This window comes from Mytilus edulis, chromosome 12 (assembly GCF_963676685.1).
Source record: "Mytilus edulis chromosome 12, xbMytEdul2.2, whole genome shotgun sequence".
Taxonomy (NCBI): Eukaryota; Metazoa; Mollusca; class Bivalvia; order Mytilida; family Mytilidae; genus Mytilus; species Mytilus edulis.
The window spans coordinates 53,470,896-53,575,942 of NC_092355.1; the positions used below are offsets into that span (position 1 = coordinate 53,470,896).

A 105,047-nucleotide genomic window follows, 5' to 3' on the forward strand; every position below is an offset into this window, starting at 1 on the left:
GGAAGGGAATATTCATCATACAAATGAAAACATAGGAACATCCCTAACAACAAGATAGGGATTACTCATCGTACAAATGAAAACATAGGAACATCCCTAACAACAAGGAGAGGGATTACTCATCGTACAAATAAAAACATAGGAACATCCCTAACTACAAGAGGAGGGAATACTCATTATACAAATGAAAACATAGGAATATCCCTAACTACAAGGGAAGGGAATACTCATCATACAAATGAAAACATAGGAACATCCCTAACTACAAGAGGAGGGAATACTCATTATACAAATGAAAACATAGGAACATCCCTAACTACAAGAGGAGGGAATACTCATCATACAAATGAAAACATAGCAACATCCCTAACTACAAGAAGAGGGAATACTCATTATACAAATGAAAACATAGGAACATCCCTAACTACAAGGTGAGGGAATACTCATCATACAAATGAAAACATAGGAATATCCCTAACTACAAGGAGAGGGAATACTCATCATACAAATGAAAACATAGGAACATCCCTAACTACAAGGAGAGAGAATACTCATCATACAAATGAAAACAAAGGAACATCCCTAACTACAAGGGGAGGGAATACTCATCATACAAATAAAAACATAGGAACATCCCTAACAACAACGGGAGGGAATACTCATTATACAAATGAAAACATAGTAACATCCCTAACTACAAGGGAAGGGAATACTCATCATATAAATGAAAACATAGGAACATCCCTAACAACAAGGGGAGGGAATACTGATCATACAGATGAAAACACAGAAACATCATTTACAACAAGGGGAGGGAATACTTATCATACATATGAAAACATAGGAACATCATAAACAACAAGGGGGGGGGGGGGGTGCTCATCATACAAATAAAAACACAGGAACATCATAAACTACAAGAGAAGGGAATACTGATCATACAGATGAAAACACAGAAATATCATTTACAACAAGGGGAGTGAATACTTATCATACATATGAAAACATAGGAACATTATAAACAACAAGGGGGGGGGGGGGGGGGGGGTGCTCATCATACAAATAAAAACACAGGAACATCATAAACTACAAGAGAAGGGAATACTGATCATACAAATGAAAACACAGAAACATCATTTACAACAAGGGGAGGGAATACTCATCATACAAATGAAAACATAGAAACATCATTAACAACAAGGAGGGAATACTCATCATACAAATAAAAACATAGGAACATCCCTAACAACAACGGGAGGGAATACTCATTATACAAATGAAAACATAGTAACATCCCTAACTACAAGGGAAGGGAATACTCATCGTACCAATGAAAACATAGCAACACCCCTAACAACAAGGAGAGGAAATACTCATCATAAAAATGAAAACACAAGAACATCCCTAACAACAAGGGAAGGGAATACTCATCATACAAATGAAAACAAAGGAACATCCCTAACTACAAGGGGAGGGAATACTCATCATAGAAATGAAAACATAGGAACATCCCTAACAACAAGAGAGTCATTATACAAATAAAAACATAGAAACATCCCTAACTTTAAGAAGAGGCAATAATCATCATACAAATGAAAACATATGCACATCCCTAACTACAAGGGGGATACTCATCATAAAAATAAAAACATATGCACATCCCTAACTACAAGAGGAGGGAATACTCATTATACAAATGAAAACATAGGAATATCCCTAACTACAAGAGGAGGGAATACTCATCATACAAATGAAAACATAGGAACATCCCTAACTACAAGAGGAGGGAATACTCATTATACAAATGAAAACATAGGAACATCCCTAACTACAAGAGGAGGGAATACTCATCATACAAATGAAAACTGCAAGGAGAGGGAATACTCATCATACAACATCATACAAATGAAAAGATAGGAACATTCCTAGCAACAAGTGGGAAATAGTCATCATAAAAATGAAAACACAGGAACATCCCTAACTACAAGGGAAGGGACTACTCATCATACAAAATGAAAAAATAGGAACATTCCTAGCAGCAAGTGGGGGATACTCATCATACAAATGAAAACATAGGAACATTCCTAGCAACAAGTGGGGAATACGCATCATAAAAATGAAAACATAGGAACATCCCTAACTACAAGGGAAGGGAATACTCATCAAACGAACACCATTACCAACAAGGGGAGGGAATACTCATTATACAAACACCATTTACAACAAGGGGAGGGAATACTCATCATACAAACATCATTATCAACAAGGGGAGGGAATACTCATCATAAAAATAAAAACATAGGAACATAATTTACAACAAGGAGAAAGAATACTCAGCATACAAATGAAAACAAAGCAACATCCCTAACTACAAGGGGAGGGAATACTCATCATACAAATGAAAACATAGTAACATTTCTAACAACAAGCAGAGGTTATACTCATCATACAAATGAAAACAAAGAAAAATCACTAACAACAAGGAGAGGGAATACTCATCATACAAATGAAAACATAGGAACATCCCTAACTACAAGGAGAAGGAATTCTCAGCATACAAATGAAAACATAGGAACATCTTTAACTATAAGGGGAGGGAAAACTGGTCATACAAATGAAAACACAGAAACATCATTTACTACAAGGGAAGGGAATACTCATCATATAAATGAAAACATAGGAACATCCCTAACAACAAGGGGAGGGAATACTGATCATACAGATGAAAACACAGAAACATCATTTACAACAAGGGGAGTGAATACTTATCATACATATGAAAACATAGGAACATTATAAACAACAAAGGGGGGGGTGCTCATCATACAAATAAAAACACAGGAACATCATAAACTACAAGAGAAGGGAATACTGATCATACAAATGAAAACACAGAAACATCATTTACAACAAGGGGAGGGAATACTCATCATACAAATGAAAACATAGAAACATCATTAACAACAAGGAGGGAATGCTCATCATACAAATAATAACATAAGAACATTCCTAGCAACAAGTGGGGAATACTCATCATAAAAATGAAAACACAAGAACATCCCTAACTACAAGGGAAGGGAATACTAATCATACAACATCATACAAATCAAAAAGATAGGAACATTCCTAGCAACAAGTGGGGAATAGTCATCATAAAAATGAAAACACAGGAACATCCCTAACTACAAGGGAAGGGACTACTCATCATACAAATGAAAAAATAGGAACATTCCTAGCAGCAAGTGGGGGATACTCATCATACAAATGCAAACATAGGAACATTCCTAGCAACAAGTGGGGAATACTCATCATAAAAATGAAAACATAGGAACATCCCTAACTACAAGGGAAGGGAATACTCATCAAACGAACACCATTACCAACAAGGGGAGGGAATACTCATTATACAAACACCATTAACAACAAGGGGAGGGAATACTCATCATACAAACATCATTATCAACAAGGGGAGGGAATACTCATCATAAAAATAAAAACATAGGAACATAATTTACAACAAGGAGAAAGAATATACTCAGCATACAAATGAAAACATAGCAACATCCCTAACTACAAGGGGAGGGAATACTCATCATACAAATGAAAACAAAGTAACATGTCTAACAACAAGGAGAAGGAATACTCATCATACAAATGAAAACAAAGAAACATCACTAACAACAAGGAGAGGGAATACTCATCATACAAATGAAAACATAGGAACATCCCTAACTACAAGGAGAAGGAATTCTCAGCATACAAATGAAAACATAGGAACATCTTTAACTATAAGGGGAGGGAAAACTCGTCATACAAATGAAAACACAGAAACATCATTTACAACAAGGGGAGGGAATACTCATCATACAAATGAAAACATAGGAACATCATTAACAACAAGGAGAGGGAATTTTAATCATACAAATAAAAACATAGGAACATCATAAACTACAAGAAAAGGGAGCACACATAAAAGTGTAAAATCAGGAACATTATCAACTACAAGTGGAAGGGAACACACATAAAAACGAAAACATAGGAATAACATCAACTGTAATAGAAGGAAACTTGGGAACTACCTAAACTTGAAACTTAAACAGGAATACATAAACATCCTAAACTACATGGGAGAGAGAACACTCATCTTACAATGAAAACATAGGAATATCATAAACAACACGGGGGAGAGAACACACACATGGGATCATGACAGACTGCAAGGGGAACGGAACACAAAAAAAATGAAAACATAGAAACATCATCAACATCATAAACTACATGGGGGAGAAAACATTCATCTTACAATGAAAACATAGGAATATCATAAACAACACGGGAGAGAGAACACACACATGGGATCATGACAGACTGCAAGGGTAACGGAACACAAAAAAAATGAAAACATAGAAACATCATAAACATCATAAACTACATGGGGGAGAAAACATTCATCTTACAATGAAAACATAGGAATATCATAAACAACACGGGGGAGAGAACACACACATGGGATCATGACAGACTGCAAGGGGAACGGAACACAAAAAAAAATGAAAACATAGAAACATCATAAACATCATAAACTACATGGGGGAGAAAACATTCATCTTACAATGAAAACATAGGAATATCATAAACAACACGGGGGAGAGAACACACACATGGGATCATGACAGACTGCAAGGGGAACGGAACACACAAAAAATGAAAACATAGAAACATCATAAACTACCTGGGGAGGGAACACATTCATAAACATGGACATTTAAGAACATCATAAAATACATGGGTAAGGAAACATTCATAATAAAAACATGGGAACATGACAAGCGGCAAGTGGGAGGGGACACACATAAAAATGAAAGCATAGAAACATCATAAACTAATTTGGTATGACACACAAATAAAAACGAAAACATAGGAATAACATCAACTGTAATTGAAAAGAAACTAGGGAACCACTTAAACTACAAACTTAAACAGGAATACATAAACATCATTAACTACACCGGGGAGAGAATACTCATCTTGCAATGAAAAAAATAGGAACATCATAAACAACATGGGGAAGAGAACACACATATAAACATAAGATCATTAAACACTGCAAGGGGAATGATACACACATAAAAGTAAAAACATAGCAACATCAACAACTACATGGGAGGGAGGCAACAAAAAAATGGAAACATGGGAACATGATTAAGTGCAAGAAGGAAACACTAATCATAATGAAAACAATGAAACATCATAAACTACCTTGGCGAGGGAACACACAAATAAACATGAAAACTTAGAAACATAAAAACTACATGGGGAATGAGCACACACAAAAAATTGAAACAAAGAAACATAATAAACTACATGGGGAGGGAACACACACATAAACATGAAAATTTAGAAACATCATAAACTGCATGGGGAATGAGCACACACAAAAAAATTGAAACAAAGAAACATAATAAACTACATGGGGAGGGAACACACACATAAACATGAAAATTTAGAAACATCATAAACTACATGGGGAAAGGAACATACATAAAAAAAAACCATGGGAACATAATCAAAGGCAAGGGGAAAGGGAACACACATACAATTAAAGCATAGAAAGATCATACACTACATGGGGGAGGGAACAAACACATCAAAATGAAAACAAAGGGCCAACATAAACTACAAGGAGAAGGGAACAGATATAGAAATGAAAACATAGAAACATCATAAACTACACGGAGAAGGGAACACATATAATAAGATCATAAGAACATTATAAACGGCATAAAGAAGAGAACACAGATAAAAATGGATACAAAGAAACATCATAAACTACATTGGGGAGGGAACACACAGCATACAAATGAAACATAAAAATATGATTTACCACATGAGGGAGAGATAACACACACATAAAAATGAAAACTTAGAAACATCATAAACTAAATGGGGGAGGAACACACACATAAAAATGAAAACTTTAGTAGAAACATTATTAACTACATAGGGAGGGAATACACAGATACAAATGAAAACTTAGAAACATCATGAACTACATAGGGAGGGAACACACTCATTAAAATGAAAACTTAGAAACATCATAAACTACATGGGGGATGAACACACACATAAAAATGAAAACATAGAAACATCATAGACTACATAGAGTAGGTAACACACACATAAAAATGAAAACATAGAAACATCATAAACTACATCAGGGAGGTCACACTCATTATGTAAATGTAAACATAGAAACAATCAACTACATGGGGAACGGCAAAGGAATGGAACACACACAAAAAAAGAGGACGAAAATAGTTATAATGCTTTATTGTAAAACAAAGAAAACATACAACATAAAAATTAATAGTGCGAGTTGGCAAGTTAAGTTTATGGCCAAGGTAGTTTTTGGTGAATTGAGGTCCAATCAACTTGAAACTCAGTACACGTGTTCGCTATTATATTGTCTTTCTTATTTTAATGCCAAATAAGAGTTTTAATCCCTCACTTTACTGTCTAACTGAACATAAAAAATGATATTGGGAGTGCATGGGGTATGGAGAAGGGTTAATTATGGTTTATTTTTAAGTCAGAAAATATTTATTTAGTTTTTCGACGATATCAATTTTTGTTTAAATCTAACACTATAAGGTACTGGGGAATTTACATACAGAATAAAACAAACTGTCTACTGCTTGACCAGAATATTTTTTCATCAAATTTGGGATCAGAATATTTTTTAAGAAAAAAAAAACATGTTCCCCCTTTCGCTCCCTTGGAGTGAAATGGTCGTTCCCTTAAATCTTTACAGCGACGTCGCCAAAGCAAAAACAAATGTAATTAATTGATCATTTCGAGACGTCATATATATTTTTAGGACTACCGTTTACTATACATGCTATAGGGACACATTCTTGTTTTCAGTTATTTAAAAAAAGGAATTCATCATCTAAGCTATTACAAATTCTTTCTTTTCTTTTATTTTTGGTATATCTTTCAGTTTCTAATAAACATTAATATGCATACAGGCCGTGGTGAAACTGAGCTTTCTTTTTTAAATTGTAAATGTGCTTTGTACATGTTGTATGCAAAAATTTCAAATTTTCACTTCTGTTTAATTATTAATTCAAAATTCCCCGTATTTCAATGTCAAATTTAAATCTCTCCTAAATCTTAGCTGGTTCTGAGTCGTTTGAGTCAGTTATTACATCTTTAATTGAGTTAAGCGTAATACAAGCTGAGAATACAAGCGAATTCCAGTTTATCCGGAATCCTGCAAAAAAAAAAATTCCGCTGACTTCCGATGTTTCTCGAATGTTTCTATTTATATAACCATGTTTACATGTATCGTATGTACGTCACTTAATTCAAGTTATTAAAAATAATCATTGAACACATGTCAAAAATTAATCTTGAAACTTGCTAAAATGAGTCAAGAGATCAGCACTGCTACATCCTTTTGGTGACAGGGGTATTTTGAATTTCATATACTTTGAATAATAAATTACTCGATAAATTAACTTCTTGTATTTTGAAAGTAGTGACCTAATTCAGCGGCTATATATACATTTCTGTATATATACACTATCCTACAACTCATATAGAAAATTGACAGGGAAAAGGCAGTTTCAATCGACCCTTTACGAAAGTTTTGTTTTAATCGACCCTTTACGAAAGTTTTTTTCGTTTACATGAATATTGTCACGAAATTTACTTTTTAGGTCAGGTTTATGTAATTAAAATATATCCACCAATAGGAAAGCATATGATCGGAAAATTACGAACCTAACTTCTGTCGTCGGAAAGGAGAATTACTATTCTTGACTTTTTTTGCACTGACTAGAAAGAAGACCTATATAAACCTTTGGTTAAATTTCGCACGTAAAATTAATAACTTATTGATTGATATTGATTTTCAATATATGTGCATCAATGTGCATTTTTCCTATTTATGTTGCTGTACTTTATTAACTAATTTTTTTTTCAAGTAGTATTGTGCAACGTCAACTGGACCCACTCCCTTATAAATTTATATGGTCTCAAGAGGCAATTGACCTCTATACTCAGAATAGTAACACCACAACAAGTAGGAAAAAATTTGAATTATATTTACAAAAAGATTTTAAAGATGCTGACAAAGCTGTAGAAGCTTTTACCTCAATACTATATGAAAATGCTAAAAAGTCAGCTAAATTAGTTAAAAGTTTTCCAAAAAACAAAAACAAAACAAGAGGTCTAACCGAAAACCTTGGTTTTCTGAATCTTGCAAAGAGCTTCGCACTTCGCTGAAAAATTATGAAAAACGTAAATAAATTTAATGAAAATGCAGAGAACAGGAAAAAGTTTTATTCATTCCGGTCAAAATTTAGACGACTTTGTAAATATGAAGAAAAAACATATAAAAGAAAAATATGCTCAGAACTAAGTAACACATGTGAAAAGAATCCCACGGTTTTCTGGAAGATTTTGAACAAACTTAGTAAGCAATCAGAATTAAAAGATAAATCTGTTAATGATATTCCCCAAAAAGATTTTATCAAATTTTATAAAAATCTTAATAAGTCTGATCATGATTACAATGATCACCAAAACAATGTAGTCCACAAATTTGAATCACTAAAAGCTAATTTAAATTATTCTGTTATATCAGATGAAATAAACACAGAAATAAATGCAGATGAGATAGTAAAAGCTATTAGATTGCTCCGTAATGGTAAGAGTTCATCTGCTGATATGATCTCAAATGAAATGTTGAAAAATGTTGTACCAGTAATAATTAAACCACTTCATAAATTATTTAATTTTATTTTTACTAGTGGAAAATTTCCAAAGACCTGGAATGAAAGTTTTATAGGTCTTCTACACAAAAAGGGAAACAAATTTGACCCTGGAAATTATAGGGGCATATCCATCAGCTCCAACCTTTGCAAGCTGTTAATAAAGTTATCTATAACAGACTTATGAACTTCATAAATAGTAAAAACTTAATCAACAAAAATCAAATTGGTTTTAAAGAAAATAGTCGCACTGCTGATCACATATTTACACTAAAATCAGTAATTGATCATTATAAACAACAAAATAAAAAGGTATTTGCAGCTTTTATTGATCTTAAAAAAGCCTTTGATACAGTTTGGCGAATAGGACTATTTTATAAAATTTTTATACATGATATTCCAAATAGAATTTTTAGAATTGTTTATTCAATATATACTGACTCAATATGCAGAATCAAGTTTTCAAATGGACTCAGTTCAGCATTGTTATCTGAGTGAGGAGTAAAACAAGGAGATGTACTGAGCCCTGCACTTTTGAATTATTATATTAATGACCTCACTAATGCTTTAGTCAATTGTAATTCTGATCCAGTTGTAATTGGGGACTTTTCTTTAAATATTCTTCTTTATGCAGATGATATTGTTTTATTGTCTCAAAGTAAAAAAGGACTACAAAATAGTCTTAATGCTTTATATGATTATTGTGATTGTTGGAAACTACAAGTTAACACAGATAAGTCCAAAGTTATTGTATTTAATTCAAATGGTAAAACATTTTTGGACGAATTTACTTATAATGATTCTTGTATTGAAACTTTTAGTCATTATTCTTATTTAGGTATTGTAATAAAATGTAATGGTAATTTCAATTTAGCCATTAATACTCTTATGGAAAAGGCAAGAAAGGCCTATTTCAAAATTAAGAAAACTGTTGGTCTGAATAATCCATGTAGACAACTTGAAAAATTGTTCGATACATTAATATCACCTATACTAATGTACTGTTCTGAAATTTGGGGTGTTAACTCATCATTAAGGGACTCTGAACCCTTTGAAAAATTACACATTAAATTTATTAAAGAAGCACTTGGTGTTCATTGCAAGGCTTCAAATGATGCTTGTCGTGCTGAGCTTGGTAGAATTCCACTCAAAAATAAAATTGTTTTTTCAAGCATAAATTTTCTAGAGCATATACTTTCATCAGAAAATACACTTGTAAATCAAATTTTCTATGCAACAAGATTTTCAAACCCCTGGATCCTAAAAACTCAGTGCACTTTACAAAAATTAGGATATTCATATCTTGTTGAAAAAAGTTGTCTAACAAAGCAGCACTTGGGACAAGTAAAAGAGAATTTATGATCAGTGCTTGCAAAATCAAAATGCAAACATACAGGAGTCTTCTAAGCTCAGTTTCTTTCGTCAAGTCTACAAAATGAGTCAAAGACCATCATATGTTGATTCATTAAACAATTTAAATGATAGAGCAGCAATATGCAAAATACGTATGAGTGCACATCCTTTAATGATTGAAAGGGGAAGACATCTTAATATTCCTAGAGAGGAAAGATACTGTCCTGTCTGTAAAAAAATGGGGAAATTGAGGATGAACAACATTTCTTATTAAATTGTAATAGATATACCTCAAAGCGAGAAATATTAGAAAATAAAACAAATGTTATATTTCAAATACAGCGTAACATTACCGCTGATGAAAAAATATCTCTATTGGTCAATAATAGCTCAGCATTATTACTTAGACTGTCTTTCTCTTTCATATCAGAATGTTTAAATATAAGAAATAGTGAACTTATATAATACATCATTTTGTAACTTTTCATAATTTAGCATGATATGTTATCATGGAACCTTTCATTCTACCATGTCAATTATTATAGTTGTATGTAATGCCATAGGTCTTAACCATTTATTGTTAATGAGTTTGTGCCAATAAAAGTATTTGTATTTGTATTTTGTATTTTTCCATGTTTTCATGTTATTGATTTTTGAAGTGTAATGTAAATATCATGCAGAGGTACATTTGAGGGGAATAGAGGGTCTCGTCCACCCTTACGGAGATTCATATATGATAAATGCATATATTTTGTACAAGTATCACTCTAAATATTAATTGGCTTTCAGTCCTTTTCCCTCCTCCTTTTTTTCAAAATCATGAAACTTCTAAAAGGAGTGACTATACACATAACATCGTTTCTTTTAGGAGCACATACAAAGGAACAGCATCCTAAACTACACATAGAAATTCAAACAATGGAACATCATTTTAACTATTATATATAAGGGTAATTTAGGGAACACACATAACATGAAACGTAGGAACAAAATAAACTACAACAGGAAGGGAACACACATCAAAACAAATACAAATGAACATTATTTTTTTAAGAGGAAAAGAGAACACATATCAAAATAAAAACTTAGAAACATCATTAACTACAAGTAGAAGGGAACACTTATCATACAAATGGGAACATCATAATTAAACGTCAAGGGAAAAGGAGCGCACATAGAAATGAAAACTTAGAAACACCATAGATTACAAAAGACATAGAAAATGGTATTGCGAGTTGGCAGGTTAAGTTTTTGGTCAAGGGAGGTTTTTTTAATTGAAGACCAATCAACTTGAAACTAATTAGTTCGCGTGTTCGCTATTATATGGTCTTTCTAATTTTAATGCCAAGTTTTTGACCCACGATTTCACGGTCCAGCTGAACATTAACAAGAGTGCACACACTGAAATGTCTCGCCTTCTTTACTTATCATTGATATTATGTTGATAGTCCTAAGTATAAAGGTTTATTACAACTGTCACATAAACTTAACATTAACCAAGATAGCTAAACAAAGACCAATGAACCATGAAAATAAGGTCAAGGTCAGATGAACCATGCCAGGCAGACATGTACAGCTAACAAAAGTTCCATACAACAAATATAGTTGACCTATTACTTATAGTTTAAGAAAAATAGACCAAAACACAAAAACTTAACACTGTGCAATGAACCGTGCAATTGAGGTCATGGTCAAATAAACCTGCGGGACTGACATATAGATCATAATATATTTCCATACACCAAATATAGCTGACCTTTGGCATATAAAATTAGATAAAAAGACCAAAACTTAAAAACTTAACTTTGACCACTGAACCATGAAAATGGGGTCAAGGTCAGATGACATCTGCCCGCTAGACATGTACACCTTACAATCATTCCATACAACAAATAAAGTAGACCTATTGCATAAAGTATGAGAAAAACAGACCAAAACACAAAAACTTAACTATAACCACTGAACCATGAAAATGAGGTCAAGGTCAGATGACACCTGCCAGTTGGACATGTACACCTTCCAGTCCTTCCATACACCAAATATACTAGCCCTATTGCTTATAGTATCTGAGATATGGACTTGACCACCAAAACTTAACCTTGTTCACTGATCCATGAAATGAGGTCGAGGTCAAGTGAAAACTGTCTGACGGGCATGAGGACCTTGCAAGGTACGCACATACCAAATATAGTTATCCTATTACTTATAATAAGAGAGAATTCAACATTACAAAAATTCTTAACTTTTTTTTTCAAGTGGTCACTGAACCATGAAAATGAGGTCAAGGACATTGGACATGTGACTGACGGAAACTTCGTAACATGAGGCATCTATATACAAAGTATGAAGCATCCAGGTCTTTCACCTTCTAAAATATAAACCTTTTAAGAAGTTAGCTAACGCCGCCGCCGGATCACTATCCCTATGTCGAGCTTTCTGCAACAAAAGTTGCAGGCTCGACAAAAATGAAAGTGTGAGTGCATGAAGGATCCGTGGTAGTTGGTCGAATAATTATGACGTCTTGAAAGGCTTTTATATTTTTTTTCTTTAACGCATTAGGGAGCAACTTTTTAACTTCAAGTGGGTGGGTTATGTTTTATTTTCTTAAAAAATATTTTTCGCGCAAGGTGCGAACAAATTTGTTTACTTTTTCGACGCGACCATTCAGATTTTTCTTTTCAAAATTCAACGCTATAATTTAAGGTATGGGGTGATTTACATTAAGAATAAAAAGACATATATCTACCTGACCAGAAAAGCACATCATCATCTAATAATTTAGCTGTTACAAATTTTACATTTTCTTTTATTTCTTGTATTTTTGTATATCTTTCAGTTTCTAATAAACATTTACAATATGTATGCATGCGGTGGTGAAACTAAACTTACTCCTCTTACGTAAATCATATGTGCTTTATTTGTATGCAAAATTTCATGTTTTTTGTCCATGGATTTATGAGTTTGAACAGCGGTATACTACTGTTGCCTTTATTTATCAAACCAGATGCAAAACTAGAATCAACATTTCTGATAAATTATTAATTCCAAATTCGCCGTAATTTAATGTCAAATTCAGATCTCTCCTGTCTAAGCTGGTTTTAGTCGGTAGAGTTAAGCGTAATTATGCAAGCGGATTCCAGTTTATCCTGAATCCTGAATCCTGAAAAATTTCCGATGACTTCCGATATTTCTCGAATATTCCTATTTATATAACCATGTTTACATTTATCGTTTGTAGGTCAAGTAATGCATGTTACTAAAAATAATCACCGAATAGCATCCCCAATTGCAAGTACATTTGTATTCCCTCAAAGTTTAGTCTTCAAACTTGATAAAATTAATCAAGAGATCGATACTGCTAAATCCTGTGAGTGGCAGAGGTACTTTGATTTTTATATACTTTGGATATGAAAGTTGTGACCTATTTCAGAGATTTTATATACATTCTTATATACACTAGCTTATATAGAAATTGCACAAGAACAAGGATTTTTAATCGACCCTTGAAGAAAGTACAGATACCCCAGGTTTTTCGCCTACGTGATTATCGCCACATTTTCCCTATTTAGGTCAAGTTTATGTAACTACATTTTCCTTATTAGGTCAAGTTTATGTAACTAAAATTTATCCGCCAATAAGAAACAGAATGATCGGAAAATTACGAACCTAGCTTTGATAATCGGAATGAAGAATTGCCTTCATATATAACCTATAAATCTTTTGTTAAATTAAGCACGTAAAATTAAGACGATATATTGATTTTTAAAATACATTCATCAATGATGAGCATTGCAGATTTGGGGGGGGGGGCACACAAATAAAAATGAAAACTTAAAAACTTCATAATAGTTATCAAAGGTACCAGCATTATAATTTACTACGCAAAACGCGCGTTTCGTCTACATAAGACTCATTAGTGACGCTCATATCAAAATATTATAAAGCCATGCAAACAAGTACAAAGTTGAAGAGCATTGAGGATCCAATAATTCCAAAAAGTAAACTATACATGGGTAGGGAACACACACATAAAAATGAAAACTTAGAAACATCATAAACATACTTGAAGAACGGATTATACATGATAAAAACATGGGAACATGACCAGCGGCAATTAAGGGGAGGGGAAGACATGCACATATATAAAAATGAAAACATAGAAACATCATAAACTACATTGGGATGGAACACTCACACATAAAATGAAAAAATAAACAGCTGCGCCATGAGCGCATGATACGCCCGACGTCTTGTGTGGAAGTTTTATGCAATAATCATAAATAGTTTCTAAGAAAGTTTTAAGCAATAACCATATATTGTTTTTGAGACACGGCGGGACATGTGAAACTCCCAACCCTGCTTTTTTTTTACAAAAAACTAAATATCACTAAAATCAAATTTTGAATCAAAACCAAAAAATATACAGATCTTTAGATTAATATAACAAAGAAGTGTGTAAAGTTTTAAGCAATAATCATAAATTGTTTTTGAGATATGGCGCGACATGAAAAAAAATTCTCCCCTGTTTAACAAAATACTCAATAACTCCAAAATAAAGTTTTGAATCATCACCAAAAAGTATACAGATCTTTAGATTGATATAACAAAGAAGTGTGTAAAGATTTAAGCAATAATCATAAATTGTTTTTGAGATACGGCACATGTAAAAAAAAAACCTCCCCCTTTTTTACAAAATACTCAAAAACTCAAAAATGAAATTTTGAATCATCACCAAAAAGTATACAGATCTTCAGATTAATATAACAAAGACATGTGTAAAGTTTTAAGCAAAATAATAAATCGTTTTTGAGATATGGTGCGACATGTAAAAAAAAACCTCCCCCTTTTTTACAAAATACTCAATAACTCCGGACAGACAGACGGACGGACACCGGACATTTGTATACCATAATACGTCCCGTCAAAATTTTGACGGGCGTATAAAAAAGAAACATAATAAACTACATGGGGAGGGAACACACAAATAAAAATGAGAAGTTTTGAAACCTCGTAATTATAGGAGAAGGGAACAAAAAGAATAAATGGAGGATGTATCCATGGGACTCAAATGATGTCCCGATTGCATATAGGCAAAGCGCTGGGATATCTGAAGGGTTAACAGTTTCATTTCAACTAGAGGTGCATTGTCCATGTTTTGGTGATAAGTTTAAATACTATACCTGTAATCTGTCTACTATATCATATAAAGACATTACCCTATTATTTAAACCAACCAACGATATCATAAATATGTTTGAATGTTAATTAGTCTAAAATGGTAAAAAAAACTTAGATTTTTTCGGTAGTTGCATGTTTAGGGCATACGATAGTTTTGATCCCATACTGAATTTTTGATGACAATTTGCATATAGTCTATTTATTGCCTACTCACATGTGATAAGAAAAATAAACCTTCATGTGCTACTTTTTGAGTAAAATGAAGTCGAAATTTTATATATTTGCTCAAAATTCGGATTTGTGAACGTAATTTTCCTTTTGACAGAAATACATAACTTTTTTATTTTATAAGATAAACACAGGCTTTTCTTTGTTAAGTTATTTGTAAATTCTGTTTTATATAGATGTCTTTAAATTAGTGCATTTTTTTTCTTCTTCAAATAACTCATATCTATCAAACATTCATGAATGTAGAAAAAAAATATCATTTTTTGCTGTAAATTTATCAAATTTAAAAAAAAATGCACTATTTTAGTTTTCATGAAAATTGGAACACATAATCTTCTTACGTAAACAAACCAAATGGCATTTTAAAAAAAGAGGAGTTCATGAACTCATTTTCGAGTTAAATAAGTTTGAATGATAAAAATCAGTCGAAAACTGCATCTTTTCCCGATAAGTCATAGTTTGAAGTCGCAAAAATAACAAAACGTTAGCAACTGCATTGCCTCCCTGTAACTGTATTGTTTGCCCTTAATGCAGATGTATATTTTGCTGACGGTATATCCATTTTCACCTAAGATTTTCTTTGCTCGTCCCCCCTGAAAATCCTTTACAAAAAGTAAACCTAAATATTCATAAATCTTTATTGTAAAACAAACAAAATATAGGACATCGAAAATTATAGTGCGAGTTTGCAGTTTGATGAATTGAAGTCCACTTAACCTAAAACTTAATTAGCACAAGTGTTCGCTATTACTGTATAAACTTGTTTTCCGACACACTTTGGGGGGAGAAAAAAATGTTGGATTAAGCAGGGTGTAGGAATACTCATGTTTTTTCTGCACCAGTGTACTTAGTCCAAATAGTTGTGACGTCTTGAATTAAAGGCTATTATATTTTTGCTTTGACGCCTTAGGACGCAACTATTTAACTTTAGGGGTGGGTAATGGTTAAGTTTCTAAGTAGTCACGAACAAATTTATTTAGTTTTTGGACGTGATTGTTTAGATTATTTTTTTAAATTTTAGCACTATAAAGTATGGGGAAATTACATTCATAATATTTTTTTATCATCTTCCTGACCAGAATATTTTTTTCCCATCAAATTGGGATTAGGATATCCCTCCTGTAACTTTAGTTTTATAAGTGAAAGGATCTTTATAAAATTTTGTAAGAAGGTTCAATACCACAAAAGGAAGGTTGGGATTGATTTTGGGGATGCTGGTTCAAACCGAGTAGGAATAAGGGGCCCAAAAGAGCCCCAAAACAAGCATTTTTCTAGTTTCAGGATAATAACTTGTGTATAACTATTTGGTTTCCTCTAAAATTGTATCACAATGTCTATACCACAAGTAGAAGGTAGGGATATAGTTTGAGGGATATGGTTCCAACACTTTAGGAATTAGGGGCCAAAAAGAAGCATTTGTGTAGTGTTTGGACAATAACTTGTGTTTAATTGTATGGTAATTGCACCAATCATGCAGCAAAAAGGGGCAAAAAAGGGCTAAAAACAAGCATTTTTCTAGTTTCCAGACAATAACTTGTGTTTAAGAGAATGGATCTCTCTAATATTGAACTACAACGTTCCATACTACATAGGAAAGGATGGTATTTAGTTTGGTGGTTATTTCTCCAATGGGGGATTCAAAAATGTGCGGAGATTCAAATTTTTAAAGGGTTTATATTTAAAAATATTCAAATTTTTCAAATTTTAATAAGAAATCTTCAATTGCACAGTGTTGGGCAATGGATTTGTTATATCTTTCACCATGTTTATTTAGTGTCAGAAACCTACATAATGTCAAAAATTTGATTACAATCCAAATTCAGATAGTATCAAGCTTGAATATTGTGTCAAAATTTGCCCCAACTATTCAGGATTCGACCTCTATGGTAGTATCAGGCTGCACTCAGCGGAAAATTTATTTAAAATAGATACCCTAGTGATAATTGTGGCAAAGTTTGGTTAAAATTTGACCTAGTCATTTCTGGGAAGAAGATTTCTGTAAAAGTTAACAGATGACAGATGACGGAAGCCAGGTGATGTAAAAAGCTCACTTGGCCCTATGTGGCAGGTAAGCTAAAAATGGTATATAAGACTAAAAACACAAAAAAATAATTTATTTTCATAAATAAAATATCACAATAGTACAAATATCACAGTGTGAATCAACAAGGCATCAACAAGAAAGTTCATTTTTTTTAAAGGGTCTCAAAGGGGGGGGGGGGGGGGGGGGTAGTAGCTGAGAAACACCCTCTTATTTGAAAATCTAGCGTTAATCTGTAATTGGCATAACTAAATTTGTAGTCAACTTATAAATACTTTTTATAAACAAATCTAACAAATGTTATTAACTTTATTTTGGACACATGTAATGTTTCAGAGTATGAAAAACCAATATAAATAATAAACAGTGATCAAAACATATTTGAACATTTATTTATACTAACAAATTTAGCCATTTTTAAATCAAAAGCAATGAGGAAGGTTGAGATGATTGTGGGAATTATGGCATTACACTTTGTAAAACCAATGAAGTTGCTCGTACAAAATCAGGCACAAATGATAAAAAATTATGGCAAATTACATTTATTTAATAACAACAATAAGCATCAATTAATTTTTCTCATAAAACAATAGAGAATGTTTAGCAATTTCTCAATTCAGATATATAATACACAGAATATAACTATAATGGAGTTCAAATATTTTAGGTAGGATCAGAAAAATAGATATTACTTCTTATAACCCTATTTAAAGGCTACTGTGGATTCATTTATTTTCGTGGGTTTCAATTTTCGTGGATTGATGAAAACCTTCATTTCGTGTATATTTGATTTCCTGGTTTTGCCAAAATATGCATACAACCCTATAGACAACTTGCAATTCGTTGAACATTTGAATTCGTGGTTACCTGTTCCCACGAAATCTACGAAAATTGGTATCCAACGAATAATAATGGATCCACAGTATTCTAAAATAGCAAAACAAAATCTTGAATATTCTTAATACCAAATGTTATGTATCTGTATTGTATGGTCGTATGCATATTTGTCATGTGATGTTATCACTCTCTTTGAGATAACGTGCTATGGAAATAGACGTGTTTTTGTTGCTCTTAAGCAAATATAACTTTAGGGGCATGGGGAGGCAAGTATATGTCCCCCCATGTACGTAATACAAATTTGATAAAGTCAAAATCTTATTGATAAGCATTGTCTTCTTATTTTGCTGCAGAGCCCTAGCTCTTAATTTCTTTAGAATTTTTATTTACTACTTGCTAATCATAAAGCTAAGGATTTTTCCTATTTTAAAAATTTTGGAATTGCAACCCAGGTTCAGCATGTTCAGGTCATATTTATTTCCCAAAAAAATTTAATGTCTTAATTACTTCTTTTCGTTAAGCTTTTTTTGGTACCTATTTTTTTTTAAACCATTCTCTTGACACAGTAATTTAATTATTTCCATTTGTTTACATTCTCGCCTATTTTGTTTAACAATATTGATTCTCGTCATGACAGCATGAAAAACTAGAAAAGATAATTTCAAGAATGATAATATGAATAATATTTTCTTTTGTTGTTTTATTATGTTATGTATTTGAAAAAAGTATGTTTCTCATTGGTTAAAACCAATTATGTTGTTATTGTTGCATTTCCTAAGCTGGATTTTACAATTTTAATACCTAAATGAAGATAAATTTTGGCTTGATACTCTGTCCAACAAACAGAATCAACAGTAGCAACTAAAAAGATAAAATCTGTTTTCAAACTTCACCAATAATCAAACTAAAGGTGATACCTATCACTACAGCGAGATAACTCTGTAAAATCAGCTAAACGTTTTAATCACATTGTATTGATAAAGAAATAATAAGTTTCTCAATGATACAAATGGGTGTTTGTCAAACTGCTATGTATACAATGAAATTTTTTCTGAGAAAGTGTTTCGTTCAATTTTTTTTTTAATTTTTTATATTTTTGTCAGTCTCGAAGTAAATTTTATGAAAATTTAACTAGCCAAGTTAATTTAAGTCAAGGTGTTTGGTACAACCATAAACAAAAAATTATTGATAAATACAAATAGAGCTAACATTACACCTAGACAGAAATGATTTTCTTTTGATATGCAGTCCTACACACAGGACATTTATGGCGATTTTTTTCAACTATAGTTAATTCTTCGAACATTCCAAGGCAAGTAGAATGATAAACATGAGAACACGACAGTAGTACTGTTTGTCTGCCTTCTTTATTGGTAGCCTCACTATCACCTTCACCTTGTACACCCTGCTTTCCCTTTTCTGAAGTTTTTTGTGTGGAGGTACGTTTGGTATTCTTAACATTGTCTGCAGAGGTCAAGTGAAACACAGATTTGACCTTGGCATTGTCAGGAACGTTAATGTCACTTGGAAGTGCAAGTCCTGTTAAACATATTGGACACTCCATTTTCCCTCTTTCTACAGCCTAAAAATAGAATATAAGCATGAATAAATCTGTTTCAGGGTATGTTAGCGTGTTTTTGTAGCCGTTCAGGATTTTTGTTGTTCCTTTCTCTTATAGTTGATGTGTTTCACTCAGTTTTGGTTTGGTACCTGGTTATGTTTCAGTTAAATTGATTTAAGGTGGTACCAAACACTACAGGGAGATAACTGTAAAATCAGCAGAACGTTTTAATGACATTGTGTTCTTAAGGGAATATTAAGCTTCTCAATGATCAAAATAAGTGTTTGTCAAACTGCTATATAACCAGTGTAATTTTTCTGATTAAATGGTTGGTTCAATTTTTTGGATTTTTTTATATTTTTGTCAAAGAGTCAAAGTAAATACTTTGTCAAAATTTTAAGAAAATTAAACGAGCCAAATTAATTTTAGTTCAGGTGTTAGGTACCACCTTAAGACTATTGAACAGCGCTATACTACTATTGCCTTTATTTTGTACACAATCTTTTATACTTGTTAAATAAATAAAAGAAACATTTTTAATATTTACCACTAGGAAGAAATTCACAATAAGTACCATCATATACAGAGTGTCAGGTCAAACTCCACATATATCTTTCTATTATTTTCAATAGTTTTCAATGTAAGCTTGATTTTGTTTCAATACTAAATTAAGTAAAATATCTTTTAACAAGAATTTTTCCATAGTACATGAATGCTCCAAAGGCACAATCATTTTCTATGTTCAATGTAATGTGACAATGGGGTCAAAACTCTAGTTTTTCTATCATTTTTTATAGTTTTCAATGTAAGCTTGATTTTGTTTTAATACTAAATTAAGTAAAACAAGTAAAACTGCAAGCTACTGCTCACTGATGATACCCCCGCTGCAAGTGGATAATTTTAATAGTGAAAAAATATGTAAGTGTTGGGTTAACAGGAAGTTGTTGAGTGATGAATCTTAAAACCTTTCAGACGGTCTGACAGACTTGTATAAACCCTGAAACCAAATTTCAAAAATTCTTGTATTGTAGTTCCTGAGAAAAATGTGATGAAAATTTTCAACTTTGCTCTCATGTGTAAAATTATACAGCCTTCAATAAACTGGAAGTTTTTGAGTGACGAATCTGAAAACGCATCACATGGTATAGCTGACTTATACAAACCCTGAAACCAAATTTCAGAAATCTTTGTGTTGTAGTTCCTAAGAAAAATGCAACAAAAATATTTGTAGGACGGACTGATGGACTGACAGACAGAAAACAGTATATCCCTGCTTTTTAAAAGGGGGTATGATAAAAAAAAAAATTTAAAGTGTGTGGAATAAATGAAAATTGCATATTTTCATTGATATTTGGTTTCATGGTTTTGTCAAAGTCTATATACATTATTATAGAAAATTTATAATCCATTGTACATTGCAATTCATGGTTCCAAGGTAATCACAAAATCCACAAAAAATTGGTATCCAATAAATAATAAGGCCTAAAAAAAAATCTGTGTTGAAAAATAGGGTCAGTAGGTCGGAATTATTATGTCGATTAACAGAAACCTGTGTCAAAAAACAGGGTCAGTTGATACCATTTTTTTTTTTTTAATTTTGAAGATCCTATAAAAAAATTAGGGTATGGGCTAAAAAACAGGGTCGGTCGGGTTACTGGAAACTCAGATTTTTTTTTCTCGGCCTAATGAATTCACAGTGTATAATTCTGTTATTCATTCCAGTGTTTTTTTCTTTATTTCTTGAAAACATCTACATTTTTTCAGAGTTTTTGACATGACCGAAACTTACATATTTTTTTTGTACTTCACTGAAACAATACAATCATTAGACTAAAATTATGATAATATACCTTTAACTGTATCTGATCCCACTCATCATCTGTGATTCTGTGAAGGGAAGTCTCAAAACTACGGAAAACATTTCTACTGGCTTCTAAACTCTGGTCGATTTCAGACAGGAACTGGTTCAAGTTGAAGTCACATGACCTAATCATTCTGTCTGTTATGCTGGACAGCTGTAAAAAGAATACAATCATCATAATTCTATCCATTATACTGGACAGCTGTATAAGTATTACAATCATCGTAAAGATTTAACAGTATGTGTCCATTTACTACGTACTACCATTTTCTATGTTTAGCGGACCGTGAAATTGGGGTCAAAATTCTAATTTGGTATTAAATCATATCATAGGGAACATAATATGTGTACTTAGTTTCAAGTTGATTGGATTTCAACTTTATCAAAAACTACCTTGACAAAAACTTTAACCTGAAGCTGGACAGACACAATAACTGACACACGGACGCACAGACCGAAAAACATAATGCATCTAAGTGGGGCATTATAAAAAATGCTATTTATGAGCTCTGAATTTCTGAAGCAATCATTAAAATTAAGGATGACCACTGCTTGAATTTAACCAAATTTTCATACAGTAAATTTAGAAATTTTTGTGTGCATTTATCATTGCGAGTTTGACAATTTTAACTAAAATGAGATTTTAGTTTTTGCGATATTGAGAAAAATCTTAATTGATACAAAAATTTTGAAAATGCGAGTTTAAATTATTGCGATTATAACCCTGTCGCATTTTTCGTAATAATAAAAACATGGCAATAATTTCTGAATTGCCAGTAAATGAAACATATTTTATGGAAATTTTTGGTTAATCCTCATTAGAATCTAGACAAAGTAGATTCACAGTACAGGCGATATGAAAAATTGCAAACTAAAACTCAACATCATCAAGTATCAACTCAAATATAAGATTATTCCCTTCGATAGACCCTTATTTTATTGGATTTGCTTTACCTTTTCTTGATAGAATTTTTTCTTGAGATTAGGATCATTTGGAGGAACCTCTTGTCTGAATTTCAAATACCAACATCTTACAACATAGCCTCTCCACGCTGCCTGTATTCTAAAAATAAGCCACAATAAAGAGATAATTTTAAGTAATATGTAGAGTTAATGAAAATATTCCAACATCTGTAACATATATAGCCTCTCGTGTATTCAAAAAGTAGGTAAACATAATAAAATAAGTGTTATGTTGGTAATATTGGGGGTGTTTGGATATACGCCCGAGGCGGCCTATGGTAAGCCATAGGTACCAATGGTTTGATATTTCATACACAAAATATCAAACCATAGGTACCTATGGGTAACCATAGGCCGCCTCAGGCGTATATCCAAACACACCCATTGTGTTTAAAAAGTGTAACTTGATATCTATGCTTTATGATCAACTCATTGGCCAGGTGGCCTAAGTAGTTTATCATTTAGCCTGACAACACTGCAGTTGTGAGTTAGAATCTTCATGGAATATAATTGTCAGTTTTCCAGCAAATGGTGGTGGTTCTCTCCAGGGACTGGCTAACTGACACTAATAACATTTTTTATAAAGTTTTATTTTCATGGTTGTTTTGTGTACTACTCAGAACATTGTAAGTGCATTACTCAAAATCTGATAAAATTAAGGTGGTACCTAACACTACAGGGAGATAACTCTGTAAAGTCAGCTAAATGTTCTAACTACGTTGTGTTGTAAAAGGAATATTAAGCTTCTCAATGATCAAAATTGGTGTTTGTCAAACTGCTATATAACCAGTGTAATTTTTGTGACAAAACAGTTGGTTCAATATTTTTGAAATTTTTATATTTTTGTTAAAGTCATAAGAAACGAGTGACCGGTGAAAAATTATGTTCTTCCAAATCTTGAACCATTGCATACAAACATCATAAACTTAGTCTTCTGTGCACGAATTTATCATTTTTTTCGTGTAAATTTCGTATAATCGTCAATTTTTTTCTCAATCAGTCAGTGTTGTTGTGAAAATATGGCAGGTAATTAAAGTTCGTGTTTTGAAGCCGAAGTTTAACGATGGTCACCTGTTTGTCAACAATCGACAAAAAATAAACAAAAAAGCACGGAAAGAGAGCACGTGTTTAACATGTAAATTCAGATAATAGTTTATTTTAAGGACATCCATGCGTATTGTGATCACCGGATTTTTACGAGATGGGTCACACTGATGTCACTTTGCATACGGAAAATATGTCGGGGGAATTGTTTGCTGGAAGCAAGCTATTAAAATAAAGTAAACTTCTTCTAAATATGAATAAATTAAAGAATTTTCTTCAGAAAAAAGTATATGTACATAAGTTTTATAATGAAAACTATCCATTGAGTTATAAAAAACATATGCATTATTTTTTTTGATTTGAGGTTTCTTATGACTTTAAAGGGTCAAAGTAAGTACTTTGACAAAATTTTATGAAAATTAAACGAGACAAATTAATTTTAGCGCAAGTGTTGAGCACAACCTTAAAATGATGTGAATTAATTTACTTCCCCTATACATGTAGCAGAATATAACATGGAACATTGTTATGGTTCATTGATCAGATTTTTTTTACTTTTTCTTTGTTCAAAGAGCTTTCATAAATCTGCCTTCAATTTGTAAACTCCTTTATAGATAAATTTGCCTTAATAAAGATCTTGTCAACTTAAAATGTTGTAGTGATCTTTCTAACCCTTGAGTCTTCAATAAATTATCAATAACATTTATTTGCATTAAACCATTACTACAATATGTCCACAAACCTTGAGGCACATTTGATTCTATGTTGTTTAGATCCCTCATGTATGACTCTGGTTTGATACTGTTCTTTACGACACATAGGACATGTCTTCTTACCGGTGAATCTCTCAAAAGCTTGTAAACATGACTATAAAATTACAAAATATTCTTTTTTTACAGATTTGTTTGTTTGAATGCATTAGTAAATTTATTATTAATGAAAAAGGCTATTATGAAGATATATTATGAACAGGACTGTAAAAAAACAGAAATGGGCGTATTTCAATAAAAGCATAACTTTCAGACCTAAAAAAATGGGAAAATCAACTTGTCTAAAATTTAATTTCAAGAGTTATTTTGAATACTTCCATTATAGACCTGTTTGTAAACAAAAAGTGCAATCTTAAATACTTTTTTGAATGATATTATTTTCATAATTTGTGTAATGTTTCGTAGGGGACTAACTGCTTCTAAACACACATATTTTTGCAATTTTAAATGTGTCCTATAGACATTCCAGTTCGTTTACTTTATATACTAGGACAATCTCATTTTTTTCTGAATTGGAGAATCATTTTTTATCGATAAAGATTAGAGAGTACTTCACATATGAAGGTACAACTCATGTTACGTAGTGGACATTTTGATGCGTTTCATAGTTGACAAAACCTTTTCATGGTGGACAAAAAGATTCGTAGTTGACATCAACCCTATTCTATGTTAATAAAAACATAATAAATATTACATGAAACTAACCCTTATTTGTTTTGCACGAATATAATTGAAAAAAGAGTAAAAAAAGACTGCATGGTAGTGGTAGTGTCCACCACGAAAAGTTTTTATCCCATACCTGTTTCGTAGGCGACAGTTTCGTAGGGGACATATTTGCATGTTTTATTTTTTTTCACGATATTTTAGAGTATGAATGTTGAACAGGCGGTCTAGGGACATGCCATTTTGGTTGTTTTGGACAAATCAGGAATCAATATCTTATCAATCCCTCTAAAAAATAAACTGTTTCTTTGCTTAAAAATGTTAAATCTAATTCAATGTACTGACTGCACAAAAAATTACTTGCAAAGGTCGAACACATTTTTTTAAAAGTGGCTGGGACAAGAAAGTACGTTTTTATTGAAAAACGCCCAAATAGTAAATTTTGCAGATTCATTTGTTTGAATGCATTAGTTGTTTATTTCGGAACAATAGGCTATTTTGTAGATATATTATAAACAGGACTGTAAAAGACACAAACAAATTTTGCAGACTTATTTGCTTGTATGCATTATCGGTAATCATAAATTTTTAATGACAAAGTTATTAATGTAGATCAATTGTTTTGTAATTAAAGGGCTCGCGGGTCTAAATCTTTTTTATTTTAAATATAGGATTTTGCGATTTTTTTCTATAAATAAACTTTATTCTATACTAAATGGAAAAATTAAATTAAAAAAATGGGGTCACCGTTCATTTAAGCTCACAATCTGCCTTTGAAAGAAGCATGCATTTTTGTTACAGTACTTTTTTTCGTTAAACTAATAGGAGAAAAAAGCTAAAATAAAAATAAACTAGAGGTGCTCAAGAGCCTGTGTTGCTCACCTTAGTCTATGTGCATATTGAACAATGGACACAGATAAATTCATGACATAATTGTGTTTTGGTGATGGTGATGTGTTTGTAGATCTAACTTTACTGAACATTCTTGTTGCTACAATTATCTCTATCTATAATGAACTTGGCCCAGTAATTACAGTGGAAAATATTTTCTAAAAATTTACAAAAAATTTATGAAAAATGCTAAAAATTAACTATAAAGGGCAATAACTCCTTAAGGGATAAATTGACTATTTTGGTCATGAAAACTTATTTGTAGATCTTGTTTTGCTGAACATTACTGCTGTTTACAGTTTATCTCTATCTATAATAATATTCAAGATCATAACAAAAAACAGCAAAATTTTCTTAAAATTACCAATTCAAGGCAGTAACCTAACAACGGGTTGTCCGATTCATGTGAAAATATCAGGGCAGATAGAACTTGACCTGATACACAATTTAACCTTGTCAGATTTGCTCTAAATGCTTTGGTTTTTGAGTTATAAGCCAAAAACTGCATTTTACCCATATGTTCTATCTTTAGCCATGGCAGCCATCTTGTTTGGTTGGCCGGGGTCACGCCACACATTTTTTAAACTAGATACCCCAATGATGATTGTGGCCAAGTTTGGTTTAATTTGGCCCAGTAGTTTCAGAGGAGAAGATTTTTTAAAAGATTACTAAGATGTACTAAAAAATGTTTAAAATTTGACTATAAAGGGCAATAACTCCTAAAGGGGTCAACTGACCATTTCGTTCGTGTTGAAGTATTTGTAAATCTTACTTTGCTGAACATTATTGCTGTAAACAGTTTATCTCTATCTATAACAATATTCAACATAATAACCAAAAACAGCAAAATTTCCTTAAAAATACCAATTCAGGGGCAGCAACCCAACAACAGGTTGTCCGATTCATCTGAAAATTTCAGGGCAGATAGATCTTGACCTGATAAACACTTTTAACCATGTCAGATTTGCTCTAAATGCTTTGGTTTTTGAGTTATAAGCCATAAACTGCATGTTACCCCTATGTTCTATTTTTAGACGTGGCAGCCATTTTGGTTAGATGGCTGGGTCACCAGACACATTTTTTTAAATAAGATACCCCAAAGATGATTGTGGCCAAGTTTGGATTAATTTGGCCCAGTAGTTTCAGAGGAGAAGATTTTTGTAAAAGATTTCTAAGATTTACGAAAAATGGTTAAAAATTGACTATAAAGGTCAATAACTCCTAAAGGGGTCAACTGAACATTTTGGTCATGCTGACTTATTTGTAAATCTAACTTTGCTGAACATTATTGCTGTTTACAGTTTATCTCTATCTATAATAATATTCAAGATAATAACCAAAAACAGCAAAAATTCCCTAAAATTACCAATTCAGGGGCAGCAACCCAACAACGGGTTGTCAGATTCATCTGAAAATTTGAGGGCAGAAAGATCTTCACCTGCTAAACAATTTTACCCCCATGTCAGATTTGCTCTAAATGCTTTGGTTTTTGAGTTATAACCCAAAAACTGCATTTTACCCCTATGTTCTATTTTTAGCCATGGCGGCCATCTTGGTTGGTTGGCCGGGTCACGCCACACAATTTTTAAACTAGATACCCCAATGATGATTGTGGCCAAGTTTGGTTTAATTTGGCCCAGTAGTTTCAGAGGAGAAGATTTTTGTAAAAGTTAACGACGACGGAGAACGACAACGACGATGACGACGGACGCCAAGTGATGGGAAAAGCTCACTTGGCCCTTCAGGCCAGGTGAGCTAAAAAAGAACTAAACTACAGAAATTGCTTGAATTTTACAATATTTTAGTTTAAGTACAGTTCATTTGAAAAAAATAATAAAAAATACAATTCACAGATGAGTTATAAAAGTAGTTGCAATTTTTATGCCAAATATGGCATTTTTTCACCAAAGAGAGATAATTTAGAGTTTTTTCATCGATATAAACATTTTGAAAGTCACCTGTGGCCAAAATGAATTAATTTTTTTGGTTGATATATGTACTATATCATAAAGTTATAACTAATAGTATAATAAATAAAATTTGTAATGAAAAAACAAATGTTTTATTTTTTGCTGATTTTTTTTTTGTACCCTCGAGCCTCCTTAAGTACGACTTCGTTTAAGAATCATGCAAATTGAGAAAAATATGATTTACCCTATGTGGTCATATCACCTTACATGTATATTGTATTATTTGCTATGTTTTATGCTGAAATAAAGATACATCTGATGATAGTTGTTTATTCTTACTGTTTGTGGTTCTAAATCCTCATTTAAAATGAATATATGATAACTATTTCCCCCCTATCAAGACATGTTACAGCTGTGAACAGGAGCTTAAGTATTCAATTGATATTCTAAAGATAAACATGTGCTCCAATCTATATTATATCAATTTTTCATATTTGTAGCATTCAACCAATCTCGTTTTAAATTGATTTTTAAAACTGCCCTTTACAAACACTATTAAAAGAAAGATAACTCCAGACCAACTACAAAAATATTTTAGACTATGAAATAGCTATTCCATAAAATTAAACACAAGAGACAGGAAGGTGCGTCTATAGATGTTTGTGTAGATTAAAAGTGTGAGACAAAATCTAAAATGGTTTGTTTAGATGGGAATCCATTTTTTAAAGAGTGTGGGTACTATGTATGTTTTAATGGAACAGTCCTAACAACACAATGTACTAATATAAGTAATATTATTGATCTTGTACAGGTTAAAAAAATTGAGGTACTTTTATTTCCCTTAGTAGCCAGATTTTATTACTTTAAAGTGATACCTAACACTTTCACTAAAATTAATTTGACTCGTTTAATTTTCATTAAATTTTGACAAATTATTTACTTTAACTCTTTAACAAAAATATACAAATTTCAAAATTTTGTATATTTTTGTTTTATCAGAAAAAATACACTGGTTATATAGCAGTTTGACAAACACTTATTTTGATCATTGAAAACCTTAATATTTCTTTGACAACACAACGTAATTAAAACGTTTAGCTGATTTTACAGAGTTATCTCACTGTAGTGTTTAGGTACCACCTTAATATAGAAGAAAGAAAGTGATATGTTCTTCTCATTTTGATTTTTATTTCAACTTAATTGTTCCTATACAGTTTTTAATTGCCTGTCATTAGTAGTTTTCTTTGCAATTGATTAGATCCCAATTTAATGGAAAATGAGATTTCCTTAGAGTGTGATTTTCCCTATGGAGAGTGCAATTGTATGGTATTCTTTATATTTTGAACCTACCCTGTGAAAGACATGGGTACAAGACAACAAAACTTGTTCTTTCAATCCGAAATCTTCCTTACAGATAACACACGGCATCCCTGAATCATCACGTTTGTTAGATTTCTCCTTAGCCTTCTGCCAGTCTGTCTCTGATAACAACTGGTCTGGAGCCTCAATCAATCCTAACTTCTGGGCTGAAATATTAAATGAAAAATAGAAATTTAAAGGTTACATAATATTGGTATTTAAATGTTTCATTGTACTCTTTGTCCTTATAATTTCATACATATATATGCACTTTGATATTAAAACATGCTTTAAGTACGGGCTTTGCTCATTGTTGAAGGTCATACAGTGACCTATAGTTGTTAATTTCTGTGTCATTTGGTCTCTTGTGGACAGTTGTCTCATTGGCAATCTTATCACATCTTATTTTTTATATTTAAACATACTTCAGGCCTTGAAGGCATAAAACTTTGCTCAGTGCTCGGAGCACAAAAATCATGCTCGAAACATAAAATCAAGCAATTTGATTGATTGATTTTCGAGTCTGAGTACAAAAATCATGCTCGAAAGTTTTATGACCGTGAGGCCAGATCTTTTTTTCTTAATATATTTTTCCCCTTTTGACAACAATTCACACATGCTTTGACATGATATTAAATATCAAACCTTAAGGTGGTACCTAACACTATAGGAAGATAACTCTGTAAAGTCAGCCAAATGTTTTAATAACGTTGTGTTGTAAAGGGAATATTAAGCTTCTCAATGATCAAAATTGGTGTTTGTCAACCTGCTATATAACCAGTGTAATTTTTCTGACAGAACATTTGGTTCAAAATTTTTAAATTTTTTATATTTTTCTTAAAGGGTACTTGACAACATTTTATAAAAGTTAAACGAGCCAAATTAATTTTAGTGAAAGTGTTGGGTACAACCTTAACTCAACAATTAATTAAACAAAATATGTGGACAAAAGTTATGGCCAATGTTGTTTATTTTCCAGAATAGAGTGCATACAGAATTTTGTTTACAAAATCTTGTACAGTTTTCACTTTTGAATTCCAATTAGGAATTTCTCCTTTGAATAAACATGTATATAATGATTATTTAAAAACTGGGATATTATGGTAATTCTGCTGTGTATACATATTGAACTGAAATTAGAAAAAAAATTCAATCAGGCCCTCTCTCAGCTGCAATTATAGACTTTTCCTTCATCATTATTAATGATGTCATACCACAAACTGTTATTACCTTTTAAATTTCTTTGATTCATTGAAAAAATAGTCAAATTAAGTAAGTCAGAGTTTTATATTATTATCTCCCTTTGTTTTTTTTGTTTTTTTTTTGTCAGTGAACCTTTGATATTTTGTTAGGTGCAGGATATCATAGAATCAAAGGTTCAAATTCTCTCAACATGCTTGTTTTGTGAACTCTATTTGATATTGTTGCTTCCATACATTTATACATTGTTTACATGTAAACCTGTCAAGTTTAATCCTCAACTGAATGTGCTTTGAATGCATCATATTCAGTTTATCTATATATATATACTGTTTGATGTGATATATGTAGATTCCATCACAGGAACAAGTCATTACAAGTGTATTATGATATTTCTCTACCTGAGACAGTTAAATTTAAATATTTAAAACACGAGGCTGGCTGAGCTTTTTAAATAATTAAAATTCTACTGATGTGTTTGTAGAAATGCCGTAATACATGAGTTATACTTCCTATAGTGTAGGAATCTGTTGCTCTGATGAATTTTATACTTCCTTTTCAAAGATTTACTAAAAGTTGTGTTGTTTTTTATTAGACATCATCAGACATGGTGGCCTTTTTTCATGACATCACAATAGGAAATTCAGATGAAACCAAGAAAATATGACGTCATAACTTAAATTTTGGCTCATTGTTTGTAGAGAACAGATATTTCACTAGTGAGAAGAACATTTTTTTCACAATTAAATAGGAAATGGAAAAATAGTGGAAAAATAGAGAAATTATAATATACTCCCTTCTCTACCATACCAAGAGTTAGAGGTGGTGGTTTAGGATCCAGATTATATTCTTCATCTTTGGGCTCTTCTTTTTTCGGTTTTGAATTTCTGTCTGAAAATTAAAACAGTGTCAATTATAATCAAAAATCATTTCGGGTTTTGGTGTACACATGTTCTTATTCTATTATCCTCATGATCATGTACTATGAATTAAAAAGATTTCTTGCAAAAAAGTATTACTTTTTTTTTATGAAATAAGATGTGGTAAAGGTGATTAATTTTTACACGTTAAGTTATTTGCTTTTAAGGAAGTTTCCTTGTCATGTTTTGGAATTTTTGTCTGATTTTAAAAATCCTCTGGTTTCATCCATTTGAATGCCTTAAAAAAATTTGCCCATGGACCCCCATTTTTCTTTTTGTAAATCTTTTACATGTATAATGATAAGCCATCTGTAAAAGTCTTATAAAATTTTAATCACTTTTTACTAGTTTTTGAGAACTTCAACTTGTCAATGATAAAGCTATCAAAAGTCAAGAGAGAATATTTTCCCGCCAAAACTTCAATGGCTAATATCTCGAAAACAAGCACGGTGACCTATATATTTTTTTTGCTCTTTGGATTCCTTTATTAATCCCCTATCTATATGAACTAGTGTTTTGAAAAGTTAATTACTTTAAAACTGAGAAGCGAACTCCCTTAAATAGAAACTACCCACATAACATATTTTTTTACAGACATTTATCAATGTTTTACATATCATGCATGCTTAACATGCTAAATATTATATGCTGACATTTATAATTCTTGGCTGTTTCATTCCCACTTGTTACAGCCAGGTTATCATGAAAAAAAATTCAAAAGTAAAATCTTTAAGTTAAACTGGTCTAATATTTCTTTTTGTACATGTATGTGTTTTATAATTTGTCAGACCATCAATCATTTAAGGTTTAAGGGATTTTCTTGAATGGTTTATATTTGTATAAAATTGAGAATGTCTCAAAGAGCAGACAACAGCCGAGGCTGTTTGCTTGTACACTGAAATGGGGAATGTAAAATATAAGAAAACTAATTTGGACATGCCATATATATGTGTTCCCAATTTGGGAAACCTTCTTTGTTGTTGTTTTATGTCATACACATGAAACATGTATCTTTAATTCCTTTTGTTGATGACAAATATTTGATAGTTTTCTGTTTAATTTATTCACGATTTTTTGTGACTTAAGGATGTACTTAGGTGAGGTTAGGTGAAAATTAATAAAATTAAGAAGTTAAAATTGATACTATAGCAGGTAGAGCACTCTTTAAGGATAAAAATAAGCTAAAAATATTGATAGGTCATGACTTTCTTTTTGTGATATTTGAGATTTAAAATATAGCGGGAAAAGGCTGACTCAGACTTTTACCTTTTATTTGCATTGATATTATTTCGGTCTCAAAACCAAAAAAAGAAAATTAAGAATCTTCTAAAATTTTGGTAAATGACCTTTCATGAGCTAATAAATCTTATATTAACCTAGCTGTATCAATAATATAAAAAACTGATCATGTCATCATGTTTATTTTTTTCATCACATTTTATCAAGTTGTATTGAACATTATTATCATACTTGACTTTTTATACTAATGTATGCAATGTATATGTTTGCATTTTGTTTGATTTCTCATGTCGAGGGCCTCAGGGAAGATTAGTTATATAGCTAACTGTGTAACCCTCTTAAAATAAAGTATTGTTGTTGTTGTTATATGAAAAAATAAATGGGTGTTACAGGTCAAAATATTTTACATTGTATTGTATGGAAAAACACCAAGGAGTTCCAACATTTGACACAAATTCCAAAACCTCACCTACAAATGTAAGCACATCCTTAAAAAGACTTAAAGCTCAACATCAGTCTATTGTTAAAGACTATAGATATCTTTTGGTCATTAGTGTCATTCTGTCGCAGTTCAAGTATATATGTACATAGCTTAATTATGCCTCTCTTTACTATATGTTATTTTACATGTATTACATTTAAATCAGGGAAAACAATACTGCATTTGAAAAGAGTTTTTTTGTCTTTGTTTGAACATTTCTTTGATTGCAGTGTTTGTGGCTGATGTCTGTCTGATATCTATAGATATAGGAAGATGTGGTATGAGTGTCAATGAAACAACTACAAATGTATCCATCCAAGTCACAACTTATAAAAGAAACCATTATAGGCCTATGTCAATTTATGTTAAATACTTTTGTGTACATTATATTATAATATTTTCTTATATATATATACTTCTTCCAGTGTCCACAACTGATCGGACGGTTTTCTTCTGCCTAGCTTTGGCTGCAGGGCCTAGACCAATCTGTCGTGGTCCAGTTCTTCCAAGACCTCCTAAGTTTAAATTCTTTACCAAGTGGTCCTGGAGAGCTACAGCTGCTAACACAGTAGAAGAGGTACCTTCCTAAAATATACAAGCTTCAGTATAATTTATTCAAATTCAAATTCTAAATATTTCCTAATCACAGGGCCTTTTCAGGCATTACAAAATTTAACACATGTATCGTTCACACGTTTATACCAATCTTTCCATTCGCTCTGATTTTGTTAATCAGAAACAGTACATTAGAGTTAGACATTAGAACATACACAAAAGTCATTAATCATATGAGTATACATAATGATAAATCATATAAGTTCAGAAAGTGATTAAAGAGAGATAACTCTGACTGTTCAAATTAACATTTTTTTTTTTGCCAAGTAGATGATTATTATGATTGAACATAATTATGCTGTTTTCCTTCTGCAAAATTCACACAAAAAAGATAAAAATGTGTATATACAATGTATGTCTAGACTTTTCTAAATCTTATTCATTTCACATTAATACATATGTTATTAAAGGAGAAGGTGCATTTTGGCGATTAATTGAACACTTAAATTCACAGAAAATATTTTTGAAACTGTATGGGGATTCTCAACATAGTTCATATTCATACTGGAACTAAATTGACATGGTTTTTTTCTCTTCTCCTTCTCATCAACAACCAGCAATGTATTTGAATAGTATTTATTTTTATGTTTACTGTGATCATGTGTAATGCAGTGGCTATCTTGCTCACACTGGCAAAAAAGCAAATTTGCTATTTTTCTGGCTCTGATAAAAGTATCCTTATGAAAGCTGGCAAAAGCTGACTAATGAACTCAAAATTGTTAACTTTTTTTTTTTACTTTTTATAAGCCCGTCAAAATTTTGACGGGACGTATTATGGTATACAAATGTCCGGTGTCCGTCCGTCTGTCCGTCCGTCTGTCCGTCTGTCAGTCCGGCGTAAACATGTCGCACCGTAACTTGAGAACGACTAATCTAAATTTCATGAAACTTAATATAGTTGTTTTTTATGATGGTCAAATGATCTGTATTCTTTTTGGTGAAAATAAGATTTAAACTTTTTGAGTTACGGCAATTTGTAACTAAAACAGGGGTGTGTTTTTTTCACATGTCGCACTGTATCTCAAAAACGTTTCTTGATTATTGCTTAAAACTTTACACACTTCTTAGTTATATTAATCTTAATATCCGTATACTTTTTGGTGATGATTCAAAATTTCATTTTTGAGTTATTGAGTATTTTTTTAAAAAGGGGGAGGTTTTTTTTACATGTCGCGCCGTATCTCAAAAACGATTTATGATTATTGCTTAAAACTTTACACACTTCTTTGTTATATTAATCTAAAGATCTGTATACTTTTTGGTGATGATTCAAAATTTCATTTTTGAGTTATTGAGTATTTTGTAAAAAAGGGGGAGGGGGTTTTTACATGTCGTGCCGTATCTCAAAAACGATTTATGATTATTGCTTAAAACTTTACACACTTCTTTGTTGTATTAATCTCAAGATCTGTATTTTTTTTGGTGATGATTCAAAATTTTTGAGTTATTGAGTATTTCGTAAAAAAGGGGAGGGTTTTCTTTACATGTCGCGTCGTATCTCAAAAACAATTTATGATTATTGCTTGAAACTGTACACACTTCTTTGTTTTACTAATCTAAAGATCTGTATACTTTTTGGTTTGATTCAAAATTTTATTTTAGTGATATTTGTAAAAAAAACAGGGTTGGGGGGGGGGGGGGGGGGGGTATTTCGGGCGTATCATGCGCTCATGGCGCAGCTGTTTATTAGAAATCTCCTTACTTTGTCCAGTCTCATTTCTCTGACATGAGACTTTGAGTAAAATATATGTTTATCAGTCTAGTAAAATATAGGAAGGAACACAATAATTTATTAATAATTCTTTGATATGGAAACACATTACAATAAACCTTATTGCTATTTGTCCGCCTGATTACTGGATATCACACAGGTTACCGTAAAATTTTGACGTCATAAAACAAAATATCGGACGCCACAATAGTAAAGTGATTGTTGTATGCGTCAAAAGTTCAAGCGGCCGGGTCAGCCAGGATAAGCAATAAGGTGTATCACAGTACCTGATGATCATGATGATAGCCTTTCTTTGTTCACATTGAATATGACGTCATAACTCAAATAACTTAAATGACCCTAAAACATACCTGCCAACTTTCACTATTTAGGCATGTACTACACGATTTTGACCCTTTGTCAGGATTGCACGATAGTGATCATGAAAAAACCTCTAAAACACGATTTTGTGAAAATCTACACGAAAAATATGATTGTACTCTTGTAAAAAATAAAATAGAAAAATGTAGATTGTTTAACTTAAAAATAGGAAATTCTGACATTATCTTCATAATCTTTGGAACAACTTTTCTAAATGAAGGGTCCAATTATTTTGAATAATAAAGAATTTGAAGATACAAATGTATAAAGCCAACAACATATTAAGATGTATCATAAGATGTATAGTTCTTTGGGAAAGGTTTCTTCAAATAATATGGGGACGAAGTCCCCAATAACAGTAGAAAAATCAATAAAAATAAAATCGGGAAAATTTTCATTGTACTAATGAACTCAAAATCGTTCAATTTTTTTGATGTCATGTTTTGAATTCCCACATCTGCGCAGAAATCTACAATGTACTTCCTTTTTCCGGTCTTGTATGTACGAAACTTTGAGCATGTTGAGTAAAATATATATTTATCAGTCTAGTATAAAATAGGAAGGAACGCAATACCACTTTCATTTTTAATAAATCCGTGATATGAAAAAACGTTACAAGATGATAGTGTTTCTTTGTTTACATTGCATATGACTTCATAACTTATAAATAACGTCACAACTAAAATCCCTAACAACAGAACCAAAATCAGAAATGTTACGGTATTTCCGTTTCTTTTTTTTAACAAATATTTAAGTTACAAAAAAATAATTCATACAGACTTGACATCCCCATTTACCAGTCTGCACCAAAAACTTTTTCAACTACTAGTCCGAAGACCAATATTCTGACATTTTTCTTAATTGTCCAAGCAAAGTTTTGCAAAAACTTACTAGTCCGAATGAAATTTTACTAGTCTGGGGCATCGGATGTTAACACATGTTAGTTACACCATTTTATTCATCCAAGAGACAATTATCATCTTTAAGACAAAAGAGCTTATTACAGAGAGTAAGAGTTATCTTTCTTGATACAGTGATTTAAGTTATCAACATTAATTAAAATGTCTTCTTTTGTAACGTTAATAAGTCTTTATGAGATAACACAATTCTTTAGCTCAATGAACAAGATATGGTGATTAACTAATTTTTGATGTGACTGTCATAGGATAGACTGTCCTCAAGTCACGGGGATTATTCTGCCCCTTTTTCCGAAAACAAAGAATGAAAAAATTAATTTTGATGTAACCTTCATGAGATTGGACTATCCTCAGGTCACGGGGATTATTCTGCCCCTTTTCCGAAAAACAAATGTAAAAGTAAATGTAAATGTTAATGCTATTGATTCACACAAATTCTTCAGGCATTTGTCCTTTCTGTAGCACATTTAAGAGTTCAATTCCAGAAGCTCCTCTTTTGGTCATAGAATTTGCTAATTGGACTTTTCCTGGACACCATTTTACTTCAACACAGCTGTTTTCAATCATTTCAGATATAGATGCAATGTCTATTCTTAATCTTTTGTCCTCTACCAACTTGGTTGATTTTAATGCCTCGGTAACACTTTTGTTGTCAATAAAAGCTGTAATAGGTATAGTTCTTTGTGCAACTCCACAAATGTCCTCAATAATACTCCGAAAATATAATGCTGTTTCTAATCCATCCTGCAGACTTAAAGCTTCTGCAGCTATAGTAGAACGAACAACCCTTTTGATCTTATTGGCTTGCCATGAAATTGGACAACATTTTCCTATTCTATCTTTTATCCAAACAATGTGAGCTCCTGTACTCCCTTTACCATCATTTATATTTCCTAATGCTGCATCACTAAATACAAAAATTTCCCAGTCTTCTGTTTCCTTTCCTTTTAATGATGGGAAAAGCTGAATAGGCCTTATGTCCTTTAACTTTCCAATGTTTTTAATAGCACGTAAAAGATCACAAACTAATGCACTTTTCAATTTAGTACTTAAATCAACAAGTTCAAAAGCCAAATCTGGTCTTGATCCTTGCACTGCCCAGTTCAGTTGCCCAACCATTCTGCGATAATCTTTCTGCTCTTCTTGGGTAAGTTGTTTCAATTTCTGAAATGCACGCTGTGGCTCTATATGTTGGTGATCTAGTTTTTCCATGTAAATTGAATGATCAAGTTGTATACCTTCATTGTTTTGCTTTATCATAAAACCTATATAACGAAAATTCTCTTCTTCAATTTTTCCTGCTATAAATCTCTTCCTCAATTTTTCCATCAGTTTCTCAAATTCTTCATTTCCTGCATGGAGAAAGTCATCTACATGACAACAGAAAATACCTTGAAGAGATCCCTTTACTGTCAGAATAAACAAAGCAGGGTCAAGTTTTGATTGTCTGCATCCTAAATTTAAGAGTTCATCCTTAACACTTATATAAAACTGCCTAGCGCCATCCTTTAGTCCATACAATCCATGTTTAAGTTTCCAAATGAGTCCTTTTGGTGTATCACTTTCAACTGGAGGTTTAATATGGACATCACGATCTAATTTCTTTCCTTGTAGAAATGCTGATTTAATGTCGGTAGTTTTTATTGACCATTTCTTGCTTGCAGCAAATGTAAGGAATATTCTAATAGATCCTTTTCCTATTGTAGGACTATCTTTAGGAATGAAAGAGTGTTCTTCAAAACCCCGAGCTACTAATCTAGCTCTAGTTTCTCCATTTTTATTAGTTATTACCCATCTAGTAGAAATTGTCTTTTGACCACCATCTTCAACTTCCTCATAAGTGTTAAATTGTCTCAGCTTTTGTAATTCTAGTTGCTTTGCAATGTCACTATCATTTTGATCCACTTCATCAGTTGTTTGAACTTCAATGTCATTGGTCTGGTCTTCTAAAATATTCCATTCTAGATTACCCAAGTCTACACTTTTTTGTTCATCGCTTACATGATCTTTCACATTATACCAACTTTTGTTCCCTCCTGTTGCTTTGCCCGCTCTTCCAAGCACAGTTGCACTGATCCATTCATCTGAGCCTTGTAGTTTATATCGAATGTTATCATCTTTCTTTATAAGCTGTAAATTATGACTAACAGCTGTTGCTTCATGAGATGGATCTTCTTGAGGTGCACTTGTTATAGTTTCTGAAATAATGTCAAAGGATTTCTTTTCTTCATTAGTTTGTTCTTTAATTTCATTACTAATAATAATGTCACTTTTCTTCAACGCTATGTTATCTTGTTCTTTATTTTCTCCCAAATCAGTATTTATTTTGCATAATCTGTTTGGGGATACTCTAACAAATACTCCACCGTGTCTGACAAAAACAACTTTTCCATCTTGAAATACTACTTTCCCTGGTCCAAGCCAACGTTCTTTCCCTTCCCTTTTGTAAAACACCATGTCACCATTCTCATATACTTGTTCAGCTGCTCTTACTTTTGAGCGCAAAGCTCTGCGGATTCTTTCGTCTGCTTCAGTTTGAATATAAGCTTTTCGTGTCTCATGTAAAGTATTTAAATGTTTAGCAAATGCCTCACTACCAGTTGTTCCCTCTAATGCTGGTAGCTGTGCATGCATTAAGTTTGGCAAATTAGGATTTTTACCAAAAACTAATTGGTGACTGCTGAAACCATTCCACATTTGCAGTGAATTCCGTGCCATATTTGCCCATGATAAAAGTGTTCCTGATTCTACATTTTTATTTTCAGCCTCAAGTTTCATCAGCATAATATCAGTAATAGCATGTACACGTTCACAAAGTCCATTCTGATATGGGCTCATTCCAGCTGTTGTACATACTTTAACATTTAAAATAGATGCTACCTCCCTCATCTCATCAGAACTAAATTCACCTCCATTGTCAGACATGAGAGCTCCCATGACTCCGAAAATTCCTACCCAGTTTTTCATTAATGCCTCTATTACATTAGTAGGTTTCTTTCTATTTATAAAGACTGACACTGTATATCTTGACCACATGTCTATCATATGGAGAATCCAACGGTCTTTATACTGTTTCAAATCTATTGTAACTTTTTCGTTAAATTGTTTTGCCATAGGCATTGAGACTACTGGCCTTGGTGGTGTCACAGCATACATTTTACATAGATCACATTTAGATTGAATTTCTGATAGGTCCTCATCATATTCCTCTTTCCAAGTCCCAGCATCTTTTAGCAATGCCACAAGGCGTTTTTTAGGTGGATGTGCAAATTGACGATGAAGTTTGAGTAAAGCTGTTTTTCTTTTCTCTACATTCAATTCATCTAACCTGACAGCATTTACTTCTTCTACTTTCAATGTTTCTGTCTTATCTATGGGTATACAATAGTGCCCTGATGATGTAAGATTCAGTGATACTTCCTTTCCCATAATTATTGCTGTGTCATTCTCTAAATCCATTTTTACTCCGGCCTTTTTCATAGCAGACCTTGAAAGCAAGAGAGGGATATCTGAATCAACCACATCAGTTTTTAGTTTCACTTGCTCACCAACCATACAAATAGGCAAATCATACTCTCCAACTGATTTGAGCCTGGTTCCTCCTCCAAACTTGAATACTTTATGTCCGCTGCGATTGACAACCTTTTCACGATCCTCTTCATTCAATGAATAAAGATAACTGTTGAGCCATGTTTTTCCACATACTGTACTACTACATGCACTGTCCAATACTGCACAATTACGAGCATCATTTCCTAGCTGTTTAATGTCTTGTTTTTGGTATCCAGTGAATAAAACAGCATGTTCTTCCTCTTCTGTAATATGGACTTTTGACAGATTTTCCCAGCTGTCTGGACATTTTGCAACAAGATGTCTGTAGGATCCACATGATCTGCATGTTAAAAGTTTCCCATCTGGTCCTGATGGGTTTAAATTCTTTGCCCCTCTTTGAGATGACTGAAATCCTTGTCCACGTCCTCCACCTCTGCTATAGCGGCCTCCACGTTTATAGCCATAGCTGTTACCCCTTTTCACATAACCTGCAGCCCACAATGCTTCCTCGTTTTCAGCCAAAAAGGTTGGTTCAAGTTTTATACTTTGAGCTACACCCTTCACTTGACCTCCTTCTCCCTTGAACTTTTTCAAAGACCGTTTTGCTTCTTCATAAAGTGTCATTTTATTTTCATAATTCATCCCAGTCAATACTAACATCTTTTCTTCTTTTGATATGTTAGCTTTCCTTAACAATTTGAAAGCCAAGATTTCCGAGGGCAATTTCATGTTTTTCTTTTCAATTTTTCTGTACTTGCTGTCAAAATAGGCAACATATTCATTGATTGATTGACCTTCTGGCCTTGTATAATCTTCGAAATCCTCAAATTTTTCTAAGCTATCTGCAAGGTCATCCTTAGCCAGATGCTTGTCAAGAAAATCTACTAAGGTATTTAAACCTGTATCTTTCTTCAAATCATCAAGAACAATTTGGTCAAAAACTTTTTCCCTAATCTTAGTTTCATCATCTTCAGGTAAGGAGAGTGCTACTGCAATTCCTCTTTTCTTTTTATCTAGGTCTGTTATTTCACTCCATGCTAATAGTTCTTGTTTATATAGTTCATAAGATTTAGATTTGTTGAATGATGGGAGGTTAATTCTGGTTGACATGATTGTTTTTACTTTTCCCCCTTTTTTTCTTTTTTGTCTAGAATTTCTATGCATACAAATATTAAGCTCTCAGGAGGTCAGATACTCTTCCAGTATTGTTAATTTCAACTTTTATAACACTCTTGACAATTACACTGGACACACTATCTCAAATATTTATGCACGCTCTGCTATCATTTGTTAACACATGTTAGTTACACCATTTTATTCATCCAAGAGACAATTATCATCTTTAAGACAAAAGAGCTTATTACAGAGAGTAAGAGTTATCTTTCTTGATACAGTGATTTAAGTTATCAACATCGGACTAGTGGCTAACCGTGCAGACTGATTTACAGGTAATGCCTGCCTCATTATTAATTATGAATATGTGCTTATTTGTATTTAAAAAGTGGTTTTTAATGTCCTTACTTTGAGGGGTTACCCCTAGGTGTTGTTCCAAATTAACCTGATAAAGGCCCTTCTTTGTGCATAATTTTAAATTGGAAATGTCAACAATTATTTAATATCCTTACACTTGAAAATAAGTCTTTCTACAGATACATGTTCATCTTTTCTACTGATATAATAACTAGAATCATGCAAATAAACTTGAGAAAAAGGCTTGTAAGCTCATCTTACAAATATGACACTTTTTCTAGACCACAAAACAGCAAAATAGTCATCGCAAAGAATTGTAACCTTTGAAATTGTTGTCGCACACTAAAACCTGAATCCGGGTTCGTTCGCGCCCCTTCACGTTCACACCCGATCACTTTCGTGCCCTTTCACTTTCGCACCCTACACGTTCGCGCCAAATTTTTATTGGTTTTGTGTTTGATAACTTTGTAACCAAGTTTTGGCAAGTGTATTCTTGTTAGTATATTTGTTGTCATTGTCTCAAAGTAAAGTGAGACAACGTATTTTTTGTGTTGAATAAATCTTAATCATGTTTTGGATAGTGTATTGTTAAAATATTTTGTTTCTAAATAAAGTGAGATTCTGACGACCGGGTTTTTTGGGTGGAATCTATTTTAAATATTAATCAATTTTGATTAGTGTATTGCTAAATTTTTTTATTTAATTGAGGTCAAAGGGGCTAATCTGTTAAAAAATAATTATCTTTTGTGTTTTTCATTTAAAATTTTCAATTTTTTACTCGTACGAAGATAAATACATTGTAATTTTAAATTGGGTGCGAACGGACCTTGGGTGCGAACATGTAGGGTGCAAAAGTGTATTGGGCGCGAACGGACCTGATACCCTAAAACCCCCATGGGCACTAATTCAAAAGTTGGTAGGTATGCTAAAAACAGAACCAAAATCGGAAACGTTACAGTATTTCCGTTTCTTTTTTAACAGGTTTTGAAGGCGTCCTCAAGTGCCAGTGCCAGACGTCATACTATTATTTGGACTATAGTATGCCGATTTGATTAAAATTCGTTTTTATCTACCTTGGTTTTCTGATTTTGCTTGTAACCTGACGCCATATTTAACCAGATGTTTCCCTTATTACATTTTAAAAGATTATATCGCAAAGATTAACAATAAAGCAACCGAAAACTGCTTCGGTCACCAAGCACGCTCAGCTTTTGACTCCATCTTGATGCATAACAGTCCCGCAGTTAATATTGATCTAAGGCCAGTAACTCGTATTGGTCTCAGCCAATTACCAAACATTGCATGTGAAAATATAGCATTCAAAGTGTGGAACACAGTATCAACTTCAGGATGGCATCCGTTGAAGCAGGCATCACCTCTGTGTTTTCAGATTTCCAAAAATATTTAACTGCTGACCAAGAGTTAAGGGAGGTATGCAAAGGAACCATATTTGTAGAACCCATACACCTTATCGCTATTCCCGGCTGACCCGTCCGCTTGAACTTTTGACGTCAACAACAATCACTTTTCCATTGTGGCGTCAGACATTTTGTTTTATGACGTCAAAATTTTACGGGAACCTGTGTGATTTCCAGCAATGGCGGACAAATAGCGATAAGGTGTATTACAAAAGGAAAGACTGAATATATATGATACTATGGATAAACTATCAGATAAAGCCAATATTACACTTGATCACTATTTTAATGTATTTGGAAATATGTCCTGCTTGACCTAAGAACCTGTCCCGCTTGAACTTTTGATGTCATACAACAATCACTTTTCGATTGTGGTGTCAAACAATAATATGAGGCAGGCATTACCTGTGAATGGGGACGAGGTCTGTAATTTTTTTTTTGTAATTCAAACATGTTGATAAAAGAAACGGAAATACCGTAACGTTTCCGATGTTGGTTCTGTTGTTAGGGGTTTAGTTGTGACGTTATTTAAGTTATGACGTCATATTCAATGTAAACAAAGAAACGCTGTTATCCAGGTAACGTTTTTTTCATATCAAACATTGTCAAACATGATGTCAAACAATTGTTAAAAATGATTGGGTGTTGAGTTCCTTCCTATATTTGTTGATATGTTGATAAATATACATTTTATTCAAAGTCTCATGCAAACAAGACCTGAAACGGTAGAAGACCGGAAACGGATGTAGATCTGAAAAAAAAGTTAACGATTTTGAGTTCATTAGTTCAATGATTTTTATTTTTTTTATTGATTTTTCTACCGTAATTTGGGACTTTGTCCCCATATAATGACGTTTAAATTTAAAGGAACTTTTTTGATGCCCAGAAATTGCGGACAAATAGCGAAAGGAGTATAGGTGAGGGTAGGAATGCCAGGTGCAAACGATCTTTTCCAGTATTGTTACATGTAGGGTCCAATCGCAAATGATCGCTGAATGGGTTAAAATAATTTTGTGATTTGTCAAAGTATGCTAAACTAGATTTGTCAGAGGTCTCTAATAATTATTTGTTAATGTTATTTTTTATTTACGATTTAATTCATCAAATTCAATTGATTTATTATCATAATTATTGTCATAAAGAAAATAGTTTTATCAGAGACATATAATATTATATGTCTCTGGTTTTATCATCATGCTCCAAAAATTACTGTTAAAGTCATTTGGCAAGATTTTCATCAAGGTATACCAATTAATAATATTAAAATGTTGTGTTAAATTTATATATACATATAACATGTATCAGTAAAAAATCATTAATATCTATCACCTGATCACAGTGCATGCATGACATGCATGCAGAAGAACATCTCAAGAACGCTGCAATCTTTATAAGGAATGATAACTCTACTTTAATCATTTTTTGCGGAAAAATATAAATGCCTACTTAAATTCATTCTATAAGAAAAATCAAATTATTACAGAAGAGTGACGTGTCCACCATGCACTTGCACTGCACTATTATAAACTCGTTTTTACCCCTACCACACAATCAACTATCAGGTGTTGGGTCACTTGATAAAATTACAGTATTATTAATATACATTGTAGTAGAATATAATGATAAATGCATGAAAATCATATATACATATAACCAGTCAAGGGTCTAACTTAAATAAGTTATTAGAGAAAAATAACATACATTTACATGTTGTTATTGTGGGCTGAAATATCAAAAAACTGTGATAACATATATGTATTTTACAGGTTTCAAAGGGAAAATATACAACCGTTATTTTGTTAAATTTTTCTCTATTTCTATTGATATTATAATTTTCTTTATGTATATATATATACTAATCTTTGCCAAGATATAACAGCTCTTAGTTTACCAATCATGCATAGCCAGTCATGTATCTCATTTTCAATTTTTCCTGTGCAAAATTTACAAAATCTCTCATTAGACATGTTAGAGGGTGTATGCACTTATTCTTTATTTAGTGAGTTTTTTCTAAGGCATTTAGGAACATTAAACATGTTAAAGTTAAAATATTTTTGTTGTTAAAATTTAGTATAAATTTTACTGAAACATGAACAACAATTATACTCTAGAAACAGATTATCATTAGAGGAAAATTGTGTGGATAGATTTATTCAGTGGTTGTCGTTTGTTTATGTGTTACATATTTGTTTTTCATTAATTTTTTTATATAAATAAGGCCGTTAGTTTTCTCGTTTGAATTGTTTTACATTGTCTTATCTGGGCCTTTTATAGCTGATTATGCGGTATGGGCTTTGTTCATTGTTGAAGGCCGTACAGTGACCTATACTTGTTAATGTCTGTGTCATTTTGGTCTCTTGTGGACAGTTGTCTCATTGGCAATCATTCTGCATCTTCTTTTTTATAGTTAACTTTTCAACTAGTTTTGCAGAATTTTATAAATTATACAACAAAATTATATGGATTTTTTTTGCTGTTTTTCATTCATCATGTTCATGTCATTGAAATATTAAAATTGAAGAATAGTGGTGCAACGGTGCTTTATCATGTTAATTAGGTTCTTGATTTTACAAATCCAAAATCAAAGCAATCTTAAAGTATTCAACGCTTCCCTTTATCAGTACCAAAGGAGGTCTGTATCACATACATGTAGTGTATACAACCTAATTTTTGTGAGTCATTTATTTCTTCAATTTCGTCATTGAAAAAATATTGCAGATATAAATTGTCCCAAATATATAAGCTTGGATCATCCGGTATACAAATACATCAAGATAATAACATACACAATCATGAAAAATTAATTGCTTTAATGCACAAAATTCACTTCTAATTTGTTCTTCATCATTCCAGTTTCCAAATTATTTTTTATAGGTGACAGATTTGTTGCTCATTCTGGAAGGCCTCACTGTGACTCTGAGTATAAGAACAGAGCAATGAAAGCACTGTTTCTTTGCCTTTTGTGTGTGTTTAGCTGCATGTATTGATTTTGTTGCATTGACATGATTGAGGGATACTCTATTATCCTTTGATTATCTTTTTAAATGTGGCCAAAATAAATAATAGGTTTGTTTGCCCAAACGCTACCTACTCAGAAAAAAGCTGCCTACTCAAATTCTTTTATTGTCCTGATTTGAAGGAGTTTTTTTTAATCAAATAGGCATGAAGACTAATAAACATCTGATACTTCAATTTCTTTTTTTGAAAAAATAAAAATAAAATACCTACCTACCTACCCACTGTCTCAACCTTTGGGTAGGGTTTGGGCAAACCAAAATATTTTTGAGTGTGGCCTGTTTATAGTTGGCAATACTACATGTACTATCATGACTATGGGCATATGGCTTATTTTATTTACATGTTTTACAGCAAATCCGAGTGTGTGTTCGAGACATAGAACAGAAATCTAGAGAAATCCATACACAACTACAGCAAGTTCATCAGATACAAAATATCAAAAACAGTAAGTTGTTCATCAGATACATAATATCAAAAACAGTAAGTTGTTCAACAGATACAAAATATCAAAAACAGTAAGTTGTTCATCAGATACATAATATCAAAAACAGTAAGTTGTTCAACAGATACAAAATATCAAAAACAGTAAGTTGTTCATTAGATTTCAAAAATGACTGATATGATTGTATACATGTACATCTCAAAATTTTGGTTAGGCAGTAAATTGAAATTTTAGAAAAAAGCAACTAGAATTGAAATAAACATGATAAAAATAAAGATATATATTCAACATGTTCATGATGTTTAGACTTGAGGATTGAAATATTAATAAAACAAGAATATTTTTCTATCAGACACCATCTAAGCCTTATTCTAAGGACACATTTTTAACCGGATTTTTGTGACAAAAATGTCGGTTATTGATTTGGGGATGTACGGCGGGCGGGCGGTCGGGCGGGCGGTCGGGCGGGCGGTTGGGCGGGCGGTCGGTCGGGCGGGCGGGCGGCAATCAAATGTTGTCCGTGCATTAACTCATGAACCGTTCAACCAAAGCTTTTAAAATTTTAATATGTTGTTACTGACAACTAAATGAAGGTCAAGTTCAATAATGGCAATTTTGACTTTTACCGTTCAGGAGTTATGGTTCTTGAAAGATTGAAAAATGGAGTTTCCAGTCGTTTTCGTGCATTTACGCATAAACTGTTCTACCTAAGCTTCCCAAATTTTAATATGTTGTTACTGATGACAAAATGGAGGTCAAGTTCAATAATGGCGATTTTGACTTTTACCGTTCAGGAGTTATGGTTCTTGAAAGATTGAAAAATGGAGTTTCCAGTCGTGTCCGTGCATTTACGCATGAACTGTTCTACCTAAGCTTCCCAAATTTTAATATGTTGTTACTGATGACAAAATGGAGGTCAAGTTCAATAATGACGATTTTGACTTTAACCGTTCAGGAGTTATGGTTCTTGAAAGATTGAAAAATGGTGTTTCCAGTCGTGTCCATGCATTTACGCATGAACTGTTTTACCAAAGCTTCCCAAATTTTAATATGTTGTTACTGATGACAAAATAGAAGTCAAGTTCAATAATGACGATTTTGACTTTTACCGTTCAGGAGTTATGGTTCTTGAAAGATTGAAAAATGGTGTTTCCAGTCGTGTCCGTGCATTTTCTCATGAACCATTCAACCAAAGCTTTTGAAATTTTTATATGTTGTTACTGATGGCAAATTAGAGGTCAAGTTCAATAATGATGATTTTGACTTTTACCGTTCAGGAGTTGTGGTTCTTGAAAGATTGTGAAATGGCGTTTCCATTCACGTTGTTGCATTTACTCATGAACCATTCAATCTAAGCTTTTCAAATTTTAAGATGTTGATACTGATGACAAAATGGAGGTCAAATTTGGTATTGACGATTTTCACTTTCACCATTCATCAGTAATGGTTCTTGTGATATTGCCAGGACACAAATAAATATTAATAAATCCGGTTTGCTGTCGTTGTGACAGCCTCTTGTATTATGCTGTTCTTACATTACCATATTTCCTTGTTCGTGGAATTAATTAATAGGAGCCATAATAGTTATTTGGAATACAATTATCATTTCAAAATTTACATACATGTACCTTTTTGGTGATTTTTCTTTAGCAAAAACTTTAATAACTTTACCATGTTTACCATGTTTACCCTGATAATTACCGACTTGAATAAAATAATAAGCTCCTACTACAGTCAGTATACATAAAAACAAAGGCATGGATTGTGTATGCCAGCCACCTTATTAATTTACTTATAGGAAGATAATTTGTTATAATAAAAAATGCATTTAAAATTATTCTTTTATGCCCTTTAACCTTTTTAAATTTATTTCAGCACCTGCATTATGTGCAAGAATGAAGCCAGAATTTACGACAATTGCAGAAGACATGAAAAAATTGGCGTCCATTATTCCTCCTAATCAATACTACAGGTGATCAGTAATGAATTCTTAGTTTGTTGAAAATATTTGAAATGGGTTAACATGGTTAACATAAACATGATAAATATAAAACAGAGTAGTGCAAAAAATTATGACGTCTTGAAAGGCTATTTATTATTATACTTTTTGTTTTTTGGACTACGCTATAAGGCATCAATGCAAAAAAGTATTTGTAATAGCCTTTCAAGACATCATTATTATTTGGGCTAACAATAGAGGTAAAGATACCAAAAGGTTTATTCAAACTCATTAATCGAAAAAAACAAAAGACAATGCCATTGCAAAAAAAAAAGGAAAAAAAAACGATAAACATTACACAAAAAACAACATAAGGAAAACTAAAGACTAATCAACGCTAACCCCACTTAACTCAAAACCGAGTAGTGTAGGTATACAGTCAGGGGACTTACTTAAATGAGTGATTTTCTAAACATAACATTGCTGAATCACTGATTCAAGTAACATTATGTTCATACAGGTTGTCTTTCTATAATAATCACCTATTTAAGTAGTACAATAGTTTTAAATATAGAATACTAATGATCCAGGGACTAATTATGTTGCTAAAATTATCAATCTGTGTTGTCTAGGATGAACAGGTTATGTCAGGTGATGACCTTGTACTGAATCTAGGATAATGACATAAAAATCACTTGTTTAAGTATCATATCTCAATCTCCTTCCAAAAAATCACTTCTTTAAGTATCATTATTCTAATAACCCCCACTTATTTCAACCCCCCCCCCGAACAGTGAAATTTTGATCGCGAACAGTAGAATTTTTAACCGGATTTTTTAGACAAAAATGTCGGTTATTGATTTGGGGATGTACGGTGGGGGGCGGGCGGCAATCAAATGTTGTCCGTGCATTAACTCATGAACCGTTCAACCAAAGCTTTTAAAATTTTAATATGTTATTACTGACAACTATACAAAGGTCAAGTTCAATAATGGCGATTTTGACTTTTACCGTTCAGGAGTTATGGTTCTTGAAAGATTGAAAAATGGAGTTTCCAGTCGTGTCCGTGCATTTACGCATGAACTGTTCTACCAAAGCTTCCCAAATTTTAATATGTTGTTACTGATGACAGAATGGAGGTCAAGTTCAATAATGACAATTTTGACTTTTACCGTTCAGGAGTTATGGTTCTTGAAAGATTAAAATATGGAGTTTCCAGTCGTGTTCGTGCATTTATGCATGAACTGTTCTACCAAAGCTTCCGAAATTTTAATATGATGTTACTGATGACAAAATGGAGGTCAAGTTCAATAATGACGATTTTGAATTTTACCGTTCAGGAGTTATAGTTCTTGAAAGATTGAAAAATGGTGTTTCTCGTCGTGTCCGTGCATTTTCTCATGAACCATTCAACCAAAGCTCTTGAAATTTTAATATGTTGTTACTGATGACAAAATAAAGGTCAAGTTCTATTATGACGAATTTGACATTTACCATTCAGGAGTTATGGTTCTTGAAAGATCGTAAAATGGCGTTTCCATTCATTTGATATTGACGATTTTCACTTTCACCATTCATCAGTAATGGTTCTTGTGATATTGCCAGGACACAAATAAATGTTAATAAATCCGGTTTGCTGTCGTTGTGACAGCCTCTTGTATTACATAATCTGAAAGATGAAACCTTGAACTTTACAGGAAAAATACTCCCACTGCTGGGAAAAATCTTTTAAAAAAGTATCAGTTCATTAACTTAAGCCATTATTATAGCATTTTTTTCAATAAAATAGAATTTACAGCTAAATGATAGCATCAAAGGCATAAACCTTGCTACTTAAAGAAGCAAAAAGTTCATTTTTTTTCCATTTTACTAGTGAAAAGATATTATCTAAACCTACAAATTCACAATTTATGACAAAATTTCAAATTTGCTACTTAAATAAGTGGTCTAAAAATCACTTATTTCAATAAGTTCCCTGACTGGTATACATCAGTGAGATAGCAACCTAATAACACAAAAAAAACTCTGTATAAATTTTTTAAGTCAATATACCACTGGCGGCAATAGAAAATTTTACTGTGGATTTATTTATTTGCGTACTCAGCCTGTATGAAATTATAAACTGGGCGTAAGTGACAGTAACCAGTCAAGATCCAGGTGTTATGGAGTAGGAAAGATAAATTTGTATCATTTCTGGGCGTAGATATAGTGGTAAACCTGGGGTAAAATGGAATAAGCATGCAAGCTTTAAAATTTTCTACTGGCGTAAACCTTTTTGAAAGGCTCAAATCTTAATACACATAATGCTTTGTTTAAACATGTTAAAGGATCATGGGAAAATTTTTCAAAATTTGCCTCTCTTGTGTTGCATGTATTAGCTTGCAATAGTTGGACATATGGCAGCTTGAAATATTGGGAAACTAGCAATATTTGTGTTTCATGGAAGAATTTGAAACTGGAATTATGGAATCAAATTGATAAATGAAAATTGTGAAATGAAAGGAAAGTAATATACATAATAAAAAATAATTATGTAAATAAACTAATTGTTATTAAATTCTTATTTTTTAACATAATATTTCAAATTCTAGAAACCCTCATCCTTTCGATTATTAAATATTCTAACATGACATCCTTCAAACGCTTTGAGTACACACCCGTGGTAAAATATGAATATACTACCTGGGCTGTTCCGATCGTACTCCCACCTCATATGTTGCTTTTTTTTATGAATGAGCTTTCCGACTTCATAGAACGATGACTTAAGAATATAAGCATTTTACGGGGAAATACACGCTTGTGAAACCGAAAATCATCACAACAAGGAAACGTAAACAAACAATGCTAAAATGTTATATACCTTGTAAGCCATAACATATAAGACATATAAGTAAATTATCATTTAAACCAATCTAAATACGCTATTGTAAATAGTTTAAGCATGTCACTAATTCTGTTAGCTCCATTCTTTTACGCCAATTTAATAATGCGTTTATTTATAGGAACAGCAAATATTCGATCCAAAGAATTGCTGTATTTGTCCTATTAGAATCGAAATAATTCATGGGGGCTTGAATATATCCAGATTTTACCACGAGTTGTCCCTTTATGCCGATATTTTACCCCTCTCTATCACTCGGGGAAAAATATTTGTCATAAAGGGCCAACCCGTAGTTAAATCACGATATATACAAGCCCCCATGAATTATTTCTTAAACATTTAAATCTTTCACAAGTTAAATGAAAATATTATGATTGATTTTTTGGTCCAGATTTCATGATCATTGGAAGACGGTAATGCAAAAGTTAAGTTTCCTGACAGCATTCATTAAATACCTAGAGAAAGAAGAACTGAATACTAGAGAGGAGGCGGCTAAAATGATTGGAGGTAACTTGATTCATTTGGACAAAAAGTGCTGTCCTTTCTACCCACAGTCTCGATGTTGGGCAAACCAAAGTGTTTTTAAGTGTGGCCTAATTGCCTGAATTATTACTTATTAGGGCTGTAACAATGGTAACAATACACCTACCTGATGATACAAAACATATACCACGATACAAGGGGGATGATATGATACACATAGATTCTACCACTGCATCAAAGTGATAATATATTTATCCACTCGAGACATTTAAATTTCAAATTCAAAAGTAAGGCTAGCAGATCATTTAAAATATTAAGAATGTAACTGTCGAAAGTGGATACATATTGCATTGCACAAAATTTGGGGGTAATATCTGCTTCTGATTTTTAGACAATATACAAACAAAATTAATTCTTCTTTTCGATTGATTTAGAAAAAAGATGTGTTCTTTCTATGTGACTCCATCAGGTATGGTCATCTTTTTTCATGGTGTCTCAATGAAAATTTCTAAATAAAAATAATCAACAGGTCAGGGTAAACCGGAAAGGAATCAGAGAAATGTCAATGCAATACATTAAGCAGTATAAACCCAACCTTGAAGCAAACTACCTTTTGTGTTTTTGTTCAGTAAACACTGAATGGCTAAAACTCATGAAGATATTTATTTTTAACAACCATGCCAACCATTTTCAAAGAGACATTTACTTTGAAACAATTTGTAACACATGGCTTTGATTAACTAATAGAAAATTACATGTTTAACACACAGAATTTATTAAATTGAAAATGGAATTAGTATTGCAGTTCATGGATTTTTCAGTGAATCATTTCACCCCTTAGTACTGTATGCGTGACTCTTACAGGTATACTTAGTGTGGTAATGCACTACATTTATTAATTTATTACAGTATATACTAACAGAGAAGAAGGGTTTCACATGGACCTAGATGACTATCTGCATGGGTTGTTACAGTTAGCCAGTGAACTGGTGAGTTTAAAAAGTAGATAATTACAAGATACATGTATTACAACAGAATTAAGTGTGATATCAAATATTATTGTATTTGTTGTATCATTATTTAAAGTTAAAACAATTTCCCCCCTTAACCAAATGGTGAAAAAACACTTAAAAATGTTGAGTTGATGGTCATTCTTAAAACATATTCACAATATCAAATTAATAAATTTTGGATGACCCTAAATTCAGAAGTGTTCAAACATTTTGCGTGCAACATTCAGATAATTCTGAGATCTATTTTTGTCAATTTTAAGGCACATAAGTATTTATAAATAAAGGGCCTCTGTGGCCAAGTGGTCTAAGTAGTTCTACGACTGTTATCACTAGCCAGTCAACACTGAGGTTGTGGGTTTGAACCCTGCCCGGTCTGGTGCACTCAGCTCCAATTTTTAATTGACTAGCATTGTCAGTTTTCCTATCTTGACAAAATAGCCCAAAAGTGGCGATTAAAAGAGGTGTTAAAACATCAACAATCAATCAGTATATAAATAAGAAGATGTGGTATGAGTGCCAACAAGACAACTCTCCATCCAAGTCATAATGTATAAAAAGTTAACAATTATGGGTAAAAGTATTCCCTCAACATAGAGCTAAAATTTTATGAATTTTTGAAAACACTTTTAATTGTAGTTAATAGATTTTAATGAACTATATATGAAAAACAATTATAACAGATAGCAATCAAAGGCCAGTCCATTAAATTTCAGGCCAAACTTTACATTTGAACAGCCACATATAGAATGTGGTGGGGTGAAACATGTTGGTGATCACTCCATGCTGCCCTAACCTAATTGAGGATTGATTGATTGGTGTTGGTTGTTCAACAATAGCATTTACATTATTTACTCCCTCGTTTCACCATGTCTACGCAACAAAGTTTTTTTAACTAGATATCGTAAAAAACCAAACACAGTATAGGGTTGTGTGTTCGCTACAAGATCGCATTTAATTGATAAAATTGAAAATGGAAATGGGGAATGTGCCAAAGAGACAACAACCCAACCATAGAAAAAAACATGTTAAACATAAATATACACAATAAGGCATACATAATGAATCAATTTTAACAATACACACAAGTCAATAACAAACGATAAAGTTACATATGATATGCGTAAATGGGATGGGAGGTTGGGGAATAGTATATCAACTAACATAGTTCTTACTATCTTGTATCTTCGAAACTTCCTTATATACTGACTGCCTAAATCTCTGACGTGCAGAAAGGAATTTTATGGGTATTACCCTATTTCATTTAAATATATTATGTCAAAGGTGAAGAGTCGACTGGACCAAAGAATGACTTAAACAAGGTTGATTGTGTTGTCATAAATTTAGAATGCATGAAATAAGGTATGAGATTAGACATGTTAGATACTTTAAATATCTTTATATATTTTCAGTCTCGACTTGCTGTAAATTCAGTAACCGCAGGAGATTATGGGCGGCCATTGCGAATAGCAAAATTCATAGCAGAGTTAGATGCTGGATTCAGATTACTGAATTTGAAGAATGACTCTCTACGGAAAAGATTTGATGTCCTAAAATATGACCTCAAGAAAGTGGAGGAAGTAGTTTATGATTTGACAATCAGAGGATTAAAACCTGCAGAACAAATGGAACAAGAGTCCAAATAAATCATTTATTACTCAACTTTCCTTTTGTTTTTGTATTTTCTAATTTTCAGGCAGTGTCTGTAGTAGTTTTAGGGATTGCATATATACTTTTTGATTAGTGCATTGCTGTGTTCTTTTGCTGGTTTGTCTGCTTTATTTCAGGTTAAGTTTTCGTTACTGTAGTTTCCATAAATTTGGGGTTTAAACTAGGTAAATGTGTTAATCATGATGTGATCCTTTTAAAAAAACAAATGTAAATTCAGAAATTATAACAAGGTTTATATGAATGGGAATAATGCAACTTGGTCAGCATCGCATTAATACGAATGTGCACACACACAAAAAAGAATGTGCATTCTGATATCTTAAACATATATCTGTATGCAGATTTTCCTGAACTTTCAATAATAAACACATATTTTTGTCTTTTCTTCAAAAATCGCAAAAGTAAATGCTGAAATAATTTCTAAATTTATAGTATACATGTATACCAAATTATGGGTATTACCCTGATTGCATGTTATATGTTAATGTGATGTTGTGAAATCATTAAATATAAGAAGATGTGGTATGAGTGCCAACGAGACAACTCTTCATCCAAATAACAATTTGTTTCATTATTGTGAAAAGAAAACCATTATAGGTCAAAGTTCAGCCTTCAACACGGAGCCTAGATGACGAGTATTATAGTTCAAAGGGCAGTCTTCAACAAGGAGCCTTGGCTCACACCTAACAGCAAGCTATAAACGGCCCCAAATATGACGTGTGTAAAACCATTAAAACTGGAAAACCAATTATGTAATCTATATAAAAAACAAAAAATGAGAAACACTGATGAACCACAAACAAACGACAACCACTTAAAACAGATTCCTGACTTAGGACAGGTGCAAATAAATGCAGTAGGTTTAAAATTTTATCAGGCACCAACCTTTACCCTAACCTGATTGTATATCACAACATAGAAATGTCATGTTAAATTTTTTTACTAAGGTAGTTTACCATGGATTTGAAGTCACATGAACTTTGAACTGTGTACACATGTGCATTTTGCTGTTAACTTTAAACTATATTTAAATTTTGGTTTAAACCCTATTTCACAGTTTACAGAAAATGAAAATTTGATATTTGAAATTCAATATATTCTTTATAGCCTCTTAGGTAAAAGTTTTGGTTACAGTAGATGATCATTAATTGTTTTAAGTCATAATAAAAATTGAGAATGGAAATAGGGAATGTGTCAAATAGATAACATGCATGGAACAGACAACAGCAGAAGGTCACCAGCAGGTCTTCAATGCAGCGAGAAACACCTGGAGGCGTCCTTCAGCTGGCCCCATAACAAATAAATGAAGGCAGTGGCTATTTGACCGACACCGGCAAAATAGCAAATTTGCTATTTGACCGGCACCGGCTAAATAGGAAATTTGCTATTTAGCCGGCACTAAATAAACTGTTCATTGATTTGATTAGTAGAAAAAAAAAAGCTTAATAATAATTTAAAATCATTTTATCACAATATCAAGCATTAAAAATACAGTACAATAAAAAATAAAAGATTTTCATAAATAGATAGTCATTATAACTTTATAATATTAATCAAAAGCATGAAAACACATTTGTAAATACATTATTAAATATATTTTTTCTAAAATATTTATGTTGATTTTCAAATTTAAATCTGTGTAAAATCTATGGTTTAAATATTCTGCCAGTGATAAAAAATAATGTTATGCAAATTTAAACTACATCATAAAACAGATATGACAGACAATATTAATAGTTGTTTGCTATGAATTTCAAACGGACACATGATTTAACATTTGCAATTGTTACAAAACCAATTCTTTGCCTAGCACAAGATAAATGTTAGTGCCACTCAAAACAGGAACTACACATTACACTGGCTTCCGTTGAATCTATATCTTGTGTGCATATGTTACATATGTATATAGGGTTCTTTTTCTCCTCTTTATATACGCTCTAAACAGCCAGGGGTGAAGCTAGGCCAAAATGATGTGTACTCAAAGCCGGGGGTAAGTCATATGGCGAGGGGTCTTGGGGCCCTCAAGGCCCCTGGAAGCTCTGGTGTTAATAGTGGGAAAAAATATATTATATGATAAAAATCATATAATAATTTGAAGAAAAAAAAATTAGAGAAAAACAAACTTCTAATGTGTATTGGGTTGACGGAGCTAGATTGGAGAATAAGGAGCAGCATCTGTGCAACTTACATGCTATTTTTCAAAATGAGAAAATACATAAATAAATACAATTTCACTTCTCTTTGTTTTAGTCTTTTTTTCACCTTTTCATTCTCAAATATCAAGGATTTGTATAGTAACACTATACAAATCCTTGTAAAAATCAAGGAACAATTCCTTCTTATACTGAAAAAAAATGTGCCTGATGAAATTTTTATTTTTTCACGGTTTTCGTTTAAAAGACCAAGCCAGATAATCGCTTGATTATAATTGTATATTTGAAAGACCATTCTGCGATTGCATCGGCAACACAATAACAATGCTGGTTCCGTAAATTAAAAGAGTATACTAGTTTCCGGAATGTAGTGTAGCTACAAAGTGACTATTATCATATTTGTATTTTACTTTTTAATTTATCTTATTACTTCACCTCTATTCATAATAGATTCACCAAATTTATATTTTTGTCAAATTTTCGATGTGTACACAGTTTTTTTACTTTTTTTTAGACAAGAATATGAGCAACAGTAACAAAAGTTTTTAAATAGAAAATTTTGATATTCAATTATTATTCTTAAATTTTAATTCCAATTAGATATGATTTAATCAGAGCCGGCTAAATAGCAAATTTGCTATTTTGCCGGTGACGGTCAAATAGCCACTGCCATAAATGAAATATATATTCTAGTTCAGTGATAATGAACGCCATACTAAACTCCAAATTGTACACAAGAAACAAAAATTAAAAATAATACAAGACTAACAAAGGTCATAAGAACTCTTGTAATTAAACTTAGTACACATGTTCATTATTTTGTGTTTTCACCATTGACTGAAGAGGAATGAAATATACAAGAAGGACAGTCAAACTCATAGATGGAAAATAAACTGACAACGCCATGGCTAAAAATAAAAAGACAAACAGACAACTAATAGTACAGAGACTTTAAAAAGACCAAGCCAGATAATCGCTTGATTATAATTGTATATTTGAAAGACCATTCTGCGATTGCATCGGCAACACAATAACAATGCTGGTTCCGTAAATGAAAAGAGTATACTAGTTTCCGGAATGTAGTATAGCTACAAAGTGACTATTATCATATTTGTATTTTACTTTTTAATTTATCTTATTACTTCACCTCTATTCATAATAGATTCACCAAATTTATATTTTTGTCAAATTTTCGATGTGTACACAGTTTTTTTACTTTTTTTTAGACAAGAATATGAGCAACAGTAACAAAAGTTTTTAAATAGAAAATTTTGATATTCAATTATTATTCTTAAATTTTAATTCCAATTAGATATGATTTAATCAGAGCCGGCTAAATAGCAAATTTGCTATTTTGCCGGTGACGGTCAAATAGCCACTGCCATAAATGAAATATATATTCTAGTTCAGTGATAATGAACGCCATACTAAACTCCAAATTGTACACAAGAAACAAAAATTAAAAATAATACAAGACTAACAAAGGTCATAAGAACTCTTGTAATTAAACTTAGTACACATGTTCATTATTTTGTGTTTTCACCATTGACTGAAGAGGAATGAAATATACAAGAGGGACAGTCAAACTCATAGATGGAAAATAAACTGACAACGCCATGGCTAAAAATAAAAAGACAAACAGACAACTAATAGTACAGAGACACAAAATAGAAAACTAAGACTAAGCAACACTAACCCCACAAAAAACTGGGGGTGATCTCAGGTGCTCCAGAAGGGTAAGCAGATCCTGCTCCACATGTAGCATCTGTCCTGTTGCTTATGTTATTACAAATCCGGTAAATAGTCTTATTCCGTAGGTCACATTCGTGAAAAGGGAAGGATACTGTAGTTACGACATAAGGGACATATCCGATATCATCTGTGAAACGGTTCTTCCATAACGGTCAACCAACTCTTGATGGCGTCCGTAAAATTTACGAAGGGATGAATTCAACTTCACCATTTCGAACTCTTAGTTTAATAGCTTCCTTGTGAGCAGTAATCCTCTATCAAGGAAATCATGATAGGGAATATCGTATCAATTGGGAGATATATACTCTGTATGCAGGCGCTGCTGGAATGATGCCACATGAAATGGAAACTTCATATTGGGAAGCTGAAATCATCTCTTTTGTCATAATGACCCTCATTGTCAATTTCTAGAGGTAAGTCAAGATATGAGGCAGACTTAACTGTATCTGTAGTATCCTTTATCTCTAGTTCGATGGGATAGATTCGTTCAACATAGTCACCAAATTTTGTATTATTTAGTGAGAGAACATCATCTATATAGCGGAACGTAAAGTTAAAGGATATTGCTAACTTCTTATCTTTCTTCATAAGAAGTTCCTGTATGAAGTCAGCCTCATAGTAATAAAGAAACAAGTCGGCAAGAAGAGGGGCACAATTGGTTCCCATTGGAATTCCGACAGTCTGTTGAAAAACACGTCCTCCAAACGTAACAAATATGTTGTCAATCAAGAAATCAAGCATCTTGATAATGTCAGTTTCAGAGAATTTTTTGTTTGAATCAGAGTGATTCTTTACAAAGTAGGATTTGTCCCTCCCAAAGACAAGATACTTGTATGTACGTTCGCCATTTTTTTTTAATAAAACAAAGTAATACCAACTCTTTCAATTTGTCTTTTAGTTTAGAATGGGGAATACTTGTGTAAAGTGTAGAAAAATCAAATGTTTTAATACTATTGCAAGATGAGAGAGTCTTAGATTGTATGTACTCTAAAAGATCTTTGGAATTTTTTAGTATCTACATCTGATTCACGCCACCTCTAGAATAGGCAGTTTCACAATAACTTTGAAGCCCGGCTTTGATTGCTGATAAAATATATGTTAATAACTTAGAAAGATGTTTCGTGGAGCACTTGAAAGACCCAGCAATATACCGTTGTTTGTAATGACACTTATGTAGTTTAGGTATCCAATACATTGATGGAAGATCCAGTTCTTCATCTTTGGTTGTAATTCCAAAGGAACATAGAACAGACCTATGATTATCCAGGATTTCCTCTTTGGTAAGTGTCGTGAGGGTATATGTTGAGTTTCCAAGATAATTGTCAATACCTAATTCATTATCAAGCAGTTTATGTAATGATATTTACACACAAAAACGATGTTGTTTGGGGTTTTATCTGCGAGGACAACAACATATTTGTCATGGAGGTAGGACAAGTGTTTTGCAACATTTGGGTCTTTAAAAATTCGGATTTGTATCAACGACCTCACAGCCTTAATCCATTCGGAAAGAAATGAAATGTCCATGTGGAATTGTGTCATATAGACTCATTTATTTAAAGGTTTTTGCTGTGAAATATTTCATAAATTTACAAAAAATAAAGATGCAATTATAACCGCCAGTGACAGGCAAAATTGACCTTAGAATAAAATTGAGACAGGAAATGGGGAATGTCTCAAAGTGACAACAGCTGAACAAAAGAGCATAAAACAGGCCAAGGCCAACAAAGTGAGAAAATCTCTCACCGGGAAGATTCCAGCTGGCCCTTAACCAAACATGTGTACTAGTTCAGTGAAAATGGACACCACACTTAACTCAAAAACATATAAATGAACTAAAATTTTAAAAGAATAACGAAGGCCAGATGCTACTGACCTGGGACAGGCGCAAAAAAAAAAACCACGTTTTGTGAGATCTCTAGCCAATGTCGAGTAAACAAATATACAGCAATATGCACAGTTAAACCCACTGATTTTTTTGCCCCACCTACGATAGTAGAGGGGCATTATGTTTTCTGGTCTGTGCGTCCGTTCGTCCGTCCGTCTGTCTGTCTGTTCGTTCGTTTGTCCGTTCGTTCGTCCGTCTGTCCCGCTTCAGGTTAAAGTTTTTGGTCAAGGTAGTTTTTGATGAAGTTGAAGTCCAATAAACTTGAAACTTAGTATACATGTGCCCTATGATATGATCTTTCTAATTTAAATGCCAATTTATAGTTTTGACCCCAATTTTACGGTTCACTGAACATAGATAATGATAGTGCAAATTTCAGGTTAAAGTTTTTGGTCAAGGTAGTTTTTGATAAAGTAGAAGTCCAATCAACTTGAAACTTAGTATACATGTTCCCTTTGATAAGATCATTCTAATTTTAATGCCAAATTAGCTAGAGAATTTATTCCAATTTCATGGTCCACTAAACATAGAAAATGATAGTGCGAGTGGGGCATCCGTGTACTGTGGACACATTCTTGTTTATTATTATTTCTTTATCAGATGTATTTCTTATAGCTTTTTGTCTAACCCCTAATTTGCGTTGGAATTGATGGAAAAATATATTTTCATGGGTATTTGATTTCTTGATACCTTTTACGAAGTCTGCATATATGCCAATAGAAAATGTTTACGTTGAACAATTAAATTTGTGGTTTACCTTTACATGTTTACCATGTTTACACATGAAATCCATGAAAACTTGTATCTAACACGTAATCATGATAGTAATGAATCTACAGTACAGTAGTGTTCTTTGATACACCGGTACATTTCAAAATAAAAAATTAAAACAACACTTTAAAAGTTTCAAGTGTCAGAAGTTTTCTCTTCTCCTTCTCGCCGTGGTGTCCCACTCGGTGTTGACTTCTATGATTTGGAAAGTAACATTATCAAAAGGATGTTTCTTTGAGCGAAGATGTCTTGTGAGAGGACAGTTTGTGTTGGTTTTGTACCATGAACGATGATTTTTTTTCGCTCAAAGAAACATCCTTTTGATAATGTTACTTTCCAAATCATAGAAGTCAACACCGAGTGGGACACCACGGCGAGAAGGAGAAGAGAAAACTTTTGGATCCACCAGCTCTACACTTTAGAACCTGAAAGACGAGAAAAGATACAGGAAAGATAAAGAATGATTTAATACACAGCACCGTCCTTTTTATCCTGTAATATTGGCTAATTGACGTTGTAAACTTCAACCACCAATTTTGTGAATAATCTTGAACTTCATCCAAATTTTGTATTATTTAAAAGGCAGCTAAATTCAAGTGCAACATATGTACATTGAGCTGCAAAAGTTTCTTATCATCTACATCCGATTTCACCTGGATAGATGGACGCTTGATAAAGCTAGTTTGTTTAGCGAAATATTGCGTTTATTTTCATCATTTTGTAAATATTTTAAACATTCTATTATTTACATACTAAATAGTGTGTTAAAATTACATTGTTAGGCAATCTATAATTTTATTTGTGTAATTGAATTAATCTCTACTGATAAACCCACACGCTCATAGATTTGTATGTCATGTGTTGCTATTTATGAACTCTTATGTATATATATATATATTTATATACATTTATCTATGCCATTGCAGCAGTCTGTAATTCAGTGGTTGTCGTCGATGCTCCCCGTCAAAATTGTTTTCTGTTTATTGTTGTGTCATAACCATAATCATTTCGGGATCTGAAAGCATGGACTTTATTTGTTGTTTAATGTGAAACCAAGCGATCCACAGTACCGTATAGCGGGTTATGCGATTTTCATTGAATAAGGTATACGAAATATTTTTTGCGGATTCTAAACTTTTATCAATACCTTTGAATGTGCTGTTTTTAATTGACGGAATTTATTTTGGCGAATTTGTTTTATGCGCGAAAATAAGCGAACATTTACACCCCGCGAAAATAATCCACTATACGGTATTTTGGACGCTGGAGAACAGTTGTCTCATTGGCAATCACACATTTTACCATGAAGTTTATCTTTTTATAATGACAGTTACCATGGTTACAATTAAAGATTCCATAAAAGAGCGGAGGCTTTATTCTAATGACTAAATTTATATCTACATATTGCTTTTTTTATTGGTTCTAATCATTAAACAAGTTATTGTTCAAATATAATCATTCATACAATAAAAACACAAGCTATCCATGCTATGGTACCTACTTAAACATCAAATATTATTCAAACCCGTGGTAGTTTTTTGTTTTCAGGTAGTTCCATTTTTTATTAGGTGGTCACGGTCAAAATTTAAAAAATCTACCAGTAAGCCAATTAAGCAAATATACCCCAACATGATAACACACTAATAAACTAAAAAAAAAATGATGCCACAGTTTGACGCCAATGTATTTAAATTCCTTGTCAGACGTATTAACTTGTCCACTACACATATTGTTTTAGTTTAAATCAAAGAATGATTTAAGATATGTAAATGAATGAATATCCCTCAAAATCTAAATTTTCAACAACAACAAAAACACTGTAACAAATTTTGTGTTTTTGTGTTTGATTGTATCGAAAATATACCAATAAACGGGAGGATAGTGAAAACAACCACAACTGTTCTATCAATAGGTTTAAATAGACCCAATTTGAGCAAGAGTTATTTTTCTTTCGTCGGCATGTTGGCGGTTAGCATGCACATGCTCCTTCATAAATCAGACAAATTCAATTTGTAATACTAATTACTACACTTTTGAAAAAGTTTTTTTTATAAAAGCAAATTATCGTGACCTTTGAATACCGTTATACTACTGTTTATTTAATTCACCACTAAGATTCAATGAAGCTCAATATGGTTAGTCAAATCTGGCAAATTTCCCAAAGATGATATATTTAGTAATACCTATTATTACAGATTGAATTTCAACTTATCTCTGCCTCAACCAACTGAGAACAGTTTGGTCTCAATGTTAACGTAAGACAACGCTGACACTTTGTCCTTATGATGAATACACCTTTTGTGTACCTTTGAATACATTTGTTATATATATATATATATATATTATAATTAAGAGATAACACAAGTTTTTGAGCTCTTTTCATTTTGCTTTTTCACAAGTTTAGTCGGTTTGAGATCAGGTCTATTTTCTATTTTGCTGCTCTGTTCCTTTACTGTGCTGTTTTGTTCTTCTAGTGTTTTCTTTTCCAGTTCCATTTCTTTAATCTTTGCCTCAAGCATGTCAAGTTTTGTTTTGTCTTCTTCAGTCTCTTTTTCTATTGTTTTTCTTTCGTTTTCTTCTGCAAGAATTTTGTCCTTCAGTTTTTTTTCTTTCTCTTCAACATTTTTTATTTTGTCTTCCATTCGTTTGTTTTCCAATCTCATATCGTCATTTTTTTGCTGTAACCTTGATTTTTCCTCCTCTGTGGTATCGATATCTTCTTCAAGTTGTTTCATTTTAAGGTACATGTCTTCGACATGTTGCTCCAACAGTTTCCTGTCTTCATCTACACCACTTGACATAGTTTTAGACTGTTCAACCTCAGTCTTTGTATTTTCGATTTGATGTTCTAGTCTCATCTTTTCATTTTCTAATTCTTCAGCGCGTCGTGCTAATTCTATTTTCTCTTGTTCATTTACAGTAATACGTTGTTCTAGTGCTGCTTTGTCCGCCGTTGTTGTATTGTGTTGTTCTTCGAACTTCTGTATATCTTTTTTTAAATTAGAAATGTGTTGCTTAAATTTTTTCTCACGTTTTTCCATATTCCGTATTTTTTGTTCTGCGGTTGTCTTCTCTTGTTCCATTTTTTGTTCTAAAATTTCCTTCTCTTGTTCCATTTTTTGTTTTAATGTAATCTGTTCTTCTTTCATTTGTTGTTCTATAATTTTCTTCTCTTCTTCCACTTTTTGTTCTAAAATTTTCTTCTCTTCTTCCACTTTTTGTTCTAAACTTTTCTTCCCTTCTTCCAATTTTTGTTCTAAAATTTTCTTCTCTTCTTCCATTTGTTTCTCTGTATCATCTATCCGATGGCCCAATCTACTCTTCGCTCTTGCCATTTCATTATTTTGTTTTTCTAATAACTGGATTCTTTCTTCCTTCTCTTTAAGTCTTTCTTCTTTCTCTTTGATTCTATCTTCCTTCTCTTTAATCCTATCTTCTTTCTCTTTAATCCTATCTACTTTTTCTTCGATCATCTGATCTTTTTCATCCAATCTTGCCATTAACTGACCCGTTTCTCGCTCACCACGTGTTTTTGCAGATTTTAATCGTTGTTGCATGACCCTATTGTTTTTCTGAAATATACGTGAGTTTTCATGAAAATATTCATATAAGTGATCAGACGTTTTAAACAAGCCATATACTTTGGAATGAATTCTGATTTCAGGAGATATAAAAAAAAAAACAATCTTCTGACACAAAAATCAACAGCAATAAATAAACAACGGATTACCCACAATTTAAGTATTATAAATTCGGAGATAACTGTATTGTATTTTAAGCTTGGACTTCGTAACACGAAGATTTTACTGTCGCAAATTGAGTTTACCTAGCGACGCGACGCGAGACTGTAAACAATGTGACGTCATATGTATACTTCGATGTCAAACATAAAACTCTACACGTATTTATACCTTTCGTACGCTTCAGAATTGTTTCAATGTTGACAAAAAGAACATTTTGATGCTCAAAATTTGACTTTCCTGTTTATTTTGTGAGAAATTACATACAAAAAAATCATAATTAAAAATGGTGGCTTTCTTAGTTACAGACTGGTAGAACGTGGAATTTATCCCTTCAAAATATTTGTAAACGTCCAATGAAAATTATCGTTACAAACGAATTGCATTAGAATTTATTATTAGAGACAATAGTATTTAAGTGGTGAACAGCATGATTGCAGTTTAATTACCAAGTCTACGAGATTTGATAATGACCGAATTGCATGAACTCAAAACTAATTGTTAATATTAAATTTTAAAATAAAAAAATAAAAAATGAACTTGATCTGCAATTTGTAATTGAGAAACATTAAAGAATTATAAGATCCGTACTCAAACAAACTCTAGTCAAAATCTTGACAGCTTCCTGTCATTTCAAATAAAGAAGGCTGAAATGGAAATGATAAAATCTCATGTCTGTCAGCTTTTTGAAATGAAGGATGAAGTATTTACTGTAAACCAACTTATTTTCGTGAGCGATTTATTTTTGCGACTTTCGCAAGTAGATAATAAAAACAAATATAAATCGTCTCGAACTTATAAAACTTGAATCTTTCCTTATTATACTATATAAAGTTAATTTGAAAATTGCAATATTTAATCGCTGCGAAATTCGCATGTAAGGACTAGTAGCGAAATAACATGTCCGCGAAAACTATTTGGTTTAAAATACTACTCACACGATGGTTTCTACTGGTGAAAGAGGACCTGTCTTACCCTTCAGTGTATGTTGATCGACTTTCTTAGCGGGGCAGGAAGTTAGAACCTCCTTTTTTGAAGATCAATGCAATCTGAATGGGGACATATAATTGGAACCCTCTTTTTAAATGGCTAGGTCTGCCCCTGTTTCTCAATCATTAGTTTTTAAAAAAGCATTATGAGTTCTTTGAAATTCGGCAGGCGAGACATTGGTGTTCCTTTTTCGTCTCTGTAAACAATTGATACGTCCCTTTGATAGGTACTACTTGTGATAGACAGTTTTCGTAAAGTTATATTATTATCAGTACATGTTAGATTGACGACTATTTCGAGGTCTTATCCATAATCATGGTCCAGCGACTTTCAATTGTTAAGCAATTTTCAATATTTTGTTTTCATTATATATATGCCAGTTAAATATGATTTACCAATTTGGTTTCTATTTTTGATAACTCCTATAGGTATCTATCCTATATTTATGACCTGACCTGATTATGCCATTCTTGAATCTGATTGAGCTTTAAAGGACCCTGTTTACTTCCATCTCGCCTTATGTAGACTTTACCATCGAAAACTTCATAAAGTTGAGTCAATTGCTCCACTTTCTTCACCGTTATTTCTATAACTTTTAAGTTTCCTGAAAGTAAATAAAAAAAGGTTTGATTAAAATAAACACCTTGCTAAAGCGGTTTCAACCAAAAGTCATCTTGTACATTATTTATTCATTTCACGACTGCATAGACCACTTTCGAGTTATGTACTTCATCGGAAAAATGCGTACATTTTGTGCGCCTTTGGTACGTCATGTATTAGATAGAGGGAATGGTCTATATCCCTAATCATTTTAAGTTCATCCCGAGTCTTAGTGATCGTCATTATGCAGGATAAACTAATATAAGTTTCGTAAGTACTGACTTAAAATTCCCTAATGACAAAAGTGATGAATAACAGTTATAAGAGTTTCATTTCGAATGATTTGTGCAATCTAGCATTATATTTTCTCAACCACTCGCTAAACATAGAAACGGAAGTGACGCTACTAAACTAAAGATTTCGATTCAAATGCAGCACACTCGAAAATTGTCCATTTAATGCTGATCATACAAACTGTAAAGAGACAGAGTAAATAATAGCTAAATATAGATTCCTTATCCCCAAATATTCGTTAAAAAAAGTTAAAAATATGCATTACATGCATTAACAGTATTCACTGTTTTCATGATAAGTGGTTGGCAATTCTAAATCCGCCATTCAAATGTCGCATGCCTAATACAAGCTGTAAATACACTAAAAAGAACGTCCTTGTAGGAATTGTCAGTCGACAAAATGTTGCAGCTATAACAAAAAGTGTTTTCTAGGAAAGACCAATTTTTGTAATATATCCGTCTAGCCAAAGTTGTTAAAGAACCATTGTAATTGATGTATTTGATTTTGATTTATTTTCTATCAGTTCATCAGACTTATTAACAGATAACAATCTATTGGAAGACATGTGAATACATATACAAATTCTACAGTCTTAAGGGAATACGATACAGAAGCAGGGGCAGATAATAATGTTTTCAAAACTTTTTGTGTTGTTTTCGCGACGTTGGTAACCAGAACGTTGTAATTTCGCGATGTTTCTAATAAGAAAGTTAACATTTCGCGACGTCGCTTTAGATGAAGTCATATTTTCGCGGAATATTCACTGACGTCATAATCAGGTTGCGCGAATTTCAAAAAAGTACCTGCTAAAAAAGCGGCCATGTTGTTTCTAAAAGACGGCGAAATCCGCCGAAGAGCAGTGAGATCAAAGGAAATACTGAAAATGAACAAAAATAAATCAAATACAACTTTGCATGACGAATTGAAAAGAAAAGGTAAAAGACACAGAAGAGAGTTCTGACAGCATAAAATGGAAAGACGGAAGAAAAATTGTGGAGCTTTTTAGTCTGTCAAAAGCACTGAATAACTGCCAAAACTGTACGGCAAAACAGAATCTGCTCAACGTACAAGAGAAAAAAAAATTGCAAGGATTTCGGAGCTATCCTACTATTTGTTGCTTAAACTGTAACATGCTGAAAAACATTTTAACAAATAAGACACATTACGGAACAAAAGAACCTGCTATTTTTGACATCAGCACAAACATGACAAAAGCTGCAATAGCTAATTATGAGTATAGATTTTATATAGATTGGACCGTTGGTTTTCCCGTTTGAATGGTTTTACACTAGTAATTTTTAGGGCCCTTTATAGCTTGCTGTTTGGTGTGAGCCTTAAACATTGTTGAAGGCCGTCCGATGTCCTATAGTCGTTTACGTCTTTGTCATTTGATCTCTGGTTGCGATTTGCCTCATTGGTAATCATACCACGTCTTCTTACTTGTATAAGCATCACCCTTTTGTACTTCAATGTATCGAGAGATATAAATTGAAGTATCGACAAATGTACACTAATTGCAGACAAACAGACAGATCAAAAAGTGTACACACGTTAAAACTCGTCGCTGTCAAGCTGATGAGCAATTATGAAGTCATGCAGTAGCGTTGTTTCTGAGAAAAGTAACACAATTATAGTTACACCATCGGACAGAAGAACAAATAAAGTGTTTTCAATATAGCTCTACTTATAGACATACAAGTACGCTATATTCACACAGTTACGCCGTATGAAAGGTAATGCAACTTATCTATCGATAAAGACATCCTTGACTATTATTCTCTAATATACTAGCTGCTGTACTTCCTATGAAATGTTATACTACAACTTCATTTTCAGTCGACTGAGGCAATTATGACATGAAATTGCACAAAACAGCTCAAACTATAGAACAAGAAGTACTCCTTATAATCTAAATTTGAAAGATGATTATTTTTTTAATGTAAAAAGAAAAAAAATCCAAGTACGTCGGGGCCTTTTAAAGCTGACAGGTTTTGTCATTGTTGAAGGTTATACGGTTGTTAATTAATGGTATCACCTCACTTAATTTATAGTTGGTTCACATTTTGCCATGTTAGGGCCTTTGCAATAATGTTGGCTATCCTCTTTCGGTACATGAAGTAATTTAAAACTTATGTCGGACGAAGCTGCACCTGTATACTTTTATAAGATTTTTCTGTTTTGCCGTACATCTGACAAAGTAATCTGCTGGGATCCTTTTTTATATCCTTTTTTTTATTATGAAAAGGTTCCTGTCCAAATTCCGTTTCGTAAATGCTTAGCCTCATGTTTATCACAAATGTTTAGCGATTTTATGAATAACCATCTTATGAACTTTTATGATAAGTATCAACGCTTTGGAAAACACCTTCATATACTTGACAGCGTATTTGTGTACGGCGGGAATGATTACACAACGTTGGTGCGATTAAAACTTTATATAACGTAATTTAGCGCCATACTGACAGACGTCGTAAAAATTTAAGGTATATGGCTTTTATTGAAAAAACAAGCACAAGGACCCATATTTTTTTCTTTTGCAATCAATCAAGTACTGTTTCAAGAACACTCCCCCAAAATTTCAAGAAAAAATCAACGATCATTTTTTTTCTGCACTTCCGAAAAGACGCAAAAATATGGTAAATTTCTTCATTTCGCATATATCAATCTAAATCCGGAAAATGATAATTTGGTTTAACCTTAAACTTGTTACAGCATGTAGCTGCCATGGATCAAGGGAACGTTTTACAAAAAACCCGGTTAAGTTATGACTTTTTGTTCAAAAGTATTGTTACTTTCTTTAAAAGTCATTATTTATGAATTTTCGGGAATTTTCTTCCAAATATGCAAATTTCGAACCAAATTATCTCAAAAAGTAAGTCATGAAGGTACTTTTTTCTTTTCATATTTGGAAAGTACACATTAAAATTGACCTACTATCAAAATTTTAGGAAAAAATCAACGAGGGATCTCTACTGTATCGTATGCCCTTAAACGTCCTATGTCAAGGCACTTGTTATCAAATAGTCCGTTTCTATGGACGTTGGCGTTTCTTTTTGTACCAGTTTTCTGCTATTCAGTTGTTTTCCTCTTATAGTATATATGTGTTTTCTTCAGTTTTGATTTGTTTCTGCCTTATCGAATTACAACTGTTGAACAGCAGTATACAACTATTGCCTTTCACGTGTTAATTTCTTAGCTAGTAAGCAGCAAATACGCGTACGCTTGTAAAGAATGACATTAGAATTGGCGTTTGATCGCTAGACAGAAATACAGTGACAACAGAAAGAGAAAAGTTACTTCGTTAGGGTAAGTATATGAAGCCTTCTTTCATTTAAAGTACGGATAGCATTGAGTCAATCAATGTTTTTATTTCTTTTCCAATGCTTTTTTGTTCTGTTATTTCTATCTCCATGTGATAACGTTATAGCGTGGATTTCAATTTCGATACTAATTTAATTGTACCTTTATATGTGATATACTGCTGAATCAGAATAAGATTAACAGAGGGATATGATATCTTCTCACCTATTTGCCATTTGTTCTTATCACATACATGAGTAAATTTCACAGTGTAGCTCTTGGGAAAAATGTCTGGCTTGATTGCTCTTATTCCAGGATCAATAATATCTTTACGAATAATGTCTTCCTTCCTCTGTTCACATTCAATGCCTTCAACAGTCCCTGGTAAAAAGTTATATTAAGTATGAATTGCACATGATCTATCAAAACGTCTTTTTATATGGGCTTCTAAGCCATGCAATGATCATTGATATAATTTATTATTATGACGACTTTTTTTAAACTGTCCAATGATGAAACAACTGTTATAAAAATTAAAATAACAAAAATTACGAACCCTGGGGAAATTTCTAAACGGAACGAATTGATAACAAATGTGATGTCATTGACTTATCATTAATCATTATTTTACAGAAATTTATGTTTTTTTTTAGATCATAAATGGGCACAATATTGAAAAAACCCCATTTCAGATAGATAATAAAGTAAATTGAAACACATGTGTCCTTCATCAAATCATTGAATAATCTCCCTTTGTACATAATTTTAAAAATTGTGCAGAACAGATTTAAACTTCTTTTGTTCTTCACAAAGATATCACTTGTTCTTAAAATATCCAAGTAAGTGTGTCTATTTCAATGTAAGAATGTACCATGTATATATAATTTCATACGGTTGAACGTAGTGAATAAACTCATCATAGATACAAGGATTTAAATTCAATATTTACACCAGAAGCCCGTTTCGTCTCAGTGACGCTCGCATAAAAAACGTTAAAAATGTCAAATAAAGTACGAAGTTGAAGAGCAATGAGCACCAAAAAAAAAGATAAAAAAGCCAAAGTATTTCAAAGTATTATTAGCAGTTAATTTATAATTATGGACATATCAATGATAACTCAAATCAACACAGAAGTGAGTTAGAGTGAAATCAGTTTCTCTTGTTTTTTTCATGATGTATAGGTGGCGTACCTTTCGTGTGGTCAGTTTTCCGCCGAAACAGGGGTTTCGGTCATTCAGTACGACAAACGACAAAGTGAGCTGTTCTCATTTAATAACTTCGTAAATTTTAATTTATTCAATAAGTCCCCCCTTTTTCAATTATCTATAAGATATATAAGATATTGATAGGACTGGTGGGTTGGGTTTTTTTTTTTATTATTTTGTGTGAAGTATATAGTTGTGTATAATATATATATTTGTGTTTTTGAATGTTCATGTGTAGCATATTGAATAAACATTTCATTATCACTGGACTAGTATTTATCTTACCTCCTATACATTTCCAGGAATATGATTGGTTAAAAGCGTCCGCGTGCAAACCGTGTATATTTGATATTAGGTTAGTAGGGAGGCGGGGCTTATCTCATACACAGTTAGTAGTGGAGTTACGTCCCTTTATATGCCTTATTAGGTAAGAATGGGGCGGGGCTTATTTCATACACGGTTAGTAATGGTGTTATGTCCCTTTATAAAAAACAAAACGGTACTGAGAAAAAATCTTAAAAGTTCCAACAGACGAAGAAATTGATCATTAAGATTGAAATAAATTCATAAAACACATTTAAACCTTACAAGTTGTTATTGTTGGCATAACGATAGGATCAATGGAAGTATTTTCTTAGTGCTAACAGTATTGAAGACTTGCTCATGTTGAGAATCACTAGTCTTAATTTCACACGTTAAGATAGTCGGTAAGATAAATTCGTTACATAGTGTGCTAATGACGTAATACGGTATATATGGGGTCAGTAAATTCCATATGGGGATTCGAGCTTCGCTCTCACCCCATATGGAATTTACTGACCCCATATATACCGTATTAGGTCACTAGCACACTATGTAACTAATAATATTTGTTTAGGGGCCAGCTGAAGGACGCCTCCGGGTGCGGGAAATTCTCGCTACATTGAAGACCTGTTGGTGACCCTCTGCTGTTGTTTTTTATTTGGTCGGGTTGTTGTCTCTTTGACACATTCCCCATTTCCATTCTCAATTTTATAGCAGCAGCGTTGTCGTGTAGCTTTGCACTTTAATTTTGAATTTTTGTATATTCATCTTACTTTCATTTTCATTCCTTTTAAATGTTACTCCAAAGGCTTCATTATCATGGGAAAACGTATATTACACTAGTATTGTGAAGTTTAATACAAAATGAAGGTTTTTACAAGAGAACAGATCAACGCAGTTACCTATAGATGTAAGTGTTTAAAAATAAGGACAATATACATAAATAAATATTTTTGAAATTCAAGTCATATTTTAAAAAGTAGAATAATAAAAATACCAAACTGTAAAAAAATTTGGAACTGAAATAGGAAAATTCAATAGCTCAAACTTACCAAACGTTCTTTGAAAAACATTTTAAGTGGATCTGCTTTGGATTAGTAATATATTTTTCCCCTGACCTCACCCTGTTAAATTAAGACAGAAGCGTTTTGTTTTTGTGTTTTAAGCTTATGAATTTAAAAAGAAAGAGATAAAGTATATTTTATTAGAATTAAAAAAAAAGGGACTGAGGTCCCAAGTTAGATTTCCGGAAAATCACCACAGTATGAAGATGTGTATTTACCTTCATCGTTAACACCAATAAACAACGTTCCCTCCTCCTCGCTGTTTAGAAAGGCGCACACATATACACCGACATCAGTTTTTAAGTGATCATATGCGTATTTTCCTCCACCTCTTTTAAATTCTCTATTTCTACTTTCACTTCCAATTTTTTCTCCAAGAACGTAACATGTGTCATGTTGTACATTACTTTCTTGTTTAACATGTTTAACATCTACGATAATATCAACGTACGGATCGACAAGTTGCAGGAAGTTGAATCGTAGCTTTTGTCTGCCTTCTCGTGTTGATAAGTTATGTTGTACACATTGAGCTGCTTCCCCGGATCGAAGATGTATTATAGCCGCCTTCTTTCCTTGGCTACTGTTTATATTTATATCATTGGTAGTGATCTGTATCCGTAACCATTTGGTAAATAAATTTTCAAGTGACAATCGTAGTGAATTTTCTTTTTTATTTTCACTTAAATTACCGATCGTCGCTATATACACGTGCGAGCTACTATAATCCATTTTAGGTTTTTAACGTATTAGTAAGTTGTTTTAGTTATTTGAGATTATTGTTTGTGTGTTGCTAAGGTGAGTATTTGATTTTGATTTTCAGGAAATCTAAATGACACAAATTAAATTGTAGTAGTATGCGTTGTGGCATATTCTATGCATGACGAGTTCGTGTATTGTTATTGATAGCGATTAATTTTTTTTAAATATTCTTTAAAAAAAAGATATTAAGTCAGTAAACAATTTGATAACTTGTCGTTTAAATAGACCTTTTCAAAAATTTCTGCACCAACAATTGACAATGACAGGTATTATATGTGAGGGGTCGTTTAAAAAGTAGTATCGATTATATAATTGTATACTGCAGCTAGTTGTGTTTATTTCCTTTAAATATAGTAACACAGCTTTATTTTGTATAATGTCAATTTCATCATGTAACACTTTCTACACAATCAGGGGTCCATTTTGCAATACAATAAGTTCGACATCTATAGTCATTTGTGTTACGATTTAAAAAGTTATCTAGATGTATTAATTTAAGTTGCAGTATAAAAACAATATTAGGTCAAGATCATAACAAATATGAACTTGTTTGTATTAGGCGCAAAACTTGGGAAGGGCTCGGTAGAACCTCGCCCTTCCCAGTTTCTCAGCCTCATACAAAAAGGTTTAATTTTTCTGACACAGACCTAATATTGTATATATATATTATAATAGTTTACTAAATAGGAAATGAAATAATGTTTGTCTACATTTATTTACCACAACGATATTTTCTTATTTTCCTTCAAGAATTTGTTGGGTTGAAAAATACATGACAAAGGAAAATGGTATTATACTACCCAGGAAATAGAAGTTGTAGATAAATTTAGTTATCTTGGTATTTTGTTCAATTTTAATGGTAAAGATAATCCGTTGCAGCAGAAACTCTCAGAACAGGGTAGAAAAGCTGTGTTTGCCTTGAGGAGAAATGTTTAAGATATTTGAATTTTGTAACTTTACTTTCACCTTTTGATACTTATATTAACAGTGTACTTTGTTATAGTTGTGAAATTTGGAGTTCTCATAAGGCACCAGCTATAGAAGGGATACATCTTGGTTATTGCATAAATATTATGAAAGTAAAAAGCTCGACTCATACTATGGTGTACTATGAGCATGATGAGTTAGGTAGATTACATTACTGTACACCTGAACATGTTGAATTTTAAATTCGGATTTAAAATGTTATGTACCACAAACTGTATTTTGAAAAACTATTACTGTTTTTATATGATGATTTACAAAAATGTCCAAATATTAAGACAAATTGGTTATATTTTATCAAAAACGATTTGCTTGATAAAAGTTTAGGTTATATTTGGTATAGTGACGATGTATTTGTATATAGTAAGCTCTTCGATAATAATTATTCTTTATAGCGTGTCTTTTTATGTTGCCTATAATTGTTATGACTTTAGTAAATAAGGATAATAATGTTCAAATTCACTTAATTTTTTTATTTGAGTACAAACAAAGGAGAGGCCTTTTATACTTTAACTTATAGAAGTTGAGATTCTAATTTTCTATGAAAAACTGGAAAAAGAAAAAAAAATAATTAAGAAAAAAATATTAATCAAGATTTTGTTTTTACGTTTATCAACAAGGTATACTAAATTCATACAGCGTGTGTGGTTTTGATTCGAACGCTTCCATAGTATAATTTACACTTCATACTTAATATCTTTATTTACATATATACATGTGTTTTCAGTTACAATTTCTGCAGAATACTTGCATTTATTATCTACTATATATATAACTTGTATCATATTTTCCCTCCGCTTTATATGATCCGTTCATCCTATATTGACTCTTAAAATTCAAGAGTCTATCTGAAATTGAGAGTAAATTATATGGCCTTCCAAATACCGTTTCGATCCCTAACATCACTGAAGAGACATATATTGTCGAAATCTAGATCTGGTGTACACAAAAAAATATTGACACCTTGTGTTTGTGGCATGACATCTAGGTCACACGTTAATCGTTTTCTGTTTAGTATTAAATTTATATTAAGATCCATTTTGTTACATCTCGTGATCAATTTTATTTGGCAATCGCCAATGGCAGTCAGCAGGGTTTAAGAACATCAGTTGTTCGACCTGTTAGTCAAATGCGCTTTGTTTAAATATACTTTTTCACTTTTTTGGTCTTTTTGGAAAATGCTGTTTGTGCTTTATTTAGACCCTTCTACAACGAAATTTGTTTTACATGCACACGTATAAAAATTGCGGTTTTTATCCAACGCAATCATAGGTTTGAACGTAGTTTTCAATTTAGACTCGTTTATATTTTTTTGTTTGTGCTTGTATCATATTTTTCCTCCGGTTTATATGATCCGTTCATTCTATATTGACTCTTAAAATTCAAGAGTCTATCTGAAATTGAAAGTAAATTATATGGCCTTCCAAATACCGTTTCGATTCCTAACATCACTGAAGAGACATATATTGTCGAAATCTAGATCTGGTGTACACAAAAAATATTGACAACTTGTTTTTGTGGCATGGCATCTTGGTCACAAGTTAATCGTTTTCTGTTTAGTATTAAATTTATATTAAGATCCATTTTGTTACATCTCGTGATCAATTTTATTAGGCAGGAAGCTATATAGGACACCAAAAAGTACTGCTGTGAAATCCTAAAAACATGAATACCAAATGTTAGCTTGACAAATCTTATCTTGAATTCTATCATAATTCTATCTTATTTTGGGAAATCCTTTTAGAAATTCAAATGTGACGTCACCAAGTGCGTTGATGACTTTGGCTAATTTGATGTGCTAGTTGAAGTTGTTTCATGTAATGTATCTGTTTTGATTCTGTAGAAAGTCATCACTCCGGTTTTATCATGTGTATCGACTATATAGTCATTTTATAAAATTTACTGTTTTCAAAAATGCAAAAGTATGAACTATTCCAAATAACAAGGATGTTCTTATCACAGGTAGAAAACCTAAGCCGTATTGGTCACAACTTTATCGAACTTTTGGTCTTCATCAGTGCTCTTTATCAGTGCTCTTTATCTTTGTATTTGTTTTGGCTTTCGAACTTTTTCATCAGAGCGTCACTGGTTGGTCTTGTGTGTAGGAAACGCAGGTCTGGCGTATTAAATTTTATGCCTGATACCTTTTTGTTACCTATCATTTGTGTGTTTCTTTGTCCTGTATTTTCTCCAATTTCTTTGTATTGTAATCATGTCATGTTGTCAGTGTAATGTTTAATTCAACATTGCAATTAAAGCGGGAGGTTTGACATGCCGTATAACAATTCAACCCTTCATTTTTTTTCTTTTCTTAAATTGTCATGTACAAAGTCAGGCCACATTGTTTTATTATAGTTCGTTTCTGTGTGTGTTACATTTAAATGTTGTGTTTCTGTTGTGTCGTAATTTTCCTCTAATATATTTGATACGTTTCTCAATTTTTAGTGTGTAACCCGGATTTATTTTTTTACTCAATCGATTTATGAATTTCGAAAAGCGGTATACTACTGTTTGCCTTTATCTATATAATGAATGAGAAACGAAAAACCCTTATGACTAACAACAACGACCGATAACCACTGAACAGCAGGTCTCTGACTTAGGGCAGATGCAAATAAATGCAGCAGGTTTAAATGTTTTGTTTTGGTACCACACTTCACTCTTACCCGAAACGTTATTGTAACATTACAACATAAACAGACACACTATAAGGTATAATTAAAATGGCTGAACTCGATCAAAAAAAGTATAAACAAAAATAAGTAAACATACTCTGAACGAATAAATGTATATCTTTTACTTACCAAAGTCAAAACAACTATAGGCATACGACATATAAACTACACAAAGTCTTCATAGATAGCAAAAGGTAATGTGTGAAACATATTACAACATGTTAGATCTTAATTTTTGTGCACGAAATATAAATTTACCCAAATTACATAATTCTCGAAGATTATTAGAACTCATTAGTTATATTTATATATTTTTACATAGAAAGTTTTCTCCATTAATATGGTTTTATGAAATAAGATCTAAGACCTTGATAAGAAGAACATTTTAAAATAAAATGCATCTCATCTTCAATGTCATTTTTACAAAAAACTACAAAGTCTATTACTTCTTGTAAACAAAAGTTTTAAACTATATATCTATAACTTGTACATCTAAGTAAACTATTTATTTGGCTGTCAAAATCTTGCTTCAGACAACCAAACAGGCGTTGTTTAATTATCAAGTAAAAACTACTGGAGAGCTAACTATCTAAAAATAAACCTTGAGTATACCAAATATCAGCCAAACCTATACTGAGCAACTAATTTTTGATAAAATACAACCAATTTGTCTTATTATTTGGACATATTTGTAAATCGTCATATAAAAAAAGTAACAGTTTTTCAAAATACAGTTTGTAGTACATAGCAGATTAAATCAGTATTTAGAAATGCGACATTTTCTGGTGTGCAATAATGGCAATCTACCTAGCTCTTACACCATGAAATTAATAGTAGAGCTTTTTACTTTCATAATATTTTTACAATAGCCCAGATGTATCCTTTCTATAGCTGGTGCCTTGTGAGCACACCAAATTTCACAACCATAACAAAGTACTCTGTTTATATAAGTATCTTTAAATTTGATCAATGACACAATGTGAATAAAAAAATATTAACAAAGAACATGTACAAAAAAATCAGAAAGACAACTTTGACCTTGGTCAAAATTCCGTTAAAAATAACGTGCAAATGTAGTTAAAATATATTTTGTAAGGAGTACATGGAGTACAGAAATTTGTTTTGAAAATGAATAAATTTGTTGTTCATAGTACGAGATCAGTCGTTAAAATTTATCGTCAAACTAGATACTCAACGGTAAAATGTATAAATAAAATGAAATAGTGAGACGGGATGTAACACAAAATAAGTAAATATTAAATAACAAAAATGCATTACAAATTGTATGTACAGGTCAAATTAACACGAAAGTATACTTTGAGAGTTCTCGCAGTTACTGAAAGGTAGTTGAAAGCAAGAGACAATTAATAATAAAAAATCATGCATTCCAAATTAGCTCACTCGTTTGTCTTTTTGTAGCTTACGTTTTTTGTAGCGTTATAGGGTTTTTTTGGGTTGTTTTTTTGACAATATGTTTTTTGGACAATATATTTTTTTCTAATTTATATTTAGTATCATCATTATTATTTTTAAATATACTGACGTCATTCACATTTCTTATATAAAGAAAAACTTTTGTTAAAGTGACTTAAATTATATCTGATACCAAACCACCTTTACACTTATAAGTTATGTAAGTATTGATTATAGTGTTTAACAGAGCGTACATTTCATATCATTAAAAATGTATTCTTCAATTACATATAGTATGGTATATAAGGGTATGGATAAGGTAAATAGAACAAACAAATACGGATTCAAACGTCAAAAATAGAGAAATTTGAACAAAAAGTTTTTAAAAAAATGAGAAAAAGGATGGGCAAAAAATTTATGGTTAGAGAGAGACATCCCGCAACATTAAAGAATAGAGAAATGAAGTTCCTATCTAGACCCCCTTATGTGACAAATTTTCATTTTACAATTTTTCTAACTGAATTGGAAATTTCCGCCACCCGTATAAACAGGTTTGAAGATTAACTACATCATTGTGTTGGCAATTCTAATAAGGCAAGAAAGGGTATCATACTGGTTAGAGATCTGAACGTATGTATTTATAAAATTAAAATTTAATATTTGATAGATTTATTATAGTATAAAACACATTTTTACTAGAGGTTGTTGGTGTTTAAACAGTGGTGATTATCTCACAAATGGAATACAAGTCCAAATAGACTGTAATTTAAAGATTGTGAATACGCGATCCAGTTTACACATCAATTACCATAGAGAAAATGTTTGTAATTCTTATTTTTTTAGCAGACTTCGCAATTTTTAAATAACCATTTTTTATTTAATTGGCATCTATATCACATCAAATGCTCAATGTAGTAAGACATATCGTAACTAATAGATATTGACTTTCTGAAATCCATCAATGTACGAATATAATGTAAAAGAATCTTAATGAAATGGCGCATATTCCAAAAATGATCTTTTAATGATATGTTTTCTTAATTTGAAGCGAACAAGTTACGAAATGAGATTGAGAAATTTCATTCGTGTCACGTCATGTTTGTCATGACGTTAAAGATGTTCGCTTGTCATGTTTTTTAAATTTTTGTCAATTTTTATGAATCCATTGTCTTTACCCATTTGAATACCTTAAACAATGTTGCCCTTTGACCCCCATTTTTCTTTTTATAATTTTTGTACGTGCATAATTATAAGCCATCTGTTAACATGCTATAAAATCCTTGTTCATTTTCAATAGTTTTTGAGATCTTTAACTTGTCAATGATAAAGCTATGAAAAATCAATAGAGAACGTTTTCCCGCCAACATATAATGGCTTATATTTCAAAAAACAAACACATTGACCTATATTTTATTTTTGCTATTTTGATTCCTTAATTAATCCCCAATCATTATATAATATACTAATGTCATGAAAAGATTGTAGTTTTGAATCTTAGTAGCGAACTTCCTTAACGCGGTAACATCATTCATAATATTTCGCTGAATTTTTATCTATTCAATTTTTTACATTTTCAAAGCTTGAATGCATCGGACTTCTTTTTTTATGCGCAAACAAATATGTAATTTGATTTCATTCCCCATGGATCACATGCATGTGAATAGCGCATTAATAGTGAGAGTAGTTTTGGTTATATGGTCGAAGTGCAAACCAAGGGAAAAACTTCTAATTGGCCTATCCAATTCAAGTATTTGTAGATATGTGAAGCCATAAAATCATATAAGAATTATTGTGATGTGGGATGTCTGACTTATTGAAGTCAGTCACATGCCTTATATATCTTATATGCATTTTTGCTTTTGTTCAAATAAAGCTACATTAAAGCATCTTATCATATACTTAGACTAAATAACATATAAATTTTACCGTATGATAATAGCCTTAAATTGACGTAAATTCCATATTTTTCGAATTGGTGCTTAGCGGGCTGATATGAAAAGTTTATCACATGCTTTGATTGTTATCACATGCCTTTCCGTAACGTTATCACATGGCATTCCGGTAATACTCGGCCAATTCCGGAAAATACACCTCAATGCTACGTTTTCAGTGAAAAACATTAGAAAGTAGTGTACAAAACAATTACTTGAATACTGGAAAGTATATAGATTAAAATAATAAAATAATAATAATAAAAAAAAAACCAAACAAACAAACTATTTAAAAAATACATTTTTAAAGTTTTTCTGAAACATTATTTAGAAAGTTTCTTTTTTTCTCTCTCTGTTGAGGCATATGATAAAAAGGTATCAATTTTTGGGTCCGACGGCCGTGAACTTTTTTACTCTTTAAACTTCGGGAACCACGTAAAAGGATCAATAAATGAATCTGTTATTTTTCTCTACTGTTGAAGCATATGATAAAAAGATCATAACATGTCATTTTTCATATCGCATGTATTATCAGCCCTCGGTCAATATCAGCCCGCGAGCCATGCGGCTCTTGGGCTGATATTGAACCTAGGGCTGATAATACATGCGATATGAAAAATGCCTCGTAATAATCTGATAATATTGTTTAATAAACATGTAGTTTATCTAATATTGTTTTATCCTATATGTATATATAAGTATGAACATGAAACCCAACAGTGTTACGAATTAAAAAAATTGCCGATTACTCACACATTTTAAACACTGAAGTTCCAATCGTTTAACCTCATTTTCGACGCACTTGCCCACATCTGCAATAAAAAATATAACCTCAATAGTCGTTGTGTTACCTGGTCACGTAAGGCGAATTTAAAGATGAACATAATACATGTGTTTTAAGCGTGTGAAGATGTGTTATCATTTTTGTTTTATTGTATACACAGTATCGTTTAGATCAATATAAATCTCTATATTGATAAAAAAAAAAAGAAGGAAAATGTTTGAGAGATTTTTTTATTCTTGTCGAAAATTTCAAACTTCAAATGTGATTGACAGTAAAATCAATTTGACTTATCATCGGATTTGTAATTATATGAGCAACACTAATATGTGGAGCACACAATAAAGTAACCTTTCCGGGACACCTGAGGTCACCACCGGTGTTTACTGCTTAGTCTTTAGTTTATTTCGGTTATATTGTGTACCGTTGTTTGTCTGTTTATCTTTTTGTCTGTTTGTCATTTACCCATTTGTCTGTCTATCTGTTTGTCTGTTTATCTGTTTGTCTCATTGTCTTTTTTTTAACAATGATATTGTCAAATTATTTTCGAATTATGAGCTTGAATGTCTCTTTGGTATCAATGAAAGAAATTCCATCAGAATTTAAAATGTTTGATTGTCATCTTTAACATTATCCCTAAACTCCCGCAGAAAATCTTTAATATATATCATTCGGCGAACTGTATTATGTAGGAGTATAACAATTTATTTTTTTAGGAAAATGAGTATAGGAGGTACACGTTCAGATGATGGGAAAGACACCTTTTATTGCATGAAGAAAGTTACATATTGGGATATGTATGGAGTAAAAAGTTTCCCTTATAAAGGCAAAAGGAAACACACACCTCTTTTACATCAATATTTCAATGGTCAATTTATGATACAAAATGATTTGTTAGGATTAACTATTCATCAGTTTGAATCAAGATTTGAAGAATGCTTAGAAAGAAGAACAAGAAATAAAAAGTGGCTTCTCAACATACGATTTCCTGATAAAACAAGTGATGGATACATTGAATATTTACAAAATTGTCAAGAAGGTATAAAGTATAAACATTTATTTACACTGCAACAGTGCTTATTAAGCCGTCAAACACATTGAACATAGAGTAATTTGTGATATACTGTCACTAATAATATCTCGTCTTGTTTGTGACCTTTGTAATTCGTTTTCTGGATTTGAACTAGCTGTCAGAATCTGGGAGTAATCTCAGCCTTATCGGTAGTCGGGGTTGTTTAACATCAACTAGTATTACTGTTCTTTGTGTGTTTGTTTATATAAGGGAGTGTATAAGGCCAGTTCGACTCAAAAGTCACATTAAACCTTATGATCAAATACTTTTTAATAAGTTACTTCCTTCTTTTGACGGAAAAATAATTGAAAATTCTGTGACTCTCTGTCAATTTTGTCAGTTGTTTTTATGCGTTGTTTTGATCTTTTTTTGTACTGTTTCCCCCCTTTTTCAGTCATGTCAATTATTTTTTAGACTGCTGATATAAAATTTCCAAATTAGATTGCTTGTCTCTCTTTTGAATGAGTTGCAATATAATAGAAACAACAATGTTTTGTCCCGTAATATAACTTTCAATTGTACTCGGCTCGACACAGGGAATCAATGATTTGCAAAGCCTCCTTTTTTTTTACTAGTTTTGAGTCTGGTACATATCGATTTATGTTCTAGACAATGAATGGTCATTCAATATGTAGATTTGTGGATTTCAGACCAATTCATCAACAAAAATATAACTGATTTTCACTAAGCTATATTTGAGTAAGTAACAATTTTCTTTCTGCATGCATACCACATTCTCTCTTCACTTCAAATATTGTGTTTGCTTAGTGTACATGAATTTGTATTTGCACACTCATAAATCAAAATACTTCATAGCTGATCTGCTGTCCAACTTTTATTTTGAATTAAAATGCCTCAAAGATAAAGCAAAATTCCACATTTAGATATATAAATGATGTCTTGTCAACTATATAATCCTTATTTTAGCGATTGCTTGTATACCAAAAATCTACAGTATGAAATTAAATATCATACCCGTACGAGAAGGTCAGCTTCATATCTTAGATTAATTGCAAGTAATTGAAAGATAGCCGTCTTCAAACAAAGATTTTGTACCAAATTCGTATTTTTACCTTTCTTTTTGTACTAATTTTAGTCTACCTTTTATTAACATATAGATTTCACCACTGCAACAAGTCTATAACTATATTTCTCTAATCGAGAGAGTTAGATTTTAATATTTAAAGCGCGAGGCTTGCCGAGCTTTTTAAACAATAAAAATTTAACTGTTGAGAGTGGAGAAATATCGTAATACACTAGTTACAGTGGTGACATCTGTTTCTTTTATGATTTTTATCTTTCTTTTTCAAAGATTTAAAAAAATTGTGTACTTTTAATGTGACTTCATCAGGCAAGGTCGCCTTTTTTTGCATGACGTCACAATGGGAAATATAAGAAAAAAACAAGAAAATTTAACGTTACAAATAAATTTCAACTAATCATTTGTCGAGAACAAATTTTTCACTAGTGAGGAGAAAAATTTTCCTCACACTGGTCAGGAAATATGAAAAAGCAACTGAAGAAAGGAATTAATTTGTTACCTGTTATCTAAAGGAGTAAGAGAGGCGAAAGATACCAAAAGGTTATTCAAATTCATCAGTCGGCAGTAAACTAATAACGCCATTGCTAAAAAAAGAAAAGATCAACATACAAACATAAGTGAACTAAACACAACATAGAAAACTAAAGACTGAGTAACGCGAACCCCACAAAAAACTGGTGGTGATCTCAGGTGCTCCAGAAGGTATATGACACCCGTTGTGTTACTCATGTTATTACAAACCCGATAATAAGTCTGATTCGTAAAGTCACATGCCGGAAAAGAGGCTGGGAGTGTAGTTACAACAAGGGTGTATGGATGACATCATATTTTCCGATTATGTTGTTAAAACATATTATTTTTTTAGTTACAGGTTGCATTTCTGTAAATATTGACAATGCAATTTCCCATAGGAACTCCTTTTACGGCTAAAACTGTACCAATTTTACTATGAAGTTTTGAAAAAAATCACAATTTTTTTCAAAGGTCAAAATATAGGGCTGTGCGGCATATTTTCAACGTTTATATGCCCTGAACTTCTCAGAGTTTAAACTTACACTAATTTTCTTAACTACCCCTACCTCAAATGAAAGGTTACCACAGATTTCAATGTAAACAATATGCACGTGTTTATTTACTGGTAACATTCCCAAGTTCTGTCTCTGCGATATGGAACACAGAGAGTATAACTGGGAACCAGTATGTAAACAAAATCAATTTTCTATGAATATTCAATTACTCCCCAAAAGAGGCGTGTTTTGAGAAACAGCTGTATTTACAAAGTGCAACCTACAGTTTTATGAGTTTTTGTAACAATTCATCTAACAGTGTTTCCTCGGAAGACTTACCATAACCGTAAAATTTTCTGTTGTGTATTCATTATGTAATCGGACGAAATTAATGTGTTCTCAACTAAAATTTGTAATTCTCATATGCTTAAAGAGAATTTTTTGACAATTTTTGAATTTTTAAGGTAAAACTATGTTGTATTCTACTAAATCTTTCAATGTCCAGAGAAAATGTTACGGTCATGTTCCATATTCGGAATATTTTTACTATATTGCATTTGTTTAAGTATCAACATATGCTCATTTACCAAAAATCATACTGATTCATTTATTTCTATGAATAGTAGATGCTACATAATGAATTTTATTGGGTCTTAAATGTTATGGATGCTCTCTCGATTATATTAATAACTTTTGTAGTTGTGAAATTGTTTTGTTTAAAAAGCACTTTTTATTTCTGTTCATAGCAAATTTCAAAACAGTGTCTGCGGATAATGAAGGAAAAGATTAAAATTGCATCTTCACCTTTGATAGATGCTGATGTAATTCTTTTAATTTCATATTGAATACCTCAACGTTTGGATGCTGGATTCCAATTATTTATAGATTCTGGCATCCCAACATATCCGGAAACTGACACCCTAACATATCTGGATGCTGCCATCCCAAAATATCCGGATGCTGGCATCCCAATATATCTGGATGCTGGTTTCCAAAACTATCCGGATGCCGGCATCCCAATTTTATAAGTTATATGGTTCGCTACTGACCCCGTACGGATCCATAGAGGGATAGTAAAATCCATAGGGGGTGAGGCCGGAGGCCGAGTCCCCTATGAATTTTATTCACCCTCTATGGATCCGTAGGGGGTCAGTAGTTAACCGTATAACGAATTTATCGGACGCTTGACTTTTTCTGCGGCGTTTTGTTGAAAAATAAACAATGAAACACAACAACATTAATAGATGACGTCGCCATTAACGCGTCATGAACCCCATATGAAACTTACTAACCCTATACGGTATCATAGGGGGTCACCACGTGACGGCATTTAACCAATCACAACGTGCTAATTCATCTGTGGTCCGATAAATCTGAATGCTGGCATCCCAAAATATCCGGATGCTGCATCCCATAATATCCGGATGCTGGCATTCCAAAATATCCGGATGCTGGCATCTCAATATATCTGGATGCTGGCATCCCAAAATATCTGGATGCTGGCATCTCAATATATCGGGATGCTTGCATCCCAATATATCTGGATGCTGACATACCAAAATATCCGGATGCTGGCTTCCAAAAAAATAGGGATTCTGGCATCACAACCTTGCAGACATGTACCCTTTTTCATTATGACATACGAATTTAAATGCTGCTTCCTAATCAATTGGATTTTAGTATTAATCCACCAATATAACACCCAGTACATGTCCTTCTGGTTTTGATGTGTGTTGAATGCATATGAAAACAATCAAGTAAACATAAAAAAAAGCTACTGATGAATGCCGGGAAGATTATATTTTTTGTCTTTGTTCATGGCCAGTGGCCAGTTAAATGCATATTGAGAATGTGACATCATAGGTCAGAGTGTGAAATGTATACTTGACCAACAAACTGAGTCTGAATTGTAAAATGCTTGTTGACCATGTGAATGCTAAAGTCAACAATTTGATATTTATAAAACTATGTCAATGTACTACCGGTAAGTTTCCAATAATTAGCCAATTTTAATGTTATTTTTCTGAATTTGATTACCATTATGTAAGACATGATGTATACATGTTATTAACTATTGTTGTCTCGAGACAATACATTTATATATGATGACATCAGGACTACAATTTTCAAATCTGATATGCTCATGTTTCGAATATTCATAGATTTTTTTTTAAATAAGCTTAATGCAATTACCAGCTGAAATCATATCAAGTTTAGTAGTTCCCAAGGCTTTCAGAAATCAACTGGACAACATTTAAAAAAAAATGCTGCTCATTTTGTATGGCATTTTATCAATCAAATGAATTTGCCCAATGACCATCAACCTTGGGAATGTCTGATTAACTAAGTCATCCAGGACAAACACTCTACAAAACGGATTGGTGACTGAACCTTTATTAAATACTAAATATGAGGTGCGTTATATTTAAACCTGCATACTAATTTTGTTTTGTGTCTATGAGAAACCCCATTGGCATTCAATGTATAAATTAAGGAGATTAGTTTCCCGCAATTGCCTGTATACAATAAAACGTGTACCACAATGCAATATTTAAAAAATATATATATTATTGATACTGGTGCACAGTGTCTATGATCTGTACGTACTGGATATTGTCAGTAGGCTCTGGACTTGCTGTATACATCTTCCAATGAGTCAGTACATCATGTCAGGATCTTCTAGTACTTGAGCCTTTCATTTTATTAACAAAACTTACATTTTCTTTATTACAATCATTATTAAACTGTATCTTTTTTTCTGTATTTTAATATTTCAATATTTGTTAATCATTTAATCAAATCAGTTACACGAACTGGAACTTTCAAACTTTCTATTATCATGTATTGCCAGTAATCTGAATCACAAATGATCTGGTGCTGTTTGGATGATTCGTCGTCTGAGTTTAACCTGTCCAATAACTATAAAGTGTTGCGATACATTAATACACAACACATGAATAGTAACCAGAAAGGTGAGGCCACTTCTTTACAAATGCTGAAAAGAGAAATAATAATTATATGAAAGATTATCAACAATAAATTTTCGTTGTAACATCACAACACTAGGGAACGAGAAAACGCATTATTATTCGAAGAAAACTTTCATTTAAACTTCTTTTAAATTAAGTTTTCCACACCAATATATGCCTGTTGTTTCTGTGTAGTGGTTAAAATATATTCAAAACACATACATTTGACATATGAACCACTAGTTCAATTGATTTTTTTATGGAACAACAACCAGGTCTATACTGTACATTATGAAAGGGAGAAAAGTGTTTTTTTTTAGAAATACATCCTACATGTATTTAGCGACTTTCGTGAAATTTAATTCCCATTTAAGGGTGTATTCGGTTAACACCTTAATTTGTGTGTGTTTTTATTTTTATTTTAGCCTAGTCCTGGAACACAAAACTCTTGTAGCGATATTTTACATTTTCCTTACTATTTTCGTATGTTCTTTTCATTCAGTTTGCAAATTTGCTATATATATGCATTGCTTTTATTATGAAGCTTCCACCGAGCTTCATTAAAAAAAAAGAGAAATAAATCACGAAAATATCAGCTTAAAATCATTTATGAAAAGATGACTGCGAGGCATATTTATAAGACTAGCTTGACCCATAAAACTATACATGTAACCTATTATTATTAATTCCTGTCAGTAAGCTAAGTACAAAATGTATATATATTAGAGTAAATTTATTTTGAAATCGGTAAATCTGTTATGCATGATAAGCGTTTCTTTCTTTTAAAACATAGTATTTCAAATTTTACATTCAATCTGACTCATATATGATTATTCAGTTTTGTTCATTGTTGGAGGCCATATGCTGACATTTAATTGTAAACTGCTTAGTCATATTATTTGGTCTCAGTCCGGTGGAGAGTTGTCTCATTAGCAATCATACCATTACTCAGATATTACTCTGACTTCAAACGGCTGTTTTGCAAAACAAGCTAGGCCCATGAGCGTAGGAAGTCAAGACTCAGAGTAATCTCGGACGGGCACAAGTTAACTGGTTTTAGACCCTTGCAAAAAAAAAGGCAAACAACACATTCAATTTTCTAGACCGAAAATCAATCTGAAATTAAGTTTTTCATAATCTATTTTTCTTGAACTCAAAGGACTCTTACCAGTGATGCATTTTAATGGTTTTCTTATAGGTTGTTTAGGGGTAAACAAATTAATTTTGCTTGCGGACCCAATATTTTTACTGGCCATGGCCATATTGATGGTGGTTAATCGTCTCGGTGGGGTTTATTTCGATCATATTTTTGTGAAAACTATTCATAATTTCATGAAAAAGTACATATTTCCATAAGGCAAAATAAACAAAATATATGTGTATTTCCTATTTCCATACCTACCCTAATATAGAAATAGTCTTCCTTCAAGTGTTTTGGTAATTTGGCACTAAGCACTGTTACAGTCTTAATTTCTCTCTCATAGACTCAATGTAAAAAAAATGGTAAATTTAAGTCATTTATAGAAAGTTCTGGAATCACCATTGGCTACCACAAACGGATCGAAGTGCACCCCCCCCCCCCCCCTCCGACGACATGGGAGAATCTGGCGACTGACAATAATCATTGTTGCCTAACCATTTAAGCCTGTAATTTTCCCTGTGGAAGTAATCAGAATTATATTATCCGGCTGGCGTATCAAGTCACTGAAATGCGTCTGAGATTGCTCGGACTTCAAACAGATGTTTTGCAAGACAAGCTAGGCCCATGAGCGTAGGACGTCAGAGTAATCTCGGACGGGCACAAGTCAAATCGTCTCCTATAGAAAAATTCAACATCTGATAATATATATATGAAACCATTACAGACATACAGTTGTCGAGTTGAGTAGAATATTCCTTATGAATGGCTAAATCTGAGAAATCTCGGACTACTAAGTGCATGTAAATAATAAGCAAATCTACTTTGTCTTACCAGTATGAGTAGCGTTCTATTGCGTATATGTTTCTGTTATATTAAAATGATAATAAATTACGGCATACTGTCCAAAGAAGTGTTTTTCGTCCTTCCCCTTGCAACCATGTCCACTTCGCCGATTTTAAACATTCCTTTTACATGACGTCATGCGGGTGGGATTTGCCGCAATTAGCGTAGAAAAATAGTGCAAGCGCTTTCAGTATTAAACATAAGAAAAACTAATAAATAAGAGAATATTAAAAGGGTTACCAGTTTTAATTACTTTTCAAAAAATATTTATATCGGTATAAGTGATTCTTGAGATTTGATTTCTTATCATGTTTACTGTCTCTGTATGAATCTCTACGCATGATGGTAAAACACCTCTTACGTCATAATATCCCTGGCGTCATTAGATAAAGTGTTGAAAGGAAAACAACAAACGGATTTTTGTTGTTGTTTTATTGTTTGCATTACACAAAATTCTGCATTGGAGTACATCTATAGAAATTCGGCCAACAGTGTATCAAACAGAACTTGTAGGATTGCTGCATTCGGATATTTTGCCACGTCTGCACACCAACAGTTTTGGATGCCAGCATCTAGCTTTTTCGGGATGCCAGCATCTCAATATAACGGGATGCCAGCATCTCAATAAAACGGGATGCCAGAATCCCAATAAAACGGGATGCCAGCATCCCAATATGACTGGATGCCAGCATTCCAAAATGACTGGATGCCAGCATCTCAATATAACGGGATGCCAGCATCTCAATAAAACGGGATGCCAGCATCCCAATATGACTGGATGCCAGCATTCCAAAATGACTGGATACCAGCATCCCAATATGACTGGATGCCAGCATCCCAATAAAACGGGATGCCAGCATCTCAGTAAAACGGGATGCCAGCATCCCAATTTGACTGGATGCCAGCATTTCAATATATTGGAAATCCAGCATCCCCACAAAATAAAAAAATATTTAAAAAAAATATATGCAAAACTAGCATCCTAGTAAAAGTAAGATGCTCCAGTACATTATTATTTTAACAACAGCATATACATCAAATTTTAATGCTGGAAGCATATAAAATCAAACAGACAGCATATGTACTATAAAAAGATGCTACCTTATACAGCATATGAAAGCAATTAAAACATTGAGAAATACTTTGACAAATTATTCAAAATTAGCATCTTTTCATTGACATATGCTATTTCCTAGTTATTTCACGGAACGTATGAAAAAAACTGTACATGAGAATTTGAAATTTTAGTTGAGAACGCATTAATTCTAAATAACCTACACATAGAGTATATTTTAATTTTGTAATTTGATATGACATGTTTATACCTCCTGATGCTCAAAAGAACAACCCTAAACTAAATTTACTGCATTTAGGTGTTATAACAGCAAAACATAGTACGTCAAAGCTTATTCATGGTAAAACAGTTCAAAAATCCAAAAAACTACACAACCTATCAAAATTGTTAGAAATCAACTTTGCATGTCTATAAGTAATAAATAGATATAGCATTATTTATACATGTATATTGTTTCTAAGTAGCAATTAAACATCCAATAATAAGGAGCAAACATTTGTTAGTTTTATACCTGAGGCGACTTTATTTTCAGATTTTAAACAGGCATAAGGCAAACCTCGGATGTCATTTTTAATGCATGTTAGGGACATACAGGATCATTCCTTGTTTGTAAAAGAATTCTTGTTGATAGTTTCATAATCTCTAATTAGCATTTTTTGGATGTAGTTGATAATTATCTTTAGTTTCCTTCGACGAGGTAGTTATTTTGAAAGATATTTTTGAAAGAAATAACAACATTTTGTATATTTCCCTTTATGTAAAAATATATGACTGATTGGTAAGTTGCTATTTAACGTTTTATTTCAAGAAATAATGTTATGTGGAATATTCTTATGACAGATGTGTAATTAAAATCTTTCGTTAATCTAAATGTATAGTTTTGTGAATTCTCTTTAGATGAAAAGATTGGACTGTTACCAACAGAAGCGAATCGATTGTACCTAAGTATACGGAGAATAATAGGTTGCGAGAAAACAATCAGAATGAGACAGAAACTGTTTATATTGAATGATTTGATATCTGAGATATGTGGATTCGGATGTACTAGGATATATAGTGGTAGTTTAGCGGAAGGATTGGATCTACCAGGGAGCGATTATGATTGTATGTATGTGTTAAAAGATTTCACAGTTGTCCAAAATTTAAGTCAGGTTCCGTGTCGTTTAGGAGTTGCTACCTTTCTTATAGAATATGACGACAATCACCCGGGATTCTCTAAGCTTAAATAGATAAGAGGAGATGAAATGTTATTTTCGCCGCTTTCCTTTATTGAAATAGACAACGGAAAATACTTGTGCTCCGTGGCATTTTTGAACAGTATCACATATGCAATTAACAACGCATGGTCCATGTCTCTCAGATATTGACCTGACTTTCGATCATGCATTTTGTTTCCATTTGCGTTCTTGGCCTGCACAAGCAAAAGCCTGGATTTACCGTCAAAGATCAAAAGAGTGGCCGTCTGGTCGGTTAGTCGAAAACATAGTGGGATTCGGATGTCTAATCGTTCCAGTGTGTCCAAAATACGAAGAGAATGAAACCGAGTTTTGGAGGATATCATTCTCAATGGCAGAGAAACAGCTTTGCCATTCATTTAACTATGTCCAGTTTTTGTGTTATTCTCTTCTCAAACTGACACTGAAGAACATCATTATCAAAAACGTCCACGCTAGAGATCTGTTGTGTTCTTATTTTATGAAAACAGCTTTATTTTGGGTATCTGAAGAAAATTCAATCGAATGTTTTCGAATATCAAACTTATATCAATGCATTTGTTTGTGTATTGACAAACTCTTAGGCTGGATTAATAACTGTTACTGTCCGAATTATTTTATTCCAGAACATAACATGTTCAATGGTAAAATTAATGAGTCAAATAATAGGATGCCTTTTACTGTATTAAATAACGTCCGTTTCCAGGACATAGGGCGTTTATGCAGTCTCGCGACCAACACAATTATGACAAAAAAGATTGTTTTGCCACCACTACGCCAATACTCAAATGCTGACCTTGAGATTCTTTTTTACAGAATAGTCGAAATCTCCAAGATAAGTAGTGTTGCAAAAGGTTTCAAAATTTTGTTCTTTTTAAAGAATATGTCCTTTTCTATGACATCAGTCTTCTTGAAAGGTGTTTATCATTACTATTTCTGTGTAATTGGTCAACAAATTGCGCATATGATACCGATATCACCTTCATTTAATAAAGCAAAGTACATATTCTTTCGCAGATTTTTCAGTGAATGTAAAGAGTCAGACGCAGTATCAGGATGGGTACTGTATGCATCATATCATTATATTTTAGGCCATTATAATGCAGCATTGAAAATTGTAGAATACGTTTTGTCCCGTTGTTCGACCAATTTGTTAGGCTTATCATGTTCTTCTTTTAAGCAAGCTAACATTATACAATATCAAAGTATAAGCGAATGTGAAGTATTGACATTAACCGAGAAAATGAAACTTTCCACCAGGAACTTCGTTCAATATTACAAACAATCGTCCTTCATACCTCATGAATTCAAACTGGATAATCAGGATAATAACCTTAACGTTTCATGTGATGTTATGGTGGGCTGCATTCGATTTCTCTGTTATCATCATCTCAATGACATTGAAAATAAAGAACAATCCTTAAGTGACCTGCGTTTATCCGTATATGGAAGTCACATGGTCGCGAAAAATCATGATTCTGTGTGTTTTACATTACTTGGAGTGTGTTATGAGATTGCAGGAAATAAAGAATCGGCAAAAGAGTGTTACACACAAGCAACCCGATGTACAGGGATGATATGTAAATCAGCAAGCAACAGACTTATGGCATTAACTGGCCCATATGTTCAATATAAAATAAGATTCCCAGGAACAATTGGTCCTATAAAAAAATCGTCCAAGTCTACAATTAAGTGAAGAAATAAACAAATAATTGCTTTAGTCAATGGGTAAATAACATATTGTATTCATGTAATTCATGCCACATCGTTTTAATTAAATAGTCCAATAGCGTTGATTGTATTTTTATATGATACACAGTCACCCATACCTTAAGCCACACCTAACACTAAAACATGTGTACCATACATATGATAGTGCATTTATAAATACTATTTATCTAACCTTTTGAATATCAAAATCTAAAACATATAAAACACATTGTTACCTGTAAATTATCTTAAATTAGACCGAACATTAAAGTTTTTTATGAAATAAGTTTGTCCATGCCTTTACGAAAGATAAACAAGACTTTTAGTTCAGGTCCTGATACGAAGTTTACACATCTAGTACAGACAGATATTAAAGAATAAAGAATCAGTAACACTTCAAAACTAGGGGTCAATGCTAGTGTTCCAGATAGAAGTGTAATTTCTTGAAATCTGGTAGCACTCTTGGTATTACTAATGCAACAAACCAGTAAATAAACTCATCATAGATACCAGGAATAAAATTTTATATTTACGCCAGACGCTCGTTTCGTCTACAAAAGACTCATCAGTTACGCTCGAATCAAAAATGTTTAAAAGGCCAAATAAAGTACGAAGTTGAAGAGCACTGAAGACCAAATATTCCTAAAAGTTTTGCCAAATACAGCTAAGGTAATCTATTCCTGAGGTAGAAAAACCTCAGTATTTCAAAAATTCAAAGGTTTGTAATAGTCTTGAATGGCCTTTATCCGTACTCGACTATACTGAATTTTATTCGACCAGTCTGAATTAGTCTGAATTTTACTTGACATTACTCGATCCCAGTCTTAACCGTACTCGACTGTACTGATTTGTACTTAACTCTTATCTTTGACACTGAAAATAGTCTGAAGTATTACTCAACGAGTCTGAGACAGTCTTCATCTGTTCTCAACCTGTACTCGACCTTTTTTTCAGTCTTAATCATATTCGACCAAAAGTCTGAACAATACTCGACCTGTCTGAACCATACTTAACCAAATGACCACCACTTTTTTTTAAATTTTAACTGTTGTAATAAATTTCGTTTTAACTGACATGACTGCAGCCACAATAAAATAAAGATATATATGTTACTAGCATTTTCAGAATTTTGGCATTTTGTAAAATGTCTGAATTTTCAGGCAATTTGTAAAATGCGTGACCTTGACAGGCATTATACAAAATGACTAAAAAATACCTAGTTATTTTGAAAAATGATTGAAATTTGGAGGCAAAATTCAACAACTGTTCAGTTTCAGAACAGTCATAACTAGAAGTTTCCAAAAAATGTAGAGTTCTTAACGTGAAGAAAGTATTGCATTTTACTACGATATGACAATATTTGATATTCCCATTCAGATATAATGAGACTACAATCGAGTATTATTTAGTAAACTCAGACAAATTCAGACTGGTCGAATACAGATAAGGGCCATTTCAGACTTTTACTGCTTTGTAGTGTCATTGCAAGTAGAACTTCGGTGATTATTCTTATGTATTGATCATCTTGACTCACAGGAAAAAGAAATAAAATGTATGGCAAGAACAAGTCGAACATATCCATTATCATTTGTCGCTTAGATGGTATCATGTGGTTACACAAATCATAATTGCGTTTTACAAACTTTCAAATTGCCGATATATATCTACAATTGTGCAAAATTGCATTCTTTAATCATCAAACTTCCCTTTTCTGAAAACTTGCTCGAACTAGCTAGACAAATACAAATTAATCAACCAACGTCACAACACAAAAGTGTTGTGGATGTGATATGTTGCTATTTTTACTGAATCTGTTTAATTTTTAATGTATGTAATGATGGTGTTATCGTGCTTTATGTACAATTAAAGGTTAAAGATGAATTATGTGAGACAACGAGGACAATGTATAAAAGGCAATTTGTAAATTGTAAAAAAAAATGAGGTTATGCATGTTTGTAACAGTAACTTATCTTCATTAGAAACAAGATACATTTAGAGATCAGCATGCCGTCTTCATCCATGAATTATAATACTATACATGTTCGGTATTACAGACGATAACTAAATGAAATTTCGTGCATTTTATCTAGTTAGATCTTTTTAGATAAGAGTACCAAACGATTTGTACTGTGTATACATACTCTTTTAAAGTATATTTACTAGTTATATATTACCTCAACTTTATATCTGACCATCTGCAAAAGAGGGTTTATAATATTCTAATTAGTCAGATATATTTTTTTCTGTATTTAACCCTTGATATCATTGTAAGGTGGTAGTGTATTGGGGTGTGTAAAGTCCTGACTATTGAAAAACAAATAAAAGATAAAACAATAACAAAAAAAAACAAAAAAAAGAACATGGTTCTGCTTCTATCTATATGTCAGTTTAACTTTAGTTTAAACATATTGGTTATTACAACTTATAATAGTAAACCCTTACCACTTTGCGGGTGCTAGTGCTACCTTGTAGCGGAATAAGCCTGCTCTTTGTCGAAATCTACAAAGGTGTCTTTTACGGGCAAGATATATTGATCTCTCTTAACACAGATCAGCCGTTAATCGACCACTTCGGACGGACTATCATCGTTTCTCAAAACCATACACGCAAATGGTGTCAAGCTGAAGAGAGAGCCGAAAATGAAGTCCCTGAAATTTCCTCCGCGGAACGGGGATCGAACCAGGAACCTTTGTGTTTGTAGTCTTGGCTAACAACTACTCTCTATTACTAAACACATGGATTATTTAGGAAGTATTACACAACATGTATCAAAGCCTGTATGAATCCATCTCTATAAAATTGAAAACAAATATCTATTGACAAATTACACATTGAAGCCTTTTTTTTTTTATTAAATCGTGTTCGCATTGAGGTTAACTCCTGTGTTGTTGGTGTACTCAACCAAATACAATCCTATCGATAACAACAATATCGATTTGTAGTTTAAACTACATTTTCAAAACTTACAGCTGATAAACAATAAATACCTTGGGTAGTTTAAGGGTACACAATGCCATAGGTATTAAGAAATTCCATGTTAAAAATTGTATTCATGAAAACACATCTTCTGAATATCATTGATTCGATTTAATGTTTGTATGATAAAATTTATTAAATCGTCCTTGAAGTTACACAAAATTATAAAATACTGAAGTCCTGGCAATACTATGCTAACTTTTTTTTTTAAAATAACCATGATTAAAAGAATAAATATAATATTGATGTCGTCATTGAAAACTGACAAAATAAAACGTTATCAATCAACAGAACGGATGAAGTGTGACCTTGCTCATTAATTATATCCCTGCTCAATACAAAAGTGTGAGCTAGCTCATTAATTATATCCCTGCTCAATACAAAAGTGTGAGCTAGCTCATTAATTATATCCCTGCTCAATACAAAAGTGTGAGCTAGCTCATTAATTATATCCCTGCTCAATACAAAAGTGTGAGCTAGCTAATTAACTATGTCCCTGCGCAATACAAAAGTGTGAGCTAGCTAATCAACTATGTCCCTGCTCAATACAAAAGTGTGAACTAGCTAATTATGTCCCTGCGCAATACAAAAGTGTGACCTTGCTCATTAATTATATCCCTGCTCAATACAAAAGTGTGAGCTAGCTCATTAATTATATCCCTGTTCAATACAAAAGTGGGAGCTAGCTAATTAACTATGTCCCTGCGCAAAACAAAAGTGTGAGCTTGCTCATTAATTATATCCCTGCTCAATACAAAAGTGTAAGCTAGCTAATTATGTCCCTGCGCAATACAAAAGTGTGAGCTAGCTCATTAATTATATCCCTGCTCAATACAAAAGTGTGAGCTAGCTAATTAATTATGTCCCTGTGCAATACAAAAGTGTGAGCTAGCTCATTAATTATATCCCTGCTCAATGCAAAAGTGTGAGCTAGCTAATTAATTATATTCCTGCGCAATACAAAAGTGTGAGCTAGCTCATTAATTATATCCCTGCTCAATACAAAATGTGAGCTAGTTCATTAATTATATCCCTGCGCAATACAAAAGTGTTAGCTAGCTCATTAATTATATCCCTGCTCAATACAAAAGTTTGAGCTAGCTAATTAATTATATCCCTGCTCAACTGTTACCAATCAACAGAACGGATGAAGTGTGAGGTAGCTCATTAATTATATACCTGCTCAATACGAAATGTGAGCTAGCTCATTAATTATATCCCTGCTCAATACAAAAGTGTGAGCTAGCTGATTAATTATATGCCTGCTCAAACATTACCAATCAACAAAACGGATGAAGTGTGAGCTAGCTCATTAATTATATCCCTGCTCAATACAAAATGTGAGCTAGCTCATTAATTATATCCATTCTGAATACAAAGTGTGAGCTAGCTCATTAATTATATCCCTGCTCAATACAAAGTGTGAGTTAGCTCATTAATTATATCCCTGCGCAATACAAAGTGTGAGCTAGCTCATTAATTATATCCCTGCTCAATACAAAGTGTTTGCTAGCTCATTAATTATATCTCTGCTCAATACAAAGTGTGAGCTAGCTCATTAATTATATTCCTGCTCAATACAAAAGTGTCAGCTAGCTCATGAATTATATCCCTGCTCAATACAAAAGTGTGAGCTGGCTCATTAACTATATCCCTGCTCAATACAAAAGTGTGAGCTAGCTCATTAATTATATCCCTGCTCAATACAAAAGTTTGAGCTAGCTTATTAATTATATCCCTGCTCAACTGTTACCAATCAACAGAACGGATGAAGTGTGAGTTAGCTCATTAATTATATCCCTGTACAATACAAAACGTGAGCTAGCTCATTAATTATATCCCTGCTGAATACATAAGTGTGAGCTAGCTAATTAATTATGTCCCTGCTCAAACGTTACCAATCAACAGAACGGATGAAGTGTGAGCTAGCACATTAATTATATTCCTGCTCAATACAAGATGTGAGCTAGATCATTAATTATATCCCTGCGCAATACAAAGTGTGAGCTAGCTCATTAATTATATCCCTGCTCAATACAAAGTGTGAGCTAGCTAATTAATTATATCCCTGCTCAATACAAAGTGTTTGCTAGCTCATTAATTATATCTCTGCTCAATACAAAGTGTGAGCTAGCTCATTAATTATATCCCTGCTCAATACAAAAGTGTCAGCTAGCTCATTAATTATATCCCTGCTCAATACAAAAGTGTGAGCTGGCTCATTAACTATATCCCTGCTCAATACAAAAGTGTGAGCTAGCTCATTAATTATATCCCTGCTCAATACAAAAGTTTGAGCTAGCTTATTAATTATATCCCTGCTCAACTGTTACCAATCAACAGAACGGATGAAGTGTGAGTTAGCTCATTAATTATATCCCTGCACAATACAAAACGTGAGCTAGCTCATTAATTATATCCCTGCTCAATACATAAGTGTGAGCTAGCTAATCAATTATATCCCTGCTCAAACGTTACCAATCAACAGAACAGATGAAGTGTGAGCTAGCACATTAATTATAACCCTGCTCAATACAAGATGTGAGCTAGATCATTAATTATATCCCTGCGCCATACAAAGTGTGAGCTAGCTCATTAATTATATCCCTGCTCAATACAAAGTGTGAGCTAGCTAATTAATTATATCCCTGCTCAAACGTTACCAATCAACAGAACGGATGAAGTGTGAGCTAGCTCATTAATTATATCCCTGCTCAATACAAAGTGTGAGCTAGCTCATCAATTATGTCCCTGCGCAATACAAAGTGTGAGCTAGCTCATTAATTATATCCCTGTTCAATACAAAGTATTTTTTTTTTTTTTTTTGATTTTTTTTTTTTTTTTTGACGTGGATAATATATTTTATTGCACTCTATTGCTGTTAACAAGTTATTTAGTGTACAGCATTGCACTAAGTATCCCTGATATATAAGTTATTAGGTATCCAGGGAGAATATCTAATAAAAGTAAATTGATGTTACATTACAATATTACAATATTTTAAAAGATTTCATGTTTACCGGAGAATTTCACTTCCGTCCGATAGTGGTTTTTAATATTAGATAAATGTGCATTTATTTGCTGGTGGCACGGTAGTATTTCCTGGCCCATAGGGATAATGGTAGCCTTTTTAGAATTTTCACCACTTTCTAACATTGCAAAAAATTCTACATTCACAGTTAATTGAAGTACTTTCATTTTACTATTTAGAAATGAATTTGAATATGTATCATGACCGTTTACTTTTTTTGCTATATTTAAATACCTAAGGCCACTAGTGTTTTTAGGTCTTTTATGGTGCAGTGAATACAAAATTAAAAAAAATTCTCAAAAATTCATTTTCATCTGTATGTAAAATTATTTCATATTTTTCTACACCTGATACATCCCTCAGTTTGGGAAAGTATGTTCAGTTGATACTGTATTGTTTGTCCAATCATACTGTTTAGATACATTAACCTAAGTAGGGTACACAAAAGAGCAACCTAAATTCTGGAATGCAAATACTACCGTGCCACCTGCTATCATCATCTTTGTGATTTGGATAAATTTAATTCATAATACTTAGACAATTTGTCTAATTTAAAATGTAAGTTGACCATAAATTTCGTGATGTTTTGAATCATAATCGAAGTTTTAACTTATTTGAAAACTATGGTACTTTAGACTAACATCATATAGTTAAACTACCCAGGTAATCATGATTATACACAACATCAGAGTGTACAACACAAAGTTGTCAAAATCAAAATAAAATAAATAGTAAATGAAGAAGACAAAAAAAGTGTGTATTAAACAATATTGAATAATATATTTTCAATTTTTTTAACATGTGTTAGATGTTAAAGTACATTATTGTCACCTGACATGCTCAAGTCATGTGACTTAATACTTTGGTCATGTGACCTCAGGGATGTTTATTATTATTTATGATTATTTATATAGTTTAGGGTTTTTATGATCAATTTACTGTTTTTTCTTTTAATTACATTAATTTACTAATAAGTCTTTGCATGGAAGTATATAGTGAATTAATTTCCATCTACACAATTTAAGTTTATTTTCATTTAAATAGTTAAAAATGAAGTTGAAACAATTTTCTAGCTTAAAGTAAAGGTTTTTGGCAAACAATTTTTCCCACATTATAACTCCTAAAGGTTTGTCTGGTTTGTTTCCATTTATAATAATGTTATAAATTTGTTTTGTGCTCATTTTAGAATTAATTTCTTTATTAAGCATGATTTTTAGGCTATTTATAGTTTTATGAATATTAACTTTAGTTTTAGTTGAATAATCTTGATTTATTATGGTAAGCCATTGATTTGGTATTGCTTTTTTAAAGCAGGATATCTGCCTGATCCAACCTTATTTATTTTTTAGTTTAGAAAGTATATATGTTTCTGAAATTTGACCTCTATCATCTATGATATCATTTATGAAAAACAAATTGCTTTTTACCCACTCTTCAAAAAATAAACATTTTCCATTTAGTCTGATAAAATTATTTCCCCATATAAATTGTTTTCTTATTTGTAGAAAGTCATGTGGGTATGATTTTTGTGTGTTGGACAATTGTCCTTTAGTATAGCAATAGTTAAATGTTGATACAATTAAAGTTTTTAATTCTACCCAAAACTTTCTGTAAAATTCAACAGTTAGTTCATCTAATCCTTGGGCACGGTTTAGTTTCATTTTAAATATAGCTTCTGTGCATTCTTCTTCAGTTATTTCTCCTTCGCAAGCATCACTTTCACTTTCACTTAATTTTTATGTTTTTTAATATCTTTTAAATAATCTTGTGTTTCTTGTAAGTTTGGATTTGTTGACGTGTATAAGTCTTTATAACATTTTACTTCAAGGTTTAATATTTGTTCATGATCCCTAGTTATCTCCCCTTTTTCATCATATAGTTGTGTTATTGTTTTTTTGCTTTGTCTAGATTTCTCAAGACCTAAAAAATAAGCTGATTTTTTTTCACCCTCTTCCACCCATTTTGCTCTAGCTCTAATTTGGTTACCCTTTATTTTTTCATAGTAAAGCTTTCCTAATTTTTCTTCTGTATATTCTATTGTTTGCAATAAACTTGTTTTAGTTCTATTATTGTTTTCCGTATCAGTTAGGATATTAAGTCTTTGTAAGTTTTTTTCTAGAATGTTTATATTATCTCTTTTTTCCTTAGCTTTAGATTTGCAATAATTAATTGAAATATCTCTTACCTCAGTTTTAAAGTTATCCCATAGTAGGTCGAGATCGGGATAATTTATACTTTTAGTTTTATAAATAGTTATCAAATTAGAAATTGTTTTCACATAGTCCTCATTATCTAATATACTGCTATTCAATTTCCAGTATCCCCTGCCTTTAGGACCTCTATTTATATCTATTTTTAATGAAACACAATTATGATCAGTATGTTGCAGAACTATAGGTCTTATGTCGCATGAAGTGGAGTTTTTGTAAACTTCAGGTCCTATTAAAAAGAAATCAATTCTTGTTGCTTCAGATCTATCTTTTCTACACCAAGTGAACTGCGTTTTATGTTTGTTTTTCTCTCTCCAAACATCTTTTACTTTTAATGATTTGATTAATTTGTTGAGGTTACAGACTGGTTTTTTATTTTTTGTTTGTTTAGATTTATTTTTTTTTAAATAAAAAAAAAAATTAAAATTTTATAAGACTTTTACAGATGGCATATCATTATACATGTAGAAGATTTACAAAAAGAAAAATGGGGGTCACCGGGCAAATTTTTCAAGGCATTCAAATGGGTAAAACCAGAGGATTCCGAAAATCTGACAAAAAATCCAAAACGTGACAAGCCAGCTTCCTTAACGTGATTTACAACTATTTGGTTGTGTTTCTGCTTTGTATATTACGATAATTGATTTAGCCCCGACATTTATTGCCTGTAGTCTCTTTCCGTATAATAAAACACTTACTGGCTGGATGTTTGTGGAATAGTAAGTTTATTTTTTCCTCGGATACAACTATTGCCCTCGGCTTCGACTAAAGGCAATAGTTGCACCTCGGGGACAATACACTTACTATTCAACTCATACCCAGTCAATAGGTATAAAATATATCTTTTCCGGGTAAGACAACAAAAGGTGGAGGATGCATTGGTCAATACTTTCATAAATATATTGTTAACGTTTCAAATAAGCTTTTATAATTACATTAGATGTATGTTTCATTATGATACTTTATTCTGATTGGCTTACTGCATATCACGTGTTATTCCGTAAGCAATTGCATTGCTCAATACAACTTTTTATTCATGATAACACGTGGTCCCACAATAAAGTGCACAGGTGAATTAAATAAAACAATAATAAAATTCGTGTTTTCATGATCATTACTAAAAAAATGTAATTATAAGTATTGAATGCTTCTTCTTTTTTAACTTCATAGGGCTGTAAAAGCGTTGACCGTGCGCACATTTTTAGAATAAATTAACAAAAAGAAGCATTCAATTTTTAAATAAAACTCTCCACAAGTGTCAATCTATATGGACATTAATCTTTTAATACTCTATACACGCTTTAGTTAAATATATTTATTGTTCCTTACCGTTAAATAACATGCATGTGTTTAAACCAGACATCTTGAAATGAAACATTGATATTTTTGTTTAATTCAGACACGTTCTTGACCAATTGATTGATTTCATTAAATTTAATTTCTTATACATACTATATATTTGACTTTGTTTCATTAATTCCTCATATGTTTTCATAAGAATTTTATTAACATAGAAATGAACAAATATAATGCTTGTGATAAAAGTTTATCTCATTATTTAAACTAAGACTCGAAATATAAATCACATATTCAGATATGATATATTAAATAATACATGAAGTATTGTATACTTCATATTTCTATCTTATCTTGTGGATTTAGACAACATACAATAATATTTTATAAATATCAGTCAAAATAAATTGGCAATCTGTTTTCACAATGAAATGCATTTCGGTGCATACTATTCTTCTATTGCTGTCAGCATCTTCATTGGTATTAGCTATATCTTTGGCTGGTGGCTCTGTCTTGAAATCAGTAAATTGGAATTCGTTAAGCGTTGAACGTGAAGTAGAAGATGAGGGTATATATTTGATGCGCTTACATGCTTATCAAACTCTCTGGGCTAGTCATGATGCTTCTACAGATAAAGGGGAATTCGATGAAACTTATATACCTGAAAAAATGGCTGAAGGTGAGTTAGCAATATTTTTTTTTTTTTTTTTTTTTTTTTTTTTTAAATTTTAAAAAATATAATGTTAATTATAGCACCATACAGAAAAAAAAATTAACGGAATATTGGCTGTTAACGTTGTTTTTTCTTTTCAGTTATATTTTGTCACTGCTGTTTTATCATTACGTACTTTTACGTAGGTAAAACCAATAAAGATGATGTCAATATGCCTGATGCGTATTCCGAAAAAATGGCACAACATACGAAGAAATAACAACAGCTCGACAATTATAAAAACTGAAATCTTCCAATTTCAAGCAATGGTCGTAATTGTCATCATGGAGCTACTTAAATTTTTACGAATACAGCTTTAAAATGACCAATACAAAATATAAATATTTGAATATATCATTTAGTTGACTAATAACAAGATTTACAAGTATTCTTTTAATATTCAAAAATATTTTTTTATACACCTATGTTTATCTTTCTACAGAAAAAAATAAACATACATAAAAATTACATACTGAATTTGTACTCCGTAAATTCGTTAGTACAGTGTACAATTCAAATAAATACATAAAATACACAAATCTGTGAAATACTAGTATAAACAGAAAACTGTCATGTAGATATTAATGTAAAGAAGTACATTTAACCAATTCTTCGATTAATAATATACATTAGTCACTTTCAAGTGATGTGGATTACGTTTTTATTCATTAAGTAAGTTCTTCTTTTTTTTGTATGTGTCAAGCGCAAGTCCTGTTCCCGTGGTTGTGATAACACCGTATAACACTAACCACGGAATTTGAACTTTCCTTGAACATCACTTTTGGTCCCACTTTAGTTGAGAATGAACTGCTACCCCTTCCAGCCTTCCAGGTTTAGTATTATGTGTCAAGCGAAACTAACTCCCTTTTCCGATTGTGATGTTACCGTATAACACTTAGCACCGAGTTTTAACTTTCCTTGAACATCACTATTGGTCTAGACTGGTACCTGGCCGTTAATGAAATGCTTGATAATAATATTTTTATAATCCAGAGTCATACTGGATAGTTAACGGAGGGAACCAACCTACTTCGAAAGTGGAGAAGGACCTTTCCTGACCACCAAATGTGGTCTTCTGTCTAGCGTTTTGTTGACTTCTGTTTGTCTTTTCATTACTTACAATATAACTACGATGTTGACTTTAATGTTCCATTAATGAAGTGGTTTCAACGAACAGAAAAGTCATCTGTGCCTGTTATATATATACATGCAAGTCATCCACGATGAGTTTCATCTTTTTTTTTATTTGCAAGGTAAACACAAATATCAGACAAAACTTATGCAATCATATACAATAAAATGATGACTATTTCATTCATTTTATTAATGAACAAAAATTATTTTATATACCAAACCCCACTT

General features: G+C 32.2%; 3 protein-coding genes across 4 annotated transcripts; 1 reads left to right on the top strand and 2 right to left on the bottom strand.

Annotated features, from left to right (window-relative positions):
- Positions 1 to 18,545: 18,545 nt before the first annotated feature.
- LOC139498787 (RING finger protein 32-like) lies at positions 18,546 to 43,166 on the bottom strand. 2 transcript variants are annotated; one of them, XR_011658016.1, is made up of 9 exons: positions 42,996 to 43,166; positions 33,693 to 33,861; positions 31,447 to 31,527; positions 29,428 to 29,603; positions 24,586 to 24,710; positions 22,791 to 22,899; positions 21,826 to 21,990; positions 19,581 to 19,996; positions 19,242 to 19,318 (listed from the first exon to the last, which is right to left on the bottom strand). XR_011658016.1 is itself a non-coding variant. In XM_071287338.1 (8 exons), exons 1-8 carry the CDS (start codon positions 43,029 to 43,031, stop codon positions 19,631 to 19,633), a joined length of 1,227 nt encoding a protein of 408 aa, XP_071143439.1. In that variant the 5' UTR covers positions 43,032 to 43,154; the 3' UTR covers positions 18,546 to 19,630. The 2 variants fall into 2 exon arrangements, 1 of the variants encoding a protein (XP_071143439.1); XM_071287338.1 differs by having other exon boundaries at positions 18,546 to 19,996; positions 42,996 to 43,154.
- Positions 43,167 to 43,180: 14 nt separating this feature from the next.
- LOC139498797 (translin-like) lies at positions 43,181 to 54,768 on the top strand. The gene is made up of 6 exons (XM_071287355.1): positions 43,181 to 43,353; positions 46,710 to 46,803; positions 48,676 to 48,772; positions 52,012 to 52,127; positions 53,013 to 53,092; positions 54,526 to 54,768. The coding sequence occupies exons 1-6, from the start codon at positions 43,273 to 43,275 to the stop codon at positions 54,757 to 54,759; spliced, it is 702 nt and encodes a 233-aa protein (XP_071143456.1). The 5' UTR covers positions 43,181 to 43,272; the 3' UTR covers positions 54,760 to 54,768.
- Positions 54,769 to 63,645: 8,877 nt separating this feature from the next.
- LOC139498781 (golgin subfamily A member 6-like protein 6) lies at positions 63,646 to 73,604 on the bottom strand. Its single transcript, XM_071287323.1, has 4 exons — positions 73,063 to 73,604; positions 70,498 to 70,653; positions 66,534 to 66,682; positions 63,646 to 64,920 (listed from the first exon to the last, which is right to left on the bottom strand). The coding sequence occupies exons 1-4, from the start codon at positions 73,571 to 73,573 to the stop codon at positions 63,697 to 63,699; spliced, it is 2,040 nt and encodes a 679-aa protein (XP_071143424.1). The 5' UTR covers positions 73,574 to 73,604; the 3' UTR covers positions 63,646 to 63,696.
- Between the last annotated feature and the right edge of the window lie 31,443 nt (positions 73,605 to 105,047).

What these genes read in the sequence shown, in the direction of transcription:
- LOC139498781 (XM_071287323.1), bottom strand. Translation starts at nt 73,573, where the DNA reads ATGGATTATAGTAGCTCGCACGTGTATATAGCGACGATCGGTAATTTA. An exon ending in TAAGAACAAATGGCAAATAG is followed by an intron (nt 66,683 to 70,497) that starts GTGAGAAGATAT and finishes ATTTACTTTCAG; the next exon opens with GAAACTTAAAAGTTATAGAA. An exon ending in TTCAAGAATGGCATAATCAG is followed by an intron (nt 64,921 to 66,533) that starts GTCAGGTCATAA and finishes CGTATATTTCAG; the next exon opens with AAAAACAATAGGGTCATGCA.
- LOC139498797 (XM_071287355.1), top strand. Translation starts at nt 43,273, where the DNA reads ATGGCATCCGTTGAAGCAGGCATCACCTCTGTGTTTTCAGATTTCCAA. An exon ending in CTGACCAAGAGTTAAGGGAG is followed by an intron (nt 43,354 to 46,709) that starts GTATGCAAAGGA and finishes CATGTTTTACAG; the next exon opens with CAAATCCGAGTGTGTGTTCG. An exon ending in GGCGGCTAAAATGATTGGAG is followed by an intron (nt 52,128 to 53,012) that starts GTAACTTGATTC and finishes AATTTATTACAG; the next exon opens with TATATACTAACAGAGAAGAA.
- LOC139498787 (XM_071287338.1), bottom strand. Translation starts at nt 43,031, where the DNA reads ATGGCGTCAGGTTACAAGCAAAATCAGAAAACCAAG. An exon ending in AGCAAAATCAGAAAACCAAG is followed by an intron (nt 33,862 to 42,995) that starts GTAGATAAAAAC and finishes TGTATATTTTAG; the next exon opens with GAAGGTACCTCTTCTACTGT. An exon ending in AGTTGTGGACACTGGAAGAA is followed by an intron (nt 31,528 to 33,692) that starts GTATATATATAT and finishes TTTAATTTTCAG; the next exon opens with ACAGAAATTCAAAACCGAAA.